At 44.9% G+C, this 144,179-nt stretch overlaps 1 protein-coding gene across 1 annotated transcript; it reads right to left on the bottom strand.

Moving 5' to 3' along the window:
* Nucleotides 1-25,966: 25,966 nt before the first annotated feature.
* On the bottom strand, nt 25,967-123,386 carry ABCA12 (ATP binding cassette subfamily A member 12). The gene is made up of 45 exons (XM_050916073.1): nt 123,338-123,386; nt 120,691-120,806; nt 119,511-119,617; nt 116,667-116,920; nt 116,452-116,564; nt 115,779-115,903; nt 114,749-114,922; nt 113,267-113,431; nt 111,736-111,937; nt 109,972-110,111; nt 107,909-108,028; nt 106,224-106,314; nt 102,176-102,355; nt 100,640-100,955; nt 96,526-96,640; nt 94,511-94,840; nt 93,243-93,312; nt 93,012-93,146; nt 92,034-92,189; nt 88,661-88,847; nt 86,285-86,503; nt 85,428-85,624; nt 84,384-84,544; nt 81,079-81,315; nt 78,971-79,109; nt 76,443-76,695; nt 74,984-75,070; nt 73,826-73,919; nt 72,060-72,187; nt 70,939-71,026; nt 62,498-62,603; nt 55,199-55,253; nt 54,534-54,711; nt 51,352-51,467; nt 49,944-50,103; nt 47,571-47,839; nt 46,424-46,634; nt 44,893-45,002; nt 43,594-43,738; nt 42,715-42,849; nt 38,765-38,868; nt 37,605-37,697; nt 29,491-29,596; nt 27,966-28,103; nt 25,967-26,596 (listed from the first exon to the last, which is right to left on the bottom strand). Exons 2-45 carry the CDS (start codon nt 120,725-120,727, stop codon nt 26,477-26,479), a joined length of 6,666 nt encoding a protein of 2,221 aa, XP_050772030.1. The 5' UTR covers nt 120,728-120,806; nt 123,338-123,386; the 3' UTR covers nt 25,967-26,476.
* Nucleotides 123,387-144,179: the final 20,793 nt, after the last annotated feature.

Here is a 144,179-nt window from a genome sequence, read left to right as displayed (position 1 = left end):
CAGAATCTAAGTAAACAAAGAGGTGAGGAGGAAGGGAATATCGTCACTCCCATTTTTACATATGAGGAGCTGAGGCATAGAGGGACCAGCCAAAAGTCACTAAGGAATTTTGGCCAAGTTGGGAATTGAATGCACTCCTGCTCACTCCTGCACTTGCGCTTTCACCACTAGACTATCCCGTCTCTCTTCAGATAGGTGCTCGATAGTATTTTGGGCAAAAATCTGATATTCCACTGCAGATGAATAATTTTCCAGTGCTTTTTTGAAGCTGTGTAGTTAGGAGGATCCACAGCACTCTGTCCATGGTACCTGCCATGAAGCCAACTCCACTTCTTTCTTTCCCTCCTTAGTCTCATGGCCTGTTCTAATGCTGACCTAGCTCAGGTCAAGAGAGGTTTATGAAGAGCTTACACTCCTTTCCAGCTGGTCGGAATTAGTCAAATTCAACTTCCTCTGTGGCTTGTTTTTCAGTTTGTGCTCTGTGTTGGGATAGCAAGCCAAAGAACACCACCAGCTACAAACATGTCTATTGCTTACATCATCCATAGCTTTAGTTAGTGACCAATGGCTGAGATGTTCAGAGCTGACTCGCAGATTAGCCCCAACATTCCTGTTTATTTCCATAGGAACTGTGAGGCTAAGTCTCCATGTCAGCTCCAAAAATTTTAACTAATCCCCTCATTCACTAGCAAAAGAGAGGTCCTGTGAGAGCACACACTCTTGCATGTTTTTCTTACAAGTCCTTCCAGTAAACCAAATTAAGTTTTCCTCTGCAGGACCAGCTCTAGGTTTCGTGTGTCCTCTGCAAACTAAATGTATCAGCCAGACTTCTGCAACTCCAGTAGCACCATCTCAAGGGAGAAAGTTAGGTAGCTGCAGGCAGAATTGGGTACATTTCACCAGATCAGAAGAGTTTTGTCAGCTGTAGTGGGAGTATCAAGTTATCAGTCATCATTAAGGCTGCATGTACATTATAGAGCCTCTGCCAGCATAGCCTCCTATTGTATATGCAGTGTACAAAGACAGAAAGAGGTTTTCTGCCGGTATAGTTAAACCACCTCCACCTCACCATCACTAAAATGGTTAATGGTGACCAGATACTCAACACAATATTAACAACAAGGGGGACTGAACACAAACCAGAATAGAGAAAGAATAGGTATAAGAATATTTCCATGTTAGATGTATTCAAGTTGTCACAGCCTGATGAAATTCATCCTATGAGTACTCACTGAAGCAATCTCAGAACCATTAGCAATTATCTTTGAGCACTCATGGAGGATAGGGGAGGGCCCAGAGGACTGGGGAAGGGTAAATATAGTATCTATCTTTAAAAAGGTGAACAAAGAGGACCTGAGGAGTTACAGATCAGTCAGCCTAACATTGATACCTGGACAAATACTGGAACAAATTATTGAACAATCAATTTGAAAGCACCTAGAGAGGTTATTGAGTTATAAGAAATAGCCAGACCAACTTAATTTTCTTTTCGGACAAGATTACTGACCGGGTGGAAGGAGTAAACGTGATATACCTTAATTTTAGTATGGCTTTTGACACAGTCCCACCTGACGTTCTCCTCAGGAAACTAGGACAATACAGTCTAGGCGAAATTACTCTAAGGTGGATGCAGAACTGGTTGAAAGACCATACTCAAAGAGTAGTTTTCAATGGTTTGCTGTCAGACTGGGAGGGCTATCTAGTGGGACTCCACAGGGGTCAGTCCTGGATCCGGTACTGGAAGGAGTTGCAAGCACTTTGGAGGACAGAATTCCAATTCCAAACAACCTTGATAAATCAGAGAATTGGTCTGAATTCAACATGATGAAATTCAATAAAGTTAAGTGCAAAGTACTATACTCAGGAAGGAAAAATCAAATACACAACTACAAAATGGGGAATGACTGGCCAGGCGGTAGTACTGTAGAAAAGATCTAGGGGTTAGAGTGAATCACAAATTGAACATGAGTCAACAAATGAGATTCAGTTGCGAAAAAAGCTAACATGTATTATAATATATATGTATTAACCGGAATGTCACATGTAAGACACAGGAGATAATTGTGCTGTTCTACTTGGAACTGGTGAGGCCCCAGCTGGAGTAAAAGTGTCCAATTCTGGTACCCACACTTTAGGAAAGAGGTGGACAAATTGGAGAGAGTCCAGAGGAGAGCAACAAAAGTGACAAAAGGTTTAGAAAACCTGACCTGTGAGGAAAGGTGAAATAAACTGGGCATATTTAGTCTTGAGAAAAGAAGACTGAATGATACATTAAGGGCTGTTATAGAGAGGACTGTGATCAGTTGTTCTCCATGTCCACTGGTGGTAGGATAAGAAGTAATGGCTTAATCTTCAGCAAGGGAGATTTAGCTTAGACATTCAGAAAAACTTTCTAACTATAAGGACAGTTATGCTCTGGAATAGGCTTCCGAGGGAAGTTATGGAATCCTCTCCTGGAATTTTTTTAAGAACACGTTGGACAAACACCTGTCAGGCACGGTCTAGGTTTACTTGGTCCTGTCTCAGCACAGGGGAGTGCTGGACTTGATGACCAGTCAAGGACCCTTCCAGCTCTACATTTCGGTGATTCTATGATGTTAGCTATCCTGACTTAAACATTCTTCTGTCAACATAGCTGCATCTACACTGGGGGGTTCATTGGCTTAGCTGTGCGGGTTGGGGTGTGGTTGTTTCACATCCCTGAGCCACATAGCTATGCCAATATACATTTTAATTGTAGCCCAAACCAGTGGTTGAGAAGGATTTAGGCAGCTGGCATGGGACTTGGATGCTTGGAGGGGGATGCTTGGGAGCTGGTGGTGTTGTCCAAGTTCATCTTTCCCAGATGCAGGGGAAAGGCAAAAACTGGAGGCAAAAATAGGCATGGTCTGGGGTGGTACCCAGCAGAGCAAGGACCCAAAAGGCCTGGGTTATGTGTGGCTTTGTGCTTGGCATAGGATTTGCAAAAGCATTCAGCATTGGCCTAACTTAACTTCCATTGAAAGCAAGGGGAGTTTCGTCACAGTCAACACTCAACACCTCTGAAAATTTCACCTGTAGTGTATGGCAAGAGTTAGTCCTGATTCATCGATTCACAGTGCTCAGGGCTGGAGGGACATTCTGATGATCGAGCCTGACCTTCTGCATAACACCGACCATAGCATTTCACCCAGGGGTTCCAATATCAAGCCCATAAGGCCTGGCTGAGCAGCTACTGCCTGGCTTTTAGAATGACATCCAGTCTTGGTTTGAAGACTCCAAGTATGGAGAAACACTACATCCCTATGCCAGGCTGGTTTTTTTGTTTGTCTTGTTTGTTTGTTTTTAATCCATGAAGGCTGGTCTAGAATGAAGGCTGGTCTAGAATTACCCCAAGTAGGGTGTAATATATTTTGTGTTAGAAAATTATCATTTCTAATTTTTAGATCCCTCCCCAAGAAGTTTGACTGTTTCTCTGCTCCTGTGAGTCACAGCTGAAGCACTGCTAGTGCTGCCCCAGCAATTAATCCTTTCTGTACACCGTCATGTACACGACATTGGTTTGGCATTTGGGATTTCTGTAATTGATTCAATATGGACACTGTTTCCTGCTGATGCTTCTAGCAAATGACTTATGACACAAACAGATGTGTGTCCTCACCTTTTTTTCCCTTACATACCACCTGTCACTGGGTTTTCTGTGGATTGCCTGCATAGCCAGCTGGGGTATAAATTGGCTGATAATTTGCTACGTGCTAAAATGCATGGAGGCTGAGAAAGATTAGATTTTCATCTGTAAACTTCGGTAAACATTGATTTCACAGTAAACACACATACTGGCAAAACATATTCCCGTCGATAATAATTGACATTTACAGAGAGACAAAGAAAGAAAAAAATGTTTTTTGATGACTTATTATAGATTGAGGTAAGAATATTTACTTTTGGCTATTTTGACAATTTGCATTTTACTGATTGTACAACTTTAACTTGTTGAATCCCAGTGTCTACTGTCATTAATAATTATAGTCTGATTTCTCTCTGGTATCTGACCCCCCCTAATTTCCCACAACTGCAAAAATGTAAATAGATAAAAATAGAATAAAATTCTTAAAAATAAACTTTATTTGCTGCTGAAATTATAAAAGCACTAAAATTGAATTCTCTGCCATTTTAAATTGAGAATTTCCAGGTTTTTTTTTAAATGGTACAATCCCACCCCCCTTTCTTACTGAAAATTGAGGTTTGGGTTAACAAAAAAATTCAAAAACATTTTTGGTAAAAATTTTGGTAAAATATATGAGAAAACGTCACAAAAAATGGAAAATTGGTCCATTCTAAACCCTGCCAAACAGAAACAACTTTGATATTTTGAATAGTTTGGGGACACGCTTTCCCCATTTTTCAGATAGCCCCAATAAAATGCACTAAACCTCACACGCAAACAGTCCAATCCCGCTCCTTGAAGTCAATGGCAAACCTCCCACTGATTTCAATATGGCAGGATTGGGCCCTAACAATAAAAATGACACACAGACATGACTATAGAGCGATTCAGTTATATTTCAGCTCTTTAGCTTAGCACACAGGGCCCGATTTTCAGATGTGGGTCTCTGAATAGGGGCCAGATCCTCAGCTGGTGTAAAACTGGTAGAACTCTGTTGAAATCAATAGTCCCACAGAATGGCCCAATAAGTTCTGAAAATCCTAGTCAAAAACTCCATCCACGGAAATGTAGACTGTCCCATTGAAAATAACAAGGAAAACTAGTGATCGATAACCAGCATGCAAACCTTTGCTACTGGTGCCACCCACTGAAGTGTAGCAACTCAAACTCTTCAACTTTCATAATGTACCTCACAGATGCTGGTTATGCTCTGGAAGACAGGAACTTCCTAGCCTCATTGATATCCTTGAAACGCTTATCCTCCAGAAACAGCTATAACTTCCTATGGCAATTTGCTTTCCAGCCAACACCTATTTTGGGAACATTGCTGCTGAAATCATTATAAATGTTTTCTTCCTGACGTGGGGTTCTTGGGCTGGGTGTAGACACACTGAAAGACAAATGTCTTTTTCACATGAATCTGAAAATGTAGTCACCCTCTCTAGCTGAGCCAAATACTGTCTAGCAGACCAGATGTTGGACTGGACATCCAGAGACCCCAGGTGCTGCTCCTGGCTGGGCGGCCGTGCATGAGTCACTTCACCCCTCTGTTTCCCTTCCCATCTTTTGTTTGGCTTGCCTATTTGGATTGCATGTTCCTTGGGGTGGGGATTGTCTCTTGCTGTCTATTTGTACAGTGCCAGACACTATCGGAGTCAATCCCTCGGGCATTACCATAATAATAAAAGAATCATTTGTTGAAAAGCAATTGTACCCCTGCTACTCACAAAAGAACGTAAGCTGCCACGGATAACTGGATGAATTTCTATGGCCTGTATTATGCAGGTGGTCAGAGTAGGTGCTTGACTAGTCCCTTCTGGCCTGAAAAGCTCTGAATCTATGAATTCTTTGCTGGTCAACAAAAGCATGGGATTCTACAAATTGCTTAGAACCCTAAGGGCCAGACCCTCAGCTGGTGCAAATGGAGGTACAGCTGCTATGCTGTGTTGCTGTCTACCAGCTGAGGACCTGGCCCATAATCATAGAATCATAGTATATCAGGGTTGGAAGGGACCTCACGAGGTCATCTAGTCCAACCCCCGGCTCAAAGCAGGACCAATTCCCAACTAAATCATCCCAGCCAGGACTTTGTCAAGCCTGATCTTAAAAACCTCTAAGGAAGGAGATTCCACCACCTCCCTAGGAAACCCATTCCAGTGCTTCACTACCCTCCTAGTGAAAAGGTTTTTCCTAATATCCAACCTAAACCTCCCCCACTGCAACTTGAAACCATTGCTCCTTGTTCTGTCATCTGGTACCACTGAGAACAGTCTAGATCCCTCCTCTTTGGAACCCCCTTTCAGGTAGTTGAAAGCAGCTATCAAATCCCCCTTGATTCTTCTCTTCTGCAGACTAAACAATTCCAGTTCCCTCAGCCTCTCCTCATAAGTGATGTGCTCCAGCCCCCTAATCATTTTTGTTGCCCTCCGCTGGACTCTTTCCAATTTTTCCACATCCTTCTTGTAGTGTGGGGCCCAAAACTGGATGCAATACTCCAGATGAGGCCTCACCAATGTCCACTAGAGGGGAATGATCACGTCCCTCGATCTGCTGGCAATGCCCCTACTTATACAGCCCCAAATGCCGTTAGCCTTCTTGGCAACAAGGGTACACTGTTGACTCATATCCAGCTTCTCGTCCACTGTAACCCCTAGGTCTTTTTCTGCAGAACTGCTGCCTAGCCATTCAGTCCCTAATCTGTAACAGTGAATGGGATTCTTCCATCCTAAGTACAGGACTCTGCACTTGTCCTTGTTGAACCTCATCAGGTTTCTTTTGGCCCAATCCTCTAATTTGTCTAGGGCCCTCTTTATCCTATCCTTACCCTCCAGCTTATCTACCACTCCTCCCAGTTTAGTGTCATCTGCAAACTTGCTGAGAGTGCAGTCCACACCATCCTCCAGATCATTAATGAAGATATTGAACAAAACCTGCCCCAGGACCGACCTTTGGGGCACTCTGCTTGAAACTGGCTGCCAACTAGACATGGAGCCATTGATCACTACCCATTGAGCCCGACAATCTAGCCAGCTTTCTGTCCACCTTATAGTCCATTCATCCAGTCCATACTTCTTTAATTTGCCAGCAAGAATACTGTGGGAGACCATATCAAAAGCTTTGCTAAAGTCAAGGAATAACACATCCACTGCTTTCCCCTTATCCACAGACCCAGTTATCTCCTCACAGAAGGCAATTAGGTTAGTCAGGCATGACTTGCCCTTAGTGAATCCATGCTGACTGTTCCTGATCACTTTCCTCTCTTCTAAGTGCTTCAGAATTGATTCCTTGAGGACCTGCTCCATGATTTTTCCAGGAACTGAAGTGAGGCTGACTGGCCTGTAGTTCCCCGGATCCTCCTCCTTCTCTTTTTTAAAGATTGGAACTACATTAGCCTTTTTCCAGTCATCTGGGACCTCCTCCGATTGCCATGAGTTTTCAAAGATAATGGCCAATGGCTCTGCAGTCACATCCGCCAACTCCTTTAGCACCCTCAGATGCAGTGCATCCTGCCCATGGACTTGCGCATGTCCAGTTTTTCTAAATAGTCCCAAACCACTTCTTTCTCCACAGAGGGCTGGTCACCTCCTCCCTATACTGTGCTGCCCAGTGCAGCAGTCTGGGAGATGACCTTGTTCGTGAAGACAGAGGCAAAAAAAGCATTGAGTACATTAGCTTTTTCCACATGCTCTGTCACTAGGTTGCCTTCCCCATTCAGTAAGGGGCCCACACTTTCCTTGACTTTCTTCTTGTTACTAATATACTTGAAGAAACCCTTCTTGTTACTGTTAACATCTCTTGCTAGCTGCAACTCCTAGTGTGATTTGGCCTTCCTGATTTCACTCCTGCATGCCTGAGCAATATTTTTATACTCCTCCATGGTCATTTGTCCAATCTTCTACTTCTGGTAAGCTTTTAATACTTAAAATGCTTCCTGTCACAGGGTGGCCTCTTTACGAGGCAATTGATCCAGCCCACCTATGCCTCTTTAACAGCCATGATGGGGCCTCACAGAGGGCAGCTGGTCTCTATAATAAGTCAAAGGGGAACAGGAATGACTGTAGCAGAGAGCTAGGGGGTCCAAGCAGGACAGACACCCGGGAGGTGGCAGCTGCAGGAATAAAGGGAAAGTTGGAATGTTAATCCAGCGACAGGAAGGAGTGATGGGGGCTCCTGTGAAAGGAGAGGGAAAATCTGAACTGCAGACTAACTTTGGGAAGGAGGGTTTCCCTGGCCTTAAAAGGTTGCATAAGCTCCCATCTGCTTGAGATGTTTATAATGGCCAAAGACCCCAAATAACTCAGCTCCTTTTTTAACCTTCCAATCTCCTCTGTCAAGTCACTCCCTGGTCAGCTTCCCAAGGTGACCAGAGACCTATGTCAACCTTGTCTCCCCTGAGAAACCAATTGTCCTGGGTAGGAGCTACTTTATTGCATATATTACATTACATTTCAGTGGGCAAGCCCTTTAAGTCAATGACCCTCTTGTTTTGCCACCAGCCTGTGGAATTTCAGTCCAACATGGAGGCAAACAGATGATAGAGAAGGCAAGAGGCTGCACATTCAAAATGGGGGTTGCAGCTTGGTAAAGATAAATACAGAGATATGAAAAACTTGCATAGAATTCAGAGATGGAACAGATGGATTCCCCACTTTGCCACAGGTTGTTGGTTTTAACTTTCTTTTTGAAGGTTAACGGATATGGAAAAAATCACTTGCAGACTCAAATCCCCAGCTTCCTCTGTTCAGGTCACAATCCCCAGTCATAGAAGCCAAAGAAGCCCAAATCTGTGCGAAACGCTCCCTCCCCTCCCATGGCCTGTCAGCTGTCCTGTCACTTTGATGCTCATCATGCACTGCCATTCTAGACATGAAGTCATCTTTTGAGCTGCAGTGTCCACGGGCAGTTTTATTCCTCCCACCCAGTCCCTTTGGGCGAGTTCATCACTGCCTCACACAATGGTCAAGATATTGATGGGATTTTACATTACCTCCTGATTGCATTTATGAGACACGAGAAATTTCAAAAGTGCTCAGCCTACAGCCAGCTGGTGAATTAAACCACAGCCAAGTGCCAGATTATTCATGCTTTACCCAAGGGCAGCTCCCCCCACTCCCTTGGACTACAAGCCATTAACATTTAGGTAGACATTCCTAGCCCTGGCTGAAGTATGGGTCTGTCAGGCTGGATGATCATTTCTCTCACTTCCCCCCACCCAGGGCATCTCTGTTTCTCCTTGCTTAATTGTCAGTTGAATCCTAGCACAGCCACCTCAGACATTCACATCCTCTCACTGTTTATTTATATCCGAATAGTCACTTATAGTACTTGCAGAAAGAACAGGAGCACTTGTGGCACCTTAGAGACTGACACATTTATTTGAGCATAAGCTTTCATGCGCTGCAGCCCCACTTCATTGGATGCATGCAGGACCAGTGGAAGCACTAGGCAAGTTAGGCAGCAGCCTAGGGCGCCGAGATCTGGGGGGCACTAAAAAGCTGGTGCCTAAAAATAGACGCAGGCTCAGGGTGCAGATCGCAGGGAGGACGTAAGTTAGAACTGCGCTCCCAATGAATTGCTCTCCTGCCATTTACAAAGCCAGCGATTGAACAGATCGCAGACTACAGGGAGGTGATAAGAATCACGCTCCCAATGAATTGCTCTCCAACTACTGCCATTTAGGAAGCCAGGGAAATTCTTTGATTAGATCGCAGCCCATAGGGAGGAGGAGGTGAGAAGAACCAGCTCCCAGTGAGTTGATCTCCGACTCCTGACTCCTGCCATTTAGAAAACCAGGGAAGTCCCAGCTGCTCTCTGACTCCTGCCATGTGAAGTCCTTTGACTGTGACTCACTCATTGTACAGATTGGTGTGTTGGTAGGTACGTTATTACAGTACTAGCTCCTCTGTCTTGTAGCAGATTGCACAGCAAGAACCAGAAGAAGAGTGGAGCAGCTTGGGAGGGGGTTGGGGTGTAAGACCTCCTGCTGGGGCTAAGGTGATCAGATGTCCCAATTTTATAGGGACAATCCTGATTTGGAGGTCTTTTTCTTATATAGGCTCCCCTGTCCCAATTGTTCACATTTGCTGTCTGGTCACCCTAGCTGGGGCTGAGCTGTGCTGTCAGTGCTGTGCAGCTGGGGCCGGCTTGCATGGCATGCTCCTCAGAGAGCAGGCTGCAGGTTTTCCAGGGCAGAGACTCTGCTTCCTGGGGAGAGAAGGGAGGGAGGGAAAGAGGCCACGGCTGGCAGTTCTGTGGGCTCTGTTGCATGGAGGGGCAGCTAAGCTGTTTTAACCCACCTCCCTGTGCCCCAGCTTTCTACCGTCCCGACCCTGCTTTGGTGTGAGGGCCACGCGCTCTCTGCCTCACAGTCCTGCCTGCCCCTCGCCCCCCTGCCAGAGTGAGATCCCAGCATTCAACTCCCCAGCCTGGTGTCATAAACAGATAGTTAAGGGTTAATGTCTCTTTTACCTATGAAGGGTTAACAAATAGTAAACCAAAAACACCTGACTGGAGGACCAATCAGGAAACAAGATACTTTAAAATCTCGGTGGAGGGAAGCCTTTGTTTGTGTTTTTTGGGTTTTGCTTTGTTCTCTCTGGATTCTGAGAGAGATCAGACATGTAAGCTGATTCCTCCAATCTTTCTAAAAAAATCTCTTCTGTTCTAATTTTAGTAAGTACCAGGAAAAGGCGAGTTTAGTCTTTTGATTGTTTTCTGTATCTGCAAATGTGTAGTTTCCTGGGAGTATTTTAAATTGTATTTTGCTGGGGGGAGGCTTCTCTCTAGGGTCTATAAGCTGAAAGACCCTGTAACCTTTACCATCTAAATTACAGAGACAACTTTTACTTTTTTTCTTTCTTTTTATTAGAAGTTTTGCTTTTTAAGACCTGTTTGATTTTTTCCCCTTGTTGAGGCTCAAGGGAATTGAGTCTGTACTTACCAGGGAATTGGTGAGAGAAGGGAGGGGGGAAAGGTGGAATCCCTTTGTTTAGATTCACGGAGCTTGAATCTGTCTCTCTCTCCAGGATAGCCCAGGAAGGGAACGCCTGGGAGGGGGAGAGAAGGGGGGGGAAAAAACCTGATTTCTCTGCGTTGTGATTCAAGGAGTTTGAATCACGGTGATCTCCTAGTGTACCCAGGGCGCGAAAAATCTGGGAGGAAAAAAGGAGAAGGGAGGGGAAATGGTTTATTCCCCTTTGTTGTAAGACTCAAGGAATTTGGGTCTTGGGGTCCCCAGGGAAGGTTTTTGGGGGGACCAGAGTGCCCCAAAACACTCTAATTTTTTGGGTGGTGGCAGCTTATCAGATCTAAACTGGTAATTAAGCTTAGAGGAATTCATGCTGGTACCCCATTTTTTGGACTCTAAGGTTCAGATTGGGGAATTATACCATGACATGGTGGCAGTGTGTGGGAAAGATGGAATCCAAAAGCCAGTAAGATTATTATTTTTCTTTTCTCTCTGCTACCTGGTTGTAAGCAGGAGAGAGGGTTTTTAAAACTACAACCAGAGAAATTTTTTTTCCTTGCTCCTTTCTGGTTGTCCAGAGAGACTGCCTGAGGGCACACACATTAAGGTTTAACAAGGGTCTTTTGTTAAACAAAGCAGGCTTAAGTGGTCAGCAACAGACTCCAGCAAAACACATCTGCAAATGAATGGGTTTTTTTTTATTTCTTTTTACTTTACCGTGAAAGGTTAGAAAAAAAAAAGTTACAAGACTCTGTTGCTAAGCAACCCCAAGGAGGCAACAGAGAAGCAGCAATTCAGGCAATAAACACCAGAGGGAGCCCCAACACAAGAAATCAGAAACCATGAGTACCAAGAACGCCCTGAAGCCGGACCAGGCAAGGCTACAAGCCGTAGAGAAAGACAACGAACATAAGAGATGGATGGAACTCATTAATGCAGAAATAGCCAAGGAAGAGGCGGCCTACAAAAGAGAACAAGCAGCCAAAGAGGAAGCCCACAAAAGAGAACAAGAAGAAAAAGATGCAGACCACCGAAGACAGATGGAACTCCAGAGGGAGGCCTACCAGCAGGCCCTGGCATTAGAACGGGCTAAGCAACAGAACACAGCCAATCCTAACAACACTTCGCCAGTTGTTGTTCCACATCCCAAGAAATTTCCCACCTACAAGGCAGGTGATGACACTAAGGCCTTCTTAGAAAATTTTGAAAGAGCCTGCCTTGGGTACAACATCTCTGAAGACCAGGACATGATAGAGCTGAGGCCCACAGCTCAGTGGGCATTGCTGACGGCTGAAATGCCTAAGGAGAACATGAATGATTATAAACTTTTTCAAACCAAGGCCAGAATCAGAATGAGGATAACACCTGAGCATGCCCATCGGCGGTTCAGAACCCAGAGATGGAAACCAGATGTGTCATTCCCCCGACACGCCTACCACATTGCAAAGAATTATGAGGCCTGGATATCAGGAACAAAGGTTAACAATATGGACCAGCTGCACCTCCTAATACAAATGGAGCAGTTCTTAGAGGGTGTTCCTGAGGAAATAGAAAGGTACATCCTAGATGGGAAACCCAAAACGGTAACCGAGGCAGGGGAGATTAGAGCCAAATGGATGGAAGTGACAGAAAAGAAAAAAGCCACTGTCAAGGGGAGTGAATACCCCAGGGGGCACACCGACAATAAACCCTACAACCGAGGGCAGCCCAAGACCCCACCTACAACCCAAGGAAAGCCACAGACGCCCTATTCTCCCACCTCACCAGTCTCGAGTAACCCACCTCGGCCCAGTGACCAGTCAGCTGGACGATGCTTTAAATGTAATGAACTGGGACATATAAAGGCCAACTGCCCAAAGAACCCCAACCGAGTGCAAGTCATTACACCACCATCACACCAAAGATCCCCAGGCCCAGATGCCTCTCAAATACCCTTGGAGCAAAGGGAAAGTTTGAGAGTGGGCGGAAAGAAGGTTACCGCATGGAGAGACACGGGGGCACAAGTGTTAGCTATCCACCAATCCTTGGTGGACCCCAAATTCACCAACCCAAAGGCCTAAGTGACAATTTACCCCTTCATGTCAAAAGCTGTAGACTTGCCTACAGCTAAACTGCCTGTCCAGTATAAAGGCTGGTCAGGAATATGAACTTTTGCAGTCTATGACAATTATTCCATCCCCATGCTACTGGGGGAAGACTTGGCCAACCAGGTGAAGCGAGCCAAGAGAGTGGGAATGGTTACACGCAGCCAGACCAGGCAAGCTTCCCGACCCATTCCTGTTCCTGAGCAGTCCACAGAGGCCCTGTCTGTGTTACCAGAGACCCAGACAGAGGTAGTGGACCCAGATTCCCTGCCAACAACTGAAACAGCCACAGTGCCTCCAGTCCCAGACCAGTAACTGGAAAAGCAACCAACACCAGAACCGTTGCAAGCACTAATGCCAGCGCTTGCAAACCCATCTTCAACCCCAATGCCAGAGGGCGCCAGCGAGCCTGAACTGGCAGAAGCAGACAACCATATCCAAGAGGCTTAGCCAGAGCCTGAAATACCCCCTGGTGCACCAGCAGAGAGCAGCTCACCAGCAACGAAAACAACCCCATCACCTACATCGCTTCCAGAGGGACCAAGCCCAAGTCCATAGTCTAAGGAAGAACTGGTGTCTCCAGCTTCAAAGGAACAGTTCCAGACTGAGCAGGAAGCAGATGACAGCGTTCAGAAAGCTTGGGCGGTGGCACGGAGCACCCCACCGCCTCTCAGCTCTTCTAACTGATCCCGGTTTGTTATGGAACAAGGACTTTTATACAAGGAAATTCTTTCTGGTGGACACCAGGAAGACTGGCATCCGCAAAAACAGTTGGTGGTTCCAACTAAGTACCGGGAAAAGCTCTTAAGCTTAGCCCATGATCATCCCAGTGGCCATGCTGGGGTGAACAGAACCAAAGTCCGGTTGGGGAAGTCCTTTCACTGGGAGGGGATGGGCAAGGATGTTGCCAAGTATGTCCGGTCTTGTGAAGTGTGCCAAAGAGTGGGAAAGCCTCAAGACCTGGTCAAGGCCCCTCTCCAGCCACTCCCCATAACTGAGGTCCCATTTCAGCGAGTAGCTGTGGATATTCTGAGTCCTTTCCCGAAAAAGACACCCAAAGGAAAGCAGTACGTACTGACTTTTGTGGACTTTGCTACCCAATGGCCGGAAGCAGTAGCTCTAGGGAACACCAGGTCTAAAGCTGTGTGCCAGGCCCTAACAGACATTTTTGCCAGGGTAGGTTGGCCCTCCGACATCCTTACAGATTCAGGATCTAATTTCCTGGCAGGAACCATGAAAGAACTGTGGGAAACTCATGGGGTGAATCACTTGGTTGCTACCCCGTACCACCATCAAACCAATGGCCTGGTGGAAAGGTTTAACGGAACTTTAGGTGCCATGATACGTAAATTCATCAATGAATACTCCAATGACTGGGACTTAGTGTTGCAGGAGTTGCTTTTTGTCTACAGTGCTGTACCACATCCCAGTTTAGGGTTTTCACCATTTGAACTTGTGTATGGCCATGAGGTTAAGAGGCCATTACAGTTGGTGAAGCAGCAATGGGAGGGGTTTATGCCTTCTCCAGGAACTAACATTCTAGACTTTTTAAGCAACCTACAAAACACCCTCTGACACTTTTTAGCTCTTGCTAAAGAACACCTAAAGGATGCTCAAAAAGAACAAAAGGCCTGGTATGATAGACATACCAGAGAGCGTTCCTTCAAGGTAGGAGACCAGGTTATGGTCTTGAAGGCGCAACAGGCCTATAAAATGGAAGCATCATGGGAAGGGCCATTCACGGTCCAAGAGCGCCTGGGAGCTGTTAACTACCTCATAGCATTTCCCAATTCCTCCCTAAAGCCCAGAGTATACCATGTTAATTCTCTCAAGCCCTTTTATTCCAGAGACTTACAGGTTTGTCAGTTTACAGCCCAGGGAGGAGATGACGCTGAGTGGCCTGAAGGTGTATACTACAAAGGAAAAAGTTATGGTGGCGTGGAAGAGGTGAACCTCTCAACCACCCTGGAACGTCTGCAGCGGCAACACATCAGGGAGCTGTGCACTAGCTTCGCCCCATTGTTCTCAGCCACCCCAGGACAGACTGAACGGGCTTACCACTCCATTGACACAGGTAATGCTCACCCAATTAGAACCCTGTCTCCTCACGCCCAAGGTGCTATAGAACGGGAGATCCAAAACATGCTACAGATGGGTATAATCCACTCATCTACCAGTGCATGGGCGTCTCCAGTGGTTCTGGTACCCAAACCAAATGGGGAAATACGCTTTTGCGTGGACTACCGTAAGCTAAATGCGGTAACTCGTCCAGAGAACTATCCAATGCCACGCACCGATGAGCTATTGGAAAAGTTGGGACGTGCCCAGTTCATATCTACAATAGACTTAACCCAGGGGTACTGGCAAGTACCGCTAGACGAACCTGCCAAGGAAAGGTCAGCATTCGTCACCCATGCGGGGGTGTATGAATTTAATGTGCTTCCTTTCGGGCTGCCAAATGCACCCGCCACCTTCCAGAGGCTGGTAGATGGTCTACTAGCAGGACTGGGTGAATATGCAGTTGCCTGCCTCGATGATGTGGCCATTTTTTCTGACTCCTGGCCCGAACACCTGGAACACCTGGAAAAGGTCTTTAAGCGCATCAGGCAGGCAGGATTAACTGTTAAGGCCAAAAAGTGTCAAATAGGCCAAAACAGAGTGACTTACCTGGGGCACCAGGTGGGTCGAGGAACCATAAACCCCCTACAGGCCAAGGTGGATGCTATCCAAAAGTGGCCTGTCCCAAAGTCAAAGAAACAGGTCCAATCCTTCTTAGGCTTGGCCAGGTATTACAGGTGATTTGTGCCACACTACAGCCAAATCACTGCCCCACTGACCAACCTGACCAAAAAGACCCAGCCAAATGCAGTTAAGTGGACTGATGAGTGTCAGAAGGCCTTTACCCAGCTTAAGGTGGCGCTCATGTCTAACCCTGTGCTAAGGGCCCCGGACTTTGACAAACCATTCCTAGTAACCACAGATACATCTAAGCGTGGTATAGGAGCAGTTCTCATGCAGGAAGGACCAGATCACAACTTCCATCCTGTTGTGTTTCTCAGCAAAAAAATATCTGAGAGGAAAAGTCACTGGTCAGTCAGTGAAAAGGAATGCTACGCCATTGTGTACGCCCTGGAAAAGCTACGCCCATACGTTTGGGGACAGCGGTTCCAGCTACAAACCGACCATGCTACGCTAGAGTGGCTTCATACTGCCAAGGGGAACAACAAAAAACTGCTTCAATGAAGTTTAGCTCTCCAAGATTTTGATTTTAAAATTCAACACATTTCAGGAGCTTCTAACAAAGTAGCTGATGCATTTTCTCGTGAAAGTTTCCCAGAATCCACTGGTTAAAATTTGTCCTTAAAATGTAGAAAGTCTTGTAGTTTACATACTTAGTAGTATATGTAAAGGTGCATGTGTTGTATTAATCTGTTTATTCTAAAGTTCTAGGAAGAAATCATCGCCAGTGACGTTTCCCACTGTCTGCGATTTGGGGGGCATGTCATAAACAGATAGTTAAGGGTTAACGTCTCTTTTACCTGTAAAGGGTTAACAAACAGTAAACCAAAAACACCTGACCAGAGGACCAATCAGGAAACAAGATACTTTAAAATCTCAGTGGAGGGAAGCCTTTGTTTGTGTTTTTTGGGTTTTGCTTTGTTCTCTCTGGATTCTGAGAGGGACCAGACATGTAAGCAGATTCCTCCAATCTTTCTAAAAAAATCTCTTCTGTTCTAATTTTAGTAAGTACCAGGAAAAGGCGAGTTTAGTCTTTTGATTGTTTTCTGTATTTGCAAATGTGTAGTTTCCTGGGAGTATTTTAAATTGTATTTTGCTGGGGGGAGGCTTCTCTCTAGGGTCTATAAGCTGAAAGACCCTGTAACCTTTACCATCTAAATTACAGAGACAACTTTTACTTTTTTTCTTTCTTTTTATTAAAAGTTTTGCTTTTTAAGACCTGTTTGATTTTTTTCTCCTTGTTGAGGCTCAAGGGAATTGAGTCTGTACTTACCAGGGAATTGGTGAGAGAAGGGAGGGGGGAAAGGTGGAATCCCTTTGTTTAGATTCACTGAGCTTGAATCTGTCTCTCTCTCCAGGATAGCCCAGGGAGGGAACGCCTGGGAGGGGGAGAGAAGGGGGGGGAAAAAACCTGATTTCTCTGTGTTATGATTCAAGGAGTCTGAATCACGGTGATCTCCTAGTGTACCCAGGGCGGGAAAAATCTGGGAGGAAGAAAGGAGAAGAGGGGGGAAATGGTTTATTCCCCTTTGTTGTAAGACTCAAGGAATTTGGGTCTTGGGGTCCCCAGGGAAGGTTTTTGGGGGGACCAGAGTGCCCCAAAACACTCTAATTTTTGGATGGTGGCAGCTTATCAGATCTAAACTGGTAATTAAGCTTAGAGGAATTCATGCTGGTACCCCATTTTTTGGACTCTAAGGTTCAGATTGGGGAATTCTTCCATGACACCTGGGCATAGGACGGACTGGCGACACGCTCCTATTGCCCTGTTGCAATTGCACTGTGACTTGGGGCGTGGAGAAACCAAACAGTTTCTTGCAGGCCACAGAAGTGACACAGACTTTGAGAAAACATTGGTAGATGCAGGAGAACTTGCGGAGGAGTTGGCTGTACAGGCACTTTTGGAACCAGATCCAATCCGTATTAGAAAGAAGAGGAAGCAGTTCACATTTGAAGCAGATGACGAACCTATTAAAAAGCTGAAAGAAAAATTCAGAGTGAACTTTTACTTTGCAGTCATCAACACAGCAATACCTTCAGCTGAAGAAAGAGTCACATTGATGCAGCAAATTAGTTCAGTATTTGGCTTCCTATATGATGATTACAGTTTGCAAAATACAACACCAAAGCAAATTATGGAACATTGCTTGAATCTGGAGCAAGCTTTGCAACATGGTGGATCCAAAGATATCGATGCCTTTGACTTGTGCAATGAATTGCAAGCTATTGTCCGACGAGTCCAAAAGAGTGCATCACTGCAAGATGTATTGAACTTCATATGCACAAATAAACTGACAGATAGTGTCCCCAACACAGTTATTGCTCTTTGCATCCTCTTGACTCTCCCAGTTTCTGTGGCCAGTGGTGAGCGAAGCTTCTCGAAGCTCAAGCTGATAAAAATATACATGTGAACATCAATGTTGCAACAAAGACTTGTTGGGCTCTCGACCTTGTCAATAGAACATGACATTGCTCACAGCATTAACTTGGAGGAACTTGTTTCTAAATTTGCTAACCTGAAAGCGCAGAAAAATAAATTCTAACGTGTTACTTTGTGACAGTGCATTGTGGATAAGGTATGTGATTGATTTTAAGATCCATGCTATGTTGTGCAAAGTGAAAACAATAACAATGTCAACCCTGTCAGGTTATTCATTTATTTTCATTAACTATGTAGACTAAATAATTAAATTAATACATTTTCAAGCCGAACATGTATTAATTCTAATGAGCAATGCCACATTATGCAGCATTCATTTTTAAAGTTTTTAATAAGCAATGCTTGGGGGCAGAGGGGGCAAGGTGGAAGTTTCGCCAAGGGCGCAAAATATCCTTGCACCAGCCCTAGATGCATGTAGTGGAAAATACAGTAGGAAGATATATATACACAGAGAACATGAAACAATGGGTGTTACCATACACACTGTAAAGAGAGTGATCAGTTAAGGTGAGCTATTATCAGCAGGAGAGAAAAAGAACTGTTTGTAGTGGTAATGAAAATGGCCCATTTCCAGCAATTGACAAAGAGATGTGAGGAAGTGTGGGGAGGGGTGCAGGGGGATAAGCGTGGGGAAATAGTTTTACTGGATGGGCCATTACACAAAGTAAAACTATTTCCCCATGCTTATTCTCCCCCCCCCCCTTCCTTACATCTCCTTGTCAATTGCTGGAAATGAGCCATTTTCATTACCACTACAAACAGTTCTTTTTCTCTCCTGATGACAATAGCTCACCTTAACTGATCACATATAGTGTGTATGGTAACACCCATTATTCCATGTTCTCTCTGTGTGTATATATGCTTCCTACTGTATTTTCCACTGCATGCATCTGATGAAGTAGGGCTGTAGCCCACAAAAGCTTATGCTCAAATAAATGTGTTGGTCTCTAAGGTGCCACAAGTACTCCTGTTCTTTTTGCGGATACAGACTAACACGGCTGCTGCTCTGAAACCTGTCAGTTACACTACTTGGTTTGTCACAACTTGTAGTTACCAGTTCTAAGCACCATGGAGAGAGCGAGAGGCTGAGATTTTCAAAGGAGACTGAGTTAGGTACCCAAATCCCAGTTAAATGTAACCAGATTTTGGTGCCCAACTCCCTAAGGGCTTATCGACCCAGGAGAAGTTACTCCGGAATAAGGTAAATTTAAAGCACCATAGCCCGTCTAGAACTATTCCATAATAACCACGTTCACACAAGGAGCTATTGAAGAATAGCTGGTTGCACAGTAGCTATTTTGGATAATTTCCCCATGTAGACAAGCTCTGATTAGGCTTCCTTGAAAATTTCAGCCTAAAGCATCTGTGCCTTCATTAGAAATCATAAGGCACAGGGATGAAATGCAGCTGTTGCACATTATAAAAACTTGCTGCATATTAAAGACCCCGGGGCTAGATAGTCCACTGCATGTCTGTGAGCAAAGGGGACCCAGACCTAGTGATTCCAGGCTAAGGGTGCGAAAGGTGCAGCACCGTCCTCTACCTCTGCAGTGGCAGTTCCTCTACCAGAGCAATGTGATTGGGTGAATCAGGAGGAGGCAGACCAGAGCTGGGTGTGAGTCAGATGCTACCTTGAGGGAAGCAGTAAGGAAGTCACATGGATAGCCTTGGCCTCTGCAGTTCTGAGGCAACTTCAGGTTTAAGAGCCCAACCCTCTAATGCATGTTACAGGGATATTAAGAGGATTGAAAATCCTTGTGTGAAACATGCAGCATTTCCTGTCCATGCCCACCCTCTCCATCCTCACTGGGTGGGTGATTCCCACTTAGGAAACAATCAGATTCTATATATTTCTGCAGATTTAGGAGAACAGGAATAAGGGTGATATTCTCCACTGGGCAGGGGGACCAGCAGAAAGCCTACACACCACAAAATAGGGTGGAATCTATGCCCTATACTGGCCTATGATTTGATCCGACTCCCTCTGACTCACATCTTTCCTTTGACTTGAGTGGGAGTGAGATCAGGCCCCCCTATTCCTCTGGGGGTTCACCTTAAGTGCCTAGCCCAAGCTCACTAAAACCAGTGCAAAGACTCCTGTAGGGTATGTCTACACTGCAATTAGCAGTGGAAAGACTCCTGTAGGGTATGTCTACACTGTGCCAGCTGACTCGGGCTAAGGGGCTGTTTAATTGTGGTGTAGATATTGGGATTGGGCTGGAGCACAGGCTCTAGGACCCTGCGAGGTCCCAAGCCCGAACAACTCCACCACAGTTAAACAGTCCTGCAGCCCAAGCCCTGTGATCCAAATCAGCTGGCATTGGCCAACCACACGTATCTATCTGCAGTTAAATGTCAGTGGCCCTGTGATAAGGCCCTAGGAGAATACCATTCCTCCAGGATAATATTTAGAGCGTGTATCGTACTTTAGTAGCGGATAGGCTGATCCAGCCTCTCTCATTCATGAAGTTGCATACGCAAACCTCATAAGAAACAAAAACAACAATAAGTTAAGGGAGCTGCTCTTCCTTAGTAACGTTGTTCTCACTGTTTCAGTGCCGTCTTCCCTATTTCCACATGCTCCTTAAACACCTACATTAATTACAGCAATTCTCGTTTAAAAACCATTGTAGACTAATGATTCCGGTTGATTTAGAGTTTTGTCCTTTCTCGGTTCATCACCCCGTCTGTCTTTTAAATATTCTGTTCGTATTTTGTTACACGACAAGATCACAGCTGTTGTGCATTAAAAGAAAAAATCATCCTGTGTTCAGTTGCCTTCCAATGATCTTTTTTTCTTATGCAGCCCATGCATGAAACCTGTCGCCTCTGTTAAGTGCAAATGCTTAAAAGTTTTCTCTGTTCATAAAAAAATCCTAGAGTCAGCTCGTCAGCTGGTGTAAATCAGCCTCATGATTTCAGTTGCACTAGGCTGAATTACAGCATCTGAGGACCATTCCTGTAATTTTTTTAGCCTGCATTAAGCAAAAATGTAACTCAAACGATTTTTATGTTTCCTATCTAAACCACATTTGTATACGTATTAATATTAAGAATCAGTTGAAATCAATTTTTTTATTAATTTAATTTAAATGTATTGCAAATTATTATGTAATTAAACCTTGAACTGGGCCAAATCCTCCGATGGTGTAAATTGGTCTGGATTACTTGACTTTAGTGGCGCAATGTCCATTTACACTTGCTAGGGACCTGGCAGCAGGCTAAAACAACCTCTAGACTGAGATTTTTTAAAATGAGGGCATAAAATATGGCTTCTAATTCCTTCTTTAGGTGCCTAAATAAACTGCCTGAAGCTTCTCTGAATTCAAAGGATCCTGCTGGTTGCTCCGTTCTTTGACAAAACCCAGCCACTTCTTTAGGCGCCTACATAGGGACATAAGTCATGTAAGTTTAGGCACCCTTTTTTGAAAATCTTGGCACTAGTATTATCAGCTAAGGCTTTGAGCTGCAAGTAGTTTATCCCACGAGTAATCTTATGCACATAAGTAATCCCATTAATGCCAATTGCATTAATCACATGAATAAAATTACACACGTATGTTTGCAGGTCTGGGGTCTGAGTTGGGAACGTGTTGCTACATGCTTGAGCCTGCCAATTAGTAATTTTACACACATGAAGTCCCAATGACACGTCTGTCCAAGTACTCACGTGTGTAAAGTTAGTCACATGCTGAAATGACACAAAAGCCAGATTTTCTTACACAAGCAAGTAAGCAAATAAACAACAACAAAAATCCATTAGAGTTTGATTTTATATTCTAACTAGAGGCAAGTCAGAGATGTTCATTGGACAGTTCCCTTTAGCTGATGTTTTCCTTGCTGGCATGAACCTCACTTTGCAAATTCACCACCTAGGTGCCATCCGTTTCACCCCATTGCTGAAGTCAGCCTCACTCAGATAAAGGCTTTGCTTTTGGATCCAGGGAGATGGAAGACTCAGTAGCAGAACCCAGTGGCTCTGCTAAAAGCAGAAGCTTCGTCTGCAAAGTCTGAGCCTGGAGTTGTCTCACAAAATAAACAGCCCCCCGAAGTGTTTAATTTAACAGAGGCAGGAAAGAGATATGAGCCAGTGTCTCTAACTCCACATTGACAATTATGAAATTGATTTGAATCAGTCTCACAACTCCACATAACTAATTATAAAATTCCTACTTGACTCCCTGGCCCCAAACTATTTTAGCCGTTACGTAGTGTATAACTGTTTTTCACTTTCCTCTGTAATTTTCAGGAGCATTCTCAAATTAAGCCCGGTTGAGGACCATGCAGTTCTAATTAGCATGTATCAGCCACATGCTCCATCCAACGGAGACTGAACTGGGCTCTTCGTCTTTACTCCTTGAAAAATTGGCTGGCTTTATGAAGGCTGAAAAGATAATGTGTGAGAGAGCAGAGGTCAAACGCCTGCTCTCCGAGTTCATCTCACACCCGCAGAGAGCTGATGAGCTGTGGTACTCAGATAGCTCCTTCTCCCTCGGAGGCCAAACAAAAGGGCGTAATGGGGGCCAGCTTCTCAGAAGAACTTAACTTCCGTTCAGGCGCCAGAATCAGAGCTCAGCCTCTCGGATGCACATTGAGTGCTGAACTCTTCCAGATATTTGGCCACAAGTGTCACACCGGGAGCTGCTGGCTGCAATTAGGTAGGTGTCTCAATGGGAGAGGGGCTTTTCTGAAAACCTGCCTGTAATGACGGGTGCAGAGCAGGGAATGCATCGGACAGAGCGGGAACTTTCAGGGGTGTCTCCCACATGTCAGGTGAGTGCCTTAGCCACCAGGTCATAGAGGCATTCTCACACTCCTCTGTTGGAGCTGTTGCACTTTGCAGGTAGGGTACTCACCTGGACAGACTCAAGTTCCTTCTCTGATTCTGAGCAGTGTCTTTAACCCAGTCTCCCACTGCCCAGGTAAGATCCCAAACCATTTGGCTACTGGCTAATCTGGTTGCTCACTCCTTTTGCCCAGACAGTCCATCCTCAACCTGAGAAACCTTCCCAACAAATTTTTTGTCAAGACCAATATATTTCTGCAAAAAGTTTCCGTTTTGACAAGTTGCCATTTTCCAGTGAAAACTCGTTTCATTGAAACATTCCCAACCAGCTCAGGTGTTACGTCCTTGACAATCTACCACCAGGCTCTTCTGAAAATCTAGCCCTCTCAAGAGGATATTTATAAAGGGAAAAGTAGGAGGTAGGGGTTTAAACAGAGACAGAATGAGAGAAAATGTACCTGCAAAAATGCTGAGCGATTCCCCAGATCAAGTCACCTGTTAATTTCCAACATTGTCAGTGCTGACTGATCCCCTCACCTCATTATAAACTAGCCACCAGTTTGCAAGAAAATAGACTCATGCTGACCGTTAAGTGGTTGAAGTGTGTAGGATTCCATTGCAATGTAAGTCATACATTGATTACTCACTGTCCCATTTTGATGAGTCCATTTGTGTCAATTAAAGAGAGGGTTTTATACCCATAATTGGCAACATTAAAGATCATTTAAAGCACCAAAATATAATAGTCCATATTCTCCTGATATTGCCTGGGCAAAATTCAGGCTTGTCAGGTGATTTTAAAGTCAGAATTTTTATCAGTTTGGCAGCTCAGTATCTCTCTTATTTCCAACCAAATGTGAGATCAAAGCATGGCCTCCCACCAATGTAGAGAGAATAAATCTCTATGGTGCATTTGAACAGATCCTCTGATGGAGTCTCCCATATCATTCCATTGAGAGGAAGATTGGAGTTTTCCTCCACCAGAGAAAGTCATGGGTAGATCCACAGGGATCTGCAGGCGTCCAGGACAGCTGTGGGGGCTCTGTAGGAAGCCACAGAAAAGTTAACACAGCTCTGGGCTGTATCTCTTATGATCTGTACGATCTACATGCCAAAATGGTTCAAATCACCTCTCCATGGTTTACCAATAAACTAGTTTAAGTGTGTAACTTTTGCATGTTTGGACTGATACCCACAGACTTGACTTAGGTAACAGACATTTTTCTTTTACCACCAAGTTTAAGTGTATATCGTACCCCTGGCCCATCATGTACAATGTAGATGTTTCTATTAATGCTAGAAATGGGTAGAAACTCAAAGTGCTGCCTTTTAAAAAAAACCCCTACAACTTGCTGAAGTATTCTAAAAAATCATTTCCCCTTTTTTTGGATCTGTACAATCTAAAGTGACACAAGCATCTCTGTATCGCAGCCTCTAGCAGGCTTATATAAAGTATATCTGGACACAGCATTTGAAGATCCATCTTCCAGAGGCAGCACACAAAGCAATTGACATCATAAAATAATACTCTGATTGGAATTCAAGATAGGATTTAAATGGTAGACATGCTCTGAATCCTTTGCAGGGAACACAAGACCTCCATCAAAGACAAGCCTAATTTCATCCAGGATCTGTATAATTCACGCCATGAAAACAAGAAAAGGCAGCCTTTTACAGAGCAGGAGCAACAATAGTAAATAAAAGTTACAACGAATGCTTCATTTTCAGTTCCTTCTAAGCTAAGGGCGTTACACGCATTCTGTAAAGAAGACTGAATTCCTGTTTTAATTATGATCTGTGGTCTAAATTTAGGGCCAGCTGCTACCATTGAAACACAGCAGAGCTCCCAGTGATGTCAGCAGGAAGTTTGCACAAAGATCAAGGGTAGACAATGACCTTTCTGGCACAACTAAACAACATGATGCTGAAGCCCACAACATGGTCCTGAACACACTAGTTATTAACAATACCTACGTGATTTTTTCAACAAGCCTCAAAATCAAACTTGAACTAGGGAAACTCATTCCCTAAAGATCAAAGCAAAACATATCACAGGTCTTGTCAAAAGTTTCCCTTGGCCCATAATGAATTTGAACAAACCCCCCCTCTGGTTTGAATTTTGTACGTGACCCTGAAACCGAGCGAGGGTCACGGCATTTCAGGTTTTGCAATGGAAGCTGCACACCACTTTATTGGGGATTCCCCTTCTTAGGGCAGCGCCAGTACTTTATTTGCAAATGCGTTGCAGGCAGGGACCCCCTTTTGGTGCTGTGTTTGTATAGCACCTAGTGAATGGGGTCTGGTTCGTGGCTGGGGCTCCCCAGTGCTATGGAACTACAAATAAGTAATACAGGTATAATAGCCTCTGACCTCGTTTGAACACTAACTACCCTTGGAAAATAGCAGTGAGCTCCAATACGGAGGTTTTTAACCTGTTCTGCTGAAAGGTGCTAATGGCTGTCAATCAGCAGGGTCTTAGATCCATTCACAAGCCTCATTAAAGCCAAATGGTTTGGGATCTTACCTGGGCAATGGGAGACTGGGGTAAAGACACTGCTTAGAATCAGAGAAGGAACTTGAGCTTGTCCAGGTGAGCACCCTACCTGCAAAGTGCAACTGCTCCAACAGAGGAGTGTGAGAATGCAGCTACGACCTGGTGGCTAAGGCACTCACCTGACATATGGGAGACACCCCTGAAAGTCCTCGCTCTGTCCGACGCACTCCCTGCTCTGCACCCATCATTACAGGCGGGTTTTGGGCAGGGGAGCAGTAAATAAGTAAGAATAGACCTCATTCAGCATGGATTTCTCACCCTAGCGGAAACAACCCTGCCAGGCCCCGAATACTCCTGAACTACCCAGGCCAAAGGGGAAGACAGAGCATTTGGCAGTGTGAAGTGCAGCACCCCAACTGGGAAGCACTGTCCTCCAGGAGGCATTATCCCTGTGTGGTGAGGGATAAACCTGGAGGAGTTCTGCAGGGACTGGGTGATTGCTTGTTCTGGGAGAGGCCGGGTTAATGTGTCTCAGTTGGTGGCAGAGGGATGGTGATTAAACTGGAGTGTGACTGGGCAGTTTTGCTAGGCACAATGCTTCCTGTGGTCCAGGCTGTTGGGTTTGCTGAGCTGTGGAGTATTGGTAGGGGGAAATTGCCTGGGACCAGGAGATCTGTACTAGGGATCATGCAGAGTTGGTGCAAACTACAGAGACAAACAAAAACAACAGAAGCATGAATTTTAAATAACTGTATTAATACTGACATAATCCACATGCAGAGAAAAGCTTTACAGAGCTATCTAAGCTATCTAAGATGGACCCCACTGCTGGTGGAGTATCACCACCTTTGATGTATCCAGACTCACAACACCTCTGGGGGGCAGGGAAATGTTGTTAAACCTCCATTTGACTGACATTTCAAGTGATTTGCTCAAGGTCCCACAGGAAGTCTGTGGCAAAGCAGGAAATTGAACCCTGGGTTTCCTGGGAGCCCAGCTAGCATCTGAAGGACTGTCCCATCCTCCTCACTTATGTCCCTGACTCCAGAGCAACTGTTCCACTCTATCCCCCACTGGTCTTCTTGGTGACAGCCAATGGCGAAGAATTTCCAGAGTATTTGAACAGCAAGTATCAGGAGATGTCACCAACTTTGCAATATAGATATAAAATAAACCTAGAACAAGAACTGTATGACTGGGGCAAGACCAATCTGATATGCCAGGTTTACATGTTTACCAGGTTACTAATAACAAAATAAGTAAAAAAAACCACATCGTTTAGAAAAATATGGCTTTTTTTTTAAACACTGCAATATCCCTTTAACAGGTGACATTTATGTTGGTATCTTGGCTACTTGTATCCGAGCAGTTTGAGCCTACATCTGTACTCGCAGCTGCGCTGTCAGCCCCAGTCTGATCTTTGGCAAAGTTGATGAAAACCTAAAAGTTTAAAGGAAAATATTTGTTATGTGACAAACCTAAAAAAAGAAGTCAAGAAATGGACAAAAAAATGCCTCCCTCCGCCATGGACCATAAAGAAAGAGCTAGATCCCAAATGAGATTGGGGCACTTACATGTCTTGGGCTGCTTTGCAAAGCCCAGCTTTACTGCATATTTTATATATGTACATGTATACCTATACACACATCTATATTTAGATGTGTGTACACACCCTATCCATACACACACAGCTACATTATATACACACCTCCCTCCATTATACACACACACCCTATTACGCACATCTACACACACAATTTGCTCTCAGAATAGGATCTGGGATTGCAGGGTAATAGATTTGCTTCCAGATCCTTTCATTTTGCACTACTCTGGTGGCACAAAGGGGCTGGACATCTGCCCTATCGGATCAGTTAAGGATTCGCCTGTCACGGGGGAATCCCAGGGTGGCATAAAAACAAGATAGCTCCAGTTCACCCCACACCACCGAGACTAAAAGTGGGTCACCTTGGGGGCACGACTGCAGAGCCTAGTGCTCCAGCTAGTCCCTGCCAATAGGATGGTCCTAGCAGGCATAACTCAAAAGTAGGCCTTAGACTGGGGATCTTCCTACCATATTTGCATACTGGTGAAAAAAGTTTTGAAGTGAAAATGGAGGGAACGTAACTATGGCACCACATCACAAATAATCATAAACAAAATGAGTATTATAGCAGAATCTAGAAGCCCCAACTGAGATCAGGGCCCAATTACATAAATATATAGAGAGGCAGATCCTTGGCTGGCATATGTTGACATAACTTCACTGAAGTGTCCATGGAGCTATGGCAACCTACATCAGCTGAAGATCTAGTTCATACTAAGAAGAGAGCAGCCGTAAAGAGCTGGCAGTCTAAACAAACAAGCAAAAGCCGGGAGAAAGGAATAATATCATCTACGTTTTACCGATAGGGAAATGAGGCACACAGAGAGAGGGAATAACTTCTGAAGTCAATGGCAGGGCCAGGTACTGAAGCCACAGCTCCTGACTGCCAATCTGGGTCCCTACCCACAAGACCACCCTTCAGTTCTGAAAAATGTGGGTTGAAATTCTGCCTTCATTTACACCTACATATCAACAGCACTGCACCAGCATGACTGAGGGCAGACTATGTCCTTTGGGCTATGTTTTCACACAACTTTGCTTGTGCATTTTTCCAGCACTGACATATGCATCTGGAGACAGAAGTGCTAGAAAATGCACGTGCAGGTGTGTGCACTGAAAAGGAGAGCGGAATGAAACCCCTTTCAATATGTGGTCCAATGTGCCTGGTAATCAGTTCACATCTGAAACATATGCGGAATGTCTTACCTCCTCTAGAGTGGTTTGACTCACTGAGAAGTGCCTGATTTTGAAGGCGATTTTGTTGGTTTCCAGAAGATCAAATATGTTTGCTACTCCTCCTGCGGAGACAGGCACGTGATATTCCACCGTATTGAGATGCCGGTCCTGTGGGAAGAAGAGCAGTGTGATAAAGTCAAGGTGCTGCAGGCTGTAAAAGGTTAACAGGTCCCGGCAGGTCATACAGCTGCTTGGGTGCAACATAAAAAGGTAGGGGAAGCTGACTCAAAATGGAATCAAGCGGGAGGATGTGTCTTCTCCCTTTCTGACTCTCTCAACAGAGAAAAGCCTATGGGCAATGACTGCCTAGTGCAGCGGTTCTCAAACTTCCTTACACTGCAACCCCATTCTGACAAGAAAAATTACTGCAAGACTCCAGTGCCCTGGCTTACTCAGAATAGTTAGTATTTTAAAAAAAAAATGGTTCCGCCCCTCCACTGCCTCCTCTAAAGCTGCGGTTTAGGGTTTCAGCCCCATTACCAACCCCAGAGCTCTGGGCTGGGTCTTTCTGCCCTGGTGACTCCATCCAAATGAGGTCGCAACCCAGTTTGGGGTCACAACCCACACTTTGAGGACCGCTGGCCTCATGTGTTTCCAGTGAGCTGCTTTATGTTTGTGGTACTCTTTGGTGGTGAATAAACGAGCCCTGAGGAATGGGCCTTAGGAAGATAGGGGTCTGGAGCTTTATTTCCCTTCTCTGGCTGGTAAAGCTACTCCCCAGCTGACAGGCTAGTTAGTCCACTCTGTAATATCTCGGTGAAGACTGAGAAAGCTAGAGAAGAAATTTCTTGCATGGGAAATATTGTTGTGCAACAAATATCAGGTATTTTCTGGAATCTATCTGAGGATCCAACTAAAACTTCTATTATCTTAGGCTTTTGGGGAAGACTAAAGTGCATGATGGACTAGGGTCTTCAGGGAAGATGTGGTATTTCCAATTTGTAGTTTGGATGAATGACTTTGAAAGTTGGGGTTAAGCTAGAGGGTTGGCTGGTCCTGCTTCAACACTGTGTTACTCCACTTTGATGCCAATGTAATTCTATTACCAGAGGCACTGAGTAATCCCAGCTCCCTCTGAAAACAAGTGGAGCTAGACAGCTACAGCCTTCTGTAGCACTGACATCAATGGGATTACTCAAGTGAGTCTGGAGTTGTCGGATTAGACTCCTCTCTTGCATGCTCACAGTCACCATTTGGCTGTGTTTTTAAAGCCACCTAGGAAATCTGGATGCTCTAATTCCACTAAAATTAATTGGACCTCGGTGTCCAAACCCTTTTGTCAGCTCTGTAAATCTAAGCCTTGCCTCTGCTTTGGAAGAGAGAGTTGGGTGTGCAATTCCCTTATGCTCTGAGAGCATAATGCTCTGGGCAGCTATTGCTGAGTCAAAGCTGTGGTCAGAAGAAGCTTACAAGACACCCATTGTGAATATAACAAGTTTGAGATGGGATCCCGTTCTCAGCTCCCCCAGCATCCAGTCCGATCTATCCTGCTTACCTTCAGGCATGTATTTGGAAAGTGGGACTGCATTAACTCTGTCAGAGCCTCCGTGTTGACCGCACTGCTCATCAAGTGCATCTTCACAGTGAATCCTCTTCCGAACCTAGACAGGAAAGCAGAAGGAATGCTGCACAGCAGGTACGGAACCGACACAAGAGAGTCAAGTAGCCTTGCTGGGAGCTCTTGTGAAACAAATCCAGGCCCGGAATATCTCCAGTGAGGTCAACAGCATCATGCTAGGAATAAATCTGGATCAGCAATCCAGTCAGGGTGATCATTAGTAAGCCGTGAAGTTCATCACCATCATATGTTTTTAATTTCTATATTAAAGTCGACCAAGTTATTGTATCATCTGGGTAGAGGCACATGCCTCTCAAACACTGAACAAAAGCTTCATGGAGGCTGAACATGCATTATTGAGCGAGCTGGTTGAGAATTTCTTAACGAAATATTTTTTCATTGGCAAGTGCTGATTTGTAGAATCCTCTCAGGTCCTGGGTGGGAGAGGGAGAGGGAGAGAGGGCTCCCCAGAGAAACCAAGTGGCTAGAGCACTCACTTGGGATGGGGGGTGACCCTGGTTCAAGTCCCTGATAAGACAGTTACTCACCTTTGTAATTGTTGTTCTTCGAGATGTGTTGCTCATATCCATTCCAGTTAGGTGTGCGCGCCGCGCATGCACGTTTGCCGGAAACTTTTTACCCTAGCAACTCCAGTGGGCCGGCAGGTCGCCCCCTAGAGTGGCGCCGCCATGGCGCTTGATATATACCCCTGCCGGCCCGCCCGCTCCTCAGTTCCTTCTTGCCGGCTACTCCGACAGTGGGGAAGGAGGGCGGGTGTGGAATGGATATGAGCAACACATCTCGAAGAACAACAGTTACAAAGGTGAGTAACCATCTTTTCTTCTTCGAGTGATTGCTCATATCCATTCCAGTTAGGTGAATCCCAAGCCTTACCTAGGCGGTGGGGTCGGAGTGAGAAGTCGCGGCATGGAGCACTGCTGAGCTGAAGGCCGCATCATCTCTAGACTGCTGGACCAGGGCGCAATGGGAAGCGAAAGTGTGGACCGATGACCAGGTCGCTGCCCTACAGATCTCTTGGATCGGCACTCGGGCAAGGAAAGCCAGTGATGATGCCTGTGCCTTGGTAGAGTGTGCAGTCACATGGCCCGTAGGGATGTGGGCTAAGTCATAACAGGTCCTGATACAGGACGTTACCCACGAGAATATCCTCTGCGAGGAAATAAGAAGGCCCTTGACACGGTCCGCTATTGCCACGAAGAGTTGGGGGGACTTGCGGAACAGTTTGGTCCTCTCCACATAAAACGCTAGTGCCCGACGGGCATCCAGCGAGTGGAGTTGTTGCTCCCTGCGGGACTCATAGACTCATAGACTCATAGGTCAGAAGGGACCAATCTGATCATCTAGTCTGACCTCCTGCACAAGGCAGGCCACAGAACCCCACCCATCCATTTTTATAACAACCCCTATCCCAGGACCGAGTTATTGAAATCCTCAAAAATGGTTTGAAGACCTCACGCTGCAGAGAAACCACCAGCAAGCGACCCGTGCCCCACGCTGCAGGGGAAGGCGAAAAACCTCCAGGGCACCTGCCAATCCGCCCTGGAGGAAAATTCCTTCCCGACCCCAAATATGGCGATCAGCTAAACCCTGAGCATGTGGGCAAGAGTCACCAGCTAGCACCCAAGAAGGAATTCTCTGCAGCAACTCAGTACCCATCGCATCCAACATCTCCCCGCAGACCATTGAGCAGACCTGTCTGGTGGTAATTCAAGATCAATTGCCCAAATTAACGATCCTATCATAACATCCCCTCCATATACTTATCAAGCTTTGTCTTAAAGCCAGGAAAGTCTTTTGCCCCTACTACTTCCCTCGGAAGGCTATTCCAGAACTTCACTCCCCTAATGGTCAGAAACCTTCGTCTAATTTCAAGTCTAAACTTCCTAATATCCAGTTTATACCCATTCGTCCTCGTGTCTACATTAGTACTAAACTTAAATAATTCCTCTCCCTCCCTAACGTTAACCCCCTTGATATATTTATATAGAGCGAGCATATCCCCCCGCAGCCTTCTTTTGGCCAGGCTAAACAAGCCAAGCTCTTTGAGTCTCCTTTCATAAGGCAGTTTTTCCATTCCTCGGATCATCCTTGTAGCCCGTCTCTGAACCTGTTCCAGTTTGAATTCATCCTTCTTGAACATGGGACACCAGAACTGCACACAGTATTCCAGATGGGGTCTCACCAACGCCTTATATAACGGTACTAACACCTCCTTATCCTTGCAGGGACGAATGGGGCTTCGGGAAAAATACGGGAAGGAAGATCTCCTGGTTAATGTGAAAGGCTGAGACCACCTTAGGGAGAAAGGCAGGGTGTGGTCTCAGCTGCACTTTGTCCTTATGGAAGACCATATACAGGGGGTCTACCGTGAAAGCCAGGAGTTCCGACACCCATCTAGCTGAGGTGATGGCCACTAGAAAGGCTGTCTTCCAGGAGAGATAGAGCAGGGAGCAAGTTGCTAATGGCTCAAATGGAGGGCCCATGAGCCGAGCCAGAACGAGGTTGAGATCCCATGAAGGGGCAGGGGGACGGACCTGTGGGTAGAGACGTTCCAGCCCCTTCAGGAATCTTGCCACCATAGGGTGGGAGAAGACCGAACGGCCATCTCCTCCCGGATGAAAGGTGGAGATGGCCGCTAGATGAACCCGAAGAGACGATATCGCCAGACCCTGGACCTTGAGGGACCAGATGTAGTTCAGAATATTGGAGATGGAAACCTCCATAGGGAGAAAACCCTTCTCCGAGCACCAGCAGGAAAAACGCTTCCACTTGGCTGAATACGTAGCTCTAGTGGAAGGCTTCCTACTGCCCAGGAGAACCTCCCGAACCGGGGTAGAGCAGTGTAACTCGGAGCTGGTCGGCCACGCAGGAGCCACGCCATGAGATGCAGAGACCGAAGGTCCGAGTGACAGAGCCTGCTGTGGTCCTGGGTGATCAGATCCAGGTGAAGGGGCAGGGGAACTGGCTTGGTTATTGAGAGGTCCAGCAACATGGGGTACCAATGTTGCCTGGGCCACGCCGGGGCTATCAGAATCACACGAGCCCTGTCTCTGCGCACCTTGAGGAGGACCTTGTGGACCAGCGGAAACGGAGGGAACGCATAAAACAGATGGGTCGCCCATGGGATAAGGAAGGCGTCCGCTAATGACCCGGGCTCCTGACCCTGAAAGGAGCAGAATGCCTGGCATTTCCTGTTCTCCCTGGACGCGAAGAGGTCCATCTGGGGACGACCCCACCTCTGGAAGAGTGAGAGGGCGACGTCCGGGTGAAGGGACCACTCGTGTGAGCGGAAGGATCTGCTCAGGCGATCCGCCAGAGTGTTTCGTACTCCAGGTAGGTAGGAGGCTGTGAGGTGAATGGTATGGGCTATACAAAATTCCCAGAGCTGCGTCGCCTCCTGACATAGGGGAGAGGATCTGGTGCCGCCCTGCTTGTTGATATAGTACATGGTTGTTGTGTTGTCAGTGAACACCGCGACACAGCGACCTTGAAGGTGACGGACGAATGCTTGACAAGCAAGACGGACCGCTCTCAACTCCCGTATGTTGATGTGGAGGTCCAGTTCCTGGGGGGACCACAAGCCCTGAGTCCTCAGGGTTCCGCTGTGCGCCCCCCAGCCCAGATCTGAGGCGTCCGTCGTCAGGGATGCCAAGGGTTGGGGTGGATGGAACGGGAGCCCTGCACACACGACTGACTGATCTAGCCACCACGGGAGGGAGTCCAGTACCCCCTGGGGGATGGTGACAACTGTGTCTAACGAATGTCTGGCCAGCCGGTACTGCGCAATGAGCCAAGGTTGGAGAGGCCTCATGCGGAGTCGAGCATATGCTGTCACGAACGTACAGGCCGCCATATGGCCCAGGAGGGTCAGACATGTTCTTATGGAGGTCAGAGGGGCCGCCTGCAAGCGCAGAATGATGGCCGATAGCGACTGGAACCTGGGCAATGGTAGCAAGACCCTGGCCAAGGTGGAATCCAGAACGGCCCCTATGAATTCTATCCTCTGCGTGGGGAGCAGAGTGGACTTGTCCACGTTGACAATGAGGCCTAGGGCAGCAAAGAGGTTGCTGATCCTGCGGACGTGGTTGCGGACCTGCAGCTCTGATGTGCCTCTGACCAACCAGTCGTCGAGGTAGTGGAACACGTGAATGCGGCTGCGCCGAAGATGTGCGACGACGACTGCCATGCATTTCGTGAATACCCTCGGGGCCGTAGAAAGGCCAAATGGGAGGACCGCAAATTCATAATGCTTGCGGTCGACAACGAAGTGAAGGAAACGCCTGTGCTGTGGAAATATGGCGATATGAAAGTAAGCGTTCTGCATGTCGAGGGCGGCGTACCAGTCTCCAGGATCCAGCGATGGGATGATGGTCCCCAGGGATACCATGCGGAACTTCAACTTCACCATATGCTTGTTGAGTTCTCGCAGGTCGAGGATAGGCCTGAGGCCTCCCTTGGCCTTGGGGATCAGAAAGTATCGGGAATAAAACCCCTTGCCCTTCTCGCTCTCTGGAACCTCCTCTATGGCTCCCTTGTCGAGGAGCGTCTGTACCTCCTGATGGAGGAATTGCTCGTGAGAGGGGTCCCTGAAGAGGGACCAGGGTGGGGGATGGGAGGGGAGGGGGCGATGAAAACTGCAGGCGGTAACTGGCCTGTACAGTGCGTAAGACCCAGCGGTCTGATGTTATTCGGGTCCACGCCTGGAGGAAAAACGAAAGACGGTTGGAAAACTGTGGGGAAGGATCCGAAGGGGAAACTGGTACTGCGCCCTCGGGCGCACCTTCAAAATGAAGGCTTGGGTCCGGGTGGGGCCTTGGAGGAGCCTTGGTTCTGCCCCCCTTGGCCACCCAACTGTCTGCGCCTACTGTTCCTGCCCCGGCGCCTATTAAGGTCCTGCCGTGGGTGGAACTGGGGATACAGCCGGCGTTGTTGCTGCTGGTTCTGCGGCCGGAAGGATCTGCCCTGCGTCACAGGCGCATGCATCCCCAAAGAGCGCATGATGACGCGATTGTCTTTAAGGATCTTTAGCCTGGGGTCTGTCTTGTCTGAAAACAGGCCCTGGCCTTCGAAGGGGAGGTCCTGGATGGTATACTGGAGCTCCGGTGGAAGGCCAGAGACCTGAAGCCAGGATATGCGGCGCATCGTAAGCCCTGAGGCAAGGGTCCGAGCGGCCGAGTCTGCAGCGTCCAACGAGGCCTGCAGCGAGGTCCTTGCAACCTTTTTGCCCTCGTCAAGAATCGCTGCAAATTCTTGACGTGCCTCCTGCGGCAACAGCTCCTTAAACTTGTCCGCCGCTACCCAGGAGTTAAATGAGTAGCAGCTAAGGAGGGCCTGCTGATTGGAGACTCTGAGCTGTAGCGCCCCCGCCGAATAGACTTTACGGCCTAGGAGGTCCATCCGCCTCGCCTCCTTAGATTTAGGCGCTGGGGCCTCTTGTCCATGGCGCTCTCTTTCGTTCACCGACTGCACCACGAGGGAGCACGGTGTTGGGTGGACGTGCAGAAATTCATATCCCTTAGAGGGGGCCATGTACTTCCTCTCCACGCCTCACGCGGTAGGAGGGATGGAGGCCGGTGACTGCCAGATAATGGTGGCGTTGGCCTGAATGGTCCTAATGAAAGGCAGGGCAACCCTGGTGGGAGCATCTGCGGATAGGATGCTGACCACCGGATCCTCGATCTCAGCGACCTCCTCTGCTTGTAAATTTAAGTTTTGCGCCACGCACCTGAGGAGGTCCTGATGCGCCCTGAGGTCGAGAGGGGAAGGGCTGGAGGACGAAGTGCCTGCCACTGCCTCGTCAGGGGAAGATGACGAGGAGACCCCTGGCAGCAGAGCGTCCACAGGGGGTTCCGTCTGGACCCAGCCCTCCGGCTGCGGAGGGAGCTCTGGGTCCTGGTGGCTGGACCTGCCCTCGCCTTCCGGAGAGGGAGGGGGGCAAGACAGCGTTGACTCTGGTGGTCGTCGGTCCGCAGCAGGCCGGGGAGAAGTATGCTGCGGACCCTGGGCTTGATGGTATGCCCAGGGAATCCAAAACTCCCACTGCTGTGGCCCTTGGTCTTGAGGCGGAGGGTCCTGGAAGAGGGCCGCGTGTCTGTCCGGGCCCAGTGTATAAATGCTGTCCGCCTGAGAGGAGACCGATGGCTGTCTCAAAGGCCATGGAGATGCCGAACTTGGCTGATAGGCCTCCCTCAGTCCCGACGCCGACAATCCTCTCGGTGCCGAGGATCGGTACCGGGAGCCATACCGGTGCCGGGACTGGGACCGGGATCGGTCTGGTACTCGGTGCTGGGATCCGGACCAGGACCTGCCTCCAGCTTGGTGCTGGGATCGGGACCGCGATCTATGTCTGATGCGGTGCCGGGATGGTGCTGGGGACTGGGACCTACCACCGACGCGGTGCCGGGAGGTCGACCGGGACCGAGACCTGCCACAGGCTCGGTGCAGGGAGGTCGACCAAGGAGTTGATCGCCGAGAGTCCCGGTGCCGGTATGGAGACGAGACAGACCGGGACTGTACCGACATCGACCTGCGCAGCGAGTGCGACCGGTGCCGGGACTGCGAGCGGCGCCGAGAGTGCGAGCGTCCACGTCGTCGGGGCCTCGAAGGCGATCGATGCCTGGATTCCAGAGACGGCGCTCTCAATGTCGGCTTGCCTCTGGAGATGACCAGCACCGGGGGTACCGGGGGTTGAGGCTGGGATGGCTCCGTCAGAGCTATCAAGTCCCGCGCCGAGGCGAAGGTCTCCGGCGTGGACGGGACTAATGGCTCGACCCCAGATCTTAAGGGGGAGCTCGGAGGGGCCGGACTCGACGGACCTTCCGGGCCCAGAGTCAACGGCAACCCTGCAGACGGTGCCGCTGCAGAGGTAGGTGCCGGGCACTCCACTCGAGCCTGCCGAGATGGTGTCGCAGACGTCGAGGGTCTTTGGTCAGATCCCGGTGCCGGGGATGGGCGGTGCCAGGGCGTCTTTCCGGTGCCGGCGCGGTCCGGTGCTGGTGTAGAGGTGGCCGGCTGCGCTAACGGTACCGGATTCAGTGCTGCTTCCATCAAGAGAGTCCGCAGTCTTTGATCTCTCTCTTTCTTTGTTCGAGGCTTAAAGGCCTTGCAGATGCGACACTTCTCGGCAATATGCGATTCCCCGAGGCACTTCAGGCACGCGTCATGGGGATCGCTAGTAGGCATCCGCCTCTTGCAGGCCGAGCACTGCTTGAAGCCCGGCGAACCCGGCATGGGCCCGGTGCTGGGCGCCAGGAAGGGCAACGGCCCAACTCGCGAACAAGTTCTATAAACTATATACACTAACTACTAATTACTATACAACTCTAACTATATTATTAAACTATTTACAACTATTGACAGTAACGAAGGAGAGCTAGGGACGTGGAGGACAGCAAGCCACACTCCACAGTTCCAGCAACCGACATGGCGGTAAGAAGGAACTGAGGAGCGGGTGGGCTGGCAGGGGTATATATCAAGCGCCATGGCGGTGCCACTCTAAGGGGCGACCTGCCGGCCCACTGGAGTTGCTAGGGTAAAAAGTTTCCGGCAAACATGCACGCGCGGCGTGCACACCTAACTGGAATGGATATGAGCAATCACTCGAAGAAGAACTGCCTGTTGTGGAACAGGCATTTGAACTTGGTCCTCCTCATTACAGCTGAGTGTTGGCTAGTCTAGGGTGGGTCTCTCTCACTCTCAGACATGATGAAAAGCTTTGGGTTTGTTCAGCTGCAGAATGAAACCCAGTGCCAAAACCCTGACATTCGTCACAAAACAGAACGCTTGTTTGCCAGCCAGCCCCCCATCATTATTTATCACAGAGTCCCAGAAACAAAAAGCAGAAAGGCTTTCAGTGAAGTCCATGGTTTGTTCACTACGTGCTAATGCCCTGAGTACACACAGTGAGATCCTCAGCTGACATAAACCAGCATGCTTCAGTTGCCTTCAGTGAAGAGCCACTGCTTTACATTAGCTGGGCATCTGGCTGTAAATGCAATATAGTGAAAGGAGAGAAGATACATTTTACTGACCTGCTCTTAATATGCTGCAAAGAGCCAAGGCACTGGAAACGTCCATTCACCATAATAGCTAGCCTGGTACAGAGAGCTTCACATTCTTCCATGCTGAAAAGCAAACAGAGAAACTCTATACCAGGAGTGGCCAAACTGTGACTCGTTTTATAGTTAAAGTGCAGCTCACGGAGTCCCTGCTCCTGCTGCTTCCCACAATTCTCCACCTAGCAGACTGAGTGGTGGGGAGCTCAGGACCTCTGCCTTGCAACAGAGTGGTTATGTAAGGGCTTCTGCACTGTGGGGAGGGGGGATCTTGGGGCTTCCTCCCGACGGGGTGCACCTCCCATGGCTCAGGGCTTCAGCAGGAGTGGGGCTGAAGCCCCAAGCCCGAGCAAGTGCCTTCCACGGAGCAGAAGCCCCAAGGTGCGCCCTGGCTCTTGAACTTCTGAAGACTGTCATATGCAGCTTGGAGGATCAGTAAGTTTGGCCACTCATGCTCTATAGAGTCACTGAACGGGAATAAAAGACACTCTAATGGCCAGAGCATTAATGGTTTCCCATGAGCTACACAGGAAATTAACCTGTAACTCATCATCTTAATCACCTCAAATCTCTAGCTGGCTCCTATTCCACTAGGATAGGGAGGGTCCAGGACCGTATTTAAGGGCGTTAAATACCTTCGGGGATTTGGGCTAAGGATTCGTTCGATGCAGAGCAATCACACATTTCCAGGAAGTGCTGAACACTTCCTGGAAGATCTTCCTGGATTTTCATATTGCATGTTATTGCAGGTAGATGTTACTAAAGATGGGCTCAAGCAGCGTAATCTTCATCCAGATACATTTGCTGCTGCTGTGATTCATCTCCACCCTCTTTTTGTCAGAGGGTGGAGATGGATGGCAGGAGAGAGATCACTTGATCATTACCTGTTAGGTTCACTTCCTCTGGGGCACCTGGCATTGGCCACTGTCAGTAGACAGGATACTGGGCTGGATGGACCTTTGGTCTGACCCAGTATGGCCACTCTTATGTTCTTATGATTCAGTCCATTATTCAGACTTGGAAAACTTGAAACTGGAAGTATGTTTAAATTTCAGTGCCCCCAAAATTCTAGGGTGTTCCAAGGTGTGGTTTTAGTTTGGGCTTAATAAAGCATAACGGCAGCCAGTAAACTCTACCTGTGGGAAGTGAGTATCACTGAACATTGGTTCTGTACTTCCTCAGAGATGATTTTCCAAAGGTGTCGTTTAGCATTAGGATCCATTCCAGAGCTTGGTTCATCCTTTAAAAAATAACAACCCCCCCCATAGATTGTAAGTTTAAATAGTAAAGAAAATGTCATTTCTGTTCGTGTCCATATCTGCTCTCTGTTTAGAATTGTCATTACCGACACTACAAATATCAATACAACCACTTCACTCTTATATGGCGCTTTTGGTCTGTATTATTTTTATGTATGATGGTAGTGCCTAGGATGGGACCCCCTTGTGCCAGGCGTTGTACAAACACAGACTAAGAGGAAGTCTCTTATCCAAAGAGCTTACAAACTAAACAGACAGAGCGGAAATGACTTGTCCAAATTCACACAGAAGGCTTGTGGCACAGCCCTCTCCACTGCTAAGGCCCTTATCCGAACATTAAACTAATTTACAAACCCTTCGGCTGCCGAGAGGATTTGGAAACCCACTTCCCATTAATTTCAAATCAATTAACTTGAAAACCTCAGCCTTACTTTTCCCAGAACAAAACTGACTCTGAGGTGCCACAGATAAACCTCCTCTGTTCTATTTCACACTTCTATAAATAACACCAACTTATTAATAAATTGTAGCTCTGATCCAAACAGGAGGTAATACCAGACTGCACTTCATCTCCACACCCATCTATCTTCTGGGTAATATCGACTTCATTTACAGACAAACAAGTTTTCTGTCTTCAGGTTTCCACAGACAATAAGCTACAGATGACTAACAGTATGTTCTGCCCCACCTCATTCATCATCAACAAAATTGCCAGCCAGCTTCCTATTGTAGAATGGTTATTGTTGGTGACAATGTATTATACGAAGCAGAAAGAAAACAGATTTTGTTCAGAAAGCAACTTGTTCTCCTCTTCTCCCTTTTTATTGAGATTTTATAGGTAAAAAGAGAAGCTAAACTTAGAAGGAATGATCTAAATTTACGGGTGGCTCTTCAACGGATGTAAATCAGAGCTGTGCCCATCTGGCCCAGTGTTTGGAAAACTGATGTCCAAGTATTGCAGAATTTACAACACAGCGGTGGCAGGGTGGTCTGGTACTTTGTGGGGTTGGTTTCTGTAGTTTAAAAGACTTACATTGCCTATGGTGTGACTGAGTGAATGTGATATGAACAGAGTCTGAAAGATCATCTTGTCTTGGTTTTCCCCCCTTCTCTGTTATGTTTATTTATGCTGAAACATTTCCTTTTCTTTCCTATGAGCCCAAAGAGTGCTGACACGTGGGAATAAGGTTGGTTGCCTTAACAACAATTAGGCAGAAAAGACTGGGGCTAATTGCACTGATTTAATCCTGAAAGGCCAGGTGAGGCTTGTTGAGGAAAGCAGAGCATGAGGCCAACAGGAGCAGGAGAAGGGCCAGATAAAAACAATTGCTTAGGCAGTATGGAAGTAATTTAAACATTGGTCACTTCTGGATGCTGGGTTAACTAAACTTGGTGTGCAAGGGCTATCTCTTAGAGAACTGCAAGCTGAAAAGCCTGACTGGGAAATCCAAATTGCGACTTTGGGTGTGCATGTATGGAATGTTGTGTGTGCGTCCTTTCCCAGCTCAGGAAAGGGTGACTAAAACTTGTGGGTATGCTTTAATGCATTCATTGCTAAATCTTATAATCCTAGGTCACTCATAACTAATAAAAGCAATTTTATTACATGCAATACTTTATATATACTTGTGGGTATCCCTCAAGAGAGAAACATCTGTGACTCTTACATCAAAGCCAGACTGACTGCTTGAGGCAAGTTATGAGGCAAGAAAAGGCAAGCTTAACATTTTCTTCTTACATTATACTGGAGTTTTGCTCTGAAGTAGCATCATAACTGAAATGTTCTCTTTGTGCAAACTGCCATTTGCTGTTGTCCAATTTATACCCATTCGTTCTTGTGTCTACATTGGTTGATCACAGGATGACTATGAGCTGCCAATGTGATATGGCGATTAAAAAAGCTAATGCAGTTTTAGGATGAATCAGGCGAGGTATTTCCAGCAAAGATAAGGAGGTGTTAGTACCGTTATATAAGGCACTGGTGAGACCTCACCTGGAATACTGTGTGCAGTTCTGGTCTCCCATGTTTAAGAAGGATGAATTCAAACTGGAACAGGTTCAGAGACGGGCTACTAGGATGATCCGAGGAATGGAAAACTTGTCATATGAAAGGAGACTCAAAGAACTTGGCTTGTTTAGTCTAGCCAAAAGAAGGCTGAGGGGGGATATGCTTGTTCTTTATAAATATATCAGAGGGATTAATATTAGGGAGGGAGAGGAGTTATTTAAGCTTAGTACCAATGTAGACACAAGAACGAATGGGTATAAATTGGACACTAGGAAGCTTAGACTTGAAATTAGACGAAAGTTTCTAACCATTAGAGGAGTGAAGTTTTGGAACAGCCTTCCAAGGGGAGTAGTGGGGGCAAAAGACATATCTGGCTTTAAGACTAAGCTTGATAAGTTTATGGAAGGGATGGTATGATGGGATAGCTTAATTTTGGCAATTGATCTTTGATTATCAGCAGGTAAGCATGCCCATTGGTCGGTGATGGGATGTTGGATGGGATGGGATCTGAGTTACTGCAAGAATTCTTTCCTGAGTGCTGGCTGGTGAGTCTTGCTCACATGCTCAGGGTTTAGCTGATCGCCATATTTGGGGTCGGGAAGGAATTTTCCTCCAGGGCAGATTGGCAGAGGCCCTGGAGGTTTTTCGCCTTCCTCTGCAGCGTGGGGCATGGGTCACTTGCTGGTGGATTCTCTGCAGCTTGAGGTCTTCAGACCACAATCTGAAGACTTCAATAACTCAGACATAGGTTAGGGGTTTGTTATAGAAGTGGATGGGTAGCGTTCTGTGGCCTGCTTTGTGCAGGAGGTCAGACTAGATGATCACATTGGTCCCTTCTGACCCTAAAGTCTATGAATCTATTATTGGGCTCAGTACAGGGGTGACTGGGTGAAATCTCATGCCCTTTGTTATACATGTTGACCTGTGAACCCCTGACAGGATCCTACAGTAGTTATGAGGCAAGCTTGATATATATATATATATATATATATATATATATATATATATATATATATATATATATATATATATATATATATATAAAGTATTGCATGCAATAAAATTGCTTGTATTATGAGTGACCTAGAATTATAAGATTTAGCAATGAATGCATTATAATACACAAGTGCACAGCAAAGAACAAATTGATGGAATGCTAATGAACTTCTAGGGGATTTTTAGTATGTGTAACCATGAGGTTAACTTCATTAATATATTGGAAATTCTGGGAAAAGGTATTAATGCAAAAAGCTATGTCAACAATCATAACACCAATTTTGGTTTCCCGGACAACCAAAAATGGACCAAAGGCCAGAAAATGATCTAACCATGGTCATGGGACATGTGTGGGTGTTCAGGGGAAGAAAGTCTGAGATATCAAATAAGGTGTAAATCCAACCTTCAACTGGGATAATCAGAATGACAGCATAAGCGACAACCAAAACCGTCACCACCACTCATGGTGACCTCCACTTACTTTTGTTTCCATCTTCACTTCTAATGGCCTCCATAAGGTTGCAAGTATGCACAATGCAGTGAACCACTTTACTGTACTTATATATATTAATTTTTCTATCATTTCACTTATATTTGTCTGTACTAACTAAAGTCCAAAGTTTGTGTGTGCTTCACCAATCTTCAACTCAGCAACATTTCTTACGTAGCTGCTGAGTAAAAGAACTTGTTATGAGCGACTGATGAAACTTGCACTCTACACTTATCCAAGGCTACAGACAGGAGGTCAGAATAGATGATAAAATGGTCCCTTCTGGCCTTAAAAGCTATGGATCTTTTCATCCCAAAATTTCTGATTTCTTACCAGCAATAGAATTGATGGATTACCAATGAGGGCCAGAGCAGTCGATAACTTTCTGTTAGTGCCATAGCTGCACATTGAGGTGACTCTGTCTTTGTACGGCATCAGATTAAGTCTATGAAGAAGCTGATGTACAATCTGTGGGTACAAATAATAATAATAATAAAAACTTGGTTTACACTGAGAATTAGACCAACCATAGAATATCTGGAACAAGTATGTATTTGCCAACAATTCAGGACCCAATCCTCAATAGGTGCAAATTAGTGTAGCTCCAATGACTTCAACAGAGCTACACCAATTTACATCAGGGAGGGATCTAGTCCTCAGTCTCTGGCAGTTCAGATACTATACTTAAATGTCCTTTGAAATAGCATATTGCTGCCAGGTTGAGTTTCACTCCACAGACGTCTTTGAAGTGTGGAGACTTGGTTTGAAATACCTGTTAAAATACATAGGAGTTCAACGATTTCACGAAGACCCCTTGGGATAAATACATTGGGGACACAGCCTTGACTAATCCCTCTTACAAATCCCAGCTTCCCTTCTTCATTTAGGACTTGAACTAGTAAACACTTACTATTGAATCCAATGGGAGTATTTGCACAGATGACTGCGTAGGGAGAGTTTTAACAGCATTGCCCAGTTGTAAGTCAAATCCATACCATGCCCCCGTGTTACGAAACTTTCAAGTTCTGTGACCATCCCACATCCGTCTAGCCACAAAGCAAGGGAGTCCCAGGTTGGAAATTCATGATTGTCACCCGCATTGTTTATTATTACACATAACAGCCTTGATCAAGACCACTGAAGTCAATGCAAAGACTCTCACTGACTTGACTGGGTTCCAAGGGAACTCTTCAGTCATATGGGTCTACTCACTCCTTTAATCTGTTTCTCTGGGATGCCGTGTAGCCGAGCATAGTAATACATGTGCTCTTCCACCGTCAGCAAGTCATCCAAGGCATCTTCTTGAGGGCAGTAGCCAAAGAGCGACCAGTGGGTGTCATCAATGTCACTCAGGGATCTGGATCAGGAAAGGTGAATGGTCATTTTATAAACACTTCATAAGTCTCCTACATGCTTTATTAAACAGGAAGGAAAGGGGGAAATGTAGCCCTCACCGGGGCAGGAATGCATTTAGTTCATGATATAAAGTCCTGTGCAGAGCTGACGTTCTTAGCTCTTAAAAGGAAGGATTGTGTGTCTCAAACTGAGTAGTACCTCACACTGCCCATCCCTCCGGTAGTTTTGATGGACCAGTTTCCAGCGGCCTCATGCATGTTTAAGGTTAAGATTTAGTCATGAGTATTTTTAGTAAAAGTCACAGACAGGTCACAGGCAATAAACAAAAATATACAGACTGTGACATGTGCGTGACTTTTACTATCAATACCTGTGATGAGAAATCTCTGCTCTGAGGGGCTCCTTCTACAGCTGTGGAGGCTGACTTCCCCCAGTGGCCTGTTGCTCCAAGACCCCCAGAGACTGCTTTCCTGACAGCCTCCAGGGCCACTGCTCTGGCTGCCCCCAGGACCGCTGCTGCTCCAGCAGTCCCCGGGGTCTTTGCTCCAGCCACCCGAAGGACCGCTGCTTGGGTGATCCCCAGGGCCAGCTGCCTAGGGCCGCCCGAGCAGCAGCCAGTGTGGCTGGCCCCGAGGACCGCCTGAGCGGCTGGTCGTGGGGCCACGCCAGCAGCGGCTACTGCAACTGGCCCCTGGGCAGCCCTGCAGCTGCGGAAGCTATGAAGGTCGCAGAAAGCCACGGAATCCATGACTGTGACCTCTGTGACATAATCGCAGCCTTACTCATGTCTAGTAGCACTTTACTCCATCATCAGACCCACTGATTTCAGTGGGACCAGTTGTGGAATGTGACATTATTCAACAAGAGAAAGGGTGACAGAATCAGGCTCTTAATGACTAAGGGCCAGATTCTGATCTCACAGTGGTGTAAACCAGGAGAAACTCCATTGACATCAGTGGAGTTGCACCAGCATAAAAATTTGTCAGTGAAATGAGACTGAAGACCCGAGGAATTAAATATAGTATTTTAAAATGGCTGAATTTTCTGCTTTTTATTAAGTCTAACTCTTTTTAATTTGTTTTGTTGATCCATTCGAGCTGGGGTAAATGACAATTTTTTTTTCCAGATAGCCTTGTTGATACATCACTTCCGTACCCAGTTTGATCCCGGACTCTCAATCTTCCACTGGTAGCCCCGATGTCTCCTGTTAGCATTTTAAAGATAGTTGTCTTTCCGGCACCGTTCACTCCAAGCAGCCCGAAGCACTGGTTATGAGACAGAAAGAGAGACATTTAGCATGCTGCATTTAATGCTAAAGTATTGCAATGCAGTGAGTGCTCAATGCGCCTTGTCACTTCTCCTTCCCTAGCCCTTGAGCAAAACAGATTATGGAAAAGGCTCAGGCAGTCAAAGTGCATATAAATATTATAATGGTGGTTGTTTATTGGGCAGTGTACTGCAGTGCGTATTAGGCTCCTCTGTTTAATATAGTAGGAAATAATGGATGGGTCTTTAATACTATCATTCCTTTTATTGCAAAGTGCATTTTCATATGTAGGCCATGTGAAGGATCAAATCCTGATCATCTTACTCTTGCAATCCGCTGCTGCTGCAGCTTCACTGTTATTGGTACCTGCACTAGCCAGATTAAAGCTAGCTCAGTATGTCTACATGTGCTTCAAATTATACCTCCTACAGCAGCGTAGACAGACCCATAGTAAGACATAGTCACTGTACAGACACTTAGTACCATTCATAGGACCTGGCCCTGCAGACACAGACCAATGGTAGAGGAAGCAAAGGTATAGAGGGAGAAAGAGTCAAATACATAAATGGCTGTTATGAGTCTAATTTCCACTGACTTTCCATGGGATTTAGGGTGTATCTGCCATTTATGCCTTTGAAAATCTCCCCCACTGAGATCATAGGCTAGATTTTCAAAAAGCGTCAGCTTCCATTTACCCAGGGTGCGAAGTCATTCTGAAAATCTGGCTGTTGGTGTCAAACTAGGATCTCAGCAATTCTGGCCTTGCTTGAGATCACCCAGCAGGCCAGTGGCAGAGACAGGAACAGAACCCAGGTCTCCTAGTTCCATCCATTGGACCACACTGCCTCTCCAACTGGCCATCCCACTTTCCAAGCCCAATGCAGTCTGAATAAAGAGTCATGAGTACATTTCTAATGATAACTGTAAATTCATGACAACAAACCATCAATGATAAAGACCCCATTGTGTTAGACGTTGTATAAACACACTGTTAAAAGACAGTCCCTGCTGGAGTTCACTCTTTAGAAAAGCATAGTTTCCCTCCCACCTTTCCTTTGTCTTGTCTATTTAAACCCTTTGACGCAAGGACCATCTCACTCAATGTCCATGCTACACCTAGTACAAGGGGGTTCCGATTCCAACTGGGGTCTCTGGGCTTTACTATAATACAAATAATCGGTCATACTCAACAGATGTAGGTGACAAATACCAGAGGGAAGAAAGGAAGGATGAGGTACCAATAAAGCAAGTTATTGTCCAGTAAGTAGTATCTCAGCTCACCACTTACGTAGCTGCTGTCAGATGGTCTTCCTGAATCTTAAGCAGGGATTGGGAAGACAATAAGGAAGTGGCTTGGAGGACATTTTCAGTTTCCTTTACTATAGGATAGGCTTCTGATTCCATAGCCTGCTTGCTTACCTCTCCTGCTGGAATTCCAATGCTGACATTTTTGACTGCCATGATCCTTCTGAGAGGAAGATGGTAGATCTTGGTGAGGCTCTGGAGTTGTACCACGTCGATATCTGCTTGGCCAGACTCAACCCGCTCCCTCTCAGCCTGAACATCTTTGTCTTCATCAGCTGCCTCCAGCAGAAGCGGTAGCCTGCCATGCACTTTGTCGAACAGGAATCTGAAGGAGTAGGAGACAGGTGATTTTACATTCCGGATCTGCGTGTGCAGAGGACTTAGTGTCTTTTCAGTAAAATTGAAATAAGATCCTATTATATGCTCTCATTATATTAATTTAAAACTCTCTGCTATTATTATTCCATGTACGAAGCTTAAAAACAAATGTTCTTTCTTTATGAAGCTTTTCCTTGTATTCAACAAATGCATTGCTTTTGGTGTCGGTCCTACATCGTGGCAGCTTTCAGTTTTGGTGACAGTTTTTACTATTAGAATTTGGGGGGCAGCTCATGCATGAAGTGAACCCAAATCAGCTTGGGCTCAAGATGCCACCGAATGCATTGAAGGGGCTCTGGATCTGCTGACCCCAGGGCCACTCTTCCGATCAACCCATCAATATCCCTTGGCACCGGAGATCTGAAATGGCAGCCCTTTGAGTTGCCTTTCCAACACAGAATGGATACAGTCAGCCAGGCCTGTTCTTTGAAATCGAACTCACAGGCCTACGTGGGTACTACAATAATGAATACCTCTCCCCTCCCGGGGACTAGAATTGTCCAGCACGTGCAGAAGTAGGATAGGTAAGCCATTACCCACAATGCCCATAGAGAAGGAGGTGCAACAAAAAAATTAAGGCGCACACATTTCCATTAGCAAAGAGTCCTGTGGCACCTTATAGACTAACAGTCGTACTGGAGCATGAGCTTTCGTGGGTGAATACACACACGGCTACCCCTCTGATACTTGACACATTTCCATTAGTCATCACTATAACCACAGGTAGATATGGGAACCGCAGGCAGAGAGTTTACGCTGGGTTTGCACAGCACTGTGTAAGTTTATGGAGCTATGCAAAATAATGATAATGGTGACAGTGTCAATGACTAAAGCACTGAGCTCTGTTTTAATCTACATTTGTAGGAATACAGATGTTACTTACTCTAATATACTAGACCAGACTTTCTGAATCATCCCGTCATGCATTAAAAGCCGAACGGCAAAGAATATAGTGCCCTGAATAAACATGCCAAGCAGCTTGGAGCTTATTCTGTCCATCTCAAAGGTTCTGTCAGGGTAATCCACTCCGTAGGCTTTTAAGAAGCCCATCAGTGCCTGGTGCTGAGACAATTCAATCAAGCCATATCCAAAGCAGAATTGTGGAGAGATTAGGAAAACATGCCTCAAGATTTCAGCGAGATTATGCAAGCCCTGAAAGAAGAGAAACACTAATGATCATTGTGACTTTATTCTTGGGACAGCATTGGGACTGACGCCTGTTTGGGCTTATTGGCGTATCTCACACCATGGATAAATCAACAGCAAAGAGCTCCGAAACTGTTTGTTTCACAATTGCAAGGCATTGAGGGTGGGAAAGTCACTGGGAGTTGGTGCCTAACTCCCTTAGGTGCTTTGGAAATGGCACCCAGTGATCCTACTTCCTGGTACAGATCCTTGGCTCTTATTCCAGCTACTCTGCACTGCTCAGGTAGCAGACAGCTGCCAGAATGGTGCACTGAGGCTGCACCTGGGAATTCTCCTGATGCAGGGAATGCCCAGGCGAGGGAAAGCTGAGTAAGCAGGTTGCAGGCTGGTGTTCTTCATGAAGTTGGGGTAGCTATCTAGCCGCGCTAATCCTTGCTCCCCATCCATGGAGCCTCAGAGATGTGGATCCATCCCACTGCATGCTGAATTGCAGGGCATCCCATGAACCTCAAAGGGAAACAAGTAGCACCCAAATCCTTGTTCTCGCTTTCTGTAGCACAAGCGCATCGGTTCTGCTTGGTCAAGCAGCTCCATGCCCATTGATAAGGAGACACGTTTGGCCCAGAGAATTGCTAACACATGACAAACAGCCAAGCACTGAGCCTAGCAGTGAAGAGCTATTGTAAAATATTGTTATTGGCTAACACGAGCAGTGAAGACTGCTGAACATGACTGACATTACACATGGCACATTGGATATGCAACAAATTATCATGGAAAGAGATCGGCTCCATACTGATGTGTCTAGAAAACTACAAATGTCACAATCCAAGGGTTTGGTAAACAGGTATTGCCTGACAATGGGACAAGGGCTAATTCCTTTTTGTTTTTTAATTAAGAACTTGTTCTTGTAATAAGCAAACAAAAAAGCTTACATTTTAGCCAGGACGGATTCTCTAAGGCACAAGAGAAGCAGATCTATTAAAGACCAGTGCTCCACTTTAGGGAAATATCAGTGCCTTCAAGGCACTTTTCCCTTTGCACGGACAGGAATCCATTGTAGAGAGCACTTGTTTCACAGTTAGATGAAAGAAAGCTCGTCTGATGGTTAAAGTGGCATGGTGTAGCCCCTGGGGCACTGAGTAATCAGCCTCAGTAATTTTCACTGGAGGAACTTAACTTCGAATACAATCATCTTTCCCAAAAATGTGGGCCCTCGTTCATTCCCTGATCTCTCCCACATGCATCTGGTTTCCACCCTCCAAGATGGGATCTGAGTTACTGCAGAGAATTCTTTCCTGAGTGCTGGCTGGTGAGTCTTGCTCACATGCTCAGGGTTTAGCTGATTGCCATATTTGGGGTCGGGAAGGAATTTTCCTCCAGGGCAGATTGGCAGAGGCCCTGGAGGTTTTTCGCCTTCCTCTGCAGCGTGGGGCATGGGTCACTTGCTGGTGGATTCTCTGCAGCTTGAGGTCTTCAGACCACAATCTGAAGACTTCAATAACTTAATTTTGAATACAATCATCTTTCCCAAAAATGTGGGCCCTCGTTCATTCCCTGATCTCTCCCACATGCATCTGGTTTCCACCCTCCAAGAGGGCCACGCCCATCTGCCTCTCTCTCCGCTCCTGGTTCGTAACCACAGAGTGGGGGGGTGGGGGCAAATTACATGGAGAAGAAAGAGTCTCACTTGCCCCATGTTTGAACATAGGGAACCACACCAGATCTCTAGAGTAATGTCCCCTACTTGACCTCCCTCAAAACCTTGAAAAACAATGGAAGTCCACGGGTATGATCCAAAACCCATTGAGATCAATGGAAAGACTCCCACTGAGTTCAATAGCCTTTGACTCAGGCCCCGACATGTGTTACACTTGGAAACCACTCAGTTTTCTAAGAGTTAACATAAGGCTTCTCTACATGGTGCATTAGTAGTACTGGTTAAAACGGGATACGTTAGCATACACACGGAAACTTTCAGAGCATGCCAGCAGCAGTGTCCACCCAGGCCAGTTAACGTGCAACACATTAGTGTGCACTAGAATTTAAACTCCATTAGTGAGGACTGATTCATCATGGAGACAAGGCCAAAGTATTAGTGAGCTCTTACCTGATCAGTAGCCTTTTCCTGGGCCAGTAGAAACACAACCGAGTGAGTAATGATGGTATTAATGCTAAAGGACAAGTTGATGCTGACATAAACTATGAAGGCCATTCCTGTTTCCTTGAAGATCCCAGCCAGCAAATACATCCATGAAAACGTTGCATATCTGTAGGTCACCAGCAGCAGAGACAATATGAAAGTAATATAAAGAGTGGGGAAAATCGGCAACAAAATAATTCAGCTCAGGAACTTCTACACAGGAGGGTAGAGTCATTATAGTAATAATGATGCCTATTTCTCATGTAGCGCCTTTTCTCAGCAGATCTCTTCACCACCCGTTAACCTCACAACACTGCTCTGAGGCAGGGGAGAATCATTATTCCCATTTTACAGATGAGGCACAGTGACTTGCCCAAGGTCACAGAAGATGTCTATGGTGGACCAGGGACTTGAATTGTGGCTTCCCATAGCCTTGGTCAGTGCCCTAACCACCAGACCATCCTTCCTTCCAGGCTGCCCTTGGACTTCAGTGTCTCAGGAAGTTGAAAGAGAAAAAAAATCAAAGCTTTCTGGTTGAATTTGGGGGAAATGTTGATGACACATTCATGGCAAATGAAAACTGTGCAACCACACTAGCTGAGGTCAAGATCTTGAAGACCTTGTAGTCCTGACCCAATTCAAATTAAAAATGAAAACTTTGAGGAAAGACTCATAGCCATCCAGGGTTCTTATCTCCCCATGCCTGTCTGCTTAATTCTAACTCTGGCAGAGAAATACTTCCTGAGAACCAGACTGGGTGTCAGGAAGGGCTGAGTTACAGCGAGAGCTGGTTGAAAAAAATATTTTGTGAATTTTATCCTGATATTTTTTTGGTTGAAATTTAAAAAATTTGAACAAGCTTGTTCAGAAAAAAACAGGGCAAAATTTATCTAAATTTTCCTGATTTTTTTTTTAAATTTGGGAATATCACTGATAGTTTGACATTTGAATAGTTTCAGTCAGGTGTAGTTACAACCTAGGCTGTGTCTGAGACCTTGAGGATATTGGGTTCTGATGTTAGCTGTGAACATTTAGAGCTGCTTTTCAGGTAAAGTTTGTGTAAACAGGAAATAAGGACAACCATGCCTCATTCACCCCAGCCGTTGTGTCTTAGGTCTCTGTAATCTTTACAGTTTAAGTTGCCTTTGGTTTGCCCCTGTCTAAAATGAGAGTAACAGTTCTTGCCTCATCTCTCCCAAGCCCTTTGAAGGCTCACTAGTTAACATTTACCAAGTGCCATCTCTCCAATTCTGCCAAGAGAGAGGATTCCTAGTAGCAGTGATGGGAGAGTTGCACAGCTTTGGTCAGGACTCCAAACCCTAAGCAAATTTCCCCCCCATGGAGTCATCTTCAAGTAACTGAGCCACACACTTACCCGAACATCATCATCAAAAGAAATACAGCCACTAGGTTATTATCGTTGAAGAAAGCAGGTATTTGGAAAGCTGAAATAACTCCTATTGAGAGGGCAACCGGGACCATAAAAAGAATCTGTGAAATGATATTAAAGAGTGTATCATAGTCAGAATAATTAATACTCTAATAGAGCTGCATGCAGCTTGTATGGGGGAGGGAATGACACCAGGTCTCAATTTTGCCCTAGAGGTGCAGTAAGCTGTCCATCAGTGGGAGAGGAGAATACATTCTGTGAGGCTCTCAGGAGCATCCCAACTTTGAACCCTAGGAAGTGTGGACATGAAAGGCCTAGATGTGAAGGAGAAATGTCCCGGGCCTTTCTTATTATAGAATCACATTCCACTGTTTACAATACTCTGTCAAGCCAGGGATCTACACAATAGCTGCCCCAAGTGCTTCCTGGTTTCCCCGACTTTGGGATTTCAGAGAATTTGCTGGTAGGTGTTCACTGAGAAATATCCGGTTGCTGAGAGCTCTGGATTAGTTTCAGCCTGCTGAATAGTGATTGCAGTTAGAACCCCAGGGCTATTTCAATAGGCTCATTTAAAAATCTGTAGCACCAACGTGAGAGCCCGGAGCATGAAAGCAGAGGCAGGCCAGAGTCACAGTCACAGGTGTATGACTAGTGACTCAGTGCCAATTCTTCAAACCTGGCCACATTTATGGTGTGTTCAAATCCCTCGTTTGCACTCACAACCAGGAGCTGCTTGTTCCATTGCTCAGCTCCGTGAGCAGGCTTAAGCAGGTAACTCTGAACATTTGGCCCTAGGGGGCCTGTTATTATTCCTATTCCAGTGGTGCCCAGCAGCCCTACTCATGGGCCAGGACCCCCTTGTGCTAGGTGCTGTACAAAAACAGAACCAAAAGATGGCTCCTGTCAGGGCCGGCTCTAGCCATTTCGCCGCCCCAAGCACGGTGGCATGCCACGTCGTGCGCTCTGCTGCTTGCTGGTCCCGCGGTTCCAGTGGATCTCCCACAGACGTGGCTGCAGAGGGTCCGCTGGTCCCGCAGCTCCGGTGGAGCATCTGCAGGCATGCCTGCGGGAGGTCCACTGGAACCGCGGGACCAGTGGACCCTCTGCAGGCGCGCCTGTGGGAGGTCTACCGGAGCTGCCTGCCGCCCTACTGGCAACCGGCAAAGCGCCCCCCGCGGCATGCCACCTCAAGCACGTGCTTGGTCTGCTGGGGCCTGGAGCCAGCCCTGGCTCCCATCCCCAGAGGTTCACGTGGATTTAATGAAATGTTAAGGCCTTGCCTCCACTGGGATTTAGCCAGCAGTGTAGCTGCATTGCAAATTGCTAGTGTAGGTACATTGACATCAGCACATCACAATTTGCACTGCTGATGCAGCTTGCAAGCCAAGGTAAGCTGCACTTGCACCTGCACCATTCAAGCTGCACTGCCCTAAAAAGTGTCTATGCTGATAGCCAGGTCATAGGTGCTTCATATGGCCCCTCCCACCATGGCACCTGAGTGCCCCACAGTCATTAATGTACCCTTACCACACCCCTGTGAGGCAAGGCAGTGCTATTATTGCCATTTTGCAGAGGGGAAACTGAGGCACAGAGTGTATGGCTACACGGCAGCTGGGCGGGAACCTCACAGGCCAGGTAGACAGGGCTCAAGATAGCATGCTAAAAATGGCTGTGAGCAGGCACATTGCAGCTCTGGCAGACACTCAGCCTGGCCACCCAAGCTCAAGCCCGCTCAGCCTTGAGGCTAGGTGGTTAGCCCAAGCAGCAACATCCACACTGCTATTTTTAGCATGCTAGCTCCACACTATCTACCCAGCTGCCGTATAGACATACCCAGAGAGGCTAACTTGTCCCAGGTCACACAGTCTGTGGCGGAAGACGGCATTGAAGCCAGGTTTCCCATGTCTCCAGCTAGCACCCTAACCTAGCACAGGGCAGTTGTGCCAGTAGCTAAACAAAAACAAAAAAAAACCCTCGCCCTGTAGACACGGCCCAAAAACTCTGCTGCACAGTTTCTGCCACAAGCTGTGTGAAACTGACTGAGGGATCAGTTTGAGTTAGTGTATGGGGGTGAGAGGGGAAGCTATATAAAAAGGAGAACATTTACAATGGATGCCAGAATTCTGACATCATGATGACCCAAAATACGAATCAGTTAAATTTCAAGCCAAACAAACTTGTGGGGGGAAATCCTTAACATTACAAAAGAGAGAGCAAATTCGTGCTGTCAGATAAACATCAACTCAGATGAGCTGGGGAATCATCTACTGGGTGAAAAAGTTCTGTTTCATTGCCACTCCACTGAGATTATCTTCAGCACTGTCAGTCGTCATGATTTTGTCATGATCCTTGCAATGCTTGATGTTTTTCTTAAAACCCCAACTTCTGGAATCAGGTGAGAACCTCAGCGCCTTGTGGTTGAGGAGAAAACCTTGAGAATGTGATCTCTGAGCACCATAATGGCTCACAAACCATAAGACAAAGACAAAGAGGACTATGGAATCCTGAAAGGGACTTTTTCAAAAAATGTAAAGAAACGTGGGATCCTTTTGAGGCAGATAAGTCTAGATATATACAGCACATCACCCCTGACCTGACTAACAGTAACAGAAGATAACTTTTCTCTGACGTTAGAAGTTTGGAAACCTTTATATATTATATTACTTAATCCACCAGTTGGCTTTTTTCAATCTCTCAAATCTCAGCCAAGAGATGTTTACAAATGTAGGATCTTGTATTCTGAAGGTTCCAAAAGTATCTACCATCTGCAGTAGAGTTCTGAAGATAGGGTCATATCCTGCAGCCCTTGCTCATGGGAATAGGAGCTGCAGGAACAGGTCCATAAGCCTTACCCAGATGTATAGGTCCTGGATGACAACAATTATTCCACCTCTGCAATCTAACTTCAAAGGCAATTTGGCATCTACTTGTTAAAAACTAACCCAAGTTTTGGTCTTTGCCATGTTGATCTCTTATAAATCTGCTGAGTTTATACATACCCCAGTGTTATGGTTCACAATTAATAATCGGTAATGCCTTTGAGAACAATACCTAGCTCTTTTGGTAGTGATGATATGACTAAGTCTAGGTAACGAACTTTAAATACAGAAGTGGGGATTTTCTACTCTAGAATCCTGTTCTCCATGCATAAAAGTTAAGTAATTTACCAGGTCGTAGATGAAGTTGATCACCCAATAGCTCGTCACACCGATGCCTGAAATATGCTGCAGTTGCTTAGCTTTGGTCTGATGTTCTTTTACCACATAAAGCACAAAGCTGGCTGTTGTGATGGAGTAGCCAATCAGGACAGACATTGAGACTAGGATATCAAGCAAGCTACTGAGCCTGAGGAGAAAAGGGGAAGAAAGACAGAGTCAATGTTTGATTGCCCTGATTTAGAAGACAATATTCATAGCTTAAAAAAACCAAGGGCCTGATCCTGCCAACATTTCCTACTGGTTGTAGAGATGGCTCAGGGTAGGAAGCACTATGACGGGCAGAAAGGCTTTGCAGGGTGGGGACTGTGACAGCAGATTGTTTGGAAAGACAGAAAGAAAAATATGTATTGTCATTGCTTTGGCTGTGCTCCAAAATTGATGCTGTATCTATAATGTCCCCACATTTATCAGGGATTCTGAAAAGAAACTCAATGGGAAATCAGTAGCTCTGTAGATACAGGGCAGACAGTTCGCTTTTATGAAAAGAGCAATTTGATTGCTCAGAAAAAGTTATTTATCAATTTAGGTGTTTTGTGATTTCCAGGTAGCTGTTTTGCTTCTATTGCCACTAAATGAATCAAAGCAGCAGGTATCAGCCAAATTAAACCTCTTACATGACTTGTTCTTTACTCTGTCCTCCAGGATAGGGATGACTCACAACGGAAATACCTACAAAAAGAAGAGAAGTCTTTTGTAACGTGTATGACTAAATTCCTCATTAGGCATGGAGGCTGGAAGTGATGCCGGCTATTGGTTATGGGAGGGAATCGGGGGGGGGGGGGGGGGGGGGCTGGGTTCTGCTCTCACTCTTTCACTGATTCATGGTGTGACCTTGGGCAGAATTTTCACAATTGCCATCAACTTTTTTTGAGTGGCTTTTGCAGGGCCTAATTTGCAGGAGTGTTCAGTGCCAGAGCTGCAGTCAATGGGAGCTGTGGATGCTCAGCAGCCCTGAAAAATCAAGCCCTGGAGTCTAAATTCAGCAAGAAACCCAAGCACATGCCTTTAGCCATGTGAACAGTCCCTTTGACTTCAGTAGGGCTACTCACCTACTTAAAGTTAGGTACATACTTAAACACCTTGCTGAATCAGGGCCCATGTGTTTTAAGTGGGTGGCCCAACGCTGAAGCATTCAGAGGCCACATTTTAAGATCTTGGCCCTAATGTCTGTGTGCCTCGGTTTCCCCATCTGTAGAAGATGGATAGCGCTTGCCCATCTTTGTCCCTGGGAAGAACACCATCCTATGCTGGTACAAAGAGTTATTTAATAGTCCGTTTCCAGTGGCCCCATTCAGACTTGAAGTCCTCAGCTGAGAATTGCAGAAGCATAACTCTGGGCCTGACCCAGTGATTTCCAAGAGTACTCAGTCAAACCAAAAGTCCTTGCTACCATTAATTAAGCCTCAGTACACTCTAGTGTGGTACTGAGTCCTGTGGCACCGTATAGACTAACAGACGCAGTGGGCATTCACCCACGAAAGCTCATGCTCCAATATGTCTGTTAGTCTATAAGGTGCCACAGGACTCTTTGCTGCTTTTACAGATCCAGACTAACACGGCTAACCCTCTGATACTAGTGTGGCAGTCAGCATTATTCCCATTTCAAAGCAGGGGAAGACAAGGGCAGAGAGGTTGAGTGACCCACCTAGGCCACCACAGGAGTTGGTATCAGAGTCAAGATTTTAACTTACCTGTTACAAGTCAAGTGCTCACTAGATCACTAGAACAGCCCTCTCCCTATTAATATCACTCTCACTAAGTATGTACTGTAGTGATATGCACTTCTTGTAATTCTATGACATACTTTTGCTCATTTTTGATGAACTGCCCCATATCTGATAAGTACTATCTTGGATAACCCAGTGTGGAAATCATCTTCCACATTCTCCACTGGGTCTCCAGCCTTCCGGCAGACACCGGAATAAACTTCAGATAACACTGTTCGCGGTTAGGAAGGCAACCGCTATATTTTCTGTTGAGAAAATTTAAATGTAACAGTTCTGTCTTGTGAAGCTAGAAAGAAGCACCTGGACCAAAAGAAACAGCCAGCCTACAGATATTAGTCTGACTATTGGTTTCAGCCCCGTGTGAAACTCAGGTCTTTCCCAATCAGATTCACAAAATCAGGTCCGTGACGATTAAATGTCAGAGGGTGGCAGGAATTCTCTTACCAGATCTGCCAAAATGTTTGGTTTAAACACTTCCCTTCCAAAGCCAGCATCTAGCCCTTGATATGGGCGATATCACATATGAAGGGCTTTTGCTCTGTTTAGAAGCAATGAGAATCTATTTATTCACTGCACTGAGATAAAAAATATTCCAGGAGTGCAAGGACAATCATAAATGGATAGAACCTGTAACCTTACCAAAGTCAACTATCTTATCCAAGAGTCTATGGCCATTATTCTCACTTAGACTAAAACTCCTTTTACACTAGCAGAGTGGTCTAAAGGTGTTTTGGGATAAATCAGAACAGGCCCAGTATTATTATTATCTGTGTGTTAATAGCCTGTTTTGAGAGAAGTATGTCGAGTTCCTCTGGGAGAAAAACGTTTGTCACATGTTAAATTAGCCACTGGGGGGAGCCCTATAAATAGATTAGAAACACTGATGCTGGGAATGTAAAGTTAATTGACATGTTTTTATAAGAGCTGTGGAATTCATGCAAAGGTTATTTCTTGGCCAAATCATGCTCAGATTCATGCCAGAGGTAGTCACATTTTTTTTTAGATTTGTATGAAGAAGAAAAATGATCAAGAGTTCTCCTGTTTCTCTATAACACGTACAATTACTTGTTTTTGTGATTACTGATTTTGAGTGAACATATTCGTACAAAACCCACAAAAGAATCAGCTTGATGTAATATTTGCGATTGCCACAGCAATGTCTTCAGAGGCCAGATCCAGTTATAACAAGACTCCAGGCCTGATTCTCCACTGCTTTGCACCCCGACTTGTCATTTACACCTGCGTACAGTAAGAGCAAAGCTTTCCCTCCCATTTGGCAGCATTCAACACTCACTTCGTACTGGTGTCAATGGCCATGCAGGCAGGGAATTGCTGGCCCTGACAGGCCCTTATTTCCACGGAAATAATGAGCTGCTTAGGGCGTGCAGTGGTGGAAGCTGCTCTCGATTCCCACGGCGAAGAGGACTCTACATAGCTGCAGAATGCTGCTTTACACATTCTACAGCCTCCCTGCCCTAGGGTGGGAGTGGTGCCCTTGATGAGCCATCTGTGGCATCAGCCCCTGGCAAATACTATTTCGTGGGGATGGATTTTTATGAGTCTCATTACAGTTTCTTTTCTATAGACTTCTGTAGCATAATATAATAAAAAGAGGGACTCCACTGAACCCCAGTGGATCAGTTCTGAGCTCCAGTGAAGTTCTATGAAAAAGGGGACCAGCTTCCATGACTTTTTGGACCTGGAAGAGGCTAGGCTAAAATTTTCAAACATTAAATGCCTAAAATGATGCAACTAAATCCATATTTAGGCACCTAAGTGGCCTGATTCTCAGAGTGTGCTAGAAAAAAACCCATAATTGCCATTAAATTCAAAGGGAGGTGAGAATACTCAATGCATCTGAAAATCAGGTGCCTGAATTTGGTGCCTAAATTTATAATGCTGTATAAAGATGCTGGCCCCCATTTTATGTGCTATATTCAGTCTGTAACATTGAAACACATGAAATGGTGCAATTTGGTCTGCAGTTCATTTTAAGGAAAACAAAAGTAGTGTTATTCGAGAGTAATATTTTTCTTGTGGGATGCAATGAAAATCTCCAGTTGCTAATAACGATGTACAAACAACTAGAAAATGTTTTCCTTCTGTAAAAAATAAAGGTGATCTAGTCTGACTAATCTGTTAATGCTGCAGAATAAAGCCATTTTTCCTTCTCTGCAGCTTAGGCTAGAAGTCAAAATTTCCATTTCAATACTTCTTTTTTCGAGGGGATGGAGAGAAGGAAGCTCAGTATACATAAGTCAAAAGCTATTAAATTTGCTTGGTGACAGGGCAAAAAGCTCCTTTTATGTGTTTCTTTTTTTAAATATATGAAGTTTAAGTCAAACCTCAAAAGCAGGATTGGCACCTCTTTCAAGTTGCTGAAATGACTGTGCTTTTATCTGGCCATTTCAATGGTTCTTAAACTGTCCTTTATTTGTCACAGCAACAAATGGCTTTCGGTCGCCAGTAAACTACTGCAGAGAAGGGTGTCTTCAGTTGTATTTCAGATCAGTTTACACAAGTCCTGTTAAGCTTTACTCATCAATTCATTTATTTTCCCTATACTGAGTACAGATTCCTTAGAGGGACCTGGGAATTATCAATCTGGTCGCTTGTTATCATTCATTTGTTTCCAAGGACACCCAGAATTAGCTAGATGCAGTGAAAATGTTAGAGCTGTTCAAAACTATTCCAACAGAACATATTTCTATCAGAAAATGCCATTTTGTCAAAAGCAAAACTTTCCATGGGAATGTGTCAATCTCTTTGAAATTTTGTTTCGGGGGGCGAAAGGGCTGAAACAAAGCTCGAACTTTCCAGAAGAGAAGGTTTTTATTTTTTCATTTCAAAGCGACTTTTTGTTTTAAAGTTTATTTTATGTTATACATTTTAACGTAATTTAAAATAAAAAAGTCAAAATCAGAACAAAGTATATCAATTGGCCTGATACTAATTTTTTTTTCAAAATTTTTGTTGGAAAAGTTCATCTCATAGGAAATTTTTGTTGTTGTTTCATTATAATCCAGAATGAAAACAAATTCCATAATGTTCGAATTTCCCCTGGAACAGACATTCTGAGTTTTGACCTGCTCTAACAAAACATAAAAGGCCATTTCCAGAAAGCTCGGGGACAGATTAGGATAAAATGGCTCACTGAGCAGAAGACCGGTTTGGGAAATATGTCTCAACTGTCCTTCATTGTGAAGGACGCCACTCATTTTTAGTGCCAGAGTTACCTGTTTTCCACATAAATTCAGAACACCACCTTTAGTGTTCAAAATCATATAAACTAGAAATAAAGAATGGTGGCAGATATTTCTTCATGTTAAAGGGACAGATCCTGCAGCACTTTAGGTTTTTGCTCAAATAAATTCTGTGTCCCTCATTTGGGGTCTCACCCCATGTCCCAAGCTGGGGCCTTGGCATGTTCAAAGGTACATTTGTGGGGGATGTAGTGGGGTGACCACCCACTCCAGCCTGGAAGGGGTTGGAAAAGACCTGCACAGGGCAAGGTAAAACCCTGGCTCATTGGAGGAAGTGGCTGCAGCTGGGGTCACTCCCCAAACTGAGCAACAGGGCCTTATAAGGCGGCCAGGGAAGCCAGGATCAGTCTCCCTCTGCCTGTAGAGGGAGAAGGGCCTGGCTGCAGGGAGCTGGACACAAGGTACCTGAGTGGAGCAGGACTGGAAACAGGCTGAGGAGCTGGGGAGCACCAGCCTGGAAAGCCCCAGGCTGTGGCCTAGCATTGGGCCAATAGGTACTGGGAGTTAAAGAGGGCAGGCCAGGGGTAGGCCAAGGCAGCAGGTCCAAACCGTCCTTGCCAGTGATGAGTAGGCTGATACTGTAGTCTGCCCCAGGGCGCAGGGGCTAGACAATGACTGGCAGTAGCCGTATACTGAGGCAAGGTGAGGATAATGGGTGGGGGTTCCCCTGGGAGGGGGAGACCCTGAAGCTAAAAGGGGTTACTGCCAGGGGGCAGGACCCCAGATAAAGGGGCACCGGGTCCTGGGAGGGACACGGGGGCCAGAGGACAGGCAGATCACCAGCCTGCAGAGAGAGCTCTGGAGCTGGAATGAGCTAATTCCCAAAAGTCACCACCAGGAGGTGCCGCAGGGGTGAGTCTGCATGTCTACAGGGGACCCTCTGACTGTGTCTGCCCACTCCCACTCCTGGCATGGACCACTCTGTATTTTGGATAGGGCTTGATGAGTGAGCACTGCTGGTGGAATACTCAGCTCAGCTTGAGTAGCTCACTGATGATTAGGGAGGGGAATCTTCCCCAGGATATCACCACACTCTCTCTCCATGGCCAGGATTCACCCTTGGACAACTAAGTTGGTCTGGGACTGTCCTGCTGGGGAGATGGCCTGTGGCTCTGTGCCACACTGCTGCAGCAGAGAGGAGCTGGAGCCCATCTGTATTTAAAAAAGGGGGCTGTCAGCTGGGCCCTTCCCACTTGAGGATTTGCTCCCACACTGAGTGTGAAATAGCTGGGCCCCGCTGACCCGAGAAGGCGGGTGTTTCAGGTATGACAGAGGTGACTGTGGGGCTGGGGAGCTGGTTTTGCTTGGCGAGAAGATGAGTGCTGAGGGAGTTGGCCATGTGAAAGGTGGCTGGTGATTATTATGTGGTGATGGGGAAAGAAAACTGAGCAGATATTTTGCCTTTCTACTTAGGATTATATTAGATTGCAAGCCCCTTGGGGACGAGGCCATCTTTTTGTGCTGCGTTTGTCCACCACCAACCACAATGGGGCCCTAGTCTCTGGCTCCTATGCCCTGTGCTAATACACATAATACATCATTATAATAGTTTTGTTTTTAATTATTGTCAAGGAGGCCCAGAGCTTCAAACAGGCCTTTCTTCTCTGTTGGATTTACCTTTTAATGCATCCATAAATAAAGAGCTTTATGTTGACAAGTAAAATGAACTTCCAGACAGTTTCCCCAGAGTGTGATCCTTGAGCAGAAACACAAGCCGTCTGACACGAGAGAGGCCAGGAGAAACTAGAATGTGGCAGAACGGCCGGTGTTTGCTGAAGCAAGTCACTTGATAGACGAGTTCTGAACTCTTGTGAGGCCCCATAATCGAATATAAGACGTTCTACTCTCAATCTATAGATACAGGCAGTATCAACACTAGGAATGTTTTACTAGTATAGCAATATGGTTATGCTATGCTGGCAAAGTGCTCCTACTGTGGATATAGCTACCTCGACAAACTGGCACTTTGACCAAAGTAGTAAAGCCCTGCCCCATGAGTGGAACAAGCTGTACACTAGTAAAAACATCTCTTTGTTAACTATGAGAGTTATACAGAGTATGTCAGGAGAAATCTGTAGTGTAGACCTGGCCATAGGCAAACACACACACGCACACACACACACACACACACACACACACACAAAAGTATGCCTGTATTACACACATAATACGGATGGAACAAACAGTGCAGTAGAGTATGAAGGTTTATCAGCATGAATTTGGGACACTGCATGACATCAGTGAGGCAAAGATAAGCAGGTCATTCCAAATGAATGCTGAAAAATCTTTACGCTCTACTTCACCACTATGCATTCGGTATATGCCACATGTTGCAGACAAACTACTTCAGGGATGTGTGAGAATATTTTTGTATCTCTCCCTGCAATGTATACACCTGTAAAATAAAATGCTTTAATTACCATAAGTCCAACAATGGACAGCTCAGATGGAGAAAAACATTAAATCCAACACACCACTGGAAGCAACCTAAAGTATCCTTTCTTTGCATAGAAATGTCACATCTTTACAGTCAGCTATCTTGATGCTGAGATGGAAGTCAATACTAGGCAGAAGCCCTTGCTGCTTGTGGGAGAAGGAAAGCCTATTTTTAAGGTTTTACCTGGTCCCCTCCCCTGTTCCTAGAAATAGACGTGAAATATTGACACTCTTTAAAGAAAATTGAATTGAATCAACATTAGTAGACATAGCCCCACTGAAGTCAATGGACTTTTCACCACTGACTTTGGTGGGGCCAAAATTTCATCCAGGGGATAAGTTTCCTTCTAGTTTAAATTGGCACAGCTCCATTTTACACCAGGAGTGAATCTGGCCCACCCACTATAGTCTTCTCTTTACAGATAGAGAACTGGGCCCCCTTCACATGGGGCAGCATGAGCTGCATCAAGGGTTGGTTAGCACCTACCATATTTGGAAGACTCGTTTTTCGGCATGTTCGCTCTAAGAATGAAGTTATTGAGGCTGTTGAGGTAGGCTGGAAGGCTGTGATACCCCTCTGGATTATACCACACCTGTACTCGATTGGTAAACAAAAACAGGCAAAGAAAATTATACCACACCTGTACTTGATTGGTAAACAAAAATCATTGCCAAGAACAGTGGTTTCTTCCATTTGGACAAATGAATGCATCCATAACTCATACTAAAAACAGTAGCAGTAAAAACATTTGCTAAAGCTGGGCCATCTACAAAGTAAGGGCCAGCGACTCAATCATGCAAGATTCTGAGTGCATTAGCCCAGATCCTACAATGCACCTAAGCATGTGACTAGTTCCACCAACTTCTATGAGATCTAGTCCAGTTGCCTTCAGATAGACAAGAAACACATGCCAGTTGCTAATGGTTTATGTTAATGGTGCCTGAGGCATTACGCATCCTGACACTTTGCTTTTCCATAGTCAGTGCTTTTGCTTTTCAGTAATGTCAGTGACTGGTATTTTCAAAGAGGCCTATTTAAGTGAAGTGCCCACTGGGCACCTAATTGTTCCAGGGTAGAAAACATTGTGAAAACAGCACCTTGTTATTTAACAGCTGTGCCCACTGTGATAAATTCTGCTCTCGTTTACACTGGTGTAAATTCAGAGGAACTGAAGGGAAAATGGAATATGGACTATACACTTTGTGTACTACACGTTCTATCTGCTTATGTTAGCGACACATGTATGTTTTTTTACTCCCACTAGCCCTGCAAAGCCAATGCTGCTATGGGAAAAGGAAGCTGGCTTGTGCGCTATCACCAGAACTGTTAACAAGGGCCCAGATCGTACAGTGAGCTCTGCACAGACCCCCAACAACTTCAGATGTCCATCTATGGAGGGCTTGGTGCAGGATGGCGGCCAACATTCCAACTGCAGAGTCTTTACCTAGAGATGGTGCCCTTTTCTACTCCTAAAACCCTACGAAAAACCAACCAAACATAAAAAACCCACCACCTTTACCCCAAGCAGAGTTTTTACCCTGAAAATGAGACACGCCAGAGATTCCAGGAAGTCCACTAAGGACTTTGCTGTTGATTTTACATGGAAGGTGCCCAGATATCCCAGTGATGAGCAGCAGTATAAACCTCTAAGATCATTGTACATCTCAACTGCACTTGATGTACAGCTGAATTGGGGCTTCTGGGGATGATAAATGACCCAGCCTTGGTTGTCTCATATTACACTTAGATTGTAAACTCTTTGGGAGTATTTGCCCAGGCCAATGAGATTCCAATACCTGACTGGGGTCTCGAAGTAATTTGTACTGGCTTCCCCCCTCTCGTTGACCCTGACAGGGAGAAGCAAAATAAGGGAAGGAAACTGAGACAATTTTTAGTTCATTGGCCCATGCAAGCTGCCTATTTCGGGATGGATTTACCACCTGCATGCAATCCAGAAAAAATGATCGTATTTCTTGAAATAGCCCAATATGCAGTTGGTCTTCTCTGTCTTGCTACATTAAAAAACAAGCAGCCCCATGACTAAGTACAAATGACTCTACACTACCGCGCAGATTGTGCCCCCTTTATTCACACTGGTTTTCAGTTACTCATCCAGCAAGGAGTCTATGTGTCTACTCACATGAGCTCACTGATGCGCTTAAGAAAGACACATCTGGCACTCTGTTAGGTAGTATTCTAGGAAACAGGGCATTTGTTATCTGCAGCAACAGTTGATTTAAAAGAACTAACACAGTTGCATTTATAATGCCAGAGCACTAGCACACTATGGGGAAACTAACCAGAGCAGATCAAGCGAAGGCCAAACAAGGCTTTTTAATATGAGGCGTGGTGAGTCTGCATAGGAGTTTGATTGATGACCAGGGTAGAGCTGAGGGGAGAAGAGGGTTTACTGGGCAAAGCCCAGGGATTGCTTCTGTTACTGGGAGGAGAAACCCCAGCTCACCCTCATAACAGATGGGGTGTGAGCAGTCTAGAACTGACCCTGACCCTGACCCTAACCCTAACCCTGACCGGCACTGCTAGGTGGCAGGATATAATGGCTTGAGCAGCACTGAAAGACCCCTCTAGAGGACACTCTTGCTGTAATTCTGGATCCCCTTGGTGCACCTTCTGTGCCACAGAGATGTCCTGGCGGAGAGAATGCAGAGTGAGGGAATGGGGTGGAGGCGGGAGGAGAGGACAGGAGTCCTGGCGAGGCCAGGCTAGGTAAGCCATTACTGGAGCAAAGCCGCAGCAGCTGGGGAGAGTCGGGGCCTGTGGAAGTGAAGAGCTGGGCTCTGGGTTGTGCAGGTCGTGGATGCAGCAAGAGTAACAGAGTTAGGGAGAGCTGAGGGGTACAGTATCCCTCCCTTCACCAGTGGAGATGAATCCAGTTCCTTCAATTTCTTTTTCCCTCCTTCATTCTCTACTGTGACAGACCCAGGCCAGTGTAGTACAGGAGTCTGATAGAGGGCAAATATACTAGTCACTGGCTGAGTAGTTTTCTGTTCCCTGAGTGACTAGAGCAGGGGCTGCACTGGAGTAACCAGGAACCTGCTAGAACCAATTAAGGCAGACAGGCTGATTAGAACACCTGCAGCCAATCAAGGCAGGCTAATCAGGGCACCTAGGTTTAAAAAGGAGCTCACTCCAGTCAGGGAGGGAGGAGCCAGAGGAGAGGAAGTGCGTGTGAGGAGCTGGGAGCAAGAGGCACAAGGAGCTGAGAGTGAGAGGGTGTGCTGCTGGAGGACTAAGGAGTACAAGTGTTATCAGACACCAAGAGGAAGGTCCTGTGGTGAGGGTAAAGAAGGCGTTTGGAGGAGGCCATGGGGAAGTAGCCCAGGGAGTTGTAGCTGTCATGCAGCTGTTACAAGAGGCACTATAGACAGCTGCAATCCACAGGGCCCTGGGCTGGAACCCAGAGTAGAGGGCGGGCCTGGGTTACCCCCAAACCTCCCAACTCCTGATCAGACACAGGAGGAGTTGATCCAGACTGTGGGGAAGACCACTGAGGTGAGCAAATCTGCCAATAAGCACAGGACCCACCAAGGTAGAGGAGGAACTTTGTCACAACTGGTGTCAGGGGTGGGATCTGGTGTGCACAGCGCGGCAGAAGAAGGAGGGTGATTTAAAAAAAAAAAAAAAAAAAGGTAGAGGGTTTTTTTTTTCCACCACAATGGATGACTTAGTACGGGCATTGATACAAGCTACAGCAGCCCAGCAGGAGGCTACCTGTGTCCAGGCAGCTGCCCAACAGGAGGCAGTGCGGCTGCAGCAAGAGACTAATCGCCTGCTGATGGACCAGGCTTCTCAAGACCAAGCTATGCTGCGAGAACAGATAAACCAGGTAAAGACCCTTACAGAGCTGAACCGCGGCCATGATAGGACGCAGATCATACGGGCCAGCCATTGGCTGCAGAAAATGACGCGAGAAGATGATGTAGAGGCATATCTTCTGGCCTTTGAGAGGACAGCCTTACGGGAGGCCTGGTCTTGAGATCAGTGGTCTGGCATCCTTGCCCCATTCCTGTGTGGGGAGGCCCAGAATGCTTACTATGATCTGCCTGAAGAGGCTGCAGCAGACTACTCCCAGCTGAAAGCAGAGATCCTGGCCAGATCTGGGGTAACGACTGCAGTGCGGGCCCAGCGGTATCACGAGTGGAGGTACCAGGAAAACAAAACCCCGCAGTCCCAATTGTATGACCTCATCCATCTCACACGAAAGTGGTTGCGAACGGAGTCCTGGAGTCCAGAAGCGATACCAGAGGTCCTGGTCATCGACCTATATATGAGGGGACTACCACCAGACCTTGGTGCCTGGGTAAGCCAGAACGAACCCTCCACCTATGATGAAGTTGTTGCACTGGTAGAGAGGCGAAGGGCGGCGAGGGAGCTGACCCGATCAGTTAAGGAAGAGGCACCCTGGGTTAAACTAGCAGCACTAAGCCCTAGAGCTCAAGTGACGGGGCCACCAAGAGAGCCCAGGTGGAAAAAGAGAGGGGCTGAAGGCTCACCAGAAGCCACAAAGAGTCAGAGCACTGAGAGAGAAGAAGATCGAGATGTTAGACTGCCCAAACCAAGAGACCAGGGAATGTCTAAGGCCCCATACAGATGTTATACCTGCGAGGAGTGGGGACATATAGCTGCACAGTGTCCCAATGCTGAGGAGCCGATGCAGTGTAACCTGGGGAACTGGGCAGACCCATGCTCCCTAATCCATCTTGTGGGGGTCTCACTAACCCCACATATGTACACCAGACCAGTAAAGCTAAATGGAGTAGAGACCACAGCACTGGTTGATTCGGGGAGTGCTATCACACTTGACTCGGGGAAGCTTGTGAAGTGTAGTCAGCTGCTGCGGGCTAAGCGTACGGGGATAACATTCGTCCATGGGACAGTTGGTTATTACCCCACCATCCCAGTAAAAATTGAGATTCAGGGGAACACTACTGAGGTAGCAGCAGGTGTAGTCCCTAAACTCCCATACTCCCATGCTCATAGGGAGGGACTTCCCACGGTTTGGAGCCTTACTCCCAGTAGGAGGATTGGAGAAAGAGGGGAATCCTGAAGTTAGTGAGGCATCCACAGTAGACTGTCAACCCCCAGTCTTCTCTGAAATATCCCCAGATTTATTTTCCATTCCCAGACATGGTAGAAAGTCGAAAAGGGAAAGGAGGGCAGCTAAGGCCTTGGGAACCCGAATACTGGCCCAAAGCCAGAGGGTTGCTCTCATAGGTGGGCGGACCCGAGCAGCTGAAAAGGAGGCCACCCAGGAGGGAGAAGCTCCTGAGTCTGACCCCCACTCTAACGCTTCTGAACCAGTAGAGGCAACAGAGACTGGGCCCCCAGATCTTGGGCAGATTAGCCCCGGAAGAGGAAATTTGGGACGGGACCAGGCTGAAGACCCAAGGTACAACAACATTAGAAAGGAGGTGACTGAAATAGATGGGGTCCCCGTGAAAGGGAGAACACAGGGACCAGGACCCTACTTCATAATAAAGAAGAATCTCTTATACCAAGTTGCATCAGTACAGGGGCAGAAGGTACAGCTGATCTTAGTACCTCAAAAACACCAGAACGCTGTATTAAGTCTTGCGCATAGTCATCTTTTTGGGGGGCACTTGGGGGTAGAGAAGACCCTGGCACGAGTCCTACGACGGTTCCTCTGGCCCGGAGTACATGAAGAAGTGCGAAGGTACTGTGCATCCTGCCCAGAGTGTCAGCTGCACAGTCCCCATCCCCACCTGAGGGCACCTTTAGTACCCCTTCCCATCATAGAAGTCCCCTTTGAGCAAATAGCCATGGACCTAGTGGGACCCCTGGAGAAGACAGCTCGGGGCCACCAATATATACTTGTTGTTTTGGACTATGCTACTCGCTACCCAGAAGCTGTCCCCCTGCGGAACACAGCCTCTAAAACGATAGCCAAAGAGCTGGTGAGGATCTTTGCCCGAGTGGGGCTACCAAAGCAGATATTAACAGACCAAGGAACCCCATTTATGTCAAAGCCAATGAAGGACCTCTATACGCTGCTCCATATACATACCCTGAGAACTTCAGTTTACCATCCGCAGACTGATGAGTTGGTAGAAAGGTTTAATTGAAGCCTCAAGGCAATGATAAGGAAAGTGGTAAGTAGAGACAGGAAGGACTGGGACACCCTACTGCCCTACCTTATGTTCACTATCCAGGAGGTATCTCAGGCCTCAACTGGGTTTTCCCCATTCGAGTTATTATACGGACGTCACCCCCGTGGCATACTAGATATCGCCAAAGAGATTTGGGAAGAGGAACCCAATGAGGGGAGAAATATAATAGAACATGTAATACAGATGCGAGACCGGATAGCCCGTGTCACCCCTATTGTACGGGAACATTTGGAAAAGGCACAGGAGGCCCAGAGAACCTATTACAATCGCCAGGCAAAAGTCTGACAGTTCCAACCAGGGGATCGGGTGATGGCGTTGGTACCCACGGCAGATAGCAAGCTTCTGGCCCAATGGCAGGGGCCCTATGAGGTGGTTGAACCCGTGGGGGAAGTAACCTACAAAGTGCAGCAGCCAGGACGCCGAACACAAGAACACATTTATCACATCAACCTTCTGAAACCCTGGCATGCACAAGAGGCATGCATAACTATCCGAAAAGGCCTAACCCAGGAAAACAAGCCTTCCAAACAGGTGAGAGTGTCTCCTGATTTAACACCAGACCAGAAGAATGAAGTGTCTGAGATGATCTTCCGGAACCAAGATGTGTTCTCGACAAAACCAGGTCGAACAACCAAGACATATCACCACATCGTCACGAACCCTGGGGCCAGAATAACAATGAGGTCCTATCGGGTGCCAGCAGCCAAAAGAGAGGAAATACGAGCAGAAGTAAAAAAAATGCTGGAGTTGGGGATCATCGAAGAATCCCACAGTCAGTGGTCCAGCCCAGTCGTGCTGGTGCCCAAACCTGATGGCACCACAAGGTTTTGCAATGACTTCCAGCGACTAAATGAAGTGTCCCAGTTCAATGCGTACCCCATACCTCACATAAATGAGCTAGTGGACCGTCTGGGGAATGCCCGGTACTTGATTACCCTAGACTTGACAAAGGGATACTGGCAGATTCCCCTTGTGGAAGACGCAAAGGAAAAGACTGCGTTCTCTACACCAAAGGGTCTTTTTCAATATACTGTCCTCCCTTTTGGACTACATGGGGCCCTAGCTACTTTCCAGTGCCTCATGGACAAGCTATTATGCCCGCATAACAGTTATGCTGCTGCCTACTTGGACGATGTGGTCATTCATACCCCAGACTGGGAAACCCACCTAGAGAAGGTTGAGGCAGTCCTTGATACCTTCAGGCAAGCTGGCCTTACAGCAAACTCTGCCAAGTGCATTGTAGGGTTTACAGAGGCCAAATATCTTGGCTACATTGTGGGTAAAGGTCTGGTAAAACCCCAAGTTGGAGACAATCCAAAATTGGCCCCAACCACATCGCAAGAAACAAGTCCAGGCATTCCTAGGTGTAGTGGGGTATTACCGACGATTTATCCCCTACTTTGCCACAAGGACAAGCCCCCTGACAGACCTAGTGAAAGCCCGTGGACCTGATCTGGTGAGATGGTCTGATGCAGCAGAGGAAGCATTCACAGACCTACAGACTGCCCTCTGCAGTAACCCTGTACTGATAGCCCCTGATTTCACCAAGGAATTTATCCTGCAGACAGATGCATCGGAAGTAGGGTTGGGGGCCGTTCTATCACAGATGGTCGGGGAGGAGGAACACCCAATTCTCTACCTCAGTAGGAAACTCCTTCTGAGGGAACAAAAATATGCAGTGGTGGAGAGAGAGTGCCTCGCCATCAAATGTCCATGGAAGCATTGTGCTACTACTTGCTCGGGCGCAGATTTGTCCTCGTGACCGACCATGCCCCTCTTCAATGGATGCAGCGGAACAAGGAGAAGAACACAAGGGTGACCAGGTGGTTCTTATCCCTCCAACCTTTCCAGTTCCGTGTGCAACACAGAGCAAGGAGCCGTCACGGCAATGCCGATGGCTTGTCACGTGTCCACTGTCTGGCATCCCAAGCTGCCCAACCCCTTGGTGTTCAGCAGGGGGGAGGGATATGTGACAGAGCCAGGCCAGTGTGGTACAGGTGTCTGGTAGAGGGCAAATATACTAGTCACTGGCTGAGTAGTTTTCTGTTCCCTGAGTGACTAGAGCAGGGGCTGCACTGGAGTAATCAGGAACCTGCTAGAACCAATTAAGGCAGACAGGCTGATTAGAACACCTGCAGCCAATCAAGGCAGGCTAATCAGGGCACCTAGGTTTGAAAAGGAGCTCACTCCAGTCGGGGGGGAGGAGCTAGAGGAGAGGAAGTGCGTGTGAGGAGCTGGGAGCAAGAGGCACAAGGAGCTGAGAGTGAGAGGGTGTGCCGCTGGAGAACTGAGGAGTACAAGTGTTATCAAACACCAGGAGGAAGGTCCTGTGGTGAGGATAAAGAAGGTGTTTGGAGGAGGCCTTGGGGAAGTAGCCCAGGGAGTTGTAACTGTCATGCAGCTGTTACAAGAGGCACTATAGACAGCTGCAATCCACAGGGCCCTGGGCTGGAACCCGGAGTAGAGGGCGGGCCCGGGTTCCCCCCAAACCTCCCAACTCCTGATCAGACACAGGAGGAGTTGATCCAGACTGTGGGGAAGATCACTGAGGTGAGCAAATCTCCCAATAAGTGCAGGACCCACCAAGGTAGAGGAGGAACTTTGTCACACTATGTATTTGCTTTGTGTTAATGGTAATCTAGAGGAGTTCTGTGCTTACTCAGTAATGCCCCTAAAATACAGAAGGACATTAATCTTGCTTCCCCTTCATTTAGCAATGGATGTTTCAGAGGCCTGCCCACTTGGCACTCCTGCATTGCAGCAGGAGGCATTCATTACCTTAGTTAGTGTTCTGTTTGCAGGCACTGGGCGTATATCAAACTTGAGGTCAGTAGTCAAAGGCAACCCAAAGCTCCAGCCACCATATCTGTGTGGTAAACAATACAGCAAAATGCATTATTGTCATTGGAAAGATGCCAGGCTAGATCCTCAGCAGGTCTGAACTGCATTAGTTCCGCTGAAATCACTGGAGGTGCATCAATTTCTCACGGGGCCTCCAGGCACTACACAATGAATGATCATCACAGGCGTCACCCTGGATTCACACAGGTGCAGGTGAGAACAGGATTTGGGCCAATGTTTGTAGTGAGACCCAGTTAACACTGCTGCAGGAGCCTTTACTTTTGAAAAGAAAAAGTAAACAGACAACAATTCAGCTAAGTCCTGATCTGTGTCGACAGACACGATTCTGAAATGCATTTTGGTTGCTGCGGAGTCACGATCCTTTTCTACCCTCTTTAGTGGTACAGTTCCACATTTGTGGAAGATTTGCATGGAAGGTGAACAATTCCCTTTCAATCAGTATGGACAGTAGGTTTTCCCTTGGCTAATTTAACTGTACATTTAATTTTGCACTTTAGCATTTTACACACACAAACCCAACTTGTGCTAAACAGTGCTGGCTAGCATAAGGCCCTGATTTAGCAAAGTGGCTTAAGCATGTTCTTAATCTTAACTTCAGTGAACTGAAGCACACATTTGGAATGAAGCACCCACTTAGATTCTGTGTTGAATGAGAGTTCAGGTGCACTATCTCTGTACAAGTCTTGCTTAACCGAGTATTCTGCCAGATTTCTTTCCTTAAGTTTCTATATTGGACAAAGGCTTTTCTTCAAAATCCATCAGAGTAAAGGGAAGGTGGTGCCCATTACAGCAGCACCTTCCAAAAGTTATGCATATGCTTTAAGACACATGCACTCCTGCCTTAGCAAAGTACTCAGTGCAGCCAACATGGAGTCCCACCACACTTTAAAGTAACCACCTTGTGCCTATCGCAATAAGCAACATGAGAAATGAAAGTAAAATGGCTTCTTTCCTAAAGGAGAATCAAACACATAAGAAGCCACTGGCCAGTGATACAGAGGACAAAGAGAAAAAGAAGAAATAATTGTATGCTCGACCTTTTCTGGAGGAAATCTTTGGCAGTTGCTAGAAGGTACATTTCCACATCATGCCCAGTAAGATTATAAATCATCCGAGAGGAAAAAGTTCTTTTGTGAGGTGGGGAGAAGTCAATCTTTGGACACGTCTGAAAACAAATTTTAAAAATTGTTCCTTTAATTAAAAACATCACAAGGCAGAATTTACATTTCCCCCCTCAAGGGTCAATTCTTCACAAAGACAGGAGTCCGGTGCTCTGTAGCATTGGGACATACATTCTGATTAGTGCCTTAGTTCAGCAAAACTCTTACATGTGTGCTTTAGTTTAAGCATAGGCTTAAGTCCACCCCTATTCGGCTAAACACATGCTGAAGTGCCATTGAAATCAATGAGATTTGGACACATGCTTAACCCTAAACTAAACTCTCACATGTTTTGCTGAATTGAGGCCTAGCAAAGTTATCAGGACCTCAGAATTATTGTGGTTCAGACGAGCACCCACACTGTTATCTGTAGGGTCCCCATCTCCCTGCAATGAGTTCTTCATCCCATGCTGTCACCCATATTCTGTAGGTACCTGTGCCATGCAAATAAACAAATACTAGGTAATAATAATGATAATGTATGAGACAAGGCACAGTAAAAGCGGCTGGATCCAGACTTCCGCACAATGTTTATATTCTTGATGGCGAATGCCAATAATAGAGTACTTTCATCTAACGAGAATATTCTAATGAATGCAATTATCCTCTTGCATACAGGCTCTCCTCTGTTAAATGGGATCATCAAGCAACATTGAAGAATACCATTAAAATCTTTTCTGCTGGAGGTAGGTAAGTACGGAAGGCAGCCCAAAAAGTGTGTGATTGACCCTTGGAGCATGGTATTTAATCCCCCTGCTCCGGCCAAACTTTTCTAAGTGAATTCAGTGCATGTTAAGGGTGCTAAATTGACATCCCTGGAGAATGGAGTCTTCTGTTCACATCTATAGATCAGGTTCAGCACATGGGGAAGCAGTGATTCCTTCCCCATTATCACCACCCCTCAACAATGTGCCTCTACCCTGATCTAGATCGATGCTTCTAGACATCAGAGGTCAGATCCTGAGCAGGTGTAAACTGGCATAGCTACTCCAGTTGGCACCAACTGAGGATCTGACCCAACAGATTAGTTCACCCTCTGTGCCTACTCAGCCCATGACCTCTCTGCTTAGACTAGCTACAAGGGTGCCATTTAATGTCAGCTATGATGATAGTTTCATGGGTCGGCAGCATGGTCCAGTGCCTAGGGCACTGTACTGAGACTCAGAAGGCCTGGGTTTCTTCACATCCCTGTGCCTCTGATTTGTGGAGTTTAAAGCCAGAAGGGATCATATCACCTCATCAGACCTATTTCTTCTCCACCCTTTGTCCATTTAGGTCCCGTTCCTGCAAACACATTGAAATCATTGAGGCTACTCACAGTAGGAGAGCTGAACACATGCATAAGTGATTGCAGAAGCGGGCCTTGGGCGGTAAGCAAACTGGGACAGCCTCTCACTATGTTTGTGCATCACTCCCAGCACAAGGAGACCGGGATCCCAGTTAGGGCCTCTAGGAGCTACTTACTGTAACAAAAGCTTGGATGAATCTGAAGCAGTGACCTGGTGGTAATGAGTCCCCAGTCACAATGCCAGGCCTGTGAGCCATGTGAGTCTGTGAGCCACAAGATAGTTTCTCCAGTATACTAGGTACCTCTTGAGTGTTTTAAATTTACTCTCCCCCATTAAGGTTTAACTCAACTTTACCTGGCCGCTGTCTGTGCAGTTGCATGCAGAATATCTAGTACTCTGGTTTCCATGGAATACCCACTGGCCAAGCACACTGTCGTTCAAACACACCCTGAAAATGAGCACACGTTACCCTGAGGTTTTCTGTATACAGGTAAGCAGGTGACATGTAATTGCACAATGGCAGAGTCCTAGTGAATGGAATGAAGATGACAGAGCACACGTAGCACATTGCAGAGATTGTTGTTTTTCCTTGGGCCCGGATGCTTCTCGGGAATTGCTGAGCATCCATCAGCTCTTACTGACTTTACTGGGGCTCTGGTTGCTTAGCTCTGCTGATGAGGCGCTTGGCCTCATTCCTTAGTGGTTCTTGCTAGATCTGTTTTTAGCGATTATGCTGTGAGACTTCTCAGAAAGAGCCTGGTGAGGCTGCTTCAAGTCCCCTAGCAAGCAGTCTAAGGAGTTAACATGAAGAGGCCAAAATTATCTTACAAAAGAAACATAACTCCACTCTCAGGGGTGTTGCATTAATTGGATAGTCCTCTGATGGCTGACAAACTGTGTCTAGGCAGCACAAATATTTCTCTGCACGGCACACAATGTACTAAGTCACTCAGGAATTATCAGCAGCTACTGCACTGCCCTCTTGAAGACTTGAGCAACAAAATCCCAGGTAACCAACCCTCTGCCCACTCAGCCAAAAGATACGAGAGTTTTCAAGCTTGAATGTTTACCTGGCCTCCAGGGCTAGACTGTGATAGGCTTCCTCATGTTGAGTAGTACCCAAGGTGTTACTACTGATCTATATTTACTACAGGGTAACCCTTACCACCTATGATGAGAACTTATTCATGTGAGAAAATTCAGTGAAGTCAGCGGACTACTCATGTAAGTACTCACCACAGTGAGTGAGGGTTGCACAATCTAGTCCTTCAAGATTAGCACAGTTTGATTTTCTTTGTCAATGTTAGGAGTTTTAAAATCAGATTGCTTCAAAACATGAGTCTATCTTTGGGAACTCTGGTAAGATATGAAGCCTTTTTTGATGTGACTCCAGGGTATGAAAACTTTGCAGATGATCAAAGAATGTTATTAATACCTGACAGCTATTAATTTTATGTCATTTCCTTTTTGCAGATTAGGAATTTAAAAAGCAGGACACGAAGAACTACTTACGAATTGCTTTCATTCAAGCATGTGTTATCTGTTCCAGGGAAAGAAAGCATTGAAGCAACTAAAGCATCTGTGGTCTCATTAAAGTTCCTAAGATTTAACAAAGAAAGAGAGAAGTGTTCAAGATACTTTCATTATAGACCCAGTAGTAAAAACCCATCCACTGAATGAAATAAGGATTGGAAATGAATTATTTTAGGCCCTGGTGCTGCAAAGTACTTAAGCACGTATGTAACTTTAAGGTTAAGAATCGTTCCACTGGTTTCCACTGGAAACTTAAAGTTACATATGTGCTTCAGTGTTGTGCTGAATTCAGGCCTGAGGGGGGTGGCTTTGGCATATACAATTATGGCTGTTCTGAATTTCATTTCAAATGAGAACCATTTACTGTGATTTCAGGTAACGTAGTTAGAACAGGTACATGTCTCCATTCTCACCTCCATCATTTCCCCCATCTTCTGTGAACCCAAAAAACTCTAGTTCACTCAAAGAAGAGCTTCCCTCCAAACCCATCTATCTGGAGTGTTTGTCTGAAACAACCCACCCTGTTAGCAGGAATAAGTCATGCTGGGAATGGAGGATGTGAGTTCTGCTGACTCACTGAGGCAGGTGGCTTCGGCTTCCCACCCCACCCAAATAGCGGTTGGCTAGAAAGAGAGGACATGAGCCGTGCTAAGTTTGGAACTCTAAGAACAACAAAGCAGTGGGGAGAAGGCTTGAGCTGAATTTGGTATTTCTAACTTAAGGACCAGGTCTACTGAAGACAGCCAGGAAACTTCATTATTGAATTAGAAAGCTGCACGTTACATTCATTTGAGTAATTGAGGTTTTGGAGAAGTCGGGGATGGTTTTAAGCATAATTAAGTCTTTATGCTTAGGAAGACCCCAAGGCTTCAATAGGGAAGGGCTTACATACTGAAATCAAACCTCAGGTGTGGGTTGGAGAGGAGACATGACTAACCTTTGGATAACAGAGGTTTGGTTAAGTGAGGCCTGGATAATGGAGCCTCTGCTTTTTATGAAGATGGGAACAGAGAGGCAGATGGGCCCAAAAAATGAGGTGGGAGCTAGAATTCAGTCCCAGACCTGTAATCTTGAGGCCTGGAGCTGAAGGCTCCAGGGTTGGGAATAGGTACACCCCCTCTTCTCATTACAAAATGGAAGTGAAATAGATCCCTTTGGGCAAGATGGCTGCTATCAGAAGTGGATTTCAATGACAAATACAACAGACACCTTAGAGCACCTACTTCAGAGTTAATTCCCAGGGAGAGATTTTAAGTTATTCAAGCTTATTTTTTTAGGCTTTCAGATTGCTGGGTTTAGACCTGCTAGGAATATGACTTGGTTTTCTGCATCACACTTTTCCACTGGATTTGCTTGGTCACTCCCCTGACAGCACAATATGCCATTTTATAAACAATCAGTAAAACAGGTTTAATAATAATAAAAAAGAGAGATTTACCCAAAGAAATCTGCCTGCCCTGAGGAACCATACAGGGAGGGAGAAAGGTGGAGTTCTGGGTATTCAGCCACCTCAGTTCTCAATGTGCTGAGGCCCATGGCTACCGTCACAAAGATCACGGGTAGGATGCCCTGAGTAAAAAAGCCTTTCAAGTTCCGTCGGGTGTGGTGGAACCTCTTAATGAAAACAGCCATTGTCTTCTTGAGCAGCAGTGGCAAACCGGTCACCCTTTTTGATCTGACCAGGGCTTGGTCTGTGCATGATAAAGAGAACCCCGCTTAGCACTTGACATTGTCAAAACACTTCACAGTTTTGAATCAACCCCACAACACCTCTGTGAGGTAGGTAAACATTGCTGTTCCCATTTACAGATGGAGAGAATTGGGGCTAGAAGGCTAAATGATTTACCCAAGGCCAGAGTGTCAGAGCTGGGATTAGAACTCAGGCACCCCCAGAGGTCACTACATCACAGACTCACACAGACTCCTGCCAGTGTGAGAGAGGAACCAAGCCATCTACCTGTTTTAAGTACTTATATGCTGCCCCTGTTCCCCCTCCTGTGCTATCTGATCATCTCACAATCTTTAGTGCATTTATCCTCACAACACTCTTGTGAGATAGGGAAGTGCTATTAACCCCATTTTACAGACAGAGAATTGAGGCACAGTGTGACTAAGGCCCAGATTCTCAAAAGTATTTAGGCACCTAACTTCTGTTCATATCAGGATTTGGGCTGATGTGACTTGCCCAGGGTCGCAGAGGAAGGCAATGCCACAGTACAGAACTGAACTCAGGTCACGCAAGTCACAAGGGAGTGTATAAACCATCCTTCCTCATTCCTTACCCCAGCGGCAAAACGCAAATAGCTTACATGTACAACTGTAACTGGCATAGGAAACCTACAGCTGTTCATATTTGCAAGTTTGATGTTTTCATCATTTAATAAATAGCTTTTAGACAATAATAAAACTTATCTGAGAATTGCAAAAGAAGAAAAAGAACAAGGCATAGGAATTGCCATGTAAACTAATGGATAATTGCACAGAATAAGTTAAAAATGGAGACAAATTCTTGTACAGATAATCTTCTCTATTGGGTCCAGCAGAGCCTTCTTTGTAATGAAGGAAATATTACCGCATATATAATACAGCACGAAGCAAATAATGTTCAGTGCTCTCATTTGGAAGGGAAGTAAAATCAGAGAAATGTAGGGCTGGAATTGAGTTTATACTTAATCCTACATCATCTAGTCCAGTCCTTTGCACTGAGGTAAGATTAAGTATAGCTAGACCAGGTATTTGTCTAATCTCTTCTTAAAAACCTCCAGAATTCCCCAGCCCCCTTACGCAACCTATTCCAGTGTATAACCGTCCTTATAGTTAGAAAGTTTTTCCTAACAACTGGCATTCCGCAGAAGGGGTATAAGAACATAAGAATGACCATGCTGGGTCAGACCAAATATCCATCCAGCCTAGTATCCTGTCTACTGACAGTGGCCAGTGCCAGGTGCCCCAGAAGGAATGAACAGAACAGGTAATCATCAAGTGATCCATCCCCTGTCGTCCATTCCCAGCTTCTGGCATGCCTTAGAAAACTCAAAATAATTTTGCTGACTTTTTAGAGGTCTATGATGAATATTGAAGATAGATATGTTACTTCCCCTCCATATAGCCTACCCATCTTTACCCACTTTGTGTATTCGGATGAAGCTGGCATTTTGGTATATTTGTTGTATTTGGAAAAATTAATAAAAAATTATAAATCCAAAAAAATAAAGAGAAAGTTTTTCCTAATATGTAGCCCAATCTCCTCAATTACTTCTCTATCTTACAGTGTCAGTTTACAAGCAAAATGATAGGTTTCTAACCTGCCGGCATGGTTATGACAGAAAGAAACAGAAACCAGCTCACTCTGCCCTATCTGTGCTGGTACTCCACAAAATTAAAGGTCTTTCCAGGAGTCTCTTTGAGGCTGGTCTAATTTTTATAAATAATCATCTGCGTCTGTTATGGCGATTACACTCAGATGCACATTTGTACCTTTACCAAGAGCTGTATTTGATTGGATTAAATACTAATAATACCCAGCTCTTATCTAGCACTTTTCATCAATAGAGCTCAAAGCATTTTTCAAAGGAGGTCAGTCTCGTTGTCCCCATTTACAGATGACAAGAGTCAGTCACAGGGTGGTGACATAACTTATATATGGTCACCCAGCAGGCCAAGGACTGAGCCAGGAACAGAAGCTGGTTCTCTTGAGTCACAATCCTGTGTTCTAAGGAGGGACTTACTTAACGGAAGGTGGGTAAAAAAATACATCGAGAACTTCTTTTGTGATTCAGACAATTAGAAACCAGTGTTGTTATAAAACTATTATGTGCTGTACTTGTATTGGACAGATGATGATTGGTTGGCTGAAGTTTGGTCTGTATTTAACCAAAGAAAGGAGACAATGTGTTCAATGCTCAGTCTAGCTGTCATTAATTACAGTTGGTCTAAATTGAGAATAAAATCACGTTAAATGAGTACCATCTCTTTCAGTGAAGCTATCAGTGCTCCGAGACATCTCTTTGCTGTCCATTAGTCCACTGGGCTCAGGCACATCTTGGGACAATCCAGGATCATGCTGTTTGTCTTTCTCCAGGTCTTTAGTCAGGTTAAGAAATACCTGTAGGACAAGAAAACAAAAGGGAAGAATATTCCAAGTTGCATTCATTCCCTAGCACAACAACAAAACAGAACAACCATTCAGCTTGTCTTCTTATCAGCCAGTTGTGCCCCTGGCCTTCATGAGACATTGTGAGATTCAGAGACACCCCTCTGAATTAAAGTCACCTCCCTCCTGTCCTCCTTGCTCAAGGCGAGTTATAAATTTGCCCCTTTTGAAGGAGTGCCTTCCTCATCACTGTGCACCCTATGAGGCGCTCTGGCTAGTGAGTGAGTTTCCACCCATCTGGGTTCCCTCTCTGCCTGTTCATTTGCAGTGGGGCATACTGAGTAAGAAGCCTTTGCTTGCCCCACTGAGAGGGCCTTTCTTCACTGTGGAGTTATCCCAAGTTATCTACACTCAAGTGACTTTTCTTGAGTAGCCTAGTTCGAGTGAGAGGCCACGCTGTGAAATAACACTCGAGTTGCTGTGTCCGCACTGGCACTGCACTGACTTATGTGTGGCACTACGACTTCTGGGGACACATCCCAAGATTCTTAGCACCGCTGTTACACTTTTCCCCAGTGAATTACAGAAGAATTTGTCTGGGCACATGAGGGGAATTGTGAAAAGTCATTAGAAGACTAGCAGCACTCGAGTGGCAATAGGCGGTATCTGCACGGCAGAGTGGTCGTGTTGTCAACTGAAAAGTTGTGTTCACTCAGGTTTTACCCTATTCTCTCTTCTGTCTTGTCTTTACTAGGCAAAAATGGCGTGTTCTTGACTTGAGGTGAAATCGTAGTGAAGACAAGGCAATTTGTGGCTTTCACACAAGTCAGCAAGTCGAGTTAAGGATTACTGGGAAGCCTAGTTTTTAACTTGACCTGCTAACCCATGTGAAAACCACAAATTGCCTTGTCCTTGCTAGGATTTTAGCTTAAGTTAATTAACTCAAGTTAAGAACACACTTCTTTGCCTACTGAAGACACAGCCTCTTGGGCCAGCCAAGTTAAAAGCACTCAAGTTAGGGGGTTTTGTGGGGATGGGCAACACCCATGTTAAGTCAAGTTAACTTTGCAGTGAAGACAAGTCCATGGAGATCTGTTCAAGGGGGCAATGGGAGCCTTTTGCCCCCTTACTGCACTGCCGGGAAAGGGCTGTGATAACCTAGCCCTTCATTTTTTTTACTTTATGTTTAGCTGAATGCCTGTGTTTGTTGGGAGTTAATGATTCAGCAGTGGGAAATAAATCTTCTTCACAAGAAATGTCAGCAGATTCTCAGCACTAGCCTCACAGTGACTTTGGCTGGGATAGAGAGAAAACACTTTCTGCGGTTTCAATTATTTTTTCCTCTGTAGAGTCCAAGGGGTCAGATGGGGCACCTGGACCAATGCCTCTCTGGCAGCCCCCATCAGTTTCTGAAGAATCTACTCTTTCATCTGAAAACATTTATGTTAGTGAACTAAAGCTTCTGAATAGGAAACGATGCAGCACTGTCTCTGAGAGTTTGCAGACAGACAGACGGAGACAGTCATTCTGAGTGGCCTATATGGTGTTCATCCTGAAGCATAATGGACAACATACAAAATGTCAATATTATGAACTCTCTAACTCTGATTGTTTCAGCCGAAACACCCTAATTCATTGGGATTGCCAAAAGAAGTTAAGTAGCACATCACCACTTCCGTTCCCCCACCCCTATCATCTCTTTTTCCTGGGAAGATATTGAAAAACGCTGAGCGAGGTGGGAATTTTTGGTGAGCCAGAACATTCTCATTGTTGGACTTTAAAAAAAATAGAACTACAACAAAACACAAAACCCAGTGGGGGGAAAAAAGCCAGCTAACTAACCTACCAAAAATCAACAACCCACCATTCCCACCCAGTCGTGTCACTGGTTGGTCCCAAAGCAGAATTATAGATCTTTGGGGAAGTTAGTCATCAACACTCCATACCATTTAGTTAAAACTAAAAAATTTTGAACTCATACCTCTTCCACGGTGGTGTCGGAAATGCCATAGCAACCAATGTGGAGACCACTCAAGCCGGTATCTAGAGCCCTCAGGAGAGACTGATACGCTCCAGAAACTCTGGAGTTGAATGGCGGAAGCACATACACAAGCTCTCCACCAACATCTTCCTTGAGATAAGCTTCTGGGAGGTGTGACTGGATCAGGGAGGTCACAGCTGAGGTATTGTACTCCTCTGTCAGGGTCTGGTTTGGACACTAAGAAAAGAAGATATTACTAGATAATCAAATATCAGTCAGGGGTGCTAGCCTTCTAACCCATGACTTTATCTGCAAGTGCTTTGTGAACCTTTCATCTTCAAGACATGAGATTCCAATTTTATCAAAGGCAGATGAAATGGTCTTACAGCTGAGGCACTGGACCGGGTGGCAGGAGATGTGGGTTCAAGGCCCAGCTCTGCCACAGACGTGGGTGACCTTGGGCAAGTCACGTAGAGTATGTCTCCACGGCAGCTGAGAGTGAGCCGCCCAGCCTGAGTAGACAGACAAGCACTCACGTGTTGAAAATAGCTGTGTGTACGATACAGCTCCAGCAGAGACTCAGGCTAGCCACCTGAGCTCTAACCCACCTGACCCCTTGCGTCTCTGCCAAAGCTGCAATGTCCACACAGCTATTTTCAGCATGCTTGTACTAGTCAGTGCACCCAGACTGGGCGGCTCACTCCCAGCTGCAGTGTAGACATACCCTTAGGCCCAGATCTTGAAAAGTAGGTAGACACTTAATTCCCATAGATTTAAATTGGAGTTTGGCACCTATGTCCCTCTGAGGAGCTGGGCCTTAGCTCACTTCCCCACCTGTGAAATGGAGCTAATAATATTTACTATGTCTCTCTCATTTATTTAGACTGTGAGGTCTTTGGGGCATGAACTGGCTCTCACTACGTGTCTGCAAAGTAGCCTACCTGGCAGGGCTTTTGCTGCTACATAATATCAATAGCAGATTTCTTCCTTCAGAGCATAACACTCTGCTCCAGGGAAGACATTTCCCATGGACTCTCCCCACTGCCTGTTTCTCCGAACTACTGAATTTACATTCGACAGGTGGCTTTGCCTTTAACCTCCCATGCCTTTTTTTGGCGTGGAATGTCCTCAGGAGTAATCAGATCAGCTACTTGGTAATCAGAAGTGGGGATGCCATGGCGAAGGAAATCCTCCACCCCCTGAGGAATTTCTCTATTTTCTAGTTACATCCCACTATTTTCTTTCTTGTCCCCAGCACACCAGAATAAAACCTTGCTCACAAAGGCCCCCTTTCAGAAAAGCACTTCAGCACATGCCTAACTTTAAGCAAGTGCTTAAGCCCCATTGGCCTAGGCTGAGATTTTCAAAAGCACCGAGGAGGGTCAGGGCCACAACTGCCATTGATTTTAAATGTGGGACCTTCATTTGCTTTTGGAAATCCCTCTTTCCAGCTTACTTTACGGATAAGCATGAGTGCAAGCTATGAAAGTTGAGAAACACTGGGCCCAGATTCCCAGAGACTTTCCCTGCTTTAGACAGCCAGGAGGAGAGAAGACTCCCCCTTCTCTAAATGCCCCTTTGACTCAGCTTCCCCACCTGAGCAGCCACATGACTGGAAGGCACCTATAAACCCTCTCTCTTTTCCCAATGTGGTTAAGTGCTGAATCAGGGGTCAAGATTTCATTTTGATTCACTCCACCACTTATGGTTTGTCTGGGGAAACACAGACTGGCAAAGCTACTCTGGAATAACTATTCCACTGTAGCTATTCCAGAATAATTCCCCGAGTGGGAACTCTTCTGAAATAAAAGTGACTTTACTCTGGAATAATATCATATTTAATCTGGAATAAAGGGTCCCTACATGAGAAGGTACAGGAACTCCTCACTTAAAGTCGTCCCAGTTAACGTTGTTACATTGTTGATCAATTAGGGGACATGCTCGTTTAAAGTTGTGTAATGCTCCCTTCTAATATCATTTGGCAGCCGCCTGCTTTGTCTACTGCTTGCAGGAAGAGCAGCCCATTGCAGCTAGGAACCAGGGTGGACCGGTAGCCCTGCTATCAGCTCCCCGCTCCTCTAAATTCCCTGTGCAGCAGCTGCCTGCAGTTCAGCTGTCCCAACCCCACTGCCAGGGGCAGCTCCAGACTCCAGCACGCCAAGCGCGTGCTTGGGGGGGCATGCTGCGAGGGGCGCTCTGCCGGTCACCGGGAGGGCAGCAGGCGGCTCCAGTGGACCTCCTGCAGGAGTGCCTGCGGAGGGTCCGCTGGTCCCGCAGGTTCAGTGGACCCTGCAGGAGGTCCACCGAAGCCGCGGGACCAGCGGACCCTCTGCAGGCACACCTGCAGGAGGTCTACTGGAGCCACGGGACCAGCGACCGGCAGAGCGCCCCCAGCAGCATGCCGCCGTGCTTGGGGTGGCAAAACGTCTAGAGCCGCCCCTACCCACTGCCATATGCTGCTCCTGCCCTCTGACTTGGAGCTGCTCTCCAAGACTCCTCCTTGCTGTGCGGGTGGGGGAGGGAAGGAAGAGGGGGGCTAATGTCAGGGTGTCCCCCTCCCCCCTGCTCCTGCACCCCACTTACCACATCTTCCATAGAGCAGGGGGAACACACCAGGGCTCAGGACAGAGGGAGCTTGCAGCAGTTGGGGGTCTCAGCAAGCTGATCTAATTAACAAGACAGTGTACTGAAACGGGAAATGCACATATCTCCCTCCATTCCTGCTGCCTTGTAGAGTGAGAGCGTTAATCCCTGAGGGCTCAGTCAATTGCTAGTTCATCATTTAGCAGTAAGGGAAATATCCCACCCTCTGACTCCTCCACCTCAACCAAACTTCACAATCATCATCACTGTGTACCAATATTAAACGGTTTGTTTAAAACTTATACTGTGTGTGTGTGTGTGTGTCTATATATATATATATAGTCTTTTGTCTGGTGAAAAAAAATTCCCTGGAACCTAACCCCCTCATTTACATTAATTCTTACGGGGAAATTGGATTTACTTAACATCATTTTGTTTAAAGTCGCATTTTTCAGGAACATAACTACAACGTTAAGTGAGGAGTTACTGTATTCCGGAATAGCTATTCTGGTCAATTCCCACCTTGTAGGTAAGACCTTCTACCAACCCTTCTACAGTGAGCTTGATTTTTATGGGATGCCATTATTTGCCTCTCTCTTCTCAATCCTGTTATATTATGGAACTCAGGCCCCTTGAAGGTATTTCAAATTGGGCAACCAAAACCACCGTTTTTTTTGAAAATTTCAGCCTAAACCTCTTCAGTTCCTAACACAATTACAAACCTTCTCCTTAGTGAGCGTCAGGTGGTATCCATCACCAAACGTTTCTTTGAGGTAGAATGGAGACCCACAGCACTTGAGTCCTCCATGTTCCAGGAATGCGATTCGGTCACTCAAAACTTCCGCTTCATCCAAGTGATGGGTAGAGAGAATAATTGTTCGGCCTGGAGAATGCACATGAAAACAAAGCAAAGACACGTGATAGAATAAATGGAGATTTTGAAATATGTGGTACAAGAACAGACGTGGTCAAATGAGGGCTACAGATAGTGCATAGAATATCGTATGCACACGTCTAGAATTAATAGTGGAGTTGATTAAGAGGCAGCATTAGGAAGAAACTGAAAGCTCCCCTTAGCACTATGGAAGAGTTAATTTTTCAAAATGAATTTAGCAGAAGAGAACAGGATCCAATCAAGGGTCTGAAAAGATCCTATTCCCTACAAAGCCCAACTCTTTGTGGCCTCCATATCCCATGGAGGTTTTTGGAGAGACAGAGAAAGGTGGTACCAATGGATCTTCCACTAGCTATAGATACAGAGGTGCTTGGGCTGCGGAGCGTCATCCATCACTATGGCTGGTGTAGTGCCCCTGGAGCAGTCCTGCTGCTACTTCATAGCCCAGAGAGAAGGAGCCTGGCCTGGCTGAACCTTTGAGCCCTCAGACCAGTTGCTTAGGTGCTAGTACAAGATCAGGCATGAACAGGGGTGAAAGTAACTTACATGATTTACCGGTACTGCTGGAGTCCTGAGGGGGGGCGTGGCCTCATCCGGAAGAGGTGTGGCCTCTCAAGATTTAAAGGCCCTAGGGCACCAGCTGCGGCTAGGAGACCCAGGGCCTTTAAATCCATCAGGGGCTCCCAACTGAAGAGGTGGTTGGAAGCCCCCCGGGGCTCAGGGGCAAATTTTCATGCATAAGAATCTTGGGTAATGTTTTCAAAAGCAACTAAGGACTCTACATCCCATTTTCAAAAGTGATGTAGACACTTAGGAGCTTAAATCACTTGGATGCTTTTGAAAAATGCTACCCTGAGTGTCTTTACAGTACCTTTTTTATTTTTTGATATAATCTCCCAAATACTCCTCCGAGAGCATGGATCCACACCAGTGGTTGGTTCATCCAAGATCACAACCCTTGATCCACCAAGGAAAGCAATAGCTATAGACAGCTTTCTTTTCATCCCTCCTGACAGGGAGCCAGTTAGTTTATGACGATGGTTGTATAAGCCAGTATCCTTCAGAGTCCTTCAAAATACAAAAAAAAGCCCCCAAAGGCTGCAGTTCAGTTATTTAGCAAAAGGAAAGGAATCTGAATGCATCAAGCAACATTAAGCAAATGAAAAACTGCTCAGGCACGGATGCTACGCAGAATTGTCATAATGTAGAATGATAGTTTAACATCATATAACGCAGACACAGGGTTGGTGTGTTTTTTTAGGAGGCTTCAAAAATTCCATCTGACATGTCACAGTTAAGGGCAGTATCCTGTGGCTGGAGAACACAAAGGGCCAGATTCACTGGTACGTTCCTGCTGCTTTGCATGGTTTGGTGACACAAAGCAGCAATAAACCCATTTTAGCTGGCTCGTTGGAGCCCTGTCTCTGGAGTGGTGCAAAGTAGCTAGAACCATACTGTGGAATCTCCTCAAGAAGAGTATCTGCAGTTGACTATAAGTTCCTTGGGACAGGGACCATGTGTTCCTAGATCCAAAGATTTTAGGCCAAAAGGGACTACTATAATAACTAGCCTGACCTCCTGCTTAACACAGGCTGTAGAATTTTCCCCAGTGATTCCTGCATTGAGTCCAACAGCTTGTGGTGACTCTTATAGCAACACTTTGCATTAACATGCAAGGACACTGTAAGTGACACATGCTGAGGGAGTGTGACATCCCCATTATCAGACCTTTTCACTTCCTCATCCAGCTCCTGCTCACTCCAGTGCGGGACTTTGATGTAGCCATAGAGCAGCAAATGTTCCTTGGCAGTGAGGTAACTAAATAGCACGTTGTGCTGCATACAGACACCCATGTTCTTCCTGATGAGGTCCTGATCGGTCCTGATATCTTTGCCATAAACAAATATCATGCCTGATGAGGCAGGAAACAGCCCTGTCAAAATAGACCTGGGAGAAAAAAGAAAATGGTGTAAACAAATGCGGAGATTCTGTTCCCCAGGGGCTTCGCTGAGCACCTAGCAGAATTCCCCTAGCGGGACCCCTAATTTAACTCTCCTTGATTTAATGCAAGGCAGACGCATTCCAGCTGCCAAGGGGAAGTTCCAGATGCCTCTGGGGGCCTACAGCATGAGGAAAGACTGGACTGACCTGTGCAGCCAGGTAAAGAGAAAGGGAGCAATAGGTATCCCCACTTCACCTTTTTATCCCTCCCCGGTTGCTATTCACAAAGACTCCACATCATGGCAATGCTCCTTTCAGCCAGTGAGGACAAGACAGCTCCCTTCAGAACCTGTCGACTCTGCTTCTTTGTCTCCGAGATTGCAGGGGAGCCCATAAAAGGATTATTTTATACCAGCAACATACTTAGGGGCTGCTGGCTCAGAGTCGAGGGGCCAAAGTTCAGGTTCTGAACTCAGATCCTCTTTGTGGAAGCACATTACTCTGCCATCAGGCCACCAGGCTTACCCCACACTTAGATAAATATGGACCCCAAGCTGCTGTTTAGTTACTGAAAAAACATATTGTGAAGATCACTCTAAATTTTAAAGAGTTTTAGCTGCACTATCTAGTGACCTTCAAATTGCTGGTAACCACACTGGCTTTGAAAGTGAGAGTTCACTGAGTTCACTGCCATTCTCAGCAAGAAAACGTGCAAACCGTAGACAACCAGACAATATATCTACAATGAAAACCTCAAGCTGCCCCTTGGCCATCCCAGCTGCTGCTAAGCCCTGCACAAGAGCTCTTCATTCCCTTGGGACTCCAAACCCTCCCTTAATTGCATTTTAAAAAGGAAAAGAAAGGAACCTGTGACCCCCCTACTCATCCCCGTCAGAATTTGCCCCCGCTGTCAAGTTCCAGGAAGTCACTACGATTACTCTCACACCATCTCTCTCTCTCTGTGAGCTTCTCAGAGGATACAGGATGAATTTGTAATCTGCTGAATCATAACGTGTGTCTGCCTTTGTGGGTTCAGTCCTCCTTGGGGTAACTTTACTTATCAGCTTAATGTACTGCCTGGGTAACGCCTACATGTTACTCATTCCTGGGCCTTTCAGTTGTAGCATGGTTTGTTATGCTGTGCTTCAGTTCCAGCCTATCGCTGGGGTGCTGTGGAAGGGAGGAAGGAGGGCCTTCTGTTAAGGCTGCAGCATAGGACTCCAGAGAGATGGGCTTACAGTGGAGAACTATGGGTTTCATACACTCTACCCCAGATACCTGTGTGACTGATGGAGCTTCTCCTGGAACAGTCAGACTCCATCCTAGTCCAGCATGTTTGGGGAGCCAGATGAATGTCAATTGTGGTGTGGAGTTCCATTGTGCTACATTGCTCTTGTTGTCATGTATGGTTCCTCAGGCTGTTCTAACCCCTGCTGCTTTTACTCACACCTGGATTCTGCATAGACCAGCTCACAGCTCCAGAGGTGTAAACAGTTCCCCTGGGGGCACATCATCCCATGACACTGCTGAGCACAGCTTGGATGCAGGGGGAATCTAGTCCTACAGGTCTGTTTTCAGATTCGTTATTTAAAAATCCTAATAATGAAAACATGCAAACCTGGCAGAACTGAAAGGCCAATAGATCATCCCATTGCTCTTCCCAGCCCAGCAGACTCATTTGCTTTTCATCTGAATATGCAGCCATTAAGCTTCTTCTCAATACTGCTGCAGCCTGGGATACAAGCCAATCAACCACCGCTTTTGGGAGCAAGTTGCTATGGGCACCAAAATGCCATTGAACTTGCAGCCACTGTTGTGCTGTGTAATATTACAGGAATTCCATTAGATTAGGAAGCATCCAATGACTATTATGGCTTTTCATTCTGTTTTCTCAATATCAGGAGAGATCACTTTCCCCTGTTAAAATGTTCTTAACCAGTAGTGTCAGACTCCAAAGTAGAAAGACACCCTTATCTATAAGAGGGGACGGACGAAGAGCAAGGTACACCAATATAAGATAATTACAAAAAGACCAAATCAAAGAAGACATCTTATCCAGCCCTTATAACACTGAGAACTCCCATTTGTTCTTTCACTCGCCCGCACTAGTGAACAGACCCATTTGATGCAGTATCAAATAACCATACTACAAAAGAGACATACATTGTCGTTGTTTTTCCAGCTCCATTGTGCCCCAGCAAGGAAGTGATGTTTTCTTCATAGAAGTTCAGGCTGAGGTTCTCAACTGCAGCTTTAGAGCCATAGGTCTTTGTTATTCCATGAAGAGAGACTCCCACAGTGAGGTTGGGGGGTTCAGGCTCGAGGTTAGGAGGAAGGGCACTTTTGACATCTAAAAAAGAATCAGTAGAGATAACTGATGACTTTATATATGAGGCTATGGACCTTTTTGTCGCGAAAAGGTATAGGGCTTTTTATAAAAAACAATAAAAAAAGTATGTTCTTGTCAGCTGAAAACTTGGGAACATTTCCTGGTATTTGCATCGTTTTTGAACTTTCCAATATTTCTCCCTCTAACTTCCTACAGCTTAAAACGTCCATTATAGTGTGCGGTGTTGTAGCCACATTTGGTCCTATCACCCCATACTGGAACCCAGACAATCCCTACTAGATGGTGACCACATCTTAAAAGACAACTTTCCTGAACCCCCTCTTCTGGCCTTCAAAAGACCCCGAGCCTCTCAAAAACTCATCATTAGAAGCAAGCTCCCCACAGACCAGGACACAGCAACTCAAAGCGGCACCAGACCCTGCCAGAACAACAGATGCAAAACCTGCAGACACAGCTCCACTGCTACAATGATCAATAGCCTCCCACAACTCACCTTTCAAGGTCCATGGGTCCTACACGTGCCTATCACAGTGTGTGGTGTACCTCATCCAGTGCACTAAATGCCCCAACACCAACGATGTGGTTGAAACCAGACAGTCACTGCACTCTCCAATGAACTCTCACAGGAAAATGATAAAAGACAAAAGCACCCTGTCACCTGGGCTGAACATTTCTCACAAAATGATCACTCCATATCGGACCTCTCAGTCCTCGTCCTCAAAGGAAACCTGCACAGCAGCTTCAAAGGACGAGCCTGGGTGTCTACATTCATAACTTTGCTAGACACTAAAATCCACGGGCTGAACAGAGCCACTAATGGATTTATGGCTTATTACAACAATCTATAATCCATGCACCCCCTCACCTCCCAGCAAGCTGCCTTTCCCTCACACCCTTTCCTTTCCTCCCTATGACTGGAGGGTTGCCAATGGGCCATTTCACCTTGAATGGCCCCTGGAAATGTGTGTTAACTACTTATGTTAAACAATCTGTTCCACCTTGTGTTTAGCTGTGACACTTGGACTACATTTCCCAGACCCAAAAAAGAGCTCTGTGAGGCTCGAAAGATTCTCTTTCTCACCACCAGAAGTTGTTCCAGCAAAAGATATTACCTCACTCACCTTGCCTCTCTACAGCTTATAACAACACATACCAGTACAAATGAATCCGGTCATAAGTGGCCCCCTGCCCGTGCCTCCCATGCTACCTAACGCAAATAATGCTCAATAAATACACATCAGTCTGAGGAGGGAGGGTGTGTCGAGTGGGTAGGGCACTTAACTGCGAGACAAGATCCCTGGGCTCTATTCATGGTTTGATGACCGACCTGTGCATGACCTTGCTCAAGACACTTTCACTTGCTGTGCCTCTGCTTCCCCCCACCCCCTTTGTTTTCTTGTCTGTTTGAAGGGTGAGCTCCTTAGGACAAAGCCTGTCTCTCATTCGGCCTCGCTGGGGGTGGGGGTGCAATCATGGTTGAGGCCTCTAGGCACTTCTTTGTAAAAATTAATTATTATCATTAGTAGTAATAATGATGCTAATTTAACTGTCTGCGTTGTACTCTCATTATTTTAGCTGCTGCTATTCCTGTTCCTCTTATAAAAAGCCATTATTTGAAATAATAAGCACCCTATGAACACGAGAAGCATTTTATAAGCATGAAGTGTTTAACCCATCTTCACTAATCAAACAGTTTGTTCAACACCCCTGTCAGGAAGGTAGGGAAGGGTTACAGTGTTAACCACATTTTACACACAAGGAAACTGAGGCTGCGTTTACACTAGCATTTTGGTTGGTAAAACTTTTATCGGTCGGGGTGTGAAAAAAACATTGTAGGCCAACATAAGTTTCACCGACAGGAGCACCTATGTGCACAGAGCTGTGTCGGTGGGAGATGCTTTCCCACCAATACAGCTACCGCCGCTCATTGGAGGTGGTTTAATTCAATTATATATTGAATTAATGAAGCTCTCTGCCATTGGCATAAAGTGGCTGCATGGGACGCCAGACACTGGAGCAAGCTGCAGCGATACAACTGTGCTGTTGTAAGGTCTTTAGTGTAGATGCAGCCTTACAAAGAGGTGAAGTGACTTGCCCTAGGCCCCAGGGAGAGTAACAGTGAGGACTAAAACTCAGCAGATCCTGGCTCTGAGCTCAGATGCTTCTGAAGAAGACAAACTAAAGGAGTTTATGTTACAAACTGATTAAAAGAAACAGATATGGAATTATGTCCTGCCACCCTTAATCCTTTGTCTGACATAGCATCTTAGGTCCTGATCCTGAAAACACTTGCTACAAAGAAGAGTGAGAACAGTCCCACTGGTTTTCATACGATTTCTCAAGGCAGTAAGCACTATGGTTTGAGAGCAGTTGTGGGATTGGATCCATCACCCGCTGAAGCCAAGGGAAGCGGTTTTTCATTAGGCCTGTAGTTAACTAAATAATATTAGCTCAACTTTGCAGAATTTAAGGTATTCCCTAAAACAAGCATAGGGCACACTAAAAATACCAAGCAACCCATATTTCTGTATCTTAGGTAAACCTAGCAAGCTTTTAAATACATGCACCCCTTTTGCCAAAGGCAAATCTGCATTTGCCTGCCCAAACTAGGTAACTGCACACTTCTAAGATTGCATGTGCCAGTGTTCAGTCTGCACATAGACATGGTAGAGCAGGTGTATTTAACAAGGACATTCTGGTTCTAGATAAGGAAAGGTTTCAGCAGGGGCAGCACTAGCTTTTTTGCAGCCTCAAGCAAGGCAGTCAAGCAGCCTTCGGTGGCTTGCCTGCGGGAGATCTGCCGGTCCCGCAGCTTCGACGTACCCGCTGCCGAATTGCCACCAAATCCGCAGGACCGGCGACCTCCTGCAGGAAAGCCACCGAAGGCATCCTGACTGCCGCCCTCACGGCAACCGGCAGGACACCCACCCCCGGTGTGCTGCCCCAGGCATGCGCTTGGAGCGCTGAAGCCTGGAGCCACCACTGGGTTTCAGAGATATCCCTTACATTTAAAAACTGGGCTACCAGTTTGGCAACCAGCACTATCTCTAGTACAGGAATGAACTTGTTAAGCGTGTCCTCTGGACAAACATTGCCTACACACGACATGGCGACCCCCTTTGTAAACCTAGCTTCATATAGCTCTTGCTTGGATTACCATCATTAACAATTCTAGGATGTACGTACACATCTTATTGGTGAATGCAGCCTCTTTCCTTAGCAAGAGTTTGGTGAAGAGGAGACTGCATCTTTTCTCATTCCATAATGGTATGTAACCGTAGCGTTCGGCCCAGTAGGATGGGAGCAATGGGAAATACCATGGGGCAGCCATGCCATATTTTCCTGCAACCATAAACCAAAGACAAAAGAAGGAAAGAAACAAATTAAAGTACTTGATCGTGGGCATCTTATAGAAAGTGCTAGCTGTGACTGCGCACTGACGAATAGCAAAAATAAAGTCTGAAGGAGATTATTTTTGCCTTGATGCCCCTGTGTACTATTGGTAACTCCTATAGAGGATTTTTCTCTGATTGCATAGTAGGAAATATTGGGTAATATACTATCCTTGGTAATTTCATAGTCAGACGAAGGAGACCTTTACTTTTCTGCCCAGGACCACTGTAGGTGTCTGTGCACTGATAGATCATTTCACCAGCCAGGGAAGGAAAACAAACACCACACCCAAGTCCTTTAAAGCCCCTTGCCTCAGAGCATGAGTTACTGTGTGAAATGAAAAGAGACGTAGGACACAAAATAAAACAACTCCACTGACAAATGCTGGCAACATCCCCAAAGGCTTTTCCCTTGCTTCCATCAGCCAGGGGGAAAGAGTATACAGCCTTCCCCAGCCCAGCTTCCTATATAGCCCACCTAGTCATGTGACCGGCAGAGACCCCCTAACCCTTTCTAGACTGTGTCACCCTGTCACAGTTTCATTACTCCCTTCAGATCCCCAGTCACAACTGGAACCCAGGGACACCTCCTAAGTTATGACTTTGTGTCACATAAAATTAAAAAGCAAATCATGCCTCCGTGATCCACAAGTGTAGGGTGCCACCAAATACAGATCTACCCACTCCAATGAATTCTGGAATCCTCCAGGGCTGATTTATAATTTTCAAGAGAGACTGTGTGGCAGTCACTTGTAATATTTTGCATTCTTACCTGGGAAAACATTCCTAATGTACCAGCCCAGGATGAAATAGATGAAAGAGTCTATCAGAATTAGCCAGCACATCCAGCCAAAAGAAGTATTGTCGCCAGTCATTGGTGAGCTATACATATTGTCCCATTGCAGGCCTGAAGTAAAGATATAAAGAATATATTGTGAAATATGTTGATGAAGTATCACAGTCATGAAGGAGCAAAACTTAGTTTTATATGTGCCCTACATACCTATGCCCTGTTCCTCATAACGAGCAATGTACTGACTTGCATAACTGAATGCAGTTGGGGACAACAGGCTCTGTGGATCAAATTGGAAAACAAATTACTGAAGAATTCACAAAAAAACCTTCACTGGGCCGGATCCAGTGGCCAGAGATGTGGATGCAAATCTTTCCCCTGACTTCAGTGAGCACTGGATCAAACACATCATTGACAAAATTTTCAGTGGTGGTCTCTAAAATTGCCTCTATCATTTTGCACATGCAGTTGCTTCTTTGTGTAAAAACATGCATTTGTACATAAAAATCAGATAGTTAGATATCTTAAGCAAGCAGATAGTTAGATATCTCAAGCAATAGAGGATTTTGGCTAATACATTTTTTTTGAAAAATTGCAACTTTGCAAGTTAATCAGGCAGTCAGAATTACTTGAAGCATGGGGCAAAACTAATCCACTGAATTCTGTGGATTTATATTTGCTTATGCAAGCAATGAATTTGACTTTTGGAACCTAAACATCTATGATTCCAGAGAAATGTTTTTCTCCAGGAGGAGGTTTTTACTTATGAGACTAATGCCTTGTACTTTATACAGTCCAGGCAATGAGAAAGGTACTCCTGAATGCCACAATGACACTAAGGCCCAGATCCTCAGAGGTATTTAGACTCCCAATCTGAATTGGGATCAGTGGACGTTGGGAGCCTAAATGCATTTGAAGATTTGGGTGTAACTGCTTTACATTGTAGGATCTGAATGGAGTGCAGGATCTGAGGTTTCCATTGCAGGACAGAGATGGGTTAGTCAGTGAGATGTTTTGCCCCTCCTGCTACGTCCTTTCATTCCATATCTCAGTTAAGAAAGGAACGGGTATCTGATCATCCTGTTTTTTCTCTTTTGGCGCAAGCATTACGTTATAATTCTTGAGTTCTGTTTTCATTACTATGTTAAGGGGAATCGAAGGTTTGTGCAATTAAAGAATTGGCAGCACCAGGTGTAATGAAGTCAGAAACCTTCCCTTAAAGCTCTGCCAGAGCCCCTCGTTTCTATCCATAACAGCCTTTCTATTCTAGCCGTGGGTAGCTCTTGATCAGAACCTGCCAGTCACGGAGAAGTCTACTTTGTGTCACGTTCTGCAGTGGCTTGGTGATGTCCATAAACAGAGTGTAGAATGAAGCCACCTAGCTCACATTCATTTGCGACCCTCGGGAGCCCCAGAAGCAAATGTCTGCTACCAAACACTCCTGCCCCTTTATTTTAATGAGAAAAAAAAAAACTTACGAGCAGACTCTTCACTGAGAAGCTCAAATGATTCTCAATTACCAGCAGCACAATGAAGGGAGAAAAGGTGAGGCTGTAGATAAGGCTGCCAACCAAGGCAGCAATGTTGGTGTTGTTGAAGAAGACACTGATGAGGTAGCACATGGCTATGATGGAGAGGCTGTAGTCCATGAGGTATAGAAACAGGATCACCACATTGATTTTGGGCAGGATGTTGCCAGCTTTCAGTATAATGATGAGAAACGTGATTGTGATTAGAAGGAAGGTGGCGCTTTCAATGAACCAGGCAATGAAATGGCTGCTGGAGTTAACACCCATCATCTTCATGTACTGTGGAAAGGAAGGCAGAAAACGGACAGCTGTTTATTACGAGATATTTCTGATTATATACTTGGCACTGAAATACTTTAACATTCTCTTCTCACACTCTGGATAGTGCATGGAATTAGAGCATGTCCACTCTGATTTTGGCATAGGCTTTACTTATAAACCAGGGTAGCCTAGCAAATTTGCATCTTCAGACCATCCTATGTTTGCAGAACAGTCCAATACAAGAGTGCCATGTCCCGGAAGGTGTATATGGCCCCCAAAATCGAACGCAAATACTAATATTTACCTCTAGTATAACCGTATTTGTTGCTTTTCTAAAACATTGAGTATATTTTTAAAGACCAGTGAGTGGTTTCACTGCAAAGACACTTTTAAAATCTCAATCAATGATCTCATTGTAAAAGAAAAAGTCAATTTCCCCATTTCCCACTTACCTAACACTAGAAATCCCAAGCCTCCTGGTGTAAATAGACACAGCTGCAACAAAGGCTCATTTACATAAGCTGTGAATCTGGCCCTCTCGGCTTTGGGAGCCTAAGAATATTATGTGCTGCAAGAGAAACCACATTCACAGCTCTCTTCTGGAACTGATGTGATTGGTTACATTTCTAACAAGCCTGCTGCTACTTTGGTTCCTGTGAAAAAGGCATCAGAATAAGCTGCGATCAATTAGATCAATCAATTAATTGGTTTGGGTTGTTTTTTTTTTAAAAAAAAGCTCATTAAATTTCCTTCAATGTTTGTAAGTGTCCATTAGTTTAAGACATTTTTTGGTGATCCAGCAGCTGTTTCCATGGGAATGGTAACAGGAACAGATCTGTCTGAGTTCTTGTTGATTGCTGAGGGTTAGGCTTGCAAAAGCCCTTTGGCTCTTAAGGCTGTCGTACATGTTCACTTTGAAAATCCAATTAAATTATGGCAGGGAAAAGAGCATCACTTTGCTTTCAATGCATTATTTTCCCTCTGGTAGGGGCAATGAGCGAAGAACTCCCTTTCACTAGAGATGACATAAAATACGACGCCCGGGGCATTCTACTGGCTGGGGGCCTGCCCCTGTTTCAGCCTCTCTTTTAGATACCCAGGGAACATTGTGTCTGCTGAGTTTGCCAAACCCTCCTCATCACATGGGCTATGGGTCCAATCAGGGACACAAGAGACAAGTCATGAGATTTATATGACTAGATTGCCCTGAGTGACCTTTCCTGAAGAATCAAGATGACAAAAGCTTTGCAAGATAGTTTACAGAAACAGAGCAGTTCCAGCAAACCATTGCAGCAAGTTCAGAAACACAGGTCTGAAACCTGAACCCCGGCTGTGTGTCAGTTGGTTTTAGGTTGGAGTTGAACATTTCACATAGCTGTCCCCCATCCCTCACTGCATAAAACCACTAATAACACATCGACAACTTGTCATCCCCACCCACCCAAATGGAAACACACACAGCAGAAGAGTTGGTTTATTTGCCAAAATGCTAGTCAGCCCCCAGCTCTCATTTTAACAAAGTAAGTGATTTCCCCTCAACTATGATTAATTCATGTCACTGAGTCCATACATTTACATGTTTAACATGTGCATTTTACACAGTGATAACAGGGCTTTCAACATTTGTGCCGCTCCAGTCAGTGTCACATCATCTATCTGCTACATTCTTGATAGAAAATCTAGTCATAATTTCATTAATGTACCTCATAAAGCCTTAGATCTTTCTCTTGAACAAGCTTTTTCACAAAAGCAGCTATAAACAGTGACCAGGCAGCCATCAGAGCAAATGGAAGAGAGTAGGTCACACTGCTTAAGAACCTGTAAAAGGCAAATGCAGGATTTAGCTGAACAGAAAATATGCTAGATTAGGGATTTATGCTGAATATACTTTTCAAACTAATACTCCCTGCAGAGGAAAACCATGCTCACGTTTTTAAATGCAGAGTATAATTAATATTAGAAAAAGGGTATTTTGCACTTACATACGATCTTCCAGCCAAGAAACTCCAAACAGTTTAAAAATATTAATGAATTAACCCTTTTTACCCTGCTGTCATATAAGTAAGTTTTATTAGTGGGATTTTACAGCTGGGGAAACTGCCGCACAGAGAGATTAAGGCCAACATTTTCAAAATTGTATGCCTAAAGTTAGTCACCTAAATCCAAAGTGCTGGGAATTCATGACTCCGAATGAAGTTAGTCAATACAGTCAGCAGATGGTTACCATTTCTGAAAATCAGACTGCTTATTTCCTTGTCTTCTTATGGATTCAGGTGCCTAACCTGACATCCACATTTGAAAACTGTGGCCTGAGTGTCTTGCCCAGTGTCAGACTGTGAGAGAACCGGCATTAGAATCCATGTTTCATGACCCCCATTCATACGCTTTAGCCAGCAGACTTTCCTTCCAGTCAAAAGGAAGTAGTAGTGGTAGTAAATTGAACCTACTGTATTTGAAAACAAGATTATTAACAGATTGTTTTTCCACAGTAGATTAATTTTAATGAACATACAGCATGTTCCCTTTCTGATGAAAAAAGCCAATACTATTTCTGCAAAAAGTCTCAAACGAAACTATTTCAAACAAAATAAAAAAATAATTTTGTTCTGAATTGTTTTAGTTTAAAACTCAAAGATGTCATAAAAATCAACACATTTTTATGAAATGTTTTGATTTCAATAAAACTGCATTTTTGAACTAAAAAGAACGTCAACCAGGTCTCCAAATTTCAGCAGTTTCCAAATGTTACGGTACAATGACATATGAGATTGCCACAACTTTGCCTGTAAAATGGTAACTGAGTGGTAGCAGTTGATGAATGTTGACTTTATAACAGCTTCTTTTGCAGTGTCATTCCACAGCTCCTGAGTATTTTAATAATTGAATGAAATGGCATCTCCTGAATTTTCCAGGTGGGGGAAAGGGAATTGTGAACGTGAGTTGTTTTCTTGGCAGCAAGAATTCGAGAAAAGCAGCGTACAACTCAATACTAAGTGCTCCAGGAAACAGTTCATCAGAGTACATAATGATTTAACAATAAAAATCCATATTTTTGCTGTAAATAATTGACATTTTGTCTGAGCTATTCCTGACCACTTCACGGTCACAAGAAGGAGGCAGACCATTTGCATGTGAATTATCTTATTGTAACCTTCATTTAGAATACAACTCTCTCTCTCTCTCTCTCTCTTTCTCTCTCTCAACATATAAAGTTAATATCTTACAGATTGCAGCTTGTTTTTTAGCTCATGTGGTACAAACTCATGCTTTTAGTATGAAATGTTCTGCATTAAGAACGGCCATACTGGGTCAGACCAACGGTCCATCTAGCCCAGTATCCTGTCTTCTGACAGTGGCCAATGCCTAGTGCCCCAGAGGGAATGAACAGAACAGGTAATCATCAAGTGATCCATCATCCCCTGTCGCCCATTCCCAGCTTCTGACAAACGGAGGCTAGGGACACCAGCCCTGCCTAACCCCATTCAAACCTTTTGGTTGGCCCGAGTGGAGTCAGTTATACTGTCCTCTGTAGAATGATTGTCCAAGCCAACATCCCACACTGAACAACCCTCACTGCTTTAAAATACATTGAAAATGGCTTTTCACACATGCTTTTACCCAGCTTGGCTGCTGCCTCTGGTTCCTGCAATAATTTGAGAGATCACAATCCCAGGATTCCATTTCTTATCATAACTGTCACACCCAGAGGCCAGATCCTCAGCTGGTATAAAATGGTTTGGCTGTATTGAAGTTAGCTGAGTTATGCTGATTTACACCAGCTGAGATCTGGCTCAAGGTGATCAGAATCCAAAACTCCTTACTCCTGTGCCAGTCTGTTTATCAAGACTCATTCTGGTTCATACACCATTCATACTGCACCACTTGGTGTAACAGGCAGTTAATCCTGACAGCTCAGTGCAATGGAATCTCATCTGTCTTTCCTCATCATTGTTAAGAGAAGGGTTACAATCTCATCTCCTCTATAGCTCTTGCAGCACCTGGGAAAGAGGCATATATAGCAGAACTGCACACTAGAACTGTGTTGAAACTGGAATTGCTTATAACAAACAACAAATACTGAGACTTGAAGTAATATCAAGTAACTTAAAGCTCATATTTAGGATGTGATATTCTGTACCTCGGGGAAAACCCCAGAACCCTCATGTTCATCCTTGTAAAATGATTGCATGGTATCCAATGCATAAGTTCTCATATCAGGTGTCTTCGGAAGGATCATGATTCACTGACCATTGTTGTTATGGTAACATTATAGTAATCATTGTTATAATAATGTTATAGGTTGTAATTTCATGTATATAGTTATGAGGTTGAAAATGTGTCCTCATGGATTAAAGCAAGCCCAGGCAAAAACTCTCGAGAAGCAGAGGGGCAGTTCACACCTCATCAGGGCATATATGGGACAAACCCAGCCCAGCCTCACAGGAACAAAGGACATTGGCCTAGGCAACAACAAAGGATTTGTTGGACTCTGGAGTGAGTCAGTTTTGGACTGCGATGAGGTAATGCTCATCTGACTCGGGGCGGGGGGGAGGAGGGAGCAAAGCCAAGAGGGAAGAAAGAACATGATAAAAGGAAGAGACATTTGCCATGCTCTTCCTCCCTCTTCCACCTCCATCTACAGACGTCACCACCAAGCAACTGAAGGGCAACCAGCCAGCCTGTGGTGAGAAGCATCTAAGTTTACAAGGACACTGAAAGTATTAAGATCGGCTTAGAATGCGTTTTGCTTTTATTTTATTTGACCAAATCTGACTTGTTATGATTTGACTAATAATCACTTAAAATCTAACTTTGTAGTTAATAAATCCATTTGTTTATTCTGCCTGAAGAGTGTGTTTGGTTTGAAGACTGTCAGAGACTCCCTCTGGGATAACAAGCCTAGTACATATCAATTTCTTTGTTAAATTGATGAACTCATATAAGCTTGCAGTGTCCAGCGGGCATAACTGGACACTGCAAGATGGAGGTTACTGGGGTTGTGTCTGGGACCAAAGATACTGGCTAGTGTCATTCGGTTGCACAATCCAAGGAACAGTTTACATGCCAGACATTGTGCGTAAAGAGCCCAGGAATGAGGGATCTCAGAACAGAGCAGGGTAAGGCTGGCTCCCAGATTCAAGGATTGGAGTGACCTAGCAGATCATTGGTCCGGATAACATCAGAGGGGAATGTCACAGTGAGAGGAGGGTTACAACCTCATCTCCTCTATAGCTCTTGCAGCACCTGAGAGAGAGGCATATATAGCAGAACTGCATACTCTGAACTGTGTCTAAACTGGAATTGCTGGAACAAATAATAAATACTGCAACTTGAAATAATATCAAGTAACTTAAAGCTCATATTTAGGCTCATAAATTTAGGGAGTTTTTGTTTCTCAATAGATGAGTTTCCCAGCCCTAACCTACTATCTGCATTTATACATCTACTGGAATAGGCCAAGACCATTGTAATTATCCTGCTAATGTATACCATGTTCTGCAAGTCATTGTCGTTGAGAAGAAGTAATGGCTTAATCCACAGCAAGGGAGATTTAGGTTAGATATTAGGGAAAAAAATTCTAGCTATAAGAGTAGTTAAGCTTTGGAACAGGTTCCCAAGGAAGGCTGTGAAATCCCCATGACCGGATGATTTTACGAACGCTGTAGACAAACACCTCTCAGTGATGGTCTAGGTTTACTTGATCCTGCCTCAGTGTAAGGGTATGGACTTGCTGGCTTCCTGAGGTCCCACCCAGCCCTACAGCTCTAGGATTCTATGATTGTTTTGGTTTAAACGACTAAAAGCTCATGGACTTACATATCCTTATTGTAGCAAGGGTAGGGAGTGGCCTGGACTTGAACAGCGATTTCCTCTGGACTCTTTCCCGTCTGCAGCTCAATGATTGCTCTCTCGATACTGTCCTGGATATAGATAAAGGCTCGGCTGTAGATCTGACTCTGCGAGGCTGAATTATGTGGGCCCACGGTCCAGATCCTCTCCCTGATCCTATTCGTCGTTTGGGAAATCCTGCTGCTCATTCGGATGGTATAATTCACCAGTGGAGGAAGGGAGACACTGCTGGGAGTTGCTCTCCTCTGTCTGCTACTTCTTGGTGGTAGCTTGAAAATGACACCTTGAGAAAACAAAGTGAAGTTTATTTTTCAGTCAAGAATGATTGCAGTAGGATAGTGCCACGTGTAAGTATCAAATCTGAACTTCTCATTTTTATAACCCCTTTCCATATTAAAACCTAATAGTCTTTTAACTAAAGAACCTACTGCTCAGGTGGTTATGCAGTTTGTCATCACTATCAAGCATGTCAAAGTAGAGTTAGCTGTTGTTGCTCAACAGTTAGCTGTTGTTTATGCTGACATTTCCAAAACCGCCTGGCGATTCTGGGTGCTGAGAACCCACCCTCTGAAAAACAGATCCTTTTAAGTTGTTCCTACGTCAGCACTCAGTATTAGAGGTACCCCAAAACACTAGTCACTTTTGGAAAACCTTGGTCTTAGATCTAACCTGACTAGAAAAAATATAAATATTCCATATACAGAGTATCAAATCTCATGTATGATAGATTTACAGGAAATCAGTTTTAATAACTACTGATACATCACATTATCAAGGTTAGTAAAGTTTCTGTTGATAAGGGTGATGTTTTTAATGGTGGCTGAATTATGGGATATTAAAAAAGAACAGTTTATGGGACTTTCAAGAAAGTCCTGAGCTCACATTCCGATACTTTTAAAAACTAAACCAAGGACACACAAGATCCTTTCGTTTTCCCTACTTGATATGATAGCCAAAAGTTAATGGGCTAAATTCATCTGACTTTTATGAATGCAGTTCTCATCTGCCAGTATAAGTCTCCTACAATAATGGGCTATTTGGTTTCATTAAAGCATTTCAAGAACATTATGATCTGCTAAAGAAAGGTGTGGTCTCTTCATATTACTTGCTTTACATATCCCTTTTCCTCTACCGGCCTATCTGGAGGACAGCTCTGTATCCTGGAGATTCACCAAAGGGTTCCCAAGGTGCTCAACAGAAGACCATATTGGCACCTTGCCAGGATACCAAGGGCTACCTACACCTAGTCTGCATGAAAAGGAGCAGATTGTAGCCCACTCTCATCTGTGATAAGGAGGCATGGCCATGCAATATGTCATGGCTGACTGGCTGAAGATTGCAGGATGAGCATTGTTTGCAGGGACCTATTGTCTTCCTAATATAGTACTCTATGTATAGTACTTTACTCATGAACTGCACTTTGGCTACTGCATATGATAGCACAGTAAAAAGGGTTAATTCATTAATTACATGGGCATTTCGGTAACTGGACACGGCACTTACTTCCAAAAAGTTCGTTCCTCAAAAAAAGGTCTTTAGCTACCATTTCCAGCTCCTCTTTGGTTTTTGCCACCTGAATGCGATCAAACGACACACAGGAGGATACATTTACTGCCAGGGTAGATAATGTGTCCAGTTGATTGATGATGTCGGCGTTGTTCTGCAATTCCAACCTTATATCATCTGCGGGAGGGGGAATGAAGCAAAGGAACCATCACTTCATTATGCCATTAATGCTAATAAGGATGGAAAAAACAATCACACTAAACATTAATCATAAAATATTATTCTGCATTTACCAGGGCAATGAATGCATGTGGTTGACCCAATTTTTAGGTTAATCATTCTTAACACGCTCATTAGTTTGTCTTTGGGAGAATGCCAACCATGGAATGTGACGGCCATTTCAAACCAGAGGTTACTGCTAATCTGCTGGGTTTTTAAACTGTGTATGGTGTTCTCCATTCCTTCCACGTCCAGTGATTTTCAGTGTAATCGCCATGTCTGCTGATCTGTTTTAGCTCAGCAGAGAACGCCATCTATTTTATCTAAGCCCATCAAGTAAGAGGTAGGTCTGCCATGGTACTGTGTGTATCAGACCTGATAATGCAGCCAATAAAGGTATCGCTGTCTTATGGATGTTGTACATGGTGACTACATAATGCAGTGTAACTACGGTGGAACAGCGGCCACAAGGATGATGGTTATGCTGTAGTTAGGACACTCAGTGGGTGACTATGTTCACAGATTTCATTCTACACAGCGTGCTGATATGGGTTGCAATGAGCTGAACTCACACCTGATCTACATCAGCTTCCACTGGCATAAACAAGGGCTGTGTTGGAGGCATTGTGGACAGTTCTTTGAAAACATCCACTCAGTGTGCAGTGGTGGTCAAAAGAACGAACAGAATGTTGGGAATCATTAAAAAAGGGATAGGAAATAAGACAGAAAATATCACGTTGCCTCTATATAAATTCAATGGTACGCCCACATCTTGAATATTGCGTGCAGATGTGGTCGCTCCATCTCAAAAAATTACATTGGATTTGGAAAAGGTTCAAAAAAGGGCAACAAAAATGATTAGCGGTATGGAACATCTTCCATATGAGGAGAGATTAATAAGACTGGGATTTTTCAGCTTGAGAAAAGAGATGAATGGGGGGAGGGAAGGTATGATAGAGATCTACAAAATCATGACCGGTGCGGAGAAAGTAAATAAGGAAGTGTTATTTATTCCTTCTCATAACACAAGAACTAGCGGTCGCCAAATAAAATTAATAAGCACAGGTTTTAAACTAACAAATGAAGAATTTTTTCACACAATGCACAGTCAACCCATGGAACTCCTTGCCAGAGGATGTTGTGAAGGCCAAGACTATAACAGGGTTCAAAAAAGAGCTAGATAAGTTCATGGAGGATAGGTCCATCAATGGTATTAGCCAGGATGGGCAGGGATGGTGTCCCTAGCCTCTGTTTGCCAGAAGCTGAGAATGGGTGACAAGGGATGGATCACTTGATAATTACCTGTTCTGTTCATTCCCTCTGGAGCACTTGGCATTGGCCACTGTCAGAAGACAGGATGCTGGGCTAGATGGACCTTTAGTCTGACCCAGTATGGCCGTTCTTATGTTCTTAAAATGTCTGTTACTTTACTCTACTGAGGGAGTAGGGAGGCGGGTGGGGTTGAGAAACCTGAAAACTTTAAAGCAAAACTCCAGTTCTGATGTGAGTGAACTTTTAAAACCACCTCCCATCAGACTTCCAATTCACTATCTGGATGGATAATTATGTCTGAACAGTGTCCTCTGGTGGCCAGAGGGGATTAATAAAATTTACTGCAAAGATTCTCTTGCAATGTCTGTTTGACTAACATTCAAGATCCGAGTCATTTAAACTAGGTCCTTTGATTGTTAAGACTATTTTTCATAGATTTTGAAGCCAGAAGGGACTATTATTATAACGGAAAGTTAAACCGTATTACACTGTTCAGCCATTAGGTGGCATGGTGTTCATTTAAAGCAGTGGTCTCCAACCTTTTTACATACAAGATCACATTTTGAACTTAAGATCAACCCAGGATCTACCCTGCTCCTTCCCTGAGGCCCTGCCCTTTCCCCAAGGCCTTGCCCTTTCCCTCCTCACTCACTCAATTCCCCCCCTTCCTCTGTCACTCACTCTCCCCCATCCTCACTCACTTTGACAGGGCTGGTGCAGGCTCTGGGCTGCGGCAAAGGGGTTCAGAGTGTGGGAAGGGGCTGCAGGCTGAGCCTGGGGCAGGGGGTTGGGGTGCAAGCTCTGGGAGGGAGTTCAGGTGCAGGGGTCATATGGTCACACTGCACCTAATCTCACAGAATCCACTGGACAGTTCATGAGTTTCACTTTTTAATAGTGTCGTTTATGGTTTATAGATCCAAAATCCTTCAGGGATGGTCACAAATCAGTGTAACATTCTCAACTGTGGGGTGTGCATTGGCTGAGACTGATGCAGGGGATTGGGTGGCAGGAGGGGGTGAGGGGTGTGGGCTCTGGCGGGGAGTTTGGTGCAGAAGGGGCTCCAGGCTGGTGCAGAGTGTTGGGGTGCAGGAGAAGGTGAGGGGTGCAGGCTCTGGAAGGGAGTTTGTGTGCAGGAGGGGACTCTGGGCTGGGGCAGGGGGTTGGGGTGTGGGAGGGGGTGCAGGGTCCGGGAGGGAGCTCTGGGTTGGGGGTGAGGGTCCAGAAGGGGGTACGAGGTGTAGTCTCCTGCTGGGAGGTGCTTAGCACAGTTGGCTCCCGGTCAGCGCAGCAGGGCTCAGGCAGGCTGCCTGCCTGCTGTGGCTCCATGCCGCTCCCGGAAGCGACTGGCTGCTGGCACATCTCTGCATGTGGCCCCTGGAGGGAGGGCAGCAGTGGGTCTCCATGTGCTGCCCCCACCTGCAAGCTCCACTCCCGCAGCTCCCATTGGTGGGTTTCTGGGCAGTACACGGAGCCACCTCACCCCAACCTTTCCCCCAGGGGCCACAGAGACAAGTCAGCAGCCAGCCGCTCGCGGAAGCAGCATGGGGCCGTGGCAGGCAGGCAGCCTTCCTGAGCCCCTGCAGCGCTGGACATTTAGCAGCCTGGAGATTGCGATCGAATGGCTGAGGCTCCAGGACTGACCAGTCTATCACAATCAATGAATTAGTGACCATTGATTTAAAGGAACCTCAGCCAGACCTGGTAGAGCATTAAAGGATCTTATGATGAACACACCAGATGTGTATATGCAAGCTCTGGAGCCAGGCCTTATCTGGTACTGGAACATGACCATTATCATCATCTAGTCTGACCCCCTGTGTAGCCCAGGTCATAGACTGTTCTCACTGGTACCAGATGACAGAACAAGGAGTAATGGTCTCAAGTTGCAGTGGGGGAGGTTTAAGTTAGATATTAGGAAAAACTTTTTCACTAGGAGGTAGTGAAGCACTGGAATGGGTTACCTAGGGAGGTGGTGGAATCTTCTTCCTTAGAGGCTTTTAAGGTGAGGCTAGATTTAGTTGGGGATTGGTCCTACTTTGAGCAGGGGGTTGGACTAGAGGACCTCCTGAGGTCCCTTCCAACCCTGACATTCTATGATTCTATGCCACATAAGACATATTTATGGAGAGGATGAGTGGTACTGGGCTAAGGTACAAGATTGGGACTGAGGAGACTGCACTTCAAGGCAAAATCTGCCACAGAATTCCTGTGAACGGTGGATCACTTAATCTCTCTATGCCTCAGTTTCCCATCTGTAAAACAAGGATCATAATGCTCCCTTTCTTCCCCCATCTGTGTTATCCATCCATAATGTGGGCACTCAAACCACATTGCTCAGGACATATGCTGATATTTCAAGAGGGTGAAGGAGGAATCTTTCCAGCCCCACAAAGCATGAAGCATTGCAAATATACACTATGGATGAGTTTGATTGGCACTAAAGCATCAGCTACTGGCCAGCAGGAATCGTTACACCAATGGGCTAAGGCAGTGCAGCAGTTGTGATGGTCCAAGAGCTGTTATATAAATAGGAGGTGCATGAATAGCGACTTACCCAGTTCATTTATTTGGCTCAGCAGTTCGATAGCATCCAGCTTCACCATGAGTTTGATAAAAACTTGCACGAATGGATTCTGCAGGGTATTCTATCAAATGACAGAGAGAGCAAGAGTGACATTCATCCCCTTTGGAGTCCCTCCATGTTCCTTACGCCCTTCTTGAGCCTCCTCTCTTCACTTGGTTTCAGTTACGATGAGAAAACTTTAGCCAATGACGGTGTCTTACAGCCCTCTAAGGGCCTGATCCAATGGAAAACACTCACACTGATGTCACCGGGCATTGGATTGGTTCTGGACAGTACTTAGGCCTGAATCCTTAGTGACACGGAGATGTTAAAGTAGGTGCAAATGTAATTTCTACCCACTTGTGGTGTATCTATGGTTTTGGAGCCTGCAGGAGCAAGCTTTCCAGCCCAGATCAGCAGGCTGGGGTTGGTGAGGTTTGCCCCAGCACTCAAAAAATAGCTGCACAGCCAATGCTTTGATGTTGTGGCTTGAGATCTCCAACCCACCCCTCTCCCTAGGCTTCAGAGCCCAAGGTCCAGCCCGGTCTGTGCAGCTGTTTTTAGAGCATGAGCCGTGCTAGCCTGAGTCTTTCGACCTTCCTGAGAGGCTCGTACTCGCAGGCTCCAAAATGCTGTGTGGACATACTCTGTAAGGGAACCTTACACAGAGCACAGCACACAGAGGCCTGAGTGTAAATGAGCCTCAGGCCTTCAGGTTTTAGTTTAGCTGAATCTCTAATAGCTCATTTCAAAAATGAGTCTGCTCAGTGGAGAACGTTTCACCTCTGACTCTCACACGTACCATCCTGGATTTTCCAGGAGTCTAGCTATGACCTTTGCACTGTGATGAATTTCTCCCACCAGGACCAGTTAATAATTATTCTGTGTTCCCAAGGTATCATTTCTATAGCAGGCTGTGTTCTGCTTCTTAACCAAAAAGAAGCCAATCGTTGCTGCATGGAGAGTGAGTAGAAAGAGGAGGCGCGTTACAGCTTTCCAGGTTTGAGCAGTGACTTTTCCCTCAAGGAGATAGTCTGAAGTTTTACCTTGATATTTAAATATTTTTCCTCGTTGAGCTACAAAGGCAGAATGGCATCTGTTCCTCCTCTAGGCTCTCAGGCACTTTTCTAATGAGGAGAACTAGGTATTACCCCAGTTTTTCTGCTTCCTGAGGAGAACCACTTCTTTGGTATCTCAGGCTGGCATGGGCCTTGTAATGAGTCACCCAGCTTTGATTGCTATGTCAAGCAGAAGGCAATTGCATTTACAAACCTAAGAGAATTCTGCCCTTTGTATAGCCAACCATCTCTCCTCAGTGTGTTGGAAGTTTTAGCAGCAAAGAATCCTGTGGCACCTTATAGACTAACAGACGTATTGGAGCATGAGCTTTCGTGGGTGAATACTCACTTCGTCGGATGCATGCACAGGACTCTTTGCTGCTTTTACAGATCCAGATTAACACGCTACCCCTCTGGTACTTGGAAGTTTTAGAGGACTTATTGTAAGCATTTCAGAAGGAGGGGTTAGCTCTGAAAAGGTGCCCCTTTAAAATCTCTTGGTGCTTGTATTGTTGGTGGACGGTAATGGAGCTATAACAATTTATATCAGCTAGGTTCTGCCCCCAGCCTTTTGTTTACTTGAGCGACAAAGGGACCCTGTTAGCTGTGAGATAATACCTTGACAACTGGAATTGTTTGGTTTAACGTAGTCAGTGAATTCATGATCAATGGTGACTTGTCCAGCCATTCCTGGGACTTTTGCATTAGATCAGCCATTTGCTTCAGGGTTGCATTAGACTTAAAAAACAAATAAAAACAAACACATAAAATAAATCCATTTGACCTGTTTACAAAAAGCTCAATTAATATTACCATGATGCTTCACCATGACATTGAACAAGTTTTTCCTTCTTTAGGCCCCTATTCAGCGGTCCATCCCTATTCAGCTGAATGCTTAAGCACATGCTTAACTTTAACATGTCTTTAACTTCAACACATGCCTCTGTCACATGTAGGTGCTTAAGGTTTAGCCTATGTTTCATGGCTTTCCTAAACAGGGCTGGACTTCAGCACCTGCTTAAATGCTTTGCTGGATTGGGGCCTTAAGTATTATGACTAAGGTCTGATCTAAACTTCAGAGCTATATCAGTATAACTATGTCACTCAGAGGTCTGAAAAGTCCCCACTCCTGAACGACGTCGTTTATACCAACCTAACCCCCTGCATAGACAGTGCTTTGTTGGCGGGAGAAGCTTAAAAGTCCAGTTCTGTTAATCAAGAATCAAACATTTTCCTCCCCGAAAACTCCTTCAGAAGCTACTAAAGGCTATTGACCTCAGCTCCTTATCTAGTTAGCACAGAGCAGTAAGGTAGTGCAGTCACAAAACTCTCTCTGTTTTCTTGTTGGGTTATACAGCGCTTCGCTGTGATGAAGCACCTAAGTCAGTCCTGATGAGGGGAGAGCAACTGCCATTGACATTAATGGAAGATATTCCTTTGCTTATGCCAGGAGTGATTTGGGTCTAAGGCCTTTTGCAGAGAAATTCTTCCAAAACCTGTAATGCCCCATACATTTCCAGCGCTGCTTGGATGTATCATGCAAACGAAAGTATTTGCCTGCCACATTCACAAAGTGGTAGATTTCAATTGTCACTGCCTCTTTAACAATCTTCTTTTTCAATGGACCCGTAAACCATAGGAATTGCCAGATTATATGAGACCTGGGGTCCGCCCAGTCCCACATTCTGTCTCTGACTGTGGCCAGCAACAACTGCTTCAGATTAAGGTACAAGAAACCCCATGAAGTAGATAGTTATGGGATAACCTGAGCACAGGGAAATATTTTTCCTACCCCCATTCACTAGAGGTTGGTTTACGCCTTGAGGAGTGAGTGTCTACATCACTTCCAAAACTCTTGGGGTTAAAGCCTGGCCCCATTGAAGTCGATGGAAGTTATGTCATTGATTTCAATGGACACAGGGTTTCACCATTGTTTTTTTTTACATTCTTTCTAATATAATTCTGGATATTCTTGTTATCTGTCTAAATGTCCAGTCCCTTTTGTAATCTTGCTAAGCTCTTGGCCTCAGTGATAGCTTGTCTCGAAAAGCCCCAGAGGCTGTGCATTGCGTGAAGCCATGCTTCTCTTTCCTCAGTTTAAATTTGCTGCCTTTCAATTTGTAGTTTTGTTTCTTAGAGATCGGGATTCTCTCTGCAGTGCCTTCCCACAAACAGAAATACAAAGCTACAGTGCACTGGAGACAAGTTCCGAAGGACTTGCAAGCTTATCTAACCTCAGTATTTCTAGGGATGACCCAATCAGCGATGGGTCCAAAGCAAATCTCCAGCTCTGAATACTTGCAAAATTATGATCCAGCTTCCATAATTTCAGTTGGTCCCAACCAACACCCCACAGTCGGTACCTCGCTCCCATTTTGAATTTAAATGCATTAAACAATTCTTTGCTGATGACTGATCTACACTCTTCTTTCATCTCAGAGTGTCTTAGAAGCCTTAGATTACTCCCAGTTTGAGATCACATCAGCTATGTTCTGTAGTAATGCTTCAAGATTCAGTTTTCCCCCAGGGGGTTATCAACCAAGTCTAACACTTCCAGTGCAGGCAGAAAGCAGAATTCTGCTGCTTCTCCAAAAAAACAGCCTGCACTGGAGACCCAACAAGAAGCCCCGTCATTGGGATTTGCTTGACCAGAGCTCCTCTTAGTATTCACAACATCATACCTTTTCCATGATTGCTCGAGTTTCTGGGGTGTCTGGTGTATACAGAATCTTCCCAAACAGCATAGGCTTAAGGAAAGACCATATTAAAGCTCCAGTAGAGGTACTAACCAAATCCAGATAAAATGATAAGCAGAATGGCGCTGCAAGGCAAACAAAACAACAAATAGCACAAATAAAGTAGACGCACGACAGTTCCCACGAGTATTTTTGTTGCTGTGTCCAATATATGTCTACATAACCCTCTCTGCGCTGACTGGTGTAATACCTCTTGACAGAACTAATCCACCCCAAGCTCTCCTGTTGCTGAAATCAAGACAGCAAGATTCTCATTGTTCTAGCAGAGCTTTTTCTGCTTTAAGGTTAAATGGAGTTTTGTGAACTAGGAGGAGCTAATAATGTCAGTGCAGCTGGAAAAAATGACACATCAGGATAAAAACACTGACCTGTCAAGTCCTAAAACTGGACCACCATGGGAATTGGGAGATGAGGAAGCATTAAGCCGCTGCCCTACTCTTCTCAGAAGCCTGAGTTTTCCTTTTTAAGCTTTATGAAAATAAGTCACCCATAAGCTTAGTGAGCCAGATCCTTAGCCGGTGTAAATCAGCAGAGCTCCACAGAGCTATGCAGATTTGCACCAGTTGAGGGTTTGGTCTAGAACAGCTTGAGTGCTGGATCTAATCAGGAACGCTTGGATCAGCTCCAAAATTTTTCTGTCGCCTGTGTTCAAAACAAATGCATGGCTCTTTTTTGTTACATAAAATGGAAGAGACAGATGTCTAGGGGAGAAAGACCTATGTCGAGAAAAGGGACTTCATGAGTTCCCATAGAGCTGTGGAAGGCAGCTGTGTCCCCCAGCCACATCGACTCCCACCTGGCCTCTGAAGCCCGATTCCCACAGATGGGCTACTGCAGGTTTGGGGGAAGAGAGGGACAATGCTGTGAAGGCTGCATTCCCCACTTCTCCACCAGGATCTGCCAGCTCCAAGTCGTCTCCACTTGTGGAAGCAGCAGGGATACCCTGACCCAAGCTGTCATATAACACAGCATCTTGCACACAAAAAACACATCATCTTCCACACAAACTGCTACACCCGGAAACATTATAGTTCCATCATCAATCAATCAGTGCTCCACAAAGAACTGATACAATAACCAGCTGGTGGAAGTTGGCATAGCGCCGTTGATTTTAATGCAGCTTAGCCAGTTTAAACCAGCTGAGCGTTTGGTCTGATGCATTTGTGTGCTGCTAAACCTGCAGGGGCTAGAACTTCAAAACTTTTTAAAAAAAATTGCAAAAAATGTCAAGATTTTTTTCCAATTGCTTCTCAAGGTTAGAAATGAACCCATGGAAAGAACATTTGCTTGAGCAAAACCCAGATTTTTCAATAACCAAAAAATTGTCACCCGATTTTAGATAATGGCATCAGAAAGATGCAAGGGAAAAAGTAATGAACAATTTTTAAAATGTCAACACAGTTTTTCACAACATTTTCATTGAAAATAAAAGCAATTGTTCAAATGGAAAGTTTTGTCTGAAAAATTTCAACCAGCTCAGGGGAAGGGGGAATAATGAGAAATATTCATTCATATTCTCATTATGAATAAGGGAAGCTCCACTGAAGTAAACTGAGTTATACCAGTTTATAATTAGTGCAAAAGAGAACAGAATCTAGCCCAGGCAATTTTTTAACCTTCTATTTAAGTCTAACTGCATTCTCTGAGAATGTGTTTTCTCTTGTGGTGCATGTTTTGCAGCAAACTCACTGGAATCCTGGGGAATGCCATATTTCCTCATTATTTTCTGTACATTTTCATCCTGGGTAGAAGAACTAGGTCTTTTTGGAGCTCCAAAATCAGGCAGCAAAGATTCAAAAAACAAGGGTGTGATTTCCTCATTGCAGAGAGCTTTCGAAATAGACTTAAATGATCCATGAGTTACTGTTATGTCGGTTGTTTTCAACAATGCCTATGGGACAAAAACCAAAAGCAAACAAAAACACCTGCATGTTTAAAGCGCCTTATTTCAGTGGGAGAAGTAAACCGCATTTATGAAGGCTTTTGGAGAAGAGTTTATCTGTGTACAAAAGAAGGGACTTTCCTTGGAAAACCTGAAAATATCTGGCTTGGTCCTTTGCATGCTTATTTATAAATACGAATGAAAAGCATCAGTATCAAAGGATAATTTGTGCTGATGTGTGTGAGCAGTTGGCAAGTTTATATAAAGGTGTTGAGAATCCAATCATGAGACATGCTGGATGTCTCTGTAAGGTGCAGAGCATCCTCAGCGCTCACTGATTTCAAGGTGATTTATTCCCTGGAGTATGTAGAGCAAGATTTACTCCCATAATGTGAAAGAATCGTAATGACAGGACAAGAGATGAGCTGCAGAAGGATGGTACCAAGCCCTAGGGATAGCGTAAGGCACCATGACCAGCCAGTTGGCTGCTAAGTATAATCACCATGGTAAGTGTGATGATCGCCTGAGCCAAAGCTCACTGAAGTTGATGGGAGACTTTCCATTGAATTTTGTTGACTTTGGATCAGGCCCATGGGCAGCCGGCAAATCCCCACTTTGGGGAGGCTAGCCCGCCGGCCCTGCCTCTTCTGCCCAAGGCCCTGCCCCCCCACATGCCTGAGTGCCCCTCCCCAATAAAAGAAGAAGACCTGAGGGCCGCCTGCAACCAGAAGAGCTCCTAGTCGCCCACCCTAGAAACATCGGGTCGAGCTGCCACCCACCCTGAGGAGGAGGGATGCAGCGAGCAGCGGAGATCTGGGATGTGGAATGGAGGAAGCAGTGTGGGTCTTGGGGAAGGGGCCCAGATCTGGTCCTTGCTGTGTCACTCCCATACATAGGTCCTGGAACTAGGGGTACTACCACACCCCCTGGCTTGAAGTGGTTTCTATCATATACAGGCTTTACCGTTTGGGTTAAGGGCTCTCAGCACCCCCACCTCATACAAATTGTTCCAGTGCCCCTGCTTTCACGCTGTTTTTACTATCCTCTTGCTGGGTTTTTTCAATGTGCCTGTAGGTTTCCTTTAATCTCCTTCCTAGTTACCCCACTTCAACATAGCTGTAAGTCTTTTGTGTTTTCATTCCTCTCCTCACCCCGACCGACCATGTCACTGTCCCTCTGCTACCTATGTCATTCCAAACAAGAACTTTCTCAGTATCCCGACACAGACTTGCTGACCACTGGCTACTTCCCTTGATGCACTTAGAGATTCTACGGACAACACAGTGTAACTACTCCAAAGGCATTTTAGCTCAGGCCCTTTCCCACACTAATACACACCTTGGAGAGGGGCACATTTCTAGACTGCCGTAGCTTTTTAAATGAATTAATTGCTTCTAGCAGTGGACGCATGCCAGACGCCACCTGGTTCCTGAAATGTTCCATCTCTTTGAGGAAGCCTAACATCTTGTCCATTGATTTCTGCAGTTCTTTGGGGAAAAACATCTAGAAGAGAGAGGAAGGAAGAAAATAACTGTCAGCATCTACAGACACACGTATCTGGTACTAATTCTTTGGAGTCAGCGGTGGGATTTGCAAAAGCTGTTAAGAGACTTAGGAGCACAAATCCCATAGGAATCAATGGTACTTGTACTCCCAATTCACTTACCCACTTATTGAAAATTCCACCCTGGAATTTTAGGTATAGCTCTAAAGAACCTGGCTCTAATCAGTTAAAATGTTGGAAAGTTTGTTTGGAGGACGGCTGGAATACAGTACAAGTCTTTCAGCACCATTGATGCAAAAACCAGGGGCCACCCAATGAAATGACTAGGCATCAGATTTAATACAAACAAAAGGAAGTTCTTTCTCATACAGTGCTCAATTAACCTGTGGAACTCATTGCCATGGGTGTTGTGATGGCCAAAAGTATAACAGGTTCAAAAAGGAACTAGATGCATTCATTGAGCTTAGATCCATCAGTGGCTATTAATCAAGATGGACAGGGATGCAACCCCATGCTCAGGGCGACCCTGACTGCCAGAAGCTGGGAGAGTAAGAGGGGGATCTCTCCAAAATTGCCCTGTTTGGTACTCTCCCTCTGAAACTCACGTACTGGCCACAGTCGGAGACAGGAACTGGACCATTGGTCTGACCCAGTATGACGGTGCTTATGTCCATCACTACAGAGCCAAGTTCATTGGCATTCTCATTTGACTGCATTGTTCGGCAGGACAATTATTTCAGCATTGTTAAAGGTATATTGAAAACATACTTATTGATAAACCATACCTATTTTAGCATGTGGTTTTCACCAACCGTAATGACATATATTGAATATTTGATTAATCGTAAGAGCAATTGCAACACTGTTATGGATTGGGCAAATAAATATCACAGCACCTTTTACAGTTTGGGATTTGGTGGGATAGCTAATTGGTACAGTGAGCCCTAGCCCAGTGTTTTGTATCCACTGGAACCTGGGTTCACATCCTGACCTAGGCTAGGATGGTTGGCTGGTGTACCAGGCCAGAGTAGCTTGTGAGTCACATCCTAAGTTTCTGTAAATCAGTGTAGCCCCAATGGTTATAACTGAGGCGTGCCAGTTTACACCAGCTGGCTCTATAATGGACAATTGTCGTAATGTATATGTCAGCATGGGTGTATGCAATATAACATTATTCGTTATTTCATGCACAAGGCCAGATCCTCAGCTGATGGGAAGCATTCTAGCTCCATACCAGTACTGGTATACCAGATGAGGATCTTAGCCACAGTAGCTAAGAAAAAGCCACAAAAGTGTTCTAAAAATCCAACACAAACCTTGTACAGAAAGTTGTAAATGTCTAAGTGACGTAAGAATATGACCCCCAGGATGTAAGATTGGCGAGTCCTTTCCGGGAGTGACAGGTGGCAGAACTCCTTTACTACTGCATCTAACTTTGGGTCGATGGAATGGACGTCACATGACTCCAGCTGGAGAATCTGAGAAATGAGCTGTATTTGCAAAAAAATCAGGAGATTTGTACATTATTAGGTTACTCCAACATGCATGGGTTAAACTACCGCTTCTAAATGCTTCCCCAACATCGTCTTCCAATGCTGTAGACTAAGAAACATACTTTCTCCTCCCCATTATTCCTGCATGGAGAACAAAAGCAGAATGGTAGTGCTTTAGCACACTTTACACAGGCTGATATGATCCAGCAGTTTAACTTTCCTTGTGACTGACAGAGCTGGGGGGCTAGGTAAAAATGAGCTGTTTGAGACTGAATCCAGACAAGATGATGGTGAGGCTCTGAGGCTGGGGGAAGAAGTCTTTGGAGCCGAACCACTGAGGACAGCGTGTCCATCCTTGGCTGAGATTCACTATCTCCAAGGATATTTTGGATCCCGGGGTAGCTCTTGTAATTATTGGTGGCATCAGTGGCCAGAAATGCCCTTTTCCATCTGCATTGCAACTGTTTCTCTGCAGTGTGGACCTCACAAAAATACCCATGCATTTGTGACCACTGGACTGGATTACTGCAATGCACGATGCACTAGTTAAATATTTCAGCCATCACCTAATATGTGGCTACCCACCCGCTAGTGGTGTCGGTCAAAGAACATGCCGCTCTTGGTCTCTAGAGGCTGCTCTGGCTTACAAAGTTCTTTCAGCTGCAATTCAGGGTGTCTATTTTGATTTATAAAACACTATAGAGTTTGTGTCCCTTAAACATCATCATGTATCTCCCTCTGCATCCCCACAGGAGCAGAGATCTGCTGAGCTGCTTTCACTAATAGCCCCTGGATTTAATCATCTGAGTTCCAAATTTAAAAGGACCTTCAGCTAGAATTACGGTAAACTTACCTGAGTTATGTTTTCTGGGAGAGGCATTTCCATCAGGGCTTTGATACTTGCTGTGGACATCCCTGCTTCATTTCTGAGCTCCTCTTTGAGCTGGTCGACATTTTTAAACACAGCCACTAACATTTCTTTAAAATAAAAAAACAAAAAATGATATAATGGTTTTCTCCACACTTACAGAACTATTATATATCTATGCACAGAGCACCTATGTTAAGACAGCAGAATGGAAACATTTTTGCCCAGACTGAAGATGTTGCGCATGTTGGTTGAGAGGAGCACTACCATGTGTCATGCTCAAACACGTCTGAATTTGGATGGACCATCTGTCAATCTATAAGCCTCTGGCAGACCTAGAGATTGTTGGAGGCCTCTGGCAGACCTAAGGATTGTTGGAGCTAGGCCTTTTGGGTCCTGCACCGAGCGCATAAGTTTCGGACCTCTGATGGCTTGAGCCAGCAACTCTGACTCAATAGGAGTTTTGTAATTGACTTCAATGGGCCTATGATCTGTCCTAGAAAAGAAGCCAATGGACATAGTACATGCTTACTTTAGTCATCATGTAGCGTACATAAGACAATCAGCAAAATTTGAGTCGGAAAGGCCAACAGCAACGAGTAAATTAGTGACCATTCTTATAAACTAAGGTTTTAAACAGGTAAACAGGTAAAACTACCTTGCTTTTTAGAAGCTGTTGCATTCTCGGTGGTATTCATCATGGAACTCATCATAGCCATATACCGAGGGATATCTTGAAAATAATCAATTTGCGGCACATTTTTTTGAATCCTTAAATTTAAAAAAATGGACAATATTAAAAGAAAATAAAGGGTCCACATTAATAATTTCAGGAAGAAACACTGGTGTAGAAGAGCTTAGACAAGTCCTTACCAATCAGTTTGTAACTGGATTTTGGCGGGATCCCCAATCAGTACATCCCGAAGTTCTCGAAGGACCCTGTTGTGATTAACTACATCTGTCACAAGGTGATTGCCTAACTCAGCGCTGCGAAGGAGCTGCTCATGAAATTGACTTTGTTCACACAGTGCTTCAAAGCTAACAGAAGGGAGCTGACAGATACGCTGCAGTGATTTAAAGCTCTTGTAGTCACAAAGAAGTTTTATCATGCTTCGGAAGCGAGATGTCTTTAAATTAAAAAAAGAGAGACACACACAAGTTAAAGAAAAGGATTATCAAAAGTGGGCTTTAGGCTAAAGGATACCGACATTGCTTTGCTTTTATTCAGGATTCAACTTTCAAGCCCTTTAGTTCAAAAGGTCTTAAAATTAACTAAAATTAACAGAGTCCTGTGGCACCTTATAGACTAACAGACATATTGGAACATGAGTTTTCGTGGATAAATACCCACTTCGTCGGATGCCCCACAAAACCTCATGCTCCAATACGTCTGTTAGTCTATAAGGTGCCACAGGACTCTTTGCTGCTTTTACAGATCCAGACTAACATGGCTACCCCTCTGATATTTAAAATTCACAGTGACTGTTCCCAGCCCTGGAGAGGCAGAAAGGTCCAGGGACCTGGCCTGGAATTCTCAGCTCCTCACTCTGCTGCTGTGTTATGTGACCTTGAGCAAGTTCTCTTCAGGGACGGCTCCGGCTTTTTTGCTGCCCCAAGCAAAAAAAAAAAAATTGAGGCGGCCAGAACTGCAAAGCAAAAACAAAATAAAAAAACTTGCAGCGTGGCCAGAGCAGCAAAGCAGGAAAAAAACAAAACCTGCGGGGCGGCCGGAGCCAGGGTGCAGGGGGACTCCCTGTGCTGCAGAAGTGCCCCGGCTAGCGGGGGGAAGGGGCAGGGAGCAGGGGGAGAGAAAAAAGGGGGGGCGACCAGGGCTTCAGCAGGGTACTTGCCATGCCACCTGCCAGGAGGGCTCCGTGCCGCTCCGGTCGGCGGGGAGGGAAGGACGCGGGCTGCCCTGCCGGGCTTGCTGCAGACCTGGCACCGGCTGGGGCAGATGGAGAGCGCAGCCAGCTCCTAGCAGGGCACTCTCCTCTTCCACGCTGCCACTCCCTACAGGACGGCCGGATTGGCGAACAAAACAAAAAACAAAAAAAAAGCGGCCGTGCCTCCCTACGATTGGCCACAGTGCCACCCCCTAGAATCTGCCACCCCAAGCACGAGCTTGCTCGGCTGGTGCCTGGAGCCAGCCCTGCTTCTCTTCATGCTCTGCTTCCCCTCCCACCCTTTGTCTGCCTTGTCTATTTCAATTGTAAAGTCCTTAGGGGAGGGATTATCTTTTACTATGTGTTTGTACAGTGCCCAGCTCACTGGGGCTGTTGTAATTCAAGCAATTAACAACAATGTTACATCACAACTTCCATTACACCACTTTTGTGATTTTGCACAGTGCTGTTTGACTTCTCTCATCTATTTTTAATAAAAGTTAAGCATTGTAAACAATTGCCCTCTGTGACCCTTCAATATTATTTAGGTGCTTAAATGTAAATATAGGACACGAACTGCAGGTACCTATGGTACCTGCTCTAGTTCCTTGGTGCTGTTTTAAAGAGCTAGAGTGGCATCAAGGGGCCCTGGTTGCAGCCATGGAGGATTCCCCTGTTGTAGGCACGGTGGTAGACAGCTACTCTAGCCCTCTCTCCTCTGGGTCTGCAAGTTCTGGGTCAATCTACTCTGCAAAAAAACTCCACCGCCCAGTGGCAGCAGGTTTCAGAGCCTGGGTCAACGGCCTGGGGCTCGCATGGCTAGCAGTACAAGGCTAAAAATATCAGCATAGACATCCCCACTCGGGCTGGAGCTCAGGCTCTGAAACCCCTGTTTCTGCTGCGGTTTGGGGAAAAACTGACTATTTTTATTTTCATGAAAGACATATTAACACAATAAAAGATGATACACTGGCATTACAAAGCCAACCCTGGCATTAGCTAATTCCTGGGACAGGATCTTCAGTAATGAAAACTTTTATTTATTAATTATGATGACTATGGTGGTTGTTATTATTATTCCAGTCGTGCCGAGGGGCCCCAATCAGCATAAGGACTTGCCTTGCTAGGTACTATTTAAACATATTTAGAGAGAGTCCCTACCCAGAAGAGCTTCCAATCTAATGAGAGAAGCAATCGTAGACAGGAATATGCCAGCAGACTGTCAAAGTGCATGTCTTGTTAGTTACAGGGAAGATTTTCCAGTAACAGTTAGAGATGCCAAACTCTCATTGATTTTCAGTGGGGCTTAGGTGCAGAACTGTCATTTGTGCCTTTGAAAAATCTCTCTGTACATGTTTTTTTCCAATGCACCCATGGGAGTTAGGAGCACAAGGCTCATGGGAATGGTGCCCCTAACTCCACTAAGCACTTATGAAAGTCTCACGAGTGGCTTGAGCCTTAAAAATAGGGATAAACCTTCAATCCGTTCAATAAAGAAATGAACTGCCAGTCACAAGCCAAACAGCACTGATTGCCACTTCCAGAGGGGTAATGAAAACCACTGTAGTTCAGAGTCAGTCCAGGCAGATTCTGAGCACCTCCCTTTTCTCCCAAACACGTATGTGCATTTGCACTGACCATGTGGGGAAGAGTGCTCTCTGCCCCGGTTAACGGCAACCCCAAAGCACAGGCAGCAGCAGTAAGATCCAATCCAGTTCTAGCTCATATGAGGTGTTTTAAACCTGTTTTCCACATGCTGGTTTCCTGAACGCTCCATTGCACACTGATGTATCAGTGCAGGGTTCCTCCATGTCAGCATTTTAAGCAAACTTACTTTTAACAGTAGGATCTCTGGAATAGATGCATGTTTCTCATAGGTGTCGTTTTGAGTGAAAGGAGCTTCTTTTAGCTGAGCGTGGTTCAGAAGAAGTGTTATGTTTTCTGCAAGGGAAAATAAGTTACTTTAGATGACACACAAGATCTTACAGAAACCCTGCACACTGGAAAACTGAACTTCCTCTTCAAGGGCCTGCTTTCCGCAAGTGCTGAGTGCATGCAGTCCCCATTGAGTTCAAATGGTGCTTAGCATCTCTGCAGCCATGCTCTCAGGCCTGGATTGTACTCCTATGATCCAGCCTGTGAACGCCTCACCACCACTCGGGCCCCTTTATGACATGGCATTAAAGGGCCGGAGTGGTATAAAGGAGCTCTCGGAGCCCCTGTTGCAGCCAGAGCGTTCCCCCAGGACAGGTGTGTCAGGAGACAGCCATAAAGCTACCTCCCGAGAAGCCCTAACATAGCAGCATTGCCCAGGAGCAGGGCAGGAACCAAGAGTCACAGTCTGGTCCTTGCTTCCCTCTTGCTCTGGAGGAAGTAACCGGCATCAGCCCTTTTACTAAAATACTTAATGAGTATGCCAAGAGTGTTCAGAGATGACCTTCAAGATAACAACCCCCTGCTCCTGAAACCCACCCCATCAGGGAAACAACACTCATGAAAGCATACGAGACCTCGTGAGTTGGTAGCACCTCGTATGTGAGGCAAATAAGCAACTCTGGTGCTGCTGTAAGTATGTACCAAGCCTGTCCATATGAAACACCATTATACCAACAGAAGCTTCACTCGTGGAATAATGGCTGCAACTTTAAAGGAACGTAGACGCTGCAGCAGTACATAGCAGAGGAGGAAACACCAGATTCGTTTTACTAAGGACTCACTATTTACTAGCCATGCAACCACAAAGGGAAGAGTGTTCCATGTTTTTATGGTTACTGGAGTGGACAAATTACACTCATAATGTGACACATCTAAACATCAAGAAAATAAAAATACACGAGACAAATCAAAAGGGGCCTCATTTTCAGAGGTTCTGAGCTCTCACAGCTCCAATGGACTTTCAAGGATACTGAAAACACACAGCATCATTTCTCCATGTCATTACATGTAGCATTTTAAAAAGATAGGCTTAAGACATTACTAGATAACTCCCACAGAGTTAATGAAATAATTATTACCTGTCAACTCATTGTCTTGACTTCCACTCACATTCATTAAACAGATCAAGTAAGGTTTGTAAATGTTATCGGCTGACACCTGTAAGATAGCGTTTTCCAATTCTAAAAACAGAAACCTGGAAAATAAGACTAGAATAAGTCCTTTTCTGCTTAAAAGAAACAAGGAGCATTAGTGAGTAACCCGTCAGCAGCATTATGGCTAGATCCTCAGATGGTGTAAATCAGCACCACTTCATGGAAGTCAATTGACTTCCATCATCTGAGGATCTAGTCTGTGATATTTAAACATTGAAGATGCTCCTGATTTTTATTGCATTAATCTCTTTTGCTATTATCTCACAAACAATAGGAAAAGTCCTCTGCGGAAATTCACCCTGAGACAATTAGCAAAAGAAAATGTATATTAAATAGTCATTCATTTGAATGAAAGTGGCTGATCTTAAAGGCACAGTGGGGAAAACTGAGAAGCAGGTGGAAGTCATTTAACTAGAGGGAAGAGGCTAAAGAGCTTAGTTTTCCTAGGGTGGGATTTTTCAGAAGCATTTAGCATTAGTCCAGCTGTCCTCCCTCCACAGCCAATGATTAAAACTCCCATTGACTTCAATGGGAAGAGAAAAAGGCCAACACTGAGCACTTTTGAAAATCTCTCCCAGTGTTGTATGGTTTAGTGACTATGAAATCTTCCTCACCTCCGTGTTCTCAATGTCTGTGTGGTTTGGACCCATAAATAAGGGTGGAAGGTCTGAGACACAGAATTAGAGAAATGGAGGGTTGGAAGGAACCTCAAGAGGCCATCTAGTTCAGCCTTCTGCACTGAGGAAAGGTCAAATAACCTTTGACCAATCCCACAGGTGTTTGTCAACCTGTTCTTAAAAGCCACCAATGACAGGGATTCTACAAGCGCCCTTAGAAACCTATTCCAGAGCTTAACTACCCTTATAGTTGGAACATTTTTCTTAATATCTGACTTAAATCTCCCCTGCTGCAGATTTAGCTGATTATTTCTTGTACCGTCAGTGGAAATGAAGAAAAATAGATCATCATCCTCTTTATAACAGCCCTTAACATACTTAAAAACTGTTACCAGGTCCTCCTCTCGGTCTTCTTTTTTCAACACTAAACTTGCCCATTTTTTTAAACCTTTCCTTATAGGTCAGGGTTTCTAAACCTTTTCTCATTTTTGTAGATTTTCACTGGATTCTCTCCAATTTCTCCACATCCGCCACCCCGAAATGGACACTTTTCTGCAGCTGAGGCCTCACCAGTACCCAGTAGAGTGGGACAGTTACCTCACATTTCTAGCATACGACACTCCTGTTAATACACCCAGAATGATGGTTGCCTTTTTTGCAACTGTATCACATTGCTGGCTCCTATTCAATTACTTACCTATTGCAATCCCCACATCATTTCCAGCAGCACTACTGCCTAGCCAGTTATTCCCCATTTTGTTGTTGTGCATTGGATTTTTCCTTCTTAACTGTAGTACTTTGCACCTGTTTTTATTGAATTCCATCTTGTTATTTTCAGACAAATTCTCCAATTTGTCAAGGTTGTATTGAATTCTAATCCTCTCCTTCAAAGCACTAACAATCCCTCCAAACCTGTGGTCATCCACAAATTGTGTAAGCATACTTTCATTTCCATTATCCAAGTCATAAATGAAAATATTGACTAGTACTAGACCCAAAACAGCCCCCTGACGGACTCCGCTAGAACATTCCTCAAGTCTGACAGCAAACCATTGATAACTTCTCTTCGTGTCCAGTCTTTCCGACAATTGTGCAGCCACCTTGTAGCAATTTAATCTAGACTACGCTTCCCTAGATTTCTCATGAGAATGTCATGTGGAACTGTGACAAAAAGATATATTGTGTTTACTATCCACTAGGGGCAAAGAAGCGAATTAGGTTGGTTTGGCATGATTTGTTCTTGCAAATCTCTGTAGGCTATTATTTATAACCCTAGTATACTCTTTGGGTTTACAGACAGTTTAATACAATTTGTTCCAGTATCTTTCCAGGTATCAAAGTTAGGCTGAGTGGTCTATAATTCCCCAGGCCCTCTTTGATCCCTTATTTAAAGATAGGTGCTACCTTTATCCTTCTCCAGTCCCCTGGGACCTCATCTGTCCTCCAGGAGTTCTCAAAGATCATTACTGATCATTCTGAGACTGCTTCAGCTAGTATCTTAAGTACCCTTGGGTAATTTCATTAGTTTCAGCCAACGTGAATACACCTAACTTATCTAAATATTATTTAACCAGTTCTTCCCCTTTTTGGCTTGCATTCCTTCCCCCTTGTTAATATTAATTGTGTTGAGTATCTGGTTACAACTTAACTCTTTATGAAAACTGAAGCAAAACAGGCCCATTAAACACAACAGCCTTCTTGATGTCATCGATTATTAGCTATCTTTCCCTACTAAGTAGGAGACCTACATTTTAGTTCCTATGTCTCTTGCTCCTAATGTATATATAGAACCTTTTCTTATTGTATCTCATGCCCCTGACTAGGTGTAGCCCATGTAACTACAGTGTAATGTTGCTCCTTTAATAGACAAGCAAAATAAACTGGAAGCCAGAAGTCATTGTAGATTCTATAAGAAACTGAAAGGTAGTTATGAAATTGGAAATAAATGAACTTACTGTGCAACCAAACTGTTAGGAGACAGGGTTTGGTCTCCTTCATTCCAAGTCAGGATCTTATTGAAAAGAGTTTCTGCCATAACACTGACAGGATGAGCAACATTGTCCAATACAGTATCAAAGTCAGCTCTGGTACGGCCAGACTCTTTCAATAAGGTTGGTAGATCAGAGGAGTTCAGTTTCTTAAGACCATAATGAGCAGCTTCTATTATTCCTGAAGCTAATTCATGGTCAGCCAGATCCCTCTTCATCACTTCCAGCAGTTTCACATATCCTGCCGCTTCGGTCAGGTTCCATTTGGTCCTTAGCAAGTTGTCAACTGCTCCCCAGACTCTGGAGAAATTATTCTCTTCAGAGAGGCGGGAGGCACTTTGCACCAGCTGCAGCAGCTCATACACTCCGGAGTTCCGCAGGACATCAGCCTGCACGTCACTGAAGAGAATGAACAAGTTCTTCCAATCCACTGAGCTGCTAGAGAAATTTTGTGAATTCATGGTCATCTCATTCAAAATAAAAACAATCAAACTGCTTAAAGGATGAGAATTAAATACTCCCTCCATACTCTGAAAAGCTGGTGGTAGGCATGTTGTATTACTCTGGGGCAGCTCCTTAGAGATGGCTGTCAGGGTTTGATACTTTCCTTCTATCCAAGGATTCTTAAAGTGAGAGACAGTATTTAAGTTTGAAAGAAAACTAGAAGAAAACTGTAATGACTGGATGATACATGACAGCTCCCTCGAAAAATATTCACTATTGTTCTTGAAGATGCTAGCAAATTCCGGAGTCTGCTCTAGGTTTCTTATTGCAAGCTGAAACAATTTAGTAAATGTTTGATTTTCCATTGTTCTGGTCTGAATGTCCATGGAAGCAAACAGGAATTTGCAATGGCTTCCTGATAAGGACTCGCTTAGAGTGGCATTTTTAAACAGCATCTGAAGTGTTATGTAAAAAATGTCATGGACAGAGCAGTTCTGTGGCTTTTCATTGTCATTGTTACCTTCCTTCTGGAAGGGACTCAAGGCTAAATGCAAGAGATCCAACACTTTTGCTTCTAATGAAGTATTGTGCTGTAAGGAAGTCTTGTTAAATTCCTTTTGAAGTAGCAGGTGTGAGAAATTATAGACAGCATTAATTTTTTCTTTATTGGATGCTTCGCTCAATCTGGCATCAGAAAGGATTTTCATTCCCACCCTCAATATTTCAAGCAATCTCTGGGTGGAGTAATTGTCAAAATTCATCCACTGATTAATAGTTTCCAATTCACTGATATTAAACTTTTGTTGCAAGTCGTTTATAATGAATATATTCCTTAGTACTGCTTGCAAATATTTTGAGACATTGGCTTCTCTGGCGTCTTCTCCATCATACTCTTGGGATGCAAGTTTTATCAACTGCTCCAATTCATTACTAAAAAGGAGACCTGAGCCTTTTCTCACTGTATGTAAATGTTTTTGCAATGCATCTAAAAGTGACTTGTAGGCAATCACATTAGTGTTGCTCCACTTCATGGACTGCAGTATTTCAGCAATGTGCCAGTAGCTGTTGAGATCATTCCACTGAGCTCCATCAGTGGAATTTTGAATATGCTGCCTTAGTTTAGGCAGGGAAGAGATCAACAGATAATGCTGAGTTATGTTCACCTTTGCCATGGTAGCAAGGAGTTTTTGGAGGGATAAAAGCTCTTTATTTAAAATGAGTTTATACCAAATTACTCTAGTTAAGTTTAAAAAACGTTGTGTTTCCTCTGAATAGGGATTAGTATAAAAAAGTCTTTCCGCGGGGATCTCATTTGGTGGGGCAAATCTTTTAAACATCCTCTCCAAGTCAGGTTTGTTGTTTGCGGCAGAAGTTGAGTTGAGGAAGAGTTTTAACAAACTAAATACACCTTCCAAATCTGAGGGTTTCATTCCCAGGCTAGAGTTATGAAGGAATTGATCTGCTTTTGCTTTTCTGGGCACTAATCCAATGTCAACAACATTGAGAGTTTTTTTCAACATTTCCAATAGTTTCATACTGGAATTCACTTCTGTCAGGTTCCATTTGGTAATCATTAGATTGCCAATGCTCTTCCAGACTCTTGAGAAATGTCTCAATTCATGCTGCTTGGAGGCATTTTGGACCATCTGTACCAATTCATATATACTGGCATTCCATTGGGGAACAGTTGGCAGTAGACTGGCAGTAGACAAAGGCCACCTATTCCAGTCCAATGAACTGCCAGAGAAATTTGGTGACTTCAAGTCTGTTTCATTCAAAATAATAGGAATCAAAATGTTTAAAGGATAAGATTTAAATACACTATCCATATTCTGAAAGACTGATATTGGGCACATTGCATTACTCTGGGGAAGATCCTTAGAGATGGCTGACAGAGCTTGATACTTTTCTTCTATCCAAAGATTCTTAAAGTTAGAGACAGCATTTAAGTTTGAAAGAAAACTAGAAGAAAATTGTAATGACTGGATAATACACGACAGTTCCCTTGAAAAATATTCACTATTGTTCTTGAAGATGCTAGCAAATTCCGGAGTCTGCTCTAGGTTTCTTATTGCAAGCTGAAACAATTTAGTAAATGTTTGATTTTCCATTGTTCTGGTTTGAATGTCCATGGAAGTAAACAGGAATTTGCAATGGCTTCCTGGTAAGGACTCACTTAGTGTGATATTTTTAAGCAACATCTGAAGAATTATATGAAGAATGTCTTGGACGGAGCAATTCTGTGGCTTTTCATTACGATTGTTATTTTCCACGAGAAAGGGACTCAAGACTAAATGCAAGAGATCCAACACTTTTGTTTCCAGTGAAGTATTGTGCTGTAAGAAAGTCTTGTTAAACTCTTTTTGAAGTAGCAGATGCGAGAAATTATAGACAGCATCAATTTTTTCTTTGTCGGATGCTTTGCCCAATATATTGTCATAAAGGATTTCCTTTCCTACCCTCAATATTTCCAACAATCTACCAGTGTTTTTACTGTCAAAATTAAAGACTAGATCAATAGTTTCTAATGTACTAATATTAATTTTTTTCTGCAACTCTTTTAATATGCCCAGGGTTTTTTGTATGGCTTCTATGGTCATTGAGATATTGGCCACTCTGGAGGCTTCTCCACCATACTCTCTTAACATGCGGGTAGCAAATTCCACCAGTTGTTCCAATTCTTTATTGAAAAGAACATCTGAACCATTATTCAATGTGTATAAATGGTTGTGCAATATATCTAAAAACTGCTGATATGCAATGATGTCAGTGTTGTTCCATTTTGCAGACCTTAGTTTTTCAACAGTATGCCAGTTGGCATTCAGCTCCTTCCATAGATCTTCATCAGTGGAATTTTGGATTGTATCCATAAGTTCAAACATGTTTCTCAATAGATAGTACTGTCTCACCATATTCACATGCATCACATGAGCAAGGATTTTCTGGAAAGTAAAGAGCTTCTTTTGAAAGACCTCATTGATATTAGGTTTAAGAAGAGAATCTGAAAACAAAGATGGAATTTCTTGCATTGCATAGAGATAGTTTTTAATGTCTGCAAGGAATGATGAAATCCTATGAGATATCTTCATTTTGATAATATCCCATGTCTTCACTGTATTAAAATTAGTCTTATTTAAAAATGCTAGATCCCAAATCACTGTAGCTAATTTAAAAGTACTTTGAATTTCTTTCCAGGGAGCTGCTGTATTGAAAATAGAAGTCCCATTAAAGTCATTCTGAAGTAGAGGAGATGTGAAGTTATAGACTTCATCAATTGTTTCTTTACCTAATGGTTTCCTTAATTTATAGTCATAGAGAATATTCATTCCCAACTTCAGAATTTCATACAGTCGCTGAATGGTTTCATTCCCAACAGATTCTGTGAATGGATTTAAGTTTTCTGATTTGTTTCTATTCAAATATTGTTGGAAGCCCTTCAGAAGATATAGGGACTTTTGTACGGTTTCTAAATCCTTCGAGAAAATAGCTTCTCTGAAGTCTTCTCCATCAAACTCCAGTAATTTGATTTTTCTAAAAGGAAAGAAAAAAAAGTGTTTTAGAAAATATGAAATTAGTTTAAGTGAAAACATAAAAGCAGTTTGGAGAAAAAAAGCACAAATTTCAATGACATTTTTGTCATTGTCCATGGTTCTGTAAGTCCTTTTTTACCTCCATACTTCTTCCATCTGAGATACCGAGCTTCGGTTGTCTTTCCAGTTAATGGAAAGATTGCAAATATCAGCCACCGTTGAGCTGTTATTTTTGCCTACAATAGAAGCATAAAGAAGATGCATATGTTAGTTTGGAAACTGAACTGAAAATTATGGTTATATTTGCACATTTGGATGTCTAAAGTTAGGCACTTAAATCTATATTTAGGCAGCTAAATAAGTGACCTGGTTTCCTCATCTATGTTTTCCCCATCTGAGGAACACCTTGGGATCATGAACATCTGGGCTGTTAGCAGAGGTACTCCATTAACACTACCAGCATCTTGCTGCTAGTAACACAACTTGATGTTGCCTGCTTCTTCAGTTTTCTGTGCTCATCTTTAAGGCCCTTCACAATTCCCTCAATTATCTGTTCTTATCTCTGTTTGGAACCCCCCTCCATATCCTCTGCTCTGCAAACATTGCCACCTCGAACCTCTTCCCCTGTCTGTTTCTCCCATCAGTTGATTTCATGCTTTTTTCCAGACCACACCTTAGGCATGGAATTCCACCCTTTACTAATCCCACGACCTCCTTATCAATGTCAATGTCTACCATCCATGAATCATACTGAACAAGACAACAGAAAACTGATTACGACTAGGTAAAGAAACACATGGAGAATAGCCTATTTTCTATATGTATATATAAAATATGTTTTATCTTTCTTCTGACCCCTCATGTATACCCTACAAGTTTCAAAGGCTATGCCTTCACTGCCAATAAATATGTTTTTACAGCAAGACAACTACCTTGAGATAGCTATCTCACTGTAAAGTCTAACTGGAGACAAGGCACTGCAGTTTTCACCTCTACTTAGGGTATGTCTACACTACGGGATTATTCCGATTTTACATAAACCAGTTTTGTAAAACAGATTGTATAAAGTCAAGTGCACGTGGCCACACTAAGCACATTAATTCGGTGGTGTGCGTCCATGTACCGAGGCTAGCGTCGATTTCCAGAGCGTTGCACTGTGGGTAGTTATCCTGTAGCTATCCCATAGTTCCCGCAGTCTCCCCCGCCCCTTGGAATTCTGGGTTGAGATCCCAATGCCTGATGAGGCAAAAAACATTGTTGTGGGGGGTTCTGGGTACAGCTTCACCCCTCTCTCCGTGAAAGCAGCAGACATCCGTTTCACGCCTTTTTTCCTGGCTGAACTGTGCAAACGCCATAGCACAGCAAGCATGGACCCTGCTCAGATCAAGACCGCAGTAGTGGACGTTGTAAATACCTCGCACATTCTCGTGCAGTCTATGCTGAACCAGGACCTGCAAAGCCAAGCAAGGAGGAGGCGGCTATGGCAGAGTGGTGACGAGAGTGATGAGGACATGGACGAAGAATTCTCTCAAACCGTGGGCCCCTGCGCTTTGGAGATCCTGCTGGTAATGGGGCAGGTTCTAGCCATTGAATGCCAATTTTGGGCCCGGGAAACAAGCACAGACTGGTGGGACCGCATAGTTTTTCAGGTTTGAGACGATTCGCAGTGGCTGCGAAACTCTCACATGCGTAAGGGCACTTTCATGGAACTTTGTGACTTGCTTTCCCCTGCCCTGAAACGCCATAATACCAAGATGAGAGCAGCCCTCACAGTTGAGAAGTGAGTGGCAATAGCCCTCTGGAAGCTTGCAACGCCAGACAGCTACTGGTCAGACGGGAATCAATTTGGAGTGGGGAAAATCTACTGTGGGGGCTGCTGTGATGCAAGTAGCCAAAGCAATCATTAGCTGCTGCTACAAAAGGTTATGACTCTGGAAAAGGTGCAGGTCATAGTGGGATTGCTGCAATGGGATTCCCTAACTGTGGGGGAGTGATAGATGGAATCCTATATCCCTATCTTGGCACCGGAGCACCAGGGCACCCAGTATGTAAACCGCAAGGGATACTTTTCAACGGTGCTGCAAGCACTGGTGGATCACAAGGGACGTTTCACCAACATTCACGTGGGATGGCCAGGAGGGGTTCATGACGCTTGCGTCTTCAGGAACACTACTCTGTTAAAATGGCTGCAGCAAGGGAATTACTTCCCAGACCAGAAAATAACAGTTGGGGATGTTGAAATGCCTGTAGTTATCCTGGGGGACCCAGCCTACCCCTTGATGCCATGGCTTATGAAGCCATACACAGGCAGCCTGGACAGTAGTCAGGAGCTGCTCAAGTACAGGCTGAGCAAGTGCAGAATGGTGGTAGAATGTGCATTTGGACGTTTAAAGGCGCGCTGGCGCACATTACTGACTTGCTCAGACCTCAGCCAAACCAATGTCCCCATGGTTATTGCTGCTTGCTGTGTGCTCCACAATCTCTGTGAGAGTAAGGGGGAGATCTTTATGGCAGGGTGGGAGGCTGAGGCAAATCACCTGGCCGCTGATTACGCGCAGCCAGACACCAGGGTAATTAGAAGAGCACACCACGAAATGGTGCGCATCAGAGAAGCTTTGAAAACCAGTTTAATCATGGGCCAAGGTACGGTGTGACTGTTTTTTTCCCCCTTGATGAACTCCCCCCTTGATTGACTCATTCCCTGTAAGCAACCCACCATTATAAAAAGAGGGAGAGAACTGACAAGGTATCCCAGTGTGATTTGGGAGGAGGATAGGAGGGAAGGAAAAGGCCACTAAAAATATTTCAAAGCAATGACAGCGTTTTGGTTGGGCTGTCCATGGGGGTGGAGTGGGCGGGTGCACGGAGCCTCCTACCACGCGTTCTTACACATCTGGGTGAGGAAGATATGGAACATGGTGAGTGCTGAGGGTGGTTACACAGGGGCTGCAGTGGCACTCTGTGACCCCGCTGCTCTTCCTGAAGATCCACCAGACGTCGGAGGATGTCAGTTTGATCACGCAGCGGCCCCAGCGTTGCATCCCGCCACCACTGATCTTCCTGCCTACACCTCTGATCTTCCTGGTGCCACCTCTCATCTCAAGCGTCTCTCCTCTCCTTATGTTCACTGGCATCTTTCCTGTAATTTGATACCACGTCCTTCCACTCATTCAGATGAGCTCTTTCATTGCAGGTTACTTCCATGATTTCCGAGAACATTTCGTCTCGCGTCTTTTTTTTCTTTCGCCTTACCTGAGAGAGCCTTCGGGATGGAGTAGGGAGGCTTGAAAAATTTGCAGCTGCATCAGGGAGGTAAAAAAGGGAGAGAAGCATTTTAAAAGATACATTTTACAGAACAATGGTTATACTCTTTCACAGTGAACAACACTATTCACCTTACACAGCACATGTGATTTCACTACAAGGTCTCATTTTGCATCTTAATATTGAGTGCCTGCGGCTCTGGTGTTAGAGATCTCACAGACGCAGGTCCAGGCAGCAGAATTCAGCTTGCATGTGGCCATGGTAAGCCATTGTCTTTCAGCTTCTGCAGCCTTCATATACACAGTGCCCTCCTTTCCCAAATACCAAGCAAAGCCCGTTCAGTGCTGCTTCTTTCCTGCTAACATGCAGCAGCAGAAACCATCCCCCCATCCAATTCTCTGGGATGATCGCTTTACCCCTCCCCCCACCGCATGGCTGGTAGCAGGGAAGATCCCTGATAGCCAAATGTGAAAAAGCTCAGCGCCATTACCTCCCCTGCACTCCCCCCGCTTGGCTACCTGCAAGGAAGGATTTCTTTTAAGCAACAAGCAAACAGTCCAGTAGGAATGGCCATCTCTGTCCCCTTAATTAAATTCCTGAATTTCAACCAGGTTACCATGAACGATATCAGTCTCCTAAGGATAACACAGTGAGATAAAGAACGGATGTTGCTTGAATGCCAGCAATCACCGGGACCATACGCAGCTAGGTTTTGTCATGCAATGATACCAGATTACTTGCTACATGCATGGCGTGGTCAAGTGTCCTACCATGGTGGACGGAATAAGGCTGCCTTGCCCAGAAACCTTCTGCAAAGGCTTTTGGAGTACCTCCAGGAGAGCTCCATGGAGATATCCTGGAGGATTTTCACTCCATCCTCAGACATGTTAACAAACTTTTCCAATAACTGTACTGGCCACGAATGCATCCCAAGTCCTCAGGGCAAATCAATCATTAAGAAACGCTTGCTTTGAAACCATGTTTTATATTTACAAAGGTACACTCACCAGAGGTCGCTTCCATGGCTTCATTGTCTGGGCTACTGGCTTGGGAGGGCTAGGAGAGTTATTCCATCTGGGTGAGAAAAAGCTCCTGGCTGTTGGGGAGAACGGAGTGCTGTGTGCTCTCTGCAAGCTCGTCCTCCTCGTCCTCCTCCTCATCTTCCCCATCCGCAGAATCCTCAGCCATGGCTGAGATTACCACCCTCACCTCGGAATCCACGGACAGGGGTGGGGTAATGGTGGTGGACCCCCCTAGAATTGCATGCAGCTCAGTGTAGAAGCGGCATGTTTTCAGCCCTGTCCCCGGACCTTCAGTTTGCTTCTTTGGTTTTCTGATAGGCTTGTCTGAGCTCCTTAACTTTCACTCTGCACTGCACTGAGTCCCTGGTGTGGCCTTTTTCCATCATAGCCTTGGAAATTTTTTCAAAAGTTTTTTCATTTCATCTTTTGGAACGGAGTTCTGTTAGCACTGAATCCTCTCCCCATATAGAGATCAGATCCAGTACCTCCTGTGCGGTCCATGCTGGAGCTCTTTTTCGATTCTCAGGAGACTGCATTGTTACCTGTGCTGATGAGCTCTGCGTGGTCACCTGTGCTGGTGAGCTTTCCACGCTGGCCAAACAGGAAATGAAATTCAAAAGTTCACAGGGCTTTTCCTGTCTACCTGGCCACTGCCTCCAAGTTCAGATTGCTGTCCAGAGCGTTCACAATGGTGGACTGTGGGTTACCGCCCGGAGGCCAATACCGTTGATTTGTGGCCACACTAACCCTAATCCGATATGGTAATACCTATTTCAGCGCTACTCCTCTCGTCGGGGAGGAGTACAGAAACCAGTTTAAAGAGCCCATTATATAGATATAAAGGGCCTCGTTGTGTGGATGGGTGCAGCGTTAAATTGGTTTAACGCTGCTAAAATCGGTATAAACGTGTAGTGTAGACCAGGCCGAAGTTACCTGAGTTCAATACCACACTCTCCACCTGGGGTTGACCATGCCTAGTTACACTGAGGTAAAAACTATGACACTTTGCCTCCACTAAGATATTACACTAAGAAAGCTACTTCATGTGAATTATCATGCTGTAAAAACATATCTTATTTGGTATCAGCAGATTAATTGAGGAAGAGTTTTAAGTTTCCATTGGTGATGAGACATTTTATTTATTTATTTATTTAGATTTGTTAAAAGTTGAAGGGACAATTCATTATTCCAAGCCCTGAATGGCATAGGACTGGTCTGGTTGCCTACGAGCTCACAATATGTTTCTCCTTGGTGTTGCAGTTTTTCAACAAAGATATAGCTAGTTTGAAGGCTCTTACCTTGTTCTGAACAGTTCAGGGAATCCAAAAGATGCAAAACCCTGTTGTGGATAGTTTTGATTCCATCATTACTCATGACTGGAGGAGAAACCTGTTGAGATGCCATCAGAACACTAAGGGGGAAAAACAATGAAAACAAGTTGTGGCTCAAGGATTACCAGGAGAAACAAAAAAGGGTGGGAAATAGATCGATTGCAGCATACCATTCTTAAAATACATGGCAAAAGAGATGCTGCCCTTATGTTTAATTATGTGTTGGATCATGCACAAAATGCTAACAAAGGGCTTTGAAGGAAAGCCATAGCAGTATATTAGCAGAAATGTATAACACCTGTGACAAACTCAGACCAGCAAGCTATAAAAGAGAGTAGAGGAAGGCAAATATGTCAGCCTCAGGATGAGCAGGTCCCTGTTCCCTTAGTAGCCAAACAAAGGTTACTCCAGGCCAAACAAGTCACCTGATGCCAATTAAACCAGGTAAGGTCATTGGGCTAATGCAGGCATCTGATTCCAATTAACTAACAAAGGGTCAGTTAAGGCTGTAAGGCTAATGGAAACAGCTGGAACTAATCAAGGTCCTACTCACACCGCTTAAAAGCTCTCCTTCCAGTTCCTCAAGAAAGCCCAGGTGAAAGGAGCTGGAGGAGAGGAAGCGTTGCTGAAACCTGAGGTAAGGGTGAAGCTGGGAAAAGGAGATCATGGGGAAGTGGCCCAGGGAATCAAAGCAGCATCAGTGGTGAAAGGGAAGCCGCCAACAGCTGCTACCATTATGGTCCCTGGGCTGGAACCCGGAGTAGAGGATGGGCCTGGGTTCCTTCCCTTCCCCCCTCCGCATGCTCTACAGAGATCCCCTTGAGAGGGGAAGCAGACTTAGGTCCAGGCAGGAGGCCGAACTGTGCCTATTGAGCTATAAGGAGCAACAGAGACTGTGGGTATTCTACTCTTCCACCTCTCATAATAGCCTGTGACAAAAGTAGCTCAAAAAGTTGTGACCTTTGCCGCTATACTGAGAAAGGGAGGTCACACTGAGGGCCTTTGCGAGCTTCTGAGGCCACTGAATCCCCCTGGAAGCGCTGGACCCACCAATACAGGCTCGGAGCTTTGTCACACACCTTATACTCATTAAATCACTCCTATCAAGAAGCTCAAGCAAAGCCTGTACACTACTTAAATTTGCAAAATAGGCCGTACATAGGATGAAAGTGACACCATCCTGGCGGTGCACTGTGCCAGGTGAATTTTATCCTGAAAGAAACTAAGAAATAGAGCAGCTAAGGATCAAGATAAAGTGGGAATCCACAGAAGACAAGATAAATGGATGGGAAATGTGTGGCCATTTCAGAGGATTCATTTTCTCTCTGAAACATTCAGACTGAAGGGAAACAAGGGATCTTTTCGAAAAGAAAAAGCTGTCAGGTTGATTGTATTGCAGCAGTATCCATTAAAATATCTATTCAATATTCATAGTGTTATGGATATGAATCAAAGACCATTAGAGAGACAAGTTGGATGAGGTAATATCTTTTACTGGACCAATTTCTGTTGGTGAGAGAGACAAGCTTACGCAGGCCTGAAAAACCTGAAGAAGCTGACCTGACGAAGAGCTCTGCATAAGCTCAAATGCTTGTCTCTCTCTCACCAACAGAAGTTGATCCAATAAAAGATAGCATCCCACCCACCTTGTCTCTCTAATAACCTGGGACCAGCACGGTTACAACAACACTGCATATACCAAAGACTATTGAAATCTTTAGGACTGTTTCCATTGACTTCAATGGGCATTGGATCAGCTGCTCTATGTTCTGCATCTATAAAATTTATGGTAGGTGTGGAGTCATTGTACAATTCAGCATTGCATGTGGAGTTACAACTGCTGCCTTGTTTACATACTGCAAGAGATATGCAAACAGCATAGAGAAGCAGATTCGTCCTGTGTGGATGAACACACACTGCCTTGCAAGAATGGGCCCAAAGTATGGTGCTTATTGTGACTCCATATTTATTGTAATGTTCTTGGATAGGTTTTCTCCCCTCAATGTTAACCTGGATATTTTCATTCTACCCAGGTGCACATTAGGGAGAGTAAGTGGCAAGAGCCTCAAAAGGGGAAGTTGCTGCTGGGGATATGCATAAAAATTACACCTGTCTCACTGTGTCAAAAGCATCAGGAAAGGAATAGTGAGGGCACTAGATGCCATGGATTGCCAAAAGTGAGCACAAATTATGTAAAGGAGCAGGTAGCAGAAATAGAAGCTGGTGTTGCGGTTTGTCCTTCATGTCAAAGTTGAATAGTTTTGCAAGAACTTTTTTGGTCTTGAAGGTAGCTGAAGAGTCCAATTATTAATTCCCTGGCTGGGCAGGAAAATTTAAAAGCCAGGAATGTTTACTAGGGGTGTTCATAATAAGGGTTGCCAAACCCCTAGGATTGTCCTGGAGTCTTCGGGAATTAAAGATTAATCTTTAATTGATTATTATGTCATGTGATGAAACCTTCAGGAATATGTCCAATCAAAATTGGCCACCCTATCCATAATTTCTGTTTTCTTTGCTTGCAAGGCCTCAGTTTCTCCTACAAAGTAATAAAATTTGCTCCAAAACTTTCTGCACAAGATGGTAATTCACTGCTCTGCTCTGGTGCAGCAGCTTCCCATATATTAATATCAATGTCACCGTGGGTGAAGGTTCTTCGTGTATCTCTTGATCTTTCACCTATAAAAAAATCACTGTGCAATATTTTCTTGAGAACCTGTTCTTTCATGTAGAGGGCATGTCCAGTCTGTCTAAGATGTAATTGCATAACAATAATTTCAAATTGTATTCGTGCAAGCTCTTTGCACAAACCCTTTATTGTTGCATTTATCATGCCACTTTCTAGGTATACCAGCTCCAAGGTGCCACTGACAAAATTCTGCACAGCTCTTTGATGTACAGGTGATAACATGTCCCTGTGAGATGGAATAGCACAATGAATATTATGTCTTCTTGTGTGATACAGTCCTGGTTACAGATCTGGAAGTAGCAATCTAATAAATGTGGACATTCACAGGCAGCTCCTCTATTAAGAGTAGCATTGACAAAACTCCTTTGAAGAAAGTGAAATCTGTTATCACGTTGAGAGTGGCTCCACTGAGGATCGTGATACTAGATCTTATATGTGATTCCCCAAGTGCCGGTTAGGACATTATCTCAGTTTTCTCCAGACTAATGGCACGTTGATTGTTTTTAGTTTCCTCTGCTTCTTGTTAATGATGAGCAAGAGTGAGTCCCAAGTCTACCAAGATCACAATCAACTCCATAAAAAAGGTCACAACCAACCCTCTTGGCAACTTCTGTAAGGGTCTTCAGACTGCTCAAGTTAAGGAGCTTACCAGGTGTTTATTAAACACAGCTTGCCAGCATCATCTCCATCAATCATTATTGGAAAGAGGCTTGACAAAGAGACACTTGATTTGACTCTACTGGATATTGTGATGGGGCACAGCCAGATGGCTACAGTAAAGTACTGAGAAACAGGTATGTTAGCCCCAGGCTAAACAAATCCCTAGTACCCTGGTAACCAAATGGCAGTTGCTCCAGGTTAATCAAGGCACCTGGGGCCAATTAAGATCTTTCTAGAAGGCAGTAGAGATAGCTACTTTAATTAGAACACCTGCAGCCAATCAAGGCAGGCTAATCAGGGTACCTGGGTTTAAAAAGGAGCTCACTCCAGTCAGGCAGGGAGGAGCCAGAGGAGAAGGAGCGTGTGTGAGGAGCTGGGAACAAGAGGGCAAGGAGCTGAGAGTGAGAGAGTGTACTGCTGGAGGATTGAGGAGGACAAGCATTATCAGACACCAGGAGGAAGGTCCTGTGGTGAGGATAAAGAAGGTGTTTGGAGGAGGCCATGGGGAAGTAGCCCAGGGAGTTGTAGCTGTCATGCAACTGGTACAGGAGGCACTATGGACAGCTGCGATCCACAGGGCCCTGGGCTGGAACCCGGAGTAAAGGACGGGCCCGGGTTCCCCCCAAACCTCCCAACTCCTGATCAGACACAGGAGGAGCTGACCCAGACTGTGGGTTCCACAAGAGGGGAAGATCACTGAGGTGAACAAATCCGCCAATAAGCGCAGGACCCACTAAGGTAGAGGAGGAACTTTGTCACAATATGTTAAAATGGACCAGATACAATGATCTCCACAGATACACTATCCAGCTTTCAGTCACGCAGCCAGTGGATGAGTTGCACAAATTTCTCCAGATACCCCAATTTGGGGCACAATCCTGAAGTCTTTTTGCTTTAGATGGGAGTTTTGTCTGAGTACAAATTGGGAAAGGACTTCAGGACTGAGCCCACTGAGGAAAGTTTTCACAATCCTAGTTGGAGAGAGTTTCAAAGGTTTCAATCAGGGCACTAAAGACTATGTATGAGTCTCTGTTTTGTCTCCTTCATTTTCCCTGTAACTGTTGAGCAACAAATATCATTCCAAAGATACTTCTTCCTATGTAGAGATATAGTTTCAAAGCCACAAAACTCTAAAAGCCAGATTCAGCCTGGTCTGGCTGCTTGATGCCAATGTAGCAATGCAAAGCAACCGTAAACCTAGTTTAATATTTCTTCTAAGCCGAATTCATAGAGTGATACAAAGCAGCTGGAATATACCAGTGCATCTGGCCCTGAGATCTTCTGAAAGGAGCTGGTTAGCTAATATCATCATCAAAAACCTATCAAGGAGCACAGAAGAAAGGATTTGTTTTCATCTGACATTTTGGACAGTCACTTACCTAGCCTTTCAGCTTCCACATGGTAATGATAGCTGCACACCGACTATGCCTCAGAACAGGTTTACAGCCAGCGGACACTGGGTAACATTTGCAAAAGTACTTGAGTGACCCAGGAGTTACTTTCACAAGTGACTCAGCAACACAGGGTATGTCCACATGTCTACATGGCCCATAGGAGGAAGTCCTCCAACTCAGATTAACAGACTTGGGCTAGCAGGGCTTGTGCTAGTGCTCTAAAATTAGCTTTGAAGTTGCGGGTCAGGGTGGGCTTCAGAGCGCAAGCTCCAGCCCAATCTGGAATATCTGCAGTGATGTTTTTAGTACACTCGTGCAAGCCCCACTAACACAAGTCTGTTAACCCCAGGCTGAAAGGTTCCCTTCTGTGGACTGTGCAGACATACCCAGAGGGGCTTGAGTCTCACTGAAAGTCAATATGTTACCCACCATCCTTAGAGACCTTCAGACATACAGTAAGATAGCCCTGCACCACCGAAACTAACTCCCTTTCTGTTCCTTTGAGTTGCCACATCATGACTGCCTGCTCAGTAACAGGCATAACCACCATACCATCAGCGCCCTTCCCATCCTTTCTGTTGTCCTACCTGCTTGCATTCTGAAGAAAAGGAAATATATCCTTCATTCTCAGACTGCCCTGGAGCACATCAGGGACCATCAAGAGGAAATGCCACAGAGAGGTTTCATTCTGCACTCGTGAGATGAGTGACAGGAACGAGACGGTTTCTTTGACAAATGTCACCTGATACTGAGGGTCCTGCTGCAACTTAAACCATAAAAATAAGATAAAATTATTTACAGGCTAAGAGGACATTTTATATTTGTTAACTAGCTGCACCACATAACAAAAATATTCACATTGCGCATTCAAACAGGTATAGCTATCTGGAATTTGTACCAGAGCATTTTAAACTCTGGTAACCCCAGGACACTTTTGGAAAGTGTTTACCAGTTGCCTGAAAATTAAAATTGGACAATATTTTTGAATGTAATACAATTGTGGGCTGAGTACGCTATTTATTTTGAGACAGGCTGCACCCTTTCAATCCAGCCTCAGCAAAGGATAACACTCAACTGCAATGACCCAAGCGCACGAGAAGGAACCAAATTGGGGTTTCTTGGAGTCACAATTCAATCCCCGCCCTCTTTCTAACACAGTTTACGACCTCCTCTAAGCCAGCTTAGTTGTGCTGCCTGGTGCTTTATGGGGTTCTGCTTATTCCACACCCCTGACAAGACACTCCTCACCAACCTGTGCAGGGCCTAAGGTGACCAGATAGCAAGTCTGAAAGATCGGGACGGAGGGTGTATATGCCTCTATACAAGAGAGAGCCCCATATATTGGGACTGTCCCTATAAAATTGGGACATCTGGTCACCCTAATGGAGGCTGGGGGCAAGAGGTAGCAGCCCTTTGGCAACTGATTTCCCTCTACTTAGGACCCGGCAATTCAGGCAAGGAGGCTCCACACACCTTCTTATTCCCCAGCGCAGGCATTTAGCAGGGCTCATATCTGGGTGATTCTGCACATTGTGCCTACGGTTGTGTCAATGGAGCATATTCCTCCCAAATGTTTACACCAAGGATGAATTTGGCCAGCCCATCTAAATTCCATTTCAAGCGATTGTTCCAGCTGATACAGGACTTGGGATGAGTCCAGCTCTAACTAGTCTTTTCATGGTGAGTATGTGATGAGCACGGCGAGGTGGAATGACTTGTTCTCCTTCATGAAATCCCCTCCACAGATTCCTACTCGTGGACCCAGAATAAGAAGATTCTACAGCAGAGATCATAAAGCAATGGATGTAGGGGACATGACAGGTGGTAAAACTAGAACCAAGGGGAGGGATGAGAAAAGAACATGGGCCCAATTCTCTGCTGGTGCAAACAGGGAGAAATCCATGTAAGTCAATGAAGCAGCACCTTTACATCAGCCGAGCATTTGCCTCTAAGTGGCAGAGTGCCATGACCAGGATTCCTTTATTAGATACATCCCAGTGCTGGAGTACGAATGTGTCAAAGCATAAGATCCCTGCAGTTTAACTAGTTTTAAAGACTTTGCATCTGTGCAGCGCTGGCTGTGACTCCATCAGGCAATACTTTCGGAGAACCCTGCTCATGGGTGTCACCTAATCTAGCTTTCTGTATGAGTCTGAGAATATTCTGCATGAGAACACAAGACAGCCCTCATCCTGATAAAAAGGGAGCATACACCTTATTTAAGATATAATTGTTTTGAGGGCTAAATTATATGGCCGTTTGAAAGATGCTCTTTCACAGGTTATTGGGATTGACACAGGAATTACTGTGTGATATTATATGGCTCCTATGAAAGAGGTCAGGTTAGATGGTCTTGATGATCTCTAAAAATCTACTTATATTCTTAGCAGATCCCTATATTTACTAAAGCAGACAGACTAGTAACGGGCGGAAACAAACCATCTTTATTATGGGAATTTTCAAAACACCAATCGGAGTAAGTTAGATGCCTAAGTCTCATTGCTTTTCAATGGGCATTGAGTGCTTCATTACAGTAGATGCTTTGAAAAAATGACACTCCTAAACAATTACATTATCCTTGCTCCTAAGGAATTAGAATGCAAATTCTTTAGGGCAGGGGCCATCTTTTGATTGTATATTTGTACAGCACCTTGCACATGGGATCTTAGTCCGTTAGTAGGGCTCCCAGGCACTACCCCATACAACAGTCCGAATAATAATAGCCATTCTTAATATTCTCAATGGAGACAAGAGAAGGTGGATATTCACCTGAGATATCTGACTTCGGAATGCTTGGAAAAATGATTCTAAAAGAGACGAGTTGGTAAAACAAAACGTCCTGTGAACGTTTGCTCCCATGCTTTCCCAAGGGAGATTGGAAGAGGGTATATGTGATGACATAATCTCACAGATAACAATTCTGAGGTTCGCCGCAGATGAATCCTGCGTCTGCGCCTAAAGAGAAAATTTAACATTAGTGGTGCTAAAAACAGGGTTTCCTGACAGTTACTTTAATCAAAGCAGTAAGGAATTATGACAGGCGGTAATTACATTAAACAATTTAGCCCTGAGCCGACAAACATTTATGCACATACTTAATTTTATGCATGTGAATAGTGCCACTGACTTCTGAGTCTATTCACATGCATGTAGTTAAGCACATGGATAGGTGTTTGCATGATTGGGGCCACAACATAAAAACATTAATATATTCAAAGTCCAGGACATAGTTTTGTACATTAACTGACAAAAAGCTCACAACCCTAAACAATTCTTATCACAGACGGATAGTGTGGCATCTCCAAAACCACCATGTGGTAGCCATTGGCAAATACTGGCTAGGATAGCAATGACTATGACATGGTATTTTAGTTGAATGTGAAAGAGGATATATATACATTTTGCCTCATGGAGTGCCTTGGCTTTGAATGAACTAGAGAAATCCTGTGCTCGAATATCAGAGGTATGGTCTGTTGGTATTTGGTTATATGTGAAGTGGCAAAGTAATTTGGATTAATAACATAACACTTGAGGGTTATGCTAAGAGGAAAACGAAATTTACAATAGTCACTTAACAACCCACCCTCCACAACTATCTTCCCTTTCCTAAAATAAAATGCATGTTCAAATGATAGGAGCAGCTTGTCAGCTGACGTCACAATTGTCATAACCCCATTGAAATCAATTCACACCAGCTGGGAGTCAGCCCCCTTCTGCTTAAAACTCTTTATTTAAACAAAAACAAATTCATTCCATGTCACTGCACCACGGATGCAAAATTTACCTTCCCGAAACTTAGAATTTTGTTGAGCATGTTTATTCTGGAAGTCAAGTTGTATGGTGATGAAATATCCTCCAAGGTGTTTTTCAGGTTAGCTGTTGAATCTGATAACGCTGTAATAATGAGAATTTTCAAACATTATACTTAATGTAATGTTCTGACACAAATAAACCCATAACTCTTAATCTCTTGAATAAACCACCTCATGCAATAGCACAGCTAGCAACGCTACACCTTTGTTTGTGTGATTAGTACTAGTGCAAGGTGGAAAACAGTTTTCCTGTTGCACAAAAATAGTAGAGATATTAAAACATTTCTCCTCCCAAATTGGGACAAAAAGTAATAATCCCGACATTTGTTGGAACCAACATTTTTTTTAAAAATCGGGTTTGGTCACTCTCAAAACAGTTCATTTTGATCATTTCAGAATGTTTTGTTTTGATTTTGACCTTTACAAATCATTTTTACAATAATTAGCTCAAATTTTAAAACAAAAATTAATTTCAAACCAAAAAAGCAGAATTTTTTATTTAAAAAATGTTGACAGTCTCATTCCTTTCCTCACCCCCCAAAAAATTTCAACTTGAAAAACTGGTCAAAACCAACCCGTTTCTGTCAAAACTTTTGGTTTCAACATTGGCATTTTCTCATGAAAATCTGTTTCCCAAAAAGTTCTAGTCACTACTCCATCTTCAAAGATGTATGTCAATATCAAATATTTAAGGGATTTATCTGATTTAATGAAATCCTAAAGGTCACATTTTCCTTTTGTAACCTTTTAAAACTCATCAATTTGAATGTTTCATTGGGTCTTCACATTTACTTTAATGCTGGGTCTTCAGTCTTGCAGCCATCATACTTGGTGGAGTCATCTTACAAGGTCTTACAAGGTAATGACCTGGGTCTGTGGTTGGATGGGACATCTCTAAGGAACACCAAAGCACTGCAAGAAGTGATCTTAGTGATTCATCAGGTGACACTGTTTATTATCCTACTTGAGGTATATTGTACATCCTCAACTGAGGTAAATCAGCATGGCTGCACTGAAGTCAATATTCTTAGAACTATTTGTATTCGGGCTATCAATTAATTGCAGTTAATCATCTGATTAACTCAAAACAATTATTTATGATTAAAAAAATTAATTGCAATTAATCGCAGTTTTAATCACACTGTTAAAGAATAGAATATCAATTAAAATTTATTATACATTTTGGATGTTTTTCTACATTTTCATATATATTGTATTCTATGTTATAATTGAAAATGAAGTGTATATTCTTTTTTATTACAAATATTTGCACTGTACAAAAGAGAGTATTTTTCAATTCACCTCATACAAGTACGGCAGTGCAATCTCTTCGTGGTGAAAGTGCAACTTACAAATGTAGATTTTTTGTTATATAACTACATTCAAAAACAAAACAATGTAAAACTTCAAAGCCTACAAGTCCACTCAGTCCTACTTCTTCTTCAGCCAATCACTAAGACAAACAAGTTTGTTTACATTTACAGGAGATAATGCTGCCCTCTTCTTATTTATAATGTCACCAGAAAGTGAGAACAGGCATTTGCATGGCACTTTTGTAGCCGGCATTGTAAGGTATTTATGTGCCAGATATGCTAAACATTCATATGCCCCTTCATGTTTCAGCCACCATTCCAGAGGACATGGTTCCATGCTGATGACACTCATTTAAAAATGCGTCAATTAAATTTGTAACTGAACTCCTTGGGGGAGAACTGTATGTCCCCTGCTCTGTTTTACCCGCATTTTGCCATATATTTCATGTTATAGCAGTCTCGAATGATGATCCAGTACATGTCATTCATTTTAAGAACACTTTTCACCTGAGATTTGACAAAACGCAAAGAAGGTATCAATGTGAGATTTCTAAAGATAGCTACAGCTCTCAACCCAAGGTTTAAGGATCTGAAGTGCCATCCAAAATCTGAGAGGGATGAGGTGTGAAGCATGCTTTCAGAAGTCTTAAAAGAGCAACACTCCAATGTGGAAACTACAAAACCTGAACCACTAGAAAAGAAAATCAACCGGCATCTGCTGGTGGTATCTGACTCAGATAATGAAAATGAACATGCATCAGTCTGCCTTGCTTTGGATTGTTATCGAGCAGAACCCATTATCAGCATGAACGCATGTCCCCTGGAAGGGTGGTTGAACATGAAGGGACATATGAATCTTTAGCGCACTTGGCACGTAAATATCTTGTGATGCTGGCTACAACAGTGCCCTGAGAACGCCTGTTCTCACTTTCAGGTGACATTGTGAGCAAGAAGCAGACAGCATTATCTCTTGCAAATGTAAACATACTTATTTGTCTGAGCAATTGGCTGAACAAGAAGTAGGACAGAGTGGACTTACAGGCTCTGAAGCTTCACATTGTTTTATTTTTGAATGCGGTTAATTTTTGTACATAATTCTACATTTGCAAGTTCAACTTTCAATAAAGAGATTGCACTACAGTATTTATATTAAGTGAATTGAAAAATACTATTTCTTTTGTTTTTTTTACAGTGCAAATACTTGTAATCAAAAATATGAAGTGAACACTGTATACATTGTATTCTGCATTGTAATTGAAATCAATATATTTGAAAATGTAGAAAACATCCAGAAATATATAAATAAATGGTAGTGTGTTATTGTTTAACAGTGTGATTAATCGCAATTAATTT

The sequence above is a fragment of the Gopherus flavomarginatus genome, chromosome 10 (genome assembly GCF_025201925.1).
Source record: "Gopherus flavomarginatus isolate rGopFla2 chromosome 10, rGopFla2.mat.asm, whole genome shotgun sequence".
In the NCBI taxonomy this organism is placed as follows: domain Eukaryota; kingdom Metazoa; phylum Chordata; order Testudines; family Testudinidae; genus Gopherus; species Gopherus flavomarginatus.
The sequence above is the reverse complement of the archived record's forward strand: the minus strand, read 5'-3'. Positions and strand labels throughout refer to the sequence as shown.

What these genes read in the sequence shown, in the direction of transcription:
- ABCA12 (XM_050916073.1), bottom strand. Translation starts at nt 120,727, where the DNA reads ATGAATGTGAGTGGAAGTCAAGACAATGAGTTGACAG. An exon ending in TCAAGACAATGAGTTGACAG is followed by an intron (nt 119,618 to 120,690) that starts GTAATAATTATT and finishes TTTCCCTTGCAG; the next exon opens with AAAACATAACACTTCTTCTG. An exon ending in GCTGGAAAAACAACGACAAT is followed by an intron (nt 86,504 to 88,660) that starts GTATGTCTCTTT and finishes TTTTTCTCCCAG; the next exon opens with GTCTATTTTGACAGGGCTGT.